This window comes from Lagenorhynchus albirostris, chromosome 1, assembly GCF_949774975.1.
Source record: "Lagenorhynchus albirostris chromosome 1, mLagAlb1.1, whole genome shotgun sequence".
In the NCBI taxonomy this organism is placed as follows: domain Eukaryota; kingdom Metazoa; phylum Chordata; class Mammalia; order Artiodactyla; family Delphinidae; genus Lagenorhynchus; species Lagenorhynchus albirostris.
Genome location: NC_083095.1, coordinates 93,797,576 through 93,941,754, shown reverse-complemented (window position 1 = coordinate 93,941,754; position 144,179 = coordinate 93,797,576). Strand labels below are relative to the sequence as shown.

Sequence of the window (144,179 nt, the reverse complement as noted above, 5' to 3'; positions counted from 1 at the left end):
CGCGCGCGCGCGCGAGAGAGAGAGAGAGAGAGAGAGAGAGAGACAGAGAGAGACAGAGAGAGAGACAGAGAGAGACAGAGAGAGAGACAGAGAGAGACAGAGAGAGACAGAGACAGAGAGAGAGATTGATTCCCTGGGCAAAGTGAGACAATCTCCTATTTGCTCTCCTTCCTCCCTCTGCCTCCTGGGGCTCTGCAGGAGACATTTATGTTCCCCAATGACCATTTTTCCCAACTAGAGGATATACCTTCCAGATTCCCATGAGGCTCTCCCAGTCTAATGACAGTAGCCACTCCATTTCCAAGGCTGCTCACCGGAGGGGCAGCATCAGCCACAAAGAAAGTGATGCCTGGTCTACGTACAGACTCCTCAGACAGAAGCCAGGGAGACTGACAGACCAACAGCTTGGAGACATCATTCTGCCCTGAACTCTCAGAGCTGGGCCACTTGTGGCCACCTTATTTGGGCTCCTGAAGGTGGCTGAAAGCAAGTCAGATAAACCTAGCATCCCTTGATTGGAGGAGTAAGTAAGGCCTGGTGTAGACCAATACCCAAACGGCCAAGAGCTCTCTTCAGTTATCCTGTCCAGACTTGCCATGTGCTTATTTGTTGGGAAAGATTGAATACTCCTTTACACTAGGGTAAACATGATTGATAACCTTTAACAGGCATCCAAACCTCATTCGCTCAACATACTTTTATTGAGCTCCTACAACATGACAGGTACTCTGCTAGACACTAGTGTTACAAAGAGGAATCAAATGGATTCGTAAGTAAGAGAATTAAGCTCTAAAGTGTTGGGGAGAGTGTTTTCAGGAATATCCATGGGGACTATCCCATGGATGAGTCTAAAGTCCAGCATCTTCCTGAAATCAGAACCTGAGCCATAGCCAATCCTGGAGCCTAGAATGGTACAGGTCTTATTGCTCCACAGTAAAAGCCAAGAGTGGCCTTCCCCCAACACCAATCTCAGCACCAGTGCTCCTGCATCATACATTACTAGATTCAGAAATTTTTGGAGATGGTGACAAAGTAAACATATGGATATGGGGCACATAAACTTGTTTACAGCAGACAAAGCCACTATTACCCACAACCTTGTATTATTGGTATTGTAGCAGAGCCTCCTGGTCCCAGGGGTTGTACTGAGGCACTGAGAGGACTCACATGTCATGCTCAGGCAGCACTGTACTTGTATTTTCACAAATGGACAAAAAGAGCAGAAGATATGTTCCTGTGGGAGAATGGGAAGGAGCGCTGGTGCTTTGAGTGATGGCTATACGGACCGGTGTAGGGAGAGGGTGTAGCTGAGCCCAGATGGCCTAGCTGAGATAGGCAGTGAGCGCCCATCAGCCCTCCCTGGAGGTCTGCTGGGCCAGCTCTGGGCTTCCCTGCCGGCAGCTGTGATGTCTGGTGCACCTCACTCAGCTACCCCTCAGTAGCTCTCTACCCTAACTCCTGCCTCCCAGTGCACCTGTGACTCTGTGTGAGACAGGGGCCTGCACAGATCACTGTCAGCTTACCTCCTGAGTTCTGGAGCCAGGCCACCCTCAAGGCCACAGAGCTGACCCACAGTCCCATGTCCAGGTAAAGTGACTGGCAGACAGCTGAGAGCAGGTCCCATGGGCATCACAGAATCAAAGTAGAAGAGGTCATTCAGCTAATCCCTCATGGCTGGGTGAGGAAGCAGGTACAGAGGTCTCCTGCCTCCCCAGACCTAGAATAAATCCTTCCTCCATTTCTTGCCTGTCCTCCACCTAGCAGGTTCCTGTGGAGCTGTGAGAAAACACACACACACACGCAGGTAGGCCCACACATGTGCGCGCACACACACACACACACACACATCAGGTGCAGAGCTGAGCCCTGACCCGTGGCTGGTGGTTCTGGGTGTCACCCATTTGACAGTACTCACTTCCTATTTGGCTTCCCTGAGGCTTGGAATGGACACAGAGGGGTCACAAACAACCTCTCCTGCAGGGTGGGGGCAGAGGCTCCCAGAGAGACCTGCAGCTAGTCCACACAGGCAGGGGGAGGTCACCAGGCTCCTTCCCAGTGCCCTCCAGTCCCTGTGGAGTCCCTCAACACTATTTCCCAATCTGACAAATGTGAACCAAACCTGGCTTCTCAGTGACAACACCCACTCCTAGCATAAAGGGTGAGTGACAACATTCTAAAACAGAAAAAAGAAGATGCATGCCTCCCTCTATGAGAAGAAATCCTTTGGGGCCAGCCAAAGGGGAAAGAAATGAACATTTACCATGCACTTGCCATGCATTTTCACATATGGTCTCAGCAACCATCGGAGGAGGATTATAGTTTCCAGTTTTACACAAAGGGAAACTGAGGCCCACAAATGCTAGTTATGCAATTTGCCCAAAGTCACAGCACTACTGAGTGGTGGGATAGCATTCAAACTCAGGTCTCCTTAATGGGCAAGGAAAAAAGCCTCGAAGGCCAAGGTGGTGATTTGAGAAAGAAACAGTATGCGGAAAGGGCAGAGCTGAGTATAAAAGCAAAACATGTGCATTTGAGTTTATTTTTAAAAGCCCAAATTTCTAAAAGAAAGGAATTTATATATGGGATATGTTACATTTCTGGTAGATTTTCAAAAAAGAATAGACCCTTCCCCCCTGAGCGAATTTATATCCAGTCTGAGTCCAAAGACTTGAGCCATGTAACCTTGGATGAGCCACTTAATCCTTTGGAGAGAGGCAGATTGGAGACAGCCCAGAAATGAGTTGGCAGAAGGAGGAAACTGAAGGCTGCTGATGTGAATGACAAATGCTAGAAATGTGGATGTGGAAGGGCAGAGAGAAACAGACATCTGGGAAGCGGGATGAGGGCTGATGGCAGTGGGCAAGCAGAGAGAGCATGTCTGAGGCCAACCATCTGAGGGCCTACAGACAGGGGAGGGCACTCAACTATAATCTCCATGTAGCTAAAAGCTCGTCTGATTCTGCCACTGCCCCAAAGCCTGAGGCCTAGGTGGTATTCAATGACAAGCTAAGAAAAGAGCAAAGAAGAAATTCAATCCTGTGCTCAAATGGAGAAGGTAGGATTCTAAGAGGTTCCTGAAAGGATAGTGTCCAGGGGCCCAGAACAGTGCTGGCACAAAGTAAAAGATCAATATCTGTTTATCAGATGAATTAATAAATCAGGATATCTAGTTTCTGACCCAACTCTGCTTCTCCATCAATCTAAAGAAATCAATTTAATCTCTCAGGATCTAATTTTCATCAAATGTAAATTGAAGAGCTTATACTGGACAACCTCCAGCTCAGGTGCTCTATGGCCCCAAGGCTGAGGACCCCCCTGGCCAAAGCACACCCTCTCACAGACGAGAGTGGGATGAATGCCAATAGACCATGGAGTCCATGGATGCCAGCCCAGGGTTCAAGAATCTTCTTTGAGGAAGAGGTAGTGAGTAACCTCTGGGCTGGAACACAGGAGATGGTACAGAAAATTTATCCAATCTCTCTCTCATGCTTTCTCTCTCTCCCTCTCTCTCTCTCTCTCTCTCTCTCTCTCTCTCTCTCTCTCTCTCTCTCTCACACACACACACACACACACACACACACACAGAGTCCCTCTTACCTCCCAGATCACACTTAACCAGACTAGCAAAGGTGTGAGCCACGTGTGTCAGCTCAGGAAGGTCTAATCCTCGGCCCCCAACAACTCCTCAGACTCCAATGCGTGTGGCCCTGTGTTATTTCAAATGTGAGATCCATTCCCCATCTTTTCTCCTGCATCCCTATCCTTCATCCATGTCTGCCACTCATCAAGCCTCCCACAGTGCCAGGGGGCATGGGCACAGGCTCCAGCCTCAAAGCACCTCTCCAGCACTGACTCCCCAGCTGACTTCGGGTAGTCATTTAACCACTCTGACTCCAGTTCCTCATCTGTGAAATTAGGAAATAATGCCTACCTGCAGGTTTTTTGCAAAAGTTAAATAAGAGAGTGAACATAAAGAACCCTGCACACTGTAATAGGGGTATTGCAGTAGGGGAGACAGGTGAACTTCAACTCCAAATTCAACAAGGACAAGAGGGGATTCACAACCAACAAACAGAGTGAGGGGTCAGTGGATGGAAAATTACTAAGAGGAGACATAAATGGTAGGGGGATTCTTGCTAAACTGACTTAACAGGATTCATGCTGAAGGCAGGCCAGGATAGTCAAATACCAAAGGTGGGAGATGAGGAATTTGATCATAGACGGTGATTAGATATCAAGGGTGGGGGATTCTGTCTAAACTGACTTAGGATTCTTACTAAAACTAGGCTTAGCAAAAACAGACATGGAAGCCCAAGGTCAAAGCCTAATCAAAAAGAGGGTTCAAAGGAGCCTAACAAATGTTTGGTAGGATTGGTCAAGGAGAGAGTCTTGATAACATGCCACAACTGTCCAACTAACAATTATCAAGCCAAACACAGGGCCTTAGTGTTCTGAGTCCTCAAAATAACCCTGGAAGGAGGATCAAGAATCATCATCCCAGTTTCATCAATAAGAAAATAAGGGCACCAACAGCCCAAAGTCACACTGCTGGTGAATGACAGAGCTGGAATTTGAACCCAGAAAGTCTGGCTCCTAAGCCCATAGCCTTAATCACCAGATGACACAGCTTCCTATCTAGTTCATTTTTGATGGATTTCATGCTTAATTACTCTCTCCACAAATTTGGGGCACAGAGACCCAAAGAGATAGGGCTCTCATGCCATCCTGCTTTACAATGGGCCATCCCTTCACATCCTAATCATTACTTTGGGGCCTAGAAAGATAAGCCACTGTAATGGACGCTCCATAATGTGATTTGACCAACAAAAACATTGGTACACAAAAGAAGAAACCAGAGCAGATTTCTGCATTAGTTTCTATTTTTGTTGTGTTCTGCTTTTGTTTGATAATAAGGGGGAGGAGACTGAGCTTGAACACTCATCTGCAGCAAAAATTTTTTTATCACCAGGGCCTGGAAAACAAAATGAGTTTTAATTTCTTCCAATTTTATTTCAACTTTGCCAGTGAACATCTGTTCTCATGGGCTTGGAAGCCATAATACACGGCTAACACTTTCCAATAATTTTCTTTTAATAATTCCTCTGACAGTGTGAATAAAAGGGCCTGAATATGGATTAAACATCACATGACAGTACTTTCCCGATTCTGTGTGACAAACTGATACTTTTCTTTTTCTACCAAGATAATAAGAGGGAAAAAAATGACTTATTAGAAGGGAAAAGCATTGGACTAGGCATCAGGAAAGTCAGGCTCTCATTCAGGCTCTGCTACCTACTCTTTAGCTGTGTGACCTGGGGTGGGCAACTTCACATCTCTGGGTGTCTTTTTCAACAATGGGAGGTGACAATCTTATTCTACCTTATCCCCAAGTCCCTCCCAGCTCTGAAATTTCCTGCATCAATAATACAATATAGTGCCAGGAGACCCTCACAGCATCAGTATTTTGGCTTTGGACCTAGTTTGAGTTAACCTGGCTTGCTGGCTAACATAGGGGAAAATCCACAATTAATTGTATACATTTATGAGCATAAAAAGGACAATGTTTATGTCAGGGATCCCACATGACAGGCGACATAAGGGAGGGCATCAGAGTGAGCAAGTAAACAATAGGGAGAAGTAGGAACAGTGGTGAACAGTGTCTCTGAAGGTGGCAGCAGTGGAAATGCAGGCCCAGTGTGAATAAAAGGGCCTGAGTTTTCAAGAGAAGATAGAAGTCTAGATTTTTATGTGAGACTTCCCAATTTTTAAAATACTACTGGAGCCAAAGAAAACATACTCAGGGTCCCAGTTAGCAAATACTGGGTCACGTTTACTGGGTCTCCATACCCTTCTCTTTGCTCCCAGAGCTACAAGTATGAACAGCATTCGTTCTGTTTACTCATCTATCTCCTTGCTGGGCCTAGAACATCTTGAGGGTCCTAGATTCTATGTCAATCTTGAGTAGCACATTCTGAATAGTTAATGGAATAAAGGAATCATTATTTACAACTAAAACCTCACAAAAGACCACAGACTGGGTGGCTTAAACAAGAGAAATGTATTTTCTAACAGTTCTGGTGGCTGTAAACTCCAAGATCAAGGTTCCTGCAGGATTCAGTTTCTAGTGAGGCCTCTCTTCCTGGCTTACAGGCAGCGACCTTCTTGCTGTGTCTTCATGTGGCCCTTCCATGGTGTGTGAGCACAGAGAGACAGAGAGCTCTCTGGGGTCTCTTTTTATAAGGCAATAAACCTATCAGGTCAAGCTCCACCGCCCTATGACCTCTTTTAAACTTAATTACTCCCTTGGAGGCCCCATCTCCAAATATAGTCATACTGGGGGTTGGAGCTTCAACATATTAATTTGGTGGGCACACAAAAATTCAGTCAAGGGGGGAAACTCTCTGGCGGTCCAGTGGTTAGGACTCCATGCTTTCACTGCCAAGGGCCCGCATTCAATCTCTGGTCAGGGAACTAAGATCCTGCAAGCTGCTTAGTCTGGCCAAAACAATTTTTTTTTTTAATTTAAAAATTGAAACAAAAATTCAGTCCATCACAGTCACCTAATTCCAATCCACAAGAATTGACTAAAGGGATGGAGGAGGGAAAGGATAAGAAATTGAGTCTGGAGGGCAAGTCAAGAGGGGCAGGAGATGCAGAGGCCCTCAGCCAGGTTTGCCTGAGCCTCTTTCCTTTTCCAGTGGCCTGCATTTTCTCAAGCTTTACTGATGCTCCTCCCCCCTCCATTACCCACTGAGCTAAGCAATGGGCTCTCTCAGGACCATGGCCTTGAGCTTTCCTACAAGCTGATACACATACAGTATTGGCTGGGCCACCTCCAGCACCCACATAGTCTCCCTTCCTCACAGCAGACCTGCCACGGAGGCATCATTATCCTCACTTTCCTAACGAGAAAACTCAGGCCCAGGCAGGTGGAGTAACAGGTCCAAGTTCATATGTCTAGTGAGTGGCAGGGCCCAGATTCAAACCCCAGTCTGCTTGGCAATAAGGCCTTTGCCCCACCCCCTGAGCATCACAGCTTTCCTGCCATCCACCTCTTCACTAGCTGCCCTGTCCCCAACCTAGAACCTTCAGATATCAGAAGCCAGCACCTGAACCACAAACTGATGTTTACCAGGAGTCAATCCTCATATTCCCCAGATACCTCATGCCTCATCTGATCATCATTTTCCCTCAGAGGCAGTCTTAGCATGTTACAAGTAAGAAATGATCCATGGTGAGTGGCTTCTGGGGTCCCAACAAGGCCCCCCTCACTTCTTATGCAAGTTAAGAAGTGCTTTCTTAACACTCTGCTTTCTGGTACCTGAAATTCCATTTTTTGAGCTTCCTAAATCAAACCCTGATGATGAAGCCTGGTTAATCATCAGATCATTCAGGAAGCTTTTTATTTTTTACATAATGAAAAAGCTCACTGGTTCCATCCCCCATTTATATAAGTAATAAATGTTTATTGTAAAATGTTAAACAATACCTAAAGATATAAGAAAATAAAACTCACCTGAAATTCTACCCTGAGATAACCATCACTAACACATCAATTACCTTATTTATATATATATAGGTTTTATGAGGTCTTATCACACATGCCACTTTTATTGCTAACTCTTTAAATGTGGTTTGGGGAGGGGAGGTTACTTTCTTACTCCACCTCTGTCCCCTATCACCCACAGTCTTTGGCCCAGGTCACCAATGTTAACAACCTTTCTCTATGCTCATCAATCATATGTACATACACAGACAGGCACAGACTGATAACGATGATGATAATGATAGGTTTAAAAGGGAGATCTGGATTATTCTTTGATTTATCCTTTAAAAAAAAAAAAAGAAATCGGGACTTCCCTGGTGGCACAGTGGTTAAGATCTGCCTGCCAATGCAAGGGACACGGGTTCGATCCCTGGTCTGGGACGATCCCACATGCCGCGGAGCAACTAAGCCCATGTGCCACAACTACTGAGCCTGAACTCTAGAGCCCGCGGGCCACAACTACTGAAGCCCGCCTGCCTAGAGCCCGTGCTCCACAACAAGAGAAGCTACTGCAATGAGAAGCCCACTCGCGGCAGCTAGAGAAAGCCCACGTGCAGCAACAAAGACCCAATGCAGCCAAAAACAAATTAAATAAATAAATAAAATAAAATTTTTTAAAAAGAAATCATATACATTTCTCTGACTTGATTTTCTCGGTTAATAATAGCTCATGGGAACACCTTAGTCATCTTTTTTAAAACTTCGAAGTATTCCATGATATTGATAATCACAATGCATTGAACTACTCCCCTACTGATGGAAACTTTATGTCCTATTTTTGTCACTATGCAACAAATATTCTAGGACATATCTATCCATACACACTGCCTCTATTCTATGAAAGAGATTCTCTGGAATGGAACTGCTAGGTTGAAATGACGTGTGTTTTTAATTTTAACTGCTAATGCCAGATTTCTTTCCAAAATGTTGTAGCAATCTACCTCTCTACCAACACTCTCCTGCTTCCCACCAGTAGTAGGTGTTATCATTCTCTAATTCTGTCAATCTGATGGGTGGAGAGTGATAGCGCATTGTTACTTTTTATTTTTTTCATTTCCCTGTCTACCAGAGAGCTTGAGCATCTTTTTAATGTTCATTAGTCATTTGGGTTTGTGTTTCTGTGAATAGTCTGTCCTTATTCTTTGCCCATTTTTAACTGGATTGGTTGCCTTTTTTAAATTTTTATTTTATATTGGAGTATAGTTGATTAACAATGTTGTTTTAGTTTCAGGTGTACAGCAAAGTGATTAAGTTATACATACACATGTATCTATTCTTTTTCAAGTTCTTTTCCCATTTAGGTTATTTCAGAATATTGAGCAGAGTTCCCTGTGCTATACAGTAGTTCCTTGTTGGTTACTGGTTGCCTTTTTACTATCAATTTGTAAGATATTAATCCTTTGGAATAGAGACAGGCTAACAGTTCACCTAAGCTTTTTCTTCATCCTCCTAAGAACAGCCAGACTACATGCCCCAGCCTCCCTAGTGCTTAGACATATCCAAAGACTTAGTTTCAGCTGCTAAATCATGGTGGAAGTGTGTGTTCCACTCCCAGACCCAGCCCATAAAATTGCCCACTTGTGAGTGTCCCTCCTAATTGTCCTTCCCCAACAACCTCGGAAGCCACATATTAACGATGGAGCTGCAACAAAATGGAAAGACCCTGGGTTCCTGAAGCCCTCCCTGGAAGAGAGCTGCATCCAAACAGGTCACCTACTGTGGACTTCATATGAGTGAGAAACTCATTTCTATTGTGTTAAACCATAGGGAGTAATGGGTTGATATGTATAGCAGTTAGTCATGTCCTAACTAATACACCTACCACGTGCCATATGTTTTACAACTCTGTTCCCCAAACTATCACTGTGTATCAACTTTGCTTGTAGTAAAATTTAAATTTTAAAATGCCTATATTTTCTTGTACTCCTTCATTTTATTGTTTCTATATTCTCTATCTAAAATGATCTCTTGGAAGATTTTCAGGAATACAGATTCTAAAATCCATCCTAAAAAATTCTGCTATAAGAGACTGTAGTGGAGCCAGGAAATCTAGATATTTTTAAAGCTCCCTGGGTGATTCTGTTACTTTCCCAGGATTGAGGGTATTGCTTAGGCCATTAAAGTGGCAGCCCCTACCACAACAGAAGTAACTTGGGGTAATGACCCCCTTATTATTCATTGATGCCACTGAGAATAATTTACCTGTCTTCTAAAAGTAGACTCCTGGAGGCATCTGGAGAGATCCTAACCTGAAGCTATGTGTTAGCCCATCATTGTAGGAGGCTACAATGGGTTCATATCCTGACTCCTCTACTTGTGTGTCCTTGGGCAAGTGACTTACCTTCTCTGGGCCTCCTTTTTCCTCCTCTACAAAGTGGAGGGTGATTATAATTTCTACTTTGTGATATGAATACTGACTTAATTTTCAGGGTCAAGCCAAAGATAAAGATACACATAAATATATTTAATTCAAAACCTAGCACATGAGAGCAGCCCAAGAAATTATTATTATTAATTCTAACTTAGAGAGACACTAAATACAACCTTGTGTAATCTATAATTTTCCCTGTGGACAGTTCCACTGGACATCTTCAGGCACTAAGCCCTTTCAGTTAAAGAAATGCAAATTAGAAACATCAGATATAGATAAATATTTAAAGAGCAATTAGCTTTACAAGCATAAAAATATCCCAGAAATTCTCTGAATCTCTCAAAACTTGCTCAGTTTGGTCTGTATTGTATTAGTGTATTTCTGTATTTGTGTGTGTGTGTGGTTTCGTGTGTTGCGGAGCAGGGGATCTTTAAAACGTTAGGTTAAGTATAAGGACTGCAAGCTCTTAAGAAAAATAATTGCTATCAGAATGACTATCATCAAACAGTCTAAAAGTAACAAATCCTGGAGAGAGTGTGGAGAAAAGGAAACCATGATACACTGCTGGTGGGAATGTAAATTGGTACAGCCACTACAGAAAACAGTATGGAGGTTCCTTAAAAAACAAAAATAGGACTACCACATGATCCAGCAATTCTACTCCTGGGTATATATATGGAAAAAATAATTTGAAAAGACACATGCATCCCAGTGTTCATAGCATTATTTATAATAATAGCCAAGACATGGAAACAACCCAAGTGCTCAGAAAACTGGATTAAGAAGATGTGGTGTAGTAAAACTCCTAGAAGAGAACACAGACAAAACATTCTCTGACATAAATCATACCAATATTTTCTCAGGTCAGTCTTCCAAGGCAATAGAAATAAAAATAAATAAATAAACAAATGGGACCTAATCAAACTTACAAGCTTTTGCACAGCAAAGGAAACCATAAAAAAAAAAAAAAAAAAAACCTATGGAACGTGGGAAAATATTTGCAAATGATGCAACCTACAAGGGCTTAATCTCTAAAATATACAACAGCTCATATAGCTCATAGACATAAAAACAACCCAACTGAAAAATGGGCAGAAGACTTTAATAGACATTTCTCCAAAGAAGACATTACAAATGAACAGTAAGCAGATGAAAAGATGCTCAACATCATTAATCATTAGAGAAATGCAAATCAAAACTACAGTGAGGTACCACCTCACACCAGTCAGAATGGCCATCATTAAAAAGTCTACAAATGGGGCTTCCCTGGTGGTGCAGTGGTTAAGAATCCGCCTGCCAGTGCAGGGGACACGGGTTCGAGCCCTGGTCCAGGAAGATCCCACATGCCGTGGAGCAACTAAGCCCATGTGCCACAACTACTGAGCCTGTGCTCTAGAGCCTGCAAGCCACAACTACTGAGCCCACCTGCCACAACTACTGAAGCCTGCACACCTAGAGCCCATGCTCTGCAACAAGAGAAGCCACCTCAATGAGAAGTCTGCGCACCACAATGAAGAGTAGCCCCTGCTCGCGGCAACTAGAGAAAGCCCACGTACAGCAACGAAGACCCAGGGCTTCCCTGGTGGCGCAGTGGTTGAGGGTTCGCCTGCCGATGCAGGGGACACAGGTTCGTGCCCCGGTCCGGGAGGATCCCACATGCCACAGAGCGGCTGGGCCCGTGAGCCATGGCCGCTGGGCCTGCGCGTCCAGAGCCTGTGCTCCGCAACGGGAGAACGGGAGAGGCTGCGACAGTGAGAGGCCCGCGTACCTCAAAAAAAAAAAAAAAAAGAAGATGTGGTACATATATACAATGGAATACTACTCAGCCATAAAAAAGAACAAAATAATGCCATTTGCAGCAACATGGATGCAACTAGAGATTATCATACTAAGTGAAGAAAGTCAGAAAGAGAAAGACACAATACCATATGATATCACTTATATGTGGAACCTAAGATATGGCACAAAAGAACCTGTCTACAAAACAGAAACAGACTCAGACACAGAGATCAGACTTGTGGTTGCCAAGGGGGTGTGGAGGAGGGAGAGGGATGGACTGGGAGTATGGGGTTAGTAGATGCAAACTATTATATTTAGAATGGATAAACAACAAGGTCCTACTGTATAGCACAGGGAACTATATCCAATCTCCTGGGATAAACCATAATGGAAAAGAATATAAAAAAAGAATGTATGTATGTGTATAATGAGTCACTTTGCTCTACAACAGAAATTAGCACAACATTGCAAATCAACTATACTTCAATTTAAAAAAAAACGATGTGGTATATATACATACACACACACACACACACACACACACGTACACAATAGAATATTACTAAGCCATAAAAAAGGAATGAAATATTGCCATTTCAACGTGGATGGACCTACAGAATATTATGCTTAGTAAACATAAGTCAGAGAAAGACAAATACTATGATATCACTCATATTTGGAATCTAAAAATAATGCAAGTAAATGTATATACAAAACAGAAACAGATTCACAGACATAGAAAACAAATTTATGGTTACCAAAGGGGAGAGAGAGGGTGGGAGGGACAAATTAGGGGTATGGGTTAATAGATACAAACTACTATACATAAAATAGATAAGCAACAACAATTTACTGTATACCGCAGGGAATTATACCCAACAATCTTATAATAACTGATAATGGAATATAAACTGAAAGAAAGAAAACTGAATCACTATGCTGTACACCTAAAACTAACACAATATTGTAAATCAACTATACTTCAGTCTTTTAAAAATGGATGCTGGGACAATGATTCATGAATAACTGCTCAGGGTAAGTCCAGTTAAATCCCAGAAAAACAACTGCCAACATTAATTAAGGGAACCCGAATTTATTGAGGGCCTACCCTGTGCCAGGCTGTGTGCTAAGGATGTTATTTGCCATCTCCTTCATCCCTTGAATAGGCCCATGAAATTGCATGTTACTATTCCCACCTAGAAACAGGGGCTCAGAGAGGTTAAATAAGTTGTCCACAGCTACACAGCTATTAAAGAGTGGAGTCAGGATGTCCACTCAGGTACAAGGTTGCTTTTGGGGATGGTGAAAATGTTCTAAAATTAGATCATGATAATGCTTGCACAACTCTGTGAGTATACAAAAAAAATCACTGAACTATACACTTCAAACCAGTGAACTTTATGGTATATAAAGTATATCCCAATAGAGCTGTTTAAAAAAAAAAAAGTGCACCAGGTCTGTCTGACTCCCACACCAGGCTCGTGTAAAATGCTTTCTGGCTTAAAAAGTGCTTTCACATGCATCACCTTGTTAACGTCCAAACCGCCCTCCTTCCCCCTCCCAACACCACACTGTAGCTGTGGAAATCCCACAGGCCTACAGAGACACGAGGGATGGATAAACAAAGCCAAAACTTTTACATGGCCTCTCAGACCAGATGGTCGGCAAAATCACAGGGGTCAGAGTGGGTATGGAAGTCAGGTATCAGAGTCTGAATGTGTGGGAGAGCAGGGCAGCCAGTGCAGCTGGTGCCTTCCCATGCTCACCAAAACCGTCACAAAAACCTCTTCAGTCCACTTACAATGCTGGCTTGCTAACCTTTATTTAAAAATCAAATCTGATCTCATGGATCCCACTAGAAGCCCTTAGTAGCTCGCCTTTGCATTAGGGTTACAGGCACAGATTTTAATGCAAAATCCAAATCCCTCAAGACCTAAGGCCTCATGACACCCTCCACTCTAGCCACACCAGGCATGGCCAGTCCCTGGCTGCCAGAGAGTGCTCAAGTCTTCATACTTCTGCCATCATTGCTCCTTATCTGCCTGAAGGATCCCAAGCAGCATCGGAGTCAATTTTAACTCTGCTCTGTGGGCCCTGCTGCCCTCCCTCACCCACAGCCTGCACCTTCTAGTTCTCCACTTACATTTTCTTCGTATCTTTTTTTTAGCATTTTCACACTTCATTGGCACTATTTGTTCCTTGCCATCTTCCCCTCTCTCCACAGCCTTATCACTACAAATCCACACAGCCAACTGCCCACTTGCCCACTTACCCTCTCCACGGGGAAGGAGCACAGGCACTGTTCTGGACTGAATTGTGTTCCCCCAAAAGGGAGAAGTCCTAACCCCAGGTTCCTGTGAGTATGATGTTATTTAGAAATAAGGTCTTTGTAGATGTAATTAGTTAAGATGAGGTTGTACTGATTAGAGTGGGCCAACTTCAGTATGACTGATGTCCTTATAAAAAGAGAAGACAGAGATACACAGACATTCAGGAATAATGCTGTGTAATGATGGAGGCAGAGATTGAAGTGATGAAGCTACAAGCCAAGGAATGCCAAGCGTTACCAGCAACCACCAGAAGCTAGGAAGAGGCAAAGAAGGACCCTCCCCTAGAGATTTCAGAGGGAGCATGGCCGTGCCAACACCTTGATTTCAAACTTCTAGCCTCCAGAACTGTGAGAGAATACATTTCTGTTGTTTTAAGCCACCCATTTCTGTGGTTTTAAGTGAATCACCCAGGTTCTTTATTACCACAGCCCTAGCAAACTCATACAAAAACTTTATACCCATTAAGGTGAAGGGTAGCAGAATATGTCATCCTAAATATGTCACTTGAACATAAGGATTTATGACTGAAGGCAACTGAGAAGGAGCAAGTAAAAGAAAAGCTTTCTGTCTTCCCTCTATTTGCCTAAAAGCGGGATATAAATTTGTAAAGGTGTCCCTCCCTCCCCTCTCTAACAGGAAGGATAGAAGCTAATCATCATAGACAACCCTAGACCCTTATTGGTCCAGAGAACCACCAAAGGAGTCTACAAAACAAAGTTTACGAACTAGCCCTTATCTTCCGTAAGTCCCCCATATATCTGCCTTTCTCGGAAGGAAGATAACCCAAAACAATGTCCTCCTCTCTCTTTAAAAAGACTTTCTAAACATTCTTTAACACCATACACAAAAATAAACTCAAAATGGATCAAAGACCTAAATGTAAAGCGGGACACTATAAAACTCTTAGAGAAAAACATAGGCAGAACACTCTTTGACATAAATTGCAGCAATATCTTTTTTGATCCACCTCTTAGAGTAATGAAAATAAAAACAAAAATAAACAAATGGGATCTAATTAAACTTAAAAGCTTTTGCACAGCAAAGGAAACCATCAACAAAACAAAAAGACAACCCTCAGAATGGGAGAAAATATTTGCAAATGATGCAACGGACAGGGGATTAATTTCCAAAATATACAAACAGCTCATGCAGCTCTATGTCAAAAAAAACAAACCCAATCAAAAAATGGGCAGAGCTTCCCTGGTGGTGCAGGGGTTGAGAGTCTGCCTGCCTATGCAGGGGACGTGGGTTTGTGCCCCGGTCCGGGAAGATCCCACATGCCACGGAGCAGCTGGGCCCGTGCACCATGGCCGCTGAGCCTGCGCATCCAGAGCCTGTGCTCCGCAACGGGAGAGGCCACAACAGTCAGAGGCCCGCGTACCACAAAAATAAATAAATAAATAAACAAATAAATATTTTGGGGCTTCCCTGGTGGCGCAGTGGTTGAGAGTCCACCTGCTGATGCAGGGGACATGGGTTCATGCCCCGGTCCAGGAAGATCCCACATGCCGTGGAGTGGCTAGGCCTGTGAGCCATGGCCACTGAGCCTGTGCGTCCGGAGACTATGCTCCGTAACGGGAGAGGCCACAACAGTGAGAGGGCATACCACAAAAAAAAAAAAAAAAAAAAAAAAAAGGGCAGAAGATCTAAATAGACATTTCTCCAAAGAAGACATACAGATGGCAAAAAAAACACATGAAAAGATGCTCAACATCGCTAATTATCAGAGAAATGCAAATAAAAACTACAATGAGATATCACCTCACAAGAGTCAGAATGGCCATCATCAAAAGGTCTACAAACAATAAATGCTAGAGAGGGTGTGGAGAAAAGGGAACCCTTCTACACTGTTGGTTGAAATGTAAATTGGTACAACCACTGTGGAAAACAGTATGGGGGTTCCTTAAAAAACTAAAAACAGAACTACCATATGTTCCAGCAATCCCACTCCTGGGCATATATCTGGAAAAAACCCATAATTCAAAAAGATACATGCACCCCATAGTTCATTGCAGCACTATTTACAATAGCCAAGACATGGAAGCAACCTAAGTGTCCACTGACAGAGGGACGGATAAAGAAGATGTGGTACATATATACAATGGAATATTACTCAGCCATAAAAAAGAACGAGAGGTCTAGCGCAAACAAGCAAGAGGGAGGAACCCCCACAGTGGCGCCCGCTGGCACTGGCTTGTCGCGATAGAACGAGCGCCTAAATATTTCTGCCCCAGCATGAGCTGAAGCTGCCCTCTGCCTCTTTAGGAGACTCTCCAAGACCAGCAGGTTTCCTGAATGAAGAGTTAGTGGGTGAGCTGTGTGACATCTACGGGGGAAGTGGAAAGACTGAAGGGCTTCCCTGTATTGCTCTCTTTCCTGAATTACTATCTACGTAGAGTCCCTCTCAAAGCCAGAGTCCAAGGGAAAGATATCCAAGAATGACAATTAGAACCTGGATTTTGGTGAATTTAACAAGTGCAGAGAGAAGGAAGTTGATGCTCTTATCTGCAACTTTTGGAGAATTCTGACTAGGAATCAGAAAAACTGATTTTAAATATTTCTTATTTTTCTATCAACCAACTGGATGACCTGAGATCTGCCACGTATACACTGAATCATTGAACAAGCCATAAGATCTTACTTGAATAGCTTCTCATGTGGTCACTGTAGCCATCAGACAAGAAAATATGTACAAATTACTTGTAATAACTCAAAATTCACTATATGCTACTTGCTATATTTTCATGACACATGGTAGAATTATAAGTGTTACAAGAGATACTGAGAAGGTGTTCTGAAAATTCAGTTGAATCACAAGATTTGATATCATTCAAATCTTATTTAATTGGGTATAATGGGGGATAAACGTTAGTCAAACTTCTACTGTTACCATATACTCCTTTATCTTTCAGTCTTCCATGTGCTTGCGTAGATTTCTACTGATTATAAACAAATAAAAAAAGGAAAGAGAAAGTGAAAGTCTGGAAAGAGGGAAAAAAAAGAAGGAAAGTAGGCAAAATTGAAAAATGACAAATAAAAGACCAAAAAAATTTGGAAAGGAGACTAAAATAAAAGTATTAGAAGGATGCAGAATACTAGGGAGAGAAGGATAATGTTAAAAAAATTCAAGTGAGCATATTTTAAAGATCTTAATAGCTTTATTCAATGATTCATGAATCGAACAGCATCCAATCTAGCAGACAGAGAGCTCTGAGGAGCTGTACAAAATGCAAAAGACTTAATATGCAGAAGGGAATGGGAACAAGGGAGTTACACTAGGCAAAAAGCAGAATGGTTATGGCAAGGTCACTTTCCTTTAGGGGACGGCAGATTACCTAACCTGCTGATTAGGTGATTCCTGACGGACTGGTTTAAGATTCCATTTTTGGGAGAGCAGAAACTGTAATTAAGTCTCCTCTCAGTTTCGTGACATGAGGCTTAGCATAAGTGACTCCATTTGAGGCCTATTGTCTTGTTTTTAACAATAGAAAGAGGACAAGAGTGTTACAGATGAAAACAGATTAGAGAAGTTATTATTAATTCAACCCTAATAAACTTGCCTAAAATTAAGAAAGGAGTCTGCATTATTCGGCAAAAAGTTTAGATAATAATCAGCATTTTCAGATTTTTTGTAGTGACAAAATAGCTTCAATATCTCTTATTCATAAAACCACATCTTTACATATTCATATATCATTTACTTTTAAGGACAGAATCATCAATGGCAGGAGGGAGAAGCATATTAAAAATAAAAGATTATAATGAATATAAGTGACAATCACTTCTGGTTACCTACAATTTTTTTTTTTTCAAAACCCAATTTTTTGGGATATGAGTGGCACTATTTTCAGGGTATGTCAGCCCTTAGACAATCCATTTCTCCCCTGGTTTCTAAAGGTGGGCAAATAACCTGTTAGGACTAATGAGACCTGAGGGGAATTTTCTGAGAAAGATTTTCCTCCTTAATAAAAACAAAGAGATGGGCATAAAGAATTTCAGACTTGCACCTTTCCCCTTGTTCCTGCTTTGGATTGCAATTGTTAGAGGAATTACTATAGTTATCCATGTGATCGTAAAACTCAAAAGAATCACTGAGAAGGTAACTCAGGGTTTTCAAATCATTGCACCACTGAACCAATTTTGTAAAAACTACTTACCTTTGAAATTAATACTACCCAAGACAATAAACTTTCATTTTAGGCTAAAAAAAAAGAACAAAACAATGCCATTTGTAGCAACATGGATGAAGCTAGAGATTATCACACTAAGTGAAGTAAGTCAGAGAAAGCCAAATAGCATAGAATATCACTCATATTTGGAATCTAATTTTAAAAAATGATACAAATGAACTTGTATACAAAACAGAAACATACTCACAGACTTCAAAAACAAACTTATGGTTACCAAAGGAGAAATGTTGCGGGGAGGGATAAATTAGGAGCCTGGGATTAATATACACACACTACTATATATTAGATAGGTAACCAACAAGGTCCTACTGTATAGCACAGGGAACTCTACTCAATTTTCTGTAATAACCTATATGGGAAAAGAATCTGAAAAAGAATGAATATATGTATAACTGAATCACTTTGCTGTACACCTGAAACTAACACAACATTGTAAATCAACTAAACTCCAATAAAATTTTAAAAATAAAAAAAAAGACTTTCTAAACACAGGACATTTCCATTTATAGCTCATTGGCCAGAACATAGTCATATGGTCATACCTAGCTACAAGGAACGCAGGGAAATGTATCTTTCAGCCAGGTGAAAATGTGGCCAACTGAAGAGTAGTAGATGAGGAATGGCCTCTTATAATATTATTCCAATAAATAAATGAAAATGAAATTATAGAATATCACCATCTTGCATCCTCCAACAAATTAATGGATAAAAGCATTGAGCATCAACGACTGCTAATATAAGAGAAAAAGACTGAAAAGCAGACATTACATGCCTCCTGATGAAAGAACACGTAACACTAACAATCCAGTTAAAACGATCAGTTATGAGTTTGATCAAACCTCTGGTAATCAGCAAAACTAAAACTGTGAGAAACTCTATAGGTCAAATAGATCAGGTTCTTCAAAAGATAAACTGTAAGAAGAAGAAAGGGATGGACAGGAACGTGCAGTTTAAGAGATTTAAGAGACAGATCAGTGTTGTTAAAGAGCAAAGTAAACTCTGTTGTCTAGAGATGCATGATGGGGGTAATCAAACTGTGAAGATATGCAAGGAAGTGATTATCATAAAAGTTATGATCAGGGCTTCCCTGGTGGCGCAGTGGTTGAGAGTCCACCTGCCCATGCAGGGGACGCGGGTTCGTGCCCCGGTCCAGGAGGATCCCACATGCCGCGGAGCGGCTGGGCCCAGAAGCCATGGCCGCTGGGCCTGCGCAACGGAGCCTGTGCTCCACAATGGGAGAGGCCACAACAGTGAGAGGCCCGCGTACCAAAAAAAAAAAACAAAAAAAAGAAGGATGCCAGGAGCTTCCCTGGTGGCACAGTGGTTAAGAATCTGCCTGCCAATGCAGGGGACACGGGTTCAAGCCCTGATCCGAGAAGATCCCACATGCCGCGAAGCAACTAAGCCCGTGCGCTACAACTACTGAGCCTGCACTCTAGAGCCTGCGAGCCACAACTACTGAAGCCTGCACACCTAGAGCCCGTGCTCCGCAACAAGAGAAGCCACGACAATGAGAAGCTCACGCACCACAACGAAGAGTAGCCCCCACTCACTATAACTAGAGAAAGCCCGTGCACAGCAGCAAAGACCCAACACAGCCAAAAAATTTTAAATAATTAATTTTTTAAAAAAAGGATGCCACAACAAAATTTAAAAGGGCAGCAAGATACCCACTATAATCAAAGAAATAACTGAATAAATTTTTCCTAAGCTGAAGATGCTCTCAACAAGGCAATGGAAAGGATGTACAAGCTGCTATACAAGAGTATTCCTTACAGAGAACAATTTCTATAAGACCTTTTGACTAAGAAGTCTGAGCCCTTAATTCATTGCCAAGGAGTTGCTCAGGGCAACCTCAACTCGAGCCAGGAAAGGCTCTGTTTCCTAATAAAGAGGAGGTGGCCGCCTGGCATAGCCACTCACACTGTGAGTCTGGGAACGTAAGTTCCCGCTTTAGCTCAGCCACTGCCTCCCTACATGACCTTGGGTGAGTCACCTAAACTCAGTGTCTCTATCACCCAAATGGGGAGTGAGTGTTGAATGAGGTAATCAAGAGGCCCTTCCAGCTCTACCTTCATATAATCTTATGATTCTAAAGCAGGATCTCTCAGAAGGTAGTCTGTCAACCACCTATGTTAGAATCACTGGTTGTTGAAAAGGCAGATTCCTTGGCCCCATCCAGACCTAATGAGTCACACACTCTGGGGATGGGGCACTGGAATCTGGGTTTTTTCCCAAGGACCCCAGGTGTTTCTTATATGAATTAGTTTGAGGGCCCCTGTTCTAAGGTACTGTTTAGGTAAAAAGAGGGTGGAAAGGACTTCACATCTCAAACTCCTCCTATATGCCAAAATGCTAGGGCAGTTTGATTACATATATATAAGTAAGGTGGTACTCCCCCATCCTACAGATGAAGAAAAGGAGACTCAGAGACTTTCAGTCACAGAGCAGTAAGTAAGGGATCTGTCTGAATTGGAGGGCTTCTTCACAAAAAGTTAGGAAGGGAGGGAGAGAGGGATAAATTCAAACTGAGAAAGTGTCCCAGGATTGGAAAGATCCTAGTTGAGAGGCCCTGTTATGCATTTGTCACTGGCAAAGCCCATTAACAATTCCCAGGAAAGAAAAATAGAATAAAGTCTAACCTTTTTTCGTCCTTTGTGCTTAGTTTCACTCGCTCGTAAGGTATCACACGTGGAGGTTCTGCACCGGGCACTTCAGACGAGAGTTCTAGTGCGAAACGACTGCGCCGGCACCTCAGCTTAAACGCTGCAGATGACTCTGTGATTCAAGATGGCGGCAGCAGTGTGCCGTGTGTAGAGATGCTGCACCTGGCACCTCAGCTCGGCGGGCCGTGTGCAGAAGCTCTGCACATGACACTTCAATTCAAGATGGCGGCGGCAGCGTGCTGTGTGCAGAGACGCTGAGCCTGGCAGTTCAAGCTGGAGCACCTTTGAGCTGCACAGCTGTGAGCAACCGGGAAGAACTCCGCCCCCTCCCCACTGACAAGAAACCTACAAAGCAGCGCTGCTGTTGGCCGTTGCCGAGGGCTTTTTGGGAGAGCGTTTGCTCTAGGGCGAGAGTTCCATTATTTGATGAAAGAATAAAGCTTTCCCTTGCTTCTGAGTCGACAGCGGTCTCGTTAGGTTGGCACGAGTGACACAGGGGGCAGGGGGACCCTTGTTGGGGACTGACTCGAGGGGGTCAGTAACGCTTTCAGCACAGGCACACACCATACAAAACTATCTTTAGATTAATATTGTAAAGAGGAAGTGGGTGGGGAGTAAAGGGAGGGATGACGTGGGAAGACAGAGTAAGGTCTCTCCTTTGACCAACATGGAAGCCAGAGGAAGATACGTAAACACTTGAAGTTTCTGGTGTAGAAAAATAAGTAGCCAGAAAGATCTTAAAGTTAAGTGGCCTAGAGAACAAAACAGCCAGGAATAGCTTTTGACTCCTGCATGTTAAGGAAGAATTTATAATAAAACAATATTCTGGCATATTGATTTCTTTAAAAGTTGCTATAAAATATGATCTTTAAGTATACGGATTATTTAATATATCTTAAATGTCTTAATAAAGAAAAATAGTTATAAAAAAAGGACTGAAGATGCCATGACTGGAGGTAGATCTCAAGCAGACTTTGCCTTGTAGGACAGATCATGTGTTTGAGTTCCCATTGCCAGGGGTCAGCACACGCAATATTTGGGGAGAGAAGATGATAACCTTCTTAAAGGTGAAATCTGCAAATATAAAATGATCAAAGTCCTAGCCAGAGGCATAGCCATGTGGGAGAGGGGGTAGAAAGTGCTTTCAAATATCTGTTAAACATTTTTTAAGTAAATCAAAGGATGGAAGGGGCTGCAGTAAGTAACATCCAGCTCTCTGGACAGGGAGAAAGAGAGCTCAGAGAGCCTCTGGCTGCAAAAGTCAGGCTGCGGAGTAGTTGAGTCGAATGGGGCAGCCACTAAGATCATGGAAAGGTTTGTAACCTACTAGTGTCAGCCACTGAGGTAGACACTGTGGGGGAGACACTTCTGCCATAGGAGGCCAGTCACGCACAGGAAAAGGTAACTAACAAGAAGAGATGGTAGAATGAGAACTACAGAGCAAGATGAGCCAGAAAGTGCTGTGGGGATACAGAGGTGTGAGATACCCTCTCAGCCTAGGGCTTCCAGCGGAGCCAGTTTTCAAAATGAGAGACTTGTAAGTCAGACTCCAAATGGGGAATGGTGAGAAAAGGCACAGAGTGTGCACACCACACGGCATAGTTGGGGATCAGTGAGTCAGTCAGTTTAGTTGGAGAGGAGGGTTCCTACAAGGGATGTAAGATTGCAAAGGGCCAGACCAGGGATGGAGTAGGGGGCTCGAATGACAAGATTAAAGAGTTTAGAAGTTATCTTATAGGCAATAGGGAGCTAATGAAAGGTTAGGAATAGCATAACCCTTATAAATCCCAGATCCATATGTCCAATCTCTATATGGAGTTACAATAAAAAAGCACAGTCCCGGGCTTCCCTGGTGGCCCAGTGGTTGAGAGTCCGCCTGCCGATGCAGGGGACAGGGGTTCATGCCCCGGTCCAGGAAGATCCCACATGCCGCAGAGTGGCTGGGCCCATGAGCCATGGCCGCTGAGCCTGCGTGTCCAGAGCCTGTGCTCCGCAACGGGAGAGGCCACAACAGTGAGAGGCCTGTGTACCGCCAAAAAAAAAAAAAAAAAAGGAACAGTCCCATCAGTTAACAACAAAAAGAATTCCAGTCTTTTACTTCCATCTCTCCCATTCATAACTCCCAGCAACGTCTCTTGAATACTTTTTTTGTTCCCTCTCTTCCTCCATACATACTACTCCAGAGTTCAACTTTCTAGCTAAGTTCTTCCCCTTTCCCTCCAACCTCTCTGCTCCAATCTTTCTATATTGCAAAAGTCTTGGAGCACTTCTGACAAATGGAAACACTCTTAAGCATGGGAGTGGGGAGGGAAAGAGTGAGGATGTAATACAAGGAACAAAGTTGAGGCGTAAAGGCAGCATTCTCCAAATCAAGAGGAGAGAAGGGAATATTCAAGTCTACATATATTTTATACCATCACTGTAGTGATGATGAAATATGGAGTTTTAGAAAAATGTCTATAATTATTGATCTGACCCTGAAATGTTACAGATAGATTGGATACACACAGCTTTTTTATGTTTGGGAAGTCAGTGGATGGATGGACATATTCAAAGAGAGGAGAGTAAGCATGGGAGAGTGGTGAGCTGATTGATTGTGTGTCACCGGAACTGGGCACAAAAGATAGTAAGTGATCAGCAACACTGACAAAGAAAGCTAAATTTTTGTGATTTTTCTGAAGGTTAATGAGTCATGAGTCAACCACTTGCAAGTAAACATTTCAAGCTGCATATCTAGGTCTTTTGGCAGTAATAAAAATGAGAGAGTTACATTTATAATTTCATTCAAATTTATTTTGTTTTATTTTTTATAGACATCATTTCAGACTCACAGAAAAGTTGCAAGAGTAGCTAGTTATTTTGTAGAATGTCCTCAGTTGGGTTTGTCTGATGTTTTGTCATCATTAAATTCAGATTATGCCCTTTTGGTAGGAATGCCACATAAGTAATACTGAGTTCTACTAAATGTCTCGTATGAGGAGGCAGTATGTTTTCATTTAAAAATAAAATATAACATATTATAAGGAGTGATGTTTCTGAGAATGATTATGGCAAAACTATGTTTAGCTATAAAAATGAGAACAAACAGCTCCTAAAGGAACCATAGTAGGAACAACTGTAGACAACGGAGTTGTTTTCCAAGATGACACCAGAGCCTGTGGTTGTTTTCTTTCTGTTTTCAGAAATTTTTCTGGGTGTCTCATCCTGAGTCCATGTAACCCCAGGTGGCCTTTAAAACTTTTTAAATCATGTAATTTAAGGAACAGAAGTCTTTATGATATATCCACAAAATGGAATGCTATGCAGCCATTAAGATGATGAAAAGGTAGGAATCACATGAATAGACATGAAAAGATGCCCAGAATTGGCTTTTTAAAGCAGGATACAAAGCAGTAGGCATAATCCCATTTTTGTAACAAAACCGGAAGAGAGAGAAATGGAGATGGAGAGAAAGAGAGAGAAACAGAGTTAGAGAGAGAGGAATGTGGAAAGATCCATACCTGGTTATTTCTGGGATGTGAGATCATAGGCAAATTTTGATTTCCACTGTCATCTGTCTATATTTTTGAATAATTAGAATTTTATAAATATTATTACTCATGATCAATACATGCAATAAAGATGCTTCCATTTTGGAAAAAAAATCTGATGTAAAACAAGTCCTGGGAGCTTGGTGACGTCTCCTCAGAAGCACCACTCTTACACATCCCTTCTTCCTTTTCTGTCTCCTAACAGAAGCCCTCACAGTCTACAGCCCTAAAAAGAAAGGGAACCCCCTCCATTTTCCTGCCTTGCACCTAGCAGTTTCTCTGCATTACTCCCCATATTGCCTGCTGCCCTCCTCTCAGAGGAAGCCCCTTCCTCTCCCCTCTCCCAGGCCCCTTTTCTCTGGTGTCTTGTCTCCCCCTTATTCCTGGCTTCCTTCCCAACACAGAGATTCAGAAATCTCCCCTAAAACCCTTCCCCCATTCCCTCCCATCCAGCCAAACTCCCCAGAGAGGTGTCTACGCTTGCTAGCTATATTGCCTCTTTAAGTCTTGAAGTCAGCTTCCACCTCCCCCCTCTAAAACGTTGTGCTCTTAAATGCAGATCAAATCCAATGGTGGCTTTTCTTTTCCTTTCCTAGAAGACTCCTCTGCAGCTTTTAATACCTGCATTGGCCTTCTTGAAACACCCTTTTCCATGGCTTCTAGGACAAGCTGCAGCCCCAGCCCTTCTCCCTCCTCTTTTTTTTTTTTTTTTTTTTAATGCGGTACGTGGGCCTCTCACTGTCGCGGCCTCTCCCATTGCGGGGCACAGGCTCCGGACGCGCAGGCTCAGCAGCCATGGCTCACGGGCCCAGCCGCTCCGCAGCACGTGGGATCCTCCCAGACCGGGGCACAAACCCGTGTCCCCTGCATCGGCAGGCGGACTCTCAACCACTGCGCCACCAGGGAAGCCCCTCCCTCCTCTTTGACTGCTCATTTCCAAACCCTCCTAGATGGGTATTTCCCCAAGACTCTGCCCTGAACCTTCTGCTCTGCTTTTTGACACTCTTCTCCTGGGTAATCTTACCTACAACAGAGACTCATCATCTTTCCTCCAAACCTCCGAGTTCTCTGTTTCAGCTCTTAGCATCTAGTCTTTTCTGTCACGTGGGATAGATAGTGCTGATATTTTCATATCCACCGTCAATTACCTGCTAAGTCCAAGTAATTCTACTGCTGAAATGTCTTGTTATGAACTGAATGTTTGTTCCCCCCCAAATTCATACACTGAAGCCCTAACCCCCACTGTGATGGTAGTAGAAGGTGGACCTTCGGGAGGTGATTAGGTTTAGATAAGGTCATGAGGATGGGGTCCCTCTGATGGGATTAGTGTCCTTATATGAAGAGGAAGAGACACTAGAGCTCTCTTTCCACCATGTAAGGACACACCCAGAAGGCAGCCATCTGCAAGCCCGAAAGAGAGTCCCCCAGAACCAAACCTGCCAGAATATTGATCTTGGACTTCCCAGCCTCCCAAATTGTGAAAAATAAATGTCTGTTGTTTAAGCCACCCAGTCTGTGTTATTTTGTTATGGCAGCTCCATCAGACTAAGACACATGTTAAATCTCTAGTCCCTCTTCTCCCACCCCACTGCCACTGCCCTGGTTTAGGTCCCTGTCATTGCCTGGATTGTGACAAAACCCTCTTCCCTGAGTCACTCACCTTTACACACCATCCCTCAAGCTCAGACCAGTATTCCCTTCCTGAAACACAGCCTGACGATGTCATTTCTCTGCTCAAAACCAAAATTCAGATTTCCCACAGGCCATTCCACAGAACACTTGTTCCATGGGTTGTTAATAGCTGATAGAGCAAAATAAAAAAGGGGGAGGGCAATGACCAAATAAGTTTGACTTAATGAGAAGCATTGGGTTAAACAAAGTTCAACAGGTTTCTTCACTGTGGAACTCATCACAGTTCTTCATATGCTAATGAAAACTTTGAATCTCTAAGAAAGAAGTTATAAGTGCATTATTTCTCAAATTTATTTGACCCCAGAAGTCTTTTGGTTTTGTTTTTTTTTTCACAGAATATTCACGCTCAGGAAGGATCCTTGTAAGAGGGGCCACAAGATAGAAGGAACCTACGTCCCAGAGTCTGCTTGCAGCTGCCCAGGAGAGCAGCCCTACGAGAGAAACGTCAGTGATGGACTATTGGGTGGGTGAGAAATACGTTTTTATTGTGTTTAGCCACTTAAACTTCAGGGTTATTTGTTATTGCACTTAGCCTTTGCTGCCTAATGCAGAATGCATACAGGTTTTTAAGATATCTGCCAAAGAATAGATAATCTTTTTCAGCCTGGGGAGTTTTGTCACAATAATAGGCTACAGGGATTGCAGCCTTATTAAGTGTCAGATAAGGTGATAAGCACTTTGCAAACATTACCTCATTCAATCCTCTTGACCACCCAGCAGTAAATATTTTACTATCATTGCCTCATTTCACAGATGAAGAAACTAAAGCTTAAAGAGGTTTATAACTTGGAGGTAAGAGGGTCAGGATTTGAATCCAGGTCTTTTGTCTAATGGATCCTGGATCTTAATCACACTGAGGTCCTGCCTCCTAAGCCCAGGTTTTGAGGTCAGAAAAACTAGATTTCAGGTTCAGTGTGTTACCTAGATCAACAAAACATCTAGATGACTGACTTACTTCCAGTCTTTATTAAGACCAGTGGTTCTCAACCACTGGAGATTTTGCTCCCCCAGGGGACATTTGACAATATCTGGAGAAATTTGGGGCTGTCACAGCTAGGGAGGTACTACTGGAATCTAGTTGGTAGAAAACAAGGATGTTGCTAAAACATTGTATAATGCACAGGGTAGTCCCCCGCAACAAAGAACTATCTGGCCTAAAATATCATAGTGCCAAGGTTGAGAAACCCTGACCTAGACATCTTGTATCTTTTATTAACAGAGCCCAAAATGTCCAGAATAAATCCACATTCATGCTTGGCACAAGAAGTATGCTTGAAAACTCTGCTTTCTGCCTTAATACGTAAAAGCAGGAAAGGCAGTAGCCAACGAGTGGCTTTTGGTGCTCAGTGGCCAAGACTCATTGTGGGAGAGAGTCCAGCTCAAAGAAGACTAGCCACAGAGAAAGAATTTGGCTTGGCAAGACCTCAGGAACAATATATGGTGGCAGAATAGAAATTCTCTTGAAAGAATGCCAAACCTTTTTGGTTTCCTAGTAACATAATTTTCCTGAGATTTCTCTTATATTTGAATTTGCAGCATCTCCATACCTATTTTAAATCAAGGCAACAAAAGAATTTTTGTAATGACATAATAGAATCAGAGCTTCTTGGGGAGGGAGGGAAACCTAAAAGACATCTGGCCCACCCCCTACCCACATATCTGGTGTATGATGCCTCTGTTTCAATATTATATGGTTACGAGGAGGGGATGTCACCAGGATCCCATTCCATTTCCAGAATTCTCTGTTAGAAAGTTCTCCTTCCCAGGCACAGAAACCTGCTTCTCTGAACTCTGCTTGTTGCCTCTAATTCAATCTGTTGTTGGAGGTTGGGTTTGCAGGAATGGATACAAGGGGACAAAAGGGGATGGAAATTGTCCTTCAGTGAAAGTTTACTGAGTCCCAGGTGCTGTGCTCTGTGCTTTACACACATTATTTCTAATCCTCCAACAATGTCTCACAGCAACCTCAGGTTAATGCCCATGCACAGCCTCCCACCCCTGCCTGTTGTCTCTGTTCCTGTAGAAACATCATGAGATCTATTTTCATATGGAAACATCCCTTTGGCACTCTGTTCATTCATTCATTCATTCAGCACATATTTACCAGGCACCTACTATGTGGCAAGTTTGTACCAGATACTGGGGGTACAACCTTGAGCAGGTTGGCTTTTTAGGACAGCAGGACTGCCACATTCTGTCAGCAAGGGAAGCCCTCAATCTAGGTGACTATATTATAATTATCTGCAGCCAAAAATAATCCCTAGGCTGGCACCCTATAAGGTAGCCTATGACTTGAGTGACTCATCCCAGATGTAGTGATGTCGAACTGGGAGGTTAAGCTGAGACAGAGAGGGCTTCACCAGGTGATGGGGATGGAGAGTGTTACAGGCAGATGGAGTAGCCTATGCGAATACCATGAGTGCACGCAGTGCACTGAAAACAGGTGTGTGAGGCTAGAATGAAGAGCAAGGACTTGGGAGAGTTGAGAGAAGAACCAGGGTGTGAGAGAAGACAGAGGACAAAGAGGTGAGCCTGACAGAAGACTGAACTCTCCTTTGATCTCAAAATCTTCAGGGACGTCTGCAAACCTCACAAAATGCTTGCCATGATAGACGTCCCACGGAAACTAGAGTGTGCCTGATTGCCACATCAGGGTAGATGCAAGAGAAAACAGGATGCAGGAGCCAGAAGCTGAGGGGACCACAAGACTGTCACACCCAGGGCTTCATCAAGCTGTGGAAATAGGTAGGATGATGGTGGGGGAGGATGCCTAGTGATGTCTAGAATGCAAAGAGAAGGAGCTCCCTAATTCACATCTGAGTTCTGTACATCCAAGCCCTTGGTACAAGGGTTCATTTGCAGAAAGAGCTCCAGTGTATTACCATCATCCCCTCAAAAAATGTTTGCAAATATCACCAGAGGGAATAAACCCTTATTAGTGGAATTTTGGGTACTGCGGCAGGTTATTGGGGCCACACTTGGTGGCAGGGAGGATTTTGGCACCTTCCAAATCACACTCCCTGCCAGCAGCTTACTCCTCCCTTGTGCCCCAAGGTGCCACCTGAAGAAATTATCTCCCCGAAGCACCCCTGGGGACGACCAGACCCTCTCCGGCTGGTCAGGAGCCTCACCAGCAATCCCTGTGGAAGTGGGGAGACCCTAATGAAACAGCAACAGAAAACAAATTATACTGAGATGTCTCTAAATGAACCAAGGGAAATTGTGTACAATTCTATGTTTTTGCCATTATTCCTAGAAATAGGGGGTCGACTTTCCCTATGATTTTTACATCTGGAGACTGAATGTAAACAGACTTAAACAATTGCACAGAAGCTTCAGAATCTCCTGAAAATCTCTCAAAAAACAGTGTGAGGTAAATGTGGAAGTTTTCAAAAAAAAAAAAACATTTTACTGAAAAATAACTTGCAGTTTGAATGTTCTATGAAAAAATTTTCATATCATGTACATTTTCATCTCAGGCTCATTTTTTTGAAATAACATTGTCTTTAATTTTTATTTTGTTTTGTTTTTAAGCATACAGCCAAGCAAGAAGAAGGCTCTGTTCTGCCTACTAGTAGAGTTTTTTGGGTAATTGTCTTCCATGTACCCTGCTTCTCCCCCCCACCCTCAATCTAGCTCATTGATTACTTAAGATTGAGAGGGTCTCATTTCTCACTAAGCAGGCACAAGACCAAACCTCACAGGTAATAGGTGCTCAATAAGAACATACAGATCTGAATGGAATTGTGGGGAAAGGCAGCAGCGTGGGCTTTTCCTCAGGAAAACAGGGACAGGAGGCAGCCATCTCAAAAGGTCCTCTCTTTGGGGTGCCCGTGACAGCAGGGACCGAGCCATAATTAGCTTTGTGTTCCCAATCCTTGGTACCCAGAAGGCTAATGTTTGATGTAAGAGGCCAGGCATTAGGGCCAGGAAAAAGAACATTTATGCATCAGGGGAAGTACTACAAATGCAGACATTTTTCTCTTTGCAATCAGGGAACTCCAGGCCAGAGGGGCAGCATCATTTTGGATACTGGCATAGCAGAGCCATCACTGGTGAGGAATGGCAGGAGAGTTTCCAAGATCTTCATTCTTGGTGGGCAAACAGTGCAGGCAAGATATATGGATCAGCTCCTCCATGCCTGGAGCTGCAGAGCTGTCCCTGCTACAATTCTCAATTCAAAAGCTCTTTCTGAATACATTCAACTCTTATTGTTTTTATGGTTGATTTGGGTTTCAACCAAAACTTCACCACTTACCAGCTGTGTGACCTTCAGCAAATGATTTAGCCTTTTTGAGCCTCCATTTTCTCATCTGTAAAATGGGGATAAAATTTAGTAATACCTATCTCACTGGGAAATCTTGACACATGTAAAGCACAGTGCCTAGCACACACCAAGCACTCAGTGAATTTCCCAACGGTAGGAGAGGCTTACCCAGGGTGAGCCTTGGACAAAATCACAATGTGGAAGGTGTTTGTCCGCAAGCCCCCTCGTAGCTCTTTTCCCCAGCAGTGATTCTGTGCAAACAGGCCAGCCTCAGAAATGGGGTGGGAGGACTGTCTAGGAACACAGTGGGTGGCACAGAAGCCTATACGAGGCAGGGCTGGGGTTAAGAAGAACCAACCTGCAAGGTGGCCTGCTCCCACCCTGGTTTCATGGGTGGGGGAATGGGGGGTGGCCAAGTGAAGGTTGTAGGGACCATGGTGGGGGTAGGGTACAGGAGCCTGCAGAGGGATGGTACTTGCCAATGCAGAGGGGAGGGGTGGGGTTACAGTTCCCCAATTCAACTGGGGAATTGAATTCCCCAATTCCCAGGGGAATTGGCAGGCAGTTTCTAAGCCCTCCTCCAGGTAAACTGGAGCTCTGGATGAAGCTCTCTGGCTCTCTCGGAGAGAGACTGCAGCTTGGCGAGTGCTGTCTACCAGGGTTTACCCCAAGCCTTCTAGGCACTCGGACAAGGAATGAGGAGTAAATGCTCCTGCCCACCTCCCTCTCTGTCCTCCTCACTGACCACCTCCCCATGCCTCCCCCAGCCCCCAGGCTCCTTGATGGTCCTCCAGCACACCCTGTGCCCCTCTGCCTGGGATGCCCTTCCCCATGTCGCTAGCTCACTAGCTGGTTCACTGTATACAGCTTCCGTCCAACTGTCACTTCATCCAAGAGAACTTTGCTGTCTGCCCATGTGAAATATCACACACATCTTTCCCCATTCCTATCACTCTCCGGCCCCTTATTTTCTTCACAGCGCTCATTGCCATCCGACCCATGACACATTTATTGGTGACCTTGTCTACTTCCTATACCATAATGAATGCCCCATGATGGCAGGGACCGGTGCTCATTCCAGTATCCCCAGAGTCCAGCCAAATGTCTAACACCTGAGCATGTAGCTGCTCAATAAAAACTGGATGAATGAATGAATGAGTGGGTGAACTGCCAAACCCCATCTGCTGGTAGGTAAAGGTCACTAACATACTGAATTGGCTCCAGAACTGACCAGAATTGAGTACATATGGCCTAATGAATGTCGTATGTACCAGTTACTGGTACCTTGGGAACAGGGAGGAGGGGCTGAGCATAACGAAGGCAGCAGCTCAGCTTGAGGCTTCCCTATACCTGCTTCAAGTAACCATCCAGGGACGTTTTTATTGGGAGGCTCTTGTACACTGAAAGCTTCCTCTTGATTCAGTGGCCTGAATCCCTGATGGTGGGACTTCAGGCACCATGGCCAGCAGGGGAGAAGGTGTCTAGCTACCCGGCTGCCCCAAATTGCATGTCACCTCATGCCTTAAAGGCTAACTCCAATAGCAACCAAAGGGTCATTTATGCAGACACGCCATTAAAGAGATGAGAGAATTTAAGTCATAGTTTCCATGGCATTACTCAGATAAATGACGGCATGTGGCTAGGGCTTGGATGAAGTTCTTGCCCACAGGTCGGGCTTTCTTTTCTCTGGTGGTTAAAATCACTGGCTGGCAAAGGACGCAGCAAGCAGGGTATCATTACTGAACAATTCTTGACGCAAAATGCAAGAAGGTCCAGGCCCCACCCAGAAGCCCATGGTCACGACGCTTGCCTGATCTCGTGGCTGAATCCATTGAGAGGAATTATTTTAGTACCAAGAACACATTTCTTCAGGGTCCATCCATATGTGAGGAGAAATGGCAAACGCCTCTCTATGTGATAGTGCCCAGAAACAAGCAGGCTCTCACACTGGTGCGTGTGACAGAAACCTCGCCCACAGGTGTGGCCAACATCCGAGAGGTTTTCCAGGGAGCCTCCTTGAAGAAGTAATGATATTCTCCTGTGGAGGGTGGGGTGTGGTGGTGATAACATGGAAGGGGAAAAAGAAAAGAAAACACCCATTCTGAAAGTGTGGGCTCAGAAAGTGGGGACTGTGTAAAAGTCTGTCCCTTGGGGGCATGTCACTGCTTCCTCTCCTGCAGCGGCTCAGCCTTCCCTGCCAGCTGCACCCCAGGGCCCTGGATCCCTCCTCCACCATGACAAGTTGCAACAAAGCCCCATCCCCACGAAACAGATTCATCTGCACTTGAACAGTGTTTGATTTATGCCCGGAGAAGTATTCTAACTTATGTGCACATCAAAGCTGTCATCAATCCCACCATAGCCGGAAAGGGCATGGAGTCTGAACCTTAGCTCTCTCACTTAGCTGTGTGACTGCGACAAGCTTATTAACCTCTCTGAGCCTCAGTTTTTTCATTTGCAACATAAGATAACCTTATGTCCATGGTGCTATCAGGATTAAACATGATTAAATGCACTTACGTAAATAAAGGATCTAGAAAATGCCTGAGAGCTAGTGGATGCCCAATAAATAGACTTTCCCTGTTGAAACACCTCATTGTTTAGCTTACTAAATGATGTTATATTACTCTGTAGTGGATTATTATTTCTTTTAACTTCTGGTCTAGATGGCCCCTTTTAGCTTCTTGTATTTTTGTTTTAGATATGTTTGATATGTAAGATATGTTTGGTTTTTAATAAAGCTATATGTTGGAACTAGCTCAATCTAATAACACTAGCTCAATCTAATAACACTCTCAAATACTAGAGTGATTTGAGGGACATTCATTCCCACGTTAATCCATTTATACCCCACCTTATTACAAAAGTATTTTGAGGGGCTAAAAAAAATAGATACAGCAGGATACAAAGAGATAAGATTAGTTGTTACAGGTTGGTCACAGAGTTAGTCCTGAGCTTCCTAGAAGCCAAAGCAAAGAGGGAAAGCTGAGCAATAATAAGATGCATAGTGTTTGCAAGATACCAATTGCTTCCAGGAAACACAATTTTTCCTGCACTAAGCTCTAAGTGAACTCTGTCCCATCCTCAACAGTATCTCTACAGAACAGCTGCCTCTGATCCTGCCTGATGGTACAAACCAGGGCACCACACCTGAGGGCTACTCAATGATCCAAACAAGGTAGGTTTCTGTTGGTCTGGCTTGATCCACAGATGGGATTTTACTCACAGGAATCAAATGAAATGCATATCTCTTTCAGTTACTGTAGATGCATAACAAAATTATGACTTAAATTTTTAAGATGACTTAAAAATATTTTATTTTGCTTACAATTTTGTGGGCCAGAAATTTGGGCAGGCTACAACACAGATAGCTTGTTTCTGCTCCACAATGTTGGGGACTCATCTAGTGGCAACTCAAAAGCTGGCAGATGGAGGCATCTTCACTTACATGTCTGGTGGTTGATTGGCTGTTGGCTGGAACAGGAGGGCTCACACATGGCCTCTTCACATGGCCAACGCTTCCTTGCATGGAGTCCTCAACGTAGTTGGAATTCTTACATGCCAGTTCAGGGCTCTGAAGGTGAGTGTCCCAGAGAGCCAGACAGAAGCTATATACTTTGCATACTTCTTGGCTACCTCAGAAGTATACAAAGTCCCTTTCACTGCATTCAGTTGGTTACAAACAAGTCACAAGCCCACCCAGATTGTGGGGAGAGGACAAAGACCCCACTTCTTGGTAGCAGACCTGTCAAGGTCACATTGCAGAAAAGTATGTGGAAGGGAGATATTGTTGCTGCCATCTTTAAAAAATACAATATGCTATAATATCCTTTATGCAATCACCCATAAATACTGTATCTGCAACCAAGCCTTTGATAAGAATTAAGTAGATCCAGGATTAAGGGCTTAGAGGTATCTTTCTGATGCCAAACACCAAGCAAGGAGGTCTCGGCTTGGTCTAAATTGTATAGAGCAGGTTTGAGAGGCACAGTGACCATACACTAAAGGGATCAACAGATCTGGGTCCCCATGTGTATTATTCTGCTCAGGCCCCATAACAAAACACCATAGACTGGGTGCTTAAACAACAGAAATTCTATTTACTCACAGGTCTGGAGGCCAGAAGTCTACGATCAAAGTGCCAGCATGGTCAGGTTCTGGTGAGAGTTCTCTTCTTGGGTTGCAGATGGCCACCTTCTCACTATGTGTTCACATGACCCCTTCTTTTTTTTTTTTTTTGCAGTACGCATGCCTCTCACTGTTGTGGCCTCTCCCGTTGCGGAGCACAGGCTCCAGACACGCAGGCTCGGCAGCCACGGCTCACGGGCCCAGCCGCTCCGCAGCATGTGGGATCTTCCCGGACCGCGGCACGAACACGTGTTCCCTGCATCGGCAGGCAGACTCTCAACCACTGTGCCACCAGGGAAGCCCACGTGACCCCTTCTTTATGTGAGCACAGGGAGAGAAAGAGGTGGTGGGGAGAGAGAAACAGAGAGAGAGGGAAAGGTCTCTGATATCTCTTCCTATAAGCCCTATAAGGGCTCTCATCCCATTATAAGGGCCCCACCTTTATGACCTCATCTAACCCTAATCACCTCGCAAAGAACTCATCTCCAAACACCATCACACTGGGGCTTAGGGCTTCAACATACGAATGGGGGCACAAACATTCAGTTCAGAACACCACGGCTACAGATATGCCAGAATTCAGTGTTAAATGATGTCAATTCCTGAATATTTCCAAATATCCGAAATCTTTAATCAAGTAGGCAAATCACCCACACATGTGAATTTTTCACTTTCTTTCCAATTTAGTCTTATAGCTAAAACTCAAGCCAGAGACTATGACACAGATATAAATAGAGCATCATTATATATAATTTGGAAAGGATTTCACTGGTGTACATCTGTAAGCAGTTCAGGAACACTTTCAAGCTGTGTTTACATGATATCAAACATCTGGATGAAAACTGCAAAAAAATAATCAATTTGGATTGGAAACAAAACAGAAGTACAAATCTCAGTACACTGGCCCTTGGAATACTGAACACAGAGACGATCCCCATACCCCAAGAATGAGATAATGGTACACAAGTAGGGCCGTTGGAATGACCAAGGAGGGAGAGGGGCTTCTGTGGGAAGGCAGACTTTAAAAAGAGAACTCCATTATGCAAACAGGAGATGAGAAGGGATAAAACCGAACAGTATGAAAAACATGAAGAATACAAATCTCAAAGAATCAAACTGTGGGAACCAGGAGCTTTGAAGCTTGAAAGCAGTAATTTTAGCTCAACTGAAAACCCAGTTAAATCCTAGCTATCAGGGAAAGGGGCATCCAAGAAACGCAAGCTTCTAGAGAGCCAATGAATTATTCCTTTCAGCATCCCAACCTATTTTTACTCCTTCAGGCAGAAACCTTTCTAAAATGTTGTACCTATTTCCCAGGCCTTCAGGAGAGAATACACTATCCACAGATCACCACTATAGCCCTCAGTGTGGCAATAATTATGTCACATACCCTCATCCCAATGGTCCCTGCTAGATGAGCCCAGGGCCCTGATACTTTAGTTCTTGTCTCTGCCTTTTCAACGTTCTTCTATTTTCTCTTTCCATCATGTCTCGGCCTTTTTGCTTAACATGTGATTTAGGATAGCTTCCTGTGACATGGACCCTGAGATAAGGATTTAAGGATTTAACAAGTTTTTTGTTAGGGTGGTAATTCCAGGAAGCTCCAGCAGGGGGCTGGGAGAGTGACAGGAAAGGGAAAGCAGTCCACACAGGTGCATAGATTACAGGTGGAACTTACCCTTGTGGGCAGCTGGGGCCTCTACAAGACTGTGTAGAGCTGTCCCACACAAGGGGTGGAAACCTAGATCTTATTCCCAAATTCTGTCCACCATTCTTTGAAGGCTGCTGCCATTAGCTCCCCAGCACTCCCAGAAGCCTGCAGGCGTTTGCAGTGGGAAGCCACCAGGACATAGGGGAAGGTGAGCACCCCGGGGATGTGGGCGAGGACAGAAGCTCCTCCACTCTGGCTCCAGTGCTGCCTGGAGTGGCTGCTCCACCCCTCCCTCTTGTCCTCACACCCGACAGAACTTGAAAAGCTAGACTATGAGTGAGAGTCTAAGGGACTCTCCTCTGACTAAAAGATAGCTTTTACTTTTCTGATAGCTCAAGGGTTTTTACTATCTGACTTCTCCTGGTTCTTGGTTATGTTCTTAAAAGGTGCTGTAAGACAACTGATAACCAAAAAAATTTTGGGCCATTCAAAAATATCCAATCAAATTAATTTTTGAAGCAAAGTAAGAGTCTACAAAGAGTAGCTTGTACTGGGCAAACTCTCTAGAGATGAAAACTGCCTTGCTCTTGCTACCTCAAGTAATAGGAAATGGCCAGACCTCAGAGTCGGTGTCGAAGGTGGGGCCACCACCCCAAGAAGAACACGTGAGCGCAAATGGGGAAACTGAGGCAAGACCAAAGCACATTGGTTTACACAGTCTGTGGGACAGATCCAAGGGAGAAACTGTGGGTCAGTGAATAAGCAGGGACCCAGGGTATGCTGAATGCCGGGTTACAAACAAGACTCATCCCCTCCTCATCTTGTGGGGGGAAAGGGAATTGGTCAGGACAGGCTCAGGCATTAGCAGGGAAGTGCGGGATATGTTCAAGGCATGCAAGATGGCAAGCTGAAGGTCCTCAGAACTGGCATCTGAAGAGGGCTGGGGCACGCAGCCCTGACATATTTAAACTCACACATTGAGTTCATGAACAGCCAGGACAAAAATCCAGGTGTCTTCACTCCAACATGCCAGAAATTACCCAACACTTAGTGGTCCAGAAGCAAAGCCAAGAAGAAGATGTGGGTTCCAGGAACACCAGGGCATGCTGGCCTAAAGTTCCCTAGAAGATAATTCTGGGGACAAGGGCCTGAGGCCAAGCCAGAGAGAGCCAAAACCTCCAACTATCACAGCACAGCATCCAGGCTGGCAGGAAGGAGACAGGCCTTGTGCTAGGGGAAGGCAGTGGGAGGAGCCCACACATCAGGGATGGAGCTGCAGCAAACAGAGAGCCAGAGAAATTAAGGCAGGAAGCAGGGAGAGACTGAAATGGGATGGACTGGGATAAACCCATCATTATTTTGGAACATAGTCAAGGCTCTCCTGTGCACAGGGAACAGAGAATGATGGTAAAGACACAAGCTCTCGAGTGAAAAATAGTGACGGTTGAGGGAGCCTGAGCTCTGGCTTGGGTGTAGGGAGATTTGGGCAACGCTGGGGAAGTGTTGCTGCAGCAATCAAGATACGGGTGAAGAGCTGGGAGGAGGGAGACTGTGGATTTGGAAAGGAAAGGGTAAAATCAAGAAACTTGTATAAGAAATAGCATTAGAATTTGATAGAACGGTGAACGCCAAAGTGGAAGTAAGACCCAAAAAAATCACAGAACTAATATGAAGATTACAAGTCTGGGGAACTGGGAGGCTATTGGCACCTTGGGTAACTATGGAGATTTTGGAAAGATGTGATTATTTGGAACTGAGAGTTAGCATTGCTATGACCCACCCTCCACTCTATCTAGGAGAGGACAACATGATGCAGTTCAGATCCTGGTGTCCAAGCCTGCCCTCTTTCCTCTGGGCCACTCCCCATTCCTGCTAGCTCTTGCAGCACTATCACCTGGACTAAGGAAGGAGGCAGGTGTCCCCCACACTTATTTTCTGGGACAGAAATCCAGTACTTGATCCTTGGACTTATCAACCTCATCAAGAGAAATGAAAGTGTGAGCTACAGGAATGTGAAGGGTGAACTGAGTTCTTGGATTCTTAAGTATGTGACTTGACAAAATCCACATTGGAAGAAAGTAACAAAAATTTGGAAGGATAAAGAATATAATTAAGCCAACTGGAAATATGGTGTCAATGTGTCTGTCTGGGGGTAGGATTAGTTCATTTGAACAAGGTCACTGTGACTCAAATATTATATTGTAATGATGTTATCCTGAAAGAACTTCAATAAATCTAACCACTCATGAATGTCTAGATAACACAAATTTGGAAAGATTTAAAAACCAGCTAAGACTGATACTGACAGCCAAAAGAGAAAGTTGTTGAAACACTGGAAATTCCCATGGGATGATACGTGTTAATGGTTTGACCTAAAATAAATGCTTTATTCTTGGCTATGGGAGGATTTCCCATCTATGCCATAGTGTTTGAGGTGTTAAGATGATCACATCCACAATCAAGAGGCCAGGGAAGTAATCTGGATAGTCCCAGGAGTCCTGCCAAAAGATGACATTAATTTATGGCTTTCCTCAGAGAATGATCAAAGGTTTATGGCAACCAGGAATCAGATCCAGTGTTTGAAAGATTCCTCCCTTAGAAGTGCTGATGGCTTCAATTGGGCAGATTGGCTTTGAACACAAAAGAGAGGGATCGATTAAAGGACAATGCCAAGAGAAGACTTGGTGGGAAGGAAAATGTTGGCTTGAGAAGAGAGAAGAATGGAAAGTCTGAAAATCCAGAAAAGAAGGGGAGGGGAGGAGAAAGGTAGGAAAGATAGGGAACTGAAGGAAGATGTTGATGAGATAAAGAAATTAAAAAGAGGGGTTGGTCAAGTCCTGCTTTTGAGAATTCCATTCCAAGTGGAGATGGGCTACTAAAACTCCTGGTAAGCAGGAGTTGAAAAGAGGGGAAAGATCAGCATTGGGGAAGAGATTTGGGAACCGAAGGCAGAAGCAGATGGAAAACTGGATGTAGTGAAGGAGAGTAAACAGTAAGCTCATACTGCCATGCTCCCATAAAGGATCACGGGAGCTCCCTTATGGGAGCATGGCAGTATGATGAGTATCCTGAACTCAGGCCTGAGACCTGGGTTCTAGCCCCACTTCTGCCCCTAATGTTGGGCAAGCCACTCCATCTTTCTGAACCTGTTTCTTTATATCTAAGGTGATGGGATTAGTGACCTTGAGCATTCCTTCCCTTTTCTACAGCCCTTGATTCAACACAGACATTATGAAATCAGAGACTTACATAAATGGAATATTCCAGATTGAAGCATGTATTTAGCTTTTCTAAGTAAAAAATGCTTTGAAGGGAGGAAAAAAAGGTTTCAGTAACACTTGGCGAGCAGTATTTGTTCTGTAAAATAACTAGTGAGTAAGCATTATTGAACTAGGTTGTCACATAATCATAAGAGGATTTTTTTTTAAAAAAGGATTTAGGAGACTCAGTTTTCCCTCCTATAGATCAAAAGAGTGATTAATATAATCCACAAGTGGATAGTTAATAAAGATATATGCAGAAGGAGAGCCAACATAAAAGGAAAAGAGCGCTGATCTTGGGTCAGGAGCCTTGAGTTCTAATCCCAACTCTGAAAATATATAACTTTCAAAAGAGTAACACAGGGAACCAACTACAGTGGTGACAGAAAAGCTGAGAACCCAGAGGACAGTAATGCAACCTAGATATTAGCAACAGCAGGAAGCCACTGCCACCCTGGGCTGGAGGGACACAAGGGAGGAGGTGCTGTTACTGGAACCCAGAAGCCGTGGTCACCTGATGGAAGCTGGAACTACAGTGGGTCCATCTGGAAGGAGTTGGAGCCACAGAGGAGATGCAGCCACTATCATAGAACTGAGGGATAGAGGGTTGAAGAGAATATCCTGGCTCTCCCTTGCCCTGCCCTCCAATCTTCTGCCAGTGCCTCACATTGGCTGGATCCAGCTGGCACCTAGTTTACAGGATGGCAAACGCAGCCTGCAAGGGTCAGCCCTTCCTCCATACAGAGCAGAGAAAGGACACAGATGGATCTGAGGGCCAGCAGGCCGAGACTGGCCCTATATCCAAATTCTGCTTTCTTATAACATCTATCTATCAGTTCTGCATCAGCCTTGAGTCTAGGTCTTCACACATTTGAGGACATCCATCTGGTCATGTCTTGTTTTCTTTCTTTCCCAAGCCTGACACTCAAACCTCCTCATACAGAATATTTTCCAAACCTCCTTCACTGCTCTGGTTCCCCTCCTCTGGGAGCTCCCTGGTATGTCTCCTTAAAATGTGGCACCAGATGTTCACAAGACCCCTGGTGTCCATAATACCAGATCAAATACAGAGGAGTATTCCTGCCCTTCTTGTAGCAATGCAGCTGTTATCCCACTGTGGACTCGTGGAATTCACGGACAGTCAAGACCCATATACCTTTTCCATGTGATTTCAAGTCTTCCCTGACCTGTCCTAGCAAGGCAGCTACACATTTGATAAGCACAACCAAATTCAACCTCTAAAGCACTGATTAAAAAGAGTTAAAAAAAAAAAACAGAATAGACCAGAGCCAAGACAGAGCTCTGTGTCACTCCATTGGAGAACTCCCTCCAAGTTAACTCAGAACCGTGAATCAAGGCTCACTGGGTAGGGCTGTTCAACCAGTTCTAGATCTACCTAACAGCAAGGGAATTATGTTAAGGCTTCATCAAATTCTTTTTTTAACATCTTTATTGGAGTATAACTGCTTTACAGTGGTGTGTTAGTTTCTGCTGTATAACAAAGTGAATCAGCTATACATATACATATGTTCCCACATCTCTTCCCTCTTGCGTCTCCCTCCCTCCCACCCTCCCTATCTCAGCACTGAGCTGATCTCCCTGTGCTATGCAGCTGCTTCCCTCTAGCTATCCATTTTACATTTGGTAGTGTATATATGTCAATGCTACTCTCTCACTTCGTCCCAGCTTACCCTTCCCCCTCCCCGTGTCCTCAAGTCCATTCTCTACATAAGACTTCATCAAATTCTTTACTTAAATCACAACATGTAATATCTGTGGCAGTCAGTTCTGTTCACTTTGCACCTGAAGCACAGAGGGTGCTTAACTAATACTTGCTGCCTCGAAGTTGAATAAAATTATCTTGATTTATACACCTAATGACCCTGTTTAAAGAAAGTTAACATGGTCATTTTAATGGGACATGATAATGAACCCATGTTGGCTGCTAGTGATCACCGCTTTCTTCTTTAAACGTCTATAAACGTGTTTGTTCCAGACTTTTGATAGAGAGTGGCAAAAAGGCCATCAATCTGTTATTCCTGAAATCCCCTCCTTTCTTACTTTTGAAAACTGGAACAATAATTGCCCCTATCCAGCCTTTGAGTACGCTCTCATCTTCCTAAACTGTCAGGACTCTAGTTGCTGCTTGAGCCTCATGGGTCTTGAGTCCCTCTTCTCCCCAGTAGGAATAAATAGACGGTTTCCACACCACAGAGCTGTGTAAGGATCCAGGAAGATGGGAAGACATAGAGCACAGCTAAAACAGTCACTTAGGGTGCCCATGTACGAGCCCAGTGGATGGTTGTAAGAACAGCTCCAATACAGCACAGTCACGTCCTGCAGCCCCCAGAGTGAATGCCACCGGGGGCCCAAGACACCATATGTAGCAATCGGGGAGACTCCCAGCGGTGCTGAACCTATGATCCTCATCCTGTTTGTAAGACAATTTGAAAGGCTTACAAACAACCCCATAGGAATCTGAGCCAAAGCACAACAGAGATTGGGCCCATAGAGTTTTCCTCTTTCTCCCTCTTTCTCTTCCTCTTCCTTCTTTCTCAATTTCCCTCTCCCTCTGAATCAGTGCTTTACAGTCACTATCACTGCATTCACTGCTCAGGAAGCTGTCCTGTAGGCAGCCCATGAGGGCTGAAGCTAAAAGCTTGGGAGAACAGCCTGATGCCCAAATTGCCAGCCTCTCCCACCCCTACCTCCCACAGGTGTCTAGATATGGATGGGCCTCTGTAGAGGACATACTGCCCACAAAGAAATGCAGAAGGATGTTTTCCATTTCTCTCCTCAACCTATAGGAACGCCCCCTGGGCTCAAGCAATGCTTGATAAATTCAAGCATGAATTCAACTAACCCACCCTCTGCCGAGAGGGATCATGCTCATTAAAATTCTTGATAACCTTAATGTCTCAGCATAGATATAGCAATTATTTTGTTAGTTATAATCTTCTGTCTTGTTTCTTTCTCCCAAGAATGAAGGAGACTGCTGAAGGTTCCCAGACATTGATTAAAGATGTGTGCAGGGCTTCCCTGGTGGCACAGTGGTTAAGAATCTGCCTGCCAATGCAAGGGACACAGGTTCAAGCCCTGGTCCGGGAAGATCCTACATGCCACGGAGCAACTAAGCCCATGCGCCACAACTACTGAGCCTGCGCCCTAGAGCCTGCGAGCCACAACTACTGAGCCTGTGCATCACAACTACTGAGCCCACATGCCACAACTACTGAGCCTGTGCTCTAGAGCCTGTGCTCCAGAACAAGAGAAGCCACTGCAATTAGAAGCCCGTGCACCACAATGAAGAGTAGCCCCCCCAATCACCACAATTAGAGAGAGCCCACAGCAATGAAGACCCAACGCAGCCAAACATAAATAAATAAAGTAAATAAATTTTTAAAACGTGTGCAAAGATTTGGACATGAGGATGTTCACTGATGCTATCTATTTTAGCAGAAAATTGGAAACAGCCGGTATGCCCAACAATAGAGGATTGCTGAAATACCTTATAGTAACCCACCCATACAATAGAATACTGTGCACCTATTAAAAATCCTATTGTCAGAGAGTAGATGGAATGATGTTCACCATCGTTAAAAGGAAAAACAATTTACAAAAGCAGAATACTGTACACACAAACAAGGACATTTTTCAAAAGATGTTAATAGCTATTGCAACTGGTAGAATTATGAATGGATTTTTCAATTTTCTTCTTTCTTTGCTTATAAGTTTTTTCCATTTTTTTCTACAGTGATGTGCATTGCTTTTGAAATAAGGTGGGGGGGCAATAAAACTTATTTTTGCTAGTCAGGAGAAAAAAAATAGGAAAATCCCCCTCTTTCAAGGCTGTCTCCCAGCATCTTGTTCTGCCAGATGGATACGAAGCCAGCTCAGACCCCGCTGTCCAGCTTGCCTAGAGCCCCATGGAGGTCACCTTGGCTCTGGGCAGAAGCTTCCTTGGTGCCAATATCCACCTTGAGACAAGTTATTAAAAATGGGGCTATCCTGGCCAAGATCTCATTCCAAAGTACCAAGGGCCACTTCAGCCCAGAAAAACAGCAGTTCCAGGACCCTGTGGTTTTCGAAGTAGAACCACAGCCCTGGTTTGTGAGAGGAACCTCCCTCCCTCCCTTCTCCCGGCTGTCTGCCGAAGGTTGCAGACAGCTCCCTTTCCATCCCACAAGAGAAGACAGGCAGATGAGTCATAGCACTGGCTTGGATCAAAGGAGTATTATTGTGTTAGCAGAAATGGATCTATTTTATGATCTGTTTCTTGACGCCTTACAAATAAACATGCTTTTCCCACCAGACAGACAAGTTCCTTAAAAAGCTACTGATTTCATTAGCTGAAGCTAAGAAATGACCAATAAGAGTTAGAAATTTTTGTGTCTGAAGAGTAGCCAAGCTGAAAAGACGTAGTGGAAACACTGAGGAAAGCAGTTTATAACCCTCAGACCCTACATTCAAGTCTGCAAAGCAATGCCGTTCTTCTAAAAATACACAGAGGAACTACAGAAGTCCTTTCCTCTTTTCTAAGAGCTTTCTCTTTCTTTCTTTCTTTTAGAGAAATATACTAGGATTGGTTTGTAAAGGAGATTCACCACCTCAGATTTCACTGTTTTCATGGGGGTGACGGCCGTGGGATACTATTTGAAGGACTTCCTTCTCTTATACAGATTTTTCCACACTGGGAGGACAGATAAGGTATGTTCCACTAATGTTCTTCATTAAACACACATGCGTGCCAGCAGTCATTTCCCTTTGTCTTGCTATCCCATGACAACAGATTGAATATCATAGGAAATTGGAATGGAGATCTTATTTAGTTTGGATGTCTCTTCTCCATTGTTTAATTCCACATTCAATTTTTCATTCTACGTCTGCCTCCTTTTGCAGAAATATTCTATGACTGAACACAGGGACAGATAAATGAATAGGTGTTGTTTATTAAAGACTCACCTCATAGACTTTTCAGGAGCACTGTGACTAGCCCTCCCCCTCCCTCTGCCCACAGAATTTTATCTCTGGTCTAAAGTGTACTTCGTACTCAGTAAAGATCTGATGACTGATGGACATATCTGTATTGTGAACTGCACTCCCAGTACTTTGTTTACTGTTGATCAAGTTCCAGTAGTGAGCTTCCCTGTTTTCTCTGGGATACACAGATGTCTCAGTGGTATTTCTGTCTTCAACCCAGACCACTTGTCCATTAAAACAAACACACAAACAAACAGAAACAAAAACGCTCCCATCAAGTGCCAGGAAAGGAGGTCTAAGCGAACAGAGAAAGTTTCACATTTCCTGTTGTTGAACCTAGGCAACAACTTCTTAGAGGAAGCTGGATGACTTTTCAATCCAATACGCTCTGTTCTCTGACGCTATCATCGTTGTTTTTCCTCAAGACTACAAAGCTATGATGCCAAACTTTTAAAATGATCCCAGCTATTTGTTTTTTGAGTGTCAACTTTTATCCAAATGTTGCTGCTACTTTTTTCTTTTCACTTAAATATGTGCTTTTAAAATATTTTGTTCTTCTAAATGGGACCCATTAGATCTAAGAACATTCTTTCCATTTATCAAACATCAACTGTGTGCCAGGCATTGGGTACTAAATTCCACACTCATTATTTCATTCACTTCCTTACAACCACCCTATGAAGGAGATGCCATCACCTGAGGAAACTGAGGGAGGTCAAGCCATTTGCCCAAGATCACACTTCTAGCGTGGGGTTCTTCTGACCCTTCCAATCCATCCAACTTTTACCAGCTAAAGTCCATGAGTTTGGCCATCCAAAAAACGTTTTCTGAGAACACAAAGGAGAGCTGTATGTGCACTCTGAGAAACCCATACCTTCACCAAAGGAGGTAGACTTCAGGGAGCCAAGAGGCCAAACACACTTGTGACACTATACCGTAGCGGTCAGTAGCAGGTCCGCACATCAGACCAGATTTCAAGGCCCAACTCACCCACATACTGGACCTGAGACCACAGGAAAGTTATCTACCCTGAGACTCAGCTTCCACATCTCAAAATGGAGATAACAATATAGGTTAAATTCTACGAAACTGCCAACTTTCAACCATTTTTGACCTCCAAAAAAGCATTTTCAAATCATTCGACGTAAATTCCTCACTAGGTCGTTGTAGAGATTAAATGGGTGCACACAGGAAACAATAAACGGCGCTTTTTGGTAGACTTTTCTCTTCCCAATTTCATTTTGCGCAGGTCAATAAAGTGTGTTTGTATTCTCTGCCCACAATTTGTATGTTGAGAAGCCAGGCTAAGGTTATGTAAGTGTTGCAGCTGATAATTCAGGGAGAAAATAAGACTGCGTGGATGATCACGAATTAACAACAAAGGATCCCCTCAGGCCTTACTGCTCCGTGCATTTCCCCCCTAGTTTAGTCTCTTAATTACTAAATACATATACAGCCGCTTCTCTCTCTCTCTCTCTCTCTCTTTTTAGAAAGTGGAAGGAGGGGATATTGAGAAAGATTAGCACTCTGTGTTAAAGACAAACTAAAGGTTTTAAATCCGTTCTTGCCCCTGAGTCGGGGCCGGGAAGTGGCCTGGCTCCTTGACTGGCAGCAGGGCGGTCCTGCCTGGGACGCCCGCGAGGGCTCCCCGTCCTGGAACCCGCCCCACAGCGGCTTGCCCAACCTGCCCGCCCCCGCCCGCGCCGGGAGAAGAACCACCAGCGTCAGCGTTGCCTCCGCGCGTCGTTTACTTCCTCGCTAAGTGCCAGGCCCTGCTCTCGGCCCCTCACACGCATAATTTATATACTCCCCTCACAACCTCCCGGACAAAAGGGAACTCTGATTGTCTCCATTTTCCAGGTGAGGAAACGGGCACAGAGAAGTTAAGTCACTCGGCCAAGGTCTCCGAACTGTGGAGTTAGCCTCGAACCCGGGCAGCGCCAGCACGCCCACTCTGAACCTCCCCTTTTCCTACTTGGGTAGAGGCGCTTTTTCACCTAAAACTTCTCCAAACTTGGCCACTTCCAAGGGAAGGGGTTTCAGCCTCGCCGGCTCGCACGACCTCGCCCGGCTCCACAAGTTCAGGACTCCGGGCGCCCGATGGGGTCGCGGGTGGAGGAGCGGCACCGCCCCCCGGGTATTTAACCCCAGGCTGGAGCGCGAGGGGCGCCGGACGCTCCTGCTCCTCCCCACTAGCGCCTCCCCGCCCTCCTCCCCGCGCTCTCCCGGCGCACCCCACCCTCCGCCCCGCGCTCGCCTGGCAAGCAGGCACCGGCCGGCGGGCTCGGGGAGCGGGGAACGGGGCGCGGGCGGCGCTAGCCTCTGCCGAGCGGCCCCCCGGCCGCGGCCGCAGCGCACTGCCCGGCCGGAGTGCGACGCGGCAGCCCGAGTCCGGACGCCGGCCGGTCCCGTGTGCTCCGCGGACGGGCGGGGGTCTGTGGACTCCCGGCCGGCAGCATGGATTCGGATTCCGGCGAGCAGAGCGAGGGCGAGCCCGGGACCGCCGCAGGTACGAGGGGTCGCAGCAGCCCAGCCGGGAAGGCTGGGGCAGACAGGAGGGGAGGCCGGGGCGGGAAATCGCGAGTATTTCTCGGAGCGGCCAGGCGGGAGGCCGATCCCCAGCAGCCCGATCCCTTCCGGGCCGGGACTGGGATGGCTCTGCGCTGTGAGTTTGCTTTGGGGCTTTCTCCCCATTGCACTCGGGCGCTGGAGGGAGAGTAGGTGCATTTGCGGGTGGCTCTCGGCGCTGCGGGACTCCGGCAGCGGGCTCCGGTCGCCGGGCTGCTGGCGGTGGGGCAGGGTTCAGGTATTCCGCGTCCTGTAGTTTGCTGCAGCGAGGGTTGCTGCATATCTACTTTTGGAAATAACTTTCCGAGCGCCGGCCGGCTCCTCGAACCCCGAGCGCCAGGGACGCTGCGGAACAGGTGACCCGCTCCGAGGGCGTGACACGACGCTCTGGGAAGGAAAGGCCCCCGCGGGTGGGTGGGCAGGAGTCAAACCACAGCTCGTGGTTGCAGTTTCCGAAGCTGCTAGATGAGCCGATGCAGAAGCGTTGGCCCATCGCTGCCCTGCATGCGCGGAGGAGGTCCCCACGAAGGGTCCGGGCAGACAGACGCGGCGGCGGCGCGCGGGGTCCCGGCATCGCCTTTAAGGGGCGCCGCCAGCTTTTCACAATCGATAGTTATCGAAGCGACGGGTGGACGCTTACTTAGGAAATAATGAATGTCCTCCCCCTCCTCTCCCTGATACTGAGCAACAGGAGGAAGCCACCCACAGCCTTGGGTCGACTTAATCGCGGGCTCTGCCCCCCTCCACCAGCCCGCTCTGCCCGCCTCCTGCAGGTCCACGGGCGGGAGACCTATGGCCCTCCCACGTGACCGTGGCTCCCCACGCCCTCGTGGCCCTGCAGGCTAGCCCTGGCCAGCAGACCTGTGACCTGAGAGCTGGAACCCTCCTGGTACAGGCCTGAGGGCCCGAACTAGTCCCCAGTCTTCCCAGTGTCAGGCCAGTGTCCTGAGGGTGGGGACCGGGTGACCGGAGGCACCATCAGCCCAGGTGTGGGTGTAGGAAGGCAGGCTCAGGAATCAGGTGGGACAGCGCCAGGAGCTGTACCAAGGGCCCTACGTATACTATTCTCCTTTATCTTCACAGCACCCAGCCAGGTGGTTGTTATCTCCGTTTTACAAAGGTTCAGAAAGGCTAAGTGGCTTACCCACGAATCAGAGCCAGGGAGTAGCCAAGGGCGGAGTGACTCCCTTTATACTGCATCATACCCCTCAGCCTCTCACAGGGTGGCTGTGGTCAACACTTACAACTGGGTGGGAAGAGATGAGGATGGAGGAAAAGAAAGATGGCATCGTCAAGATGCCCGTGTGTGAGGATGCCTGTGTGTGTGCAAGGGCCACCTACTTTGTGTAGGTATGTGTGGACATAAGTAATAAACATGAGCCCTTCTCGAACCTGTATGTTCCTGTGACTGTGAAGCACAAAGATCTTGTTTCACAGGTGGCTTGTGGATCTCTTCACATCATTTAAAAGTTCCAGTGGGTGTTTTGTGTCTATCTAAGTATATCTCTAGAGCTCAAAAGGAGGGGGAGTGAGTACATTGACACTGACACTTTACTCTCTCAAAATCGGAGGAACTAACATGCTCTCCCTACTCTCACCCTCAGATCTTTCATGCCAGTTGATGGAGAAGGGGAGGAGGATAAGGAGGCTTTGAGAAAGAGGAGGGGAGGGGAAGGGGGGGCAGGAGACACTCAGAAGAGTTGGTACTTGGATGAAAGGGGAGGGAAGGAGTTCTTAAGAGTCCAGTTGCTTCTCCCCACAGCCTGCCCAGCAAGGACTATCCCAGGGTGTTCATGTGTGTTTGTGTCAGAAGACCTCTGCACAACTAACAGCAGTTGTGACTACTGAGGTCAGATGGGTCTGATGAAGAATAGGGCAGCCAGCTCTCTGAGCTGTCACCATTTGTTTGTGCCTTACTGTTTTCTACAGTCATTTCTTCTTCCTCTCTGTGCTTGAATCTCAAGTTGAACATTTATTTGAATGTCACAAGCCATTCTGCTAAATGGCATTCAGTCTCCCTCATTATTTTCAGTCTTAAAGTATTCTTCGTGACAAAGCTTCAAAACTAGTTGCTAATTCATTGCCTTGCTATGGCTGCATCCTATCAAATGGAAACTCCTATTGCAGCTTCAGATACTAGTTAAATTATCCATAGGAGTTGACCATTGTCCCTGTAAGTAACATGACATTCATCTGTGGACCTGTATCTGTGCAAGCTGGATGGGTTTATAACTGAGAAGCACAGCAGAGGAAGTGGGATCTCTCGGAGTATTAATGTGTGTGTCTGTGTGTACCTACCTCACAGGGAGAGAAGATGAAGGGCTGCTTCCTCCTCAGTGCCCTCCCCTTCCTGAACTTATGAAAAAGCCCTGCCATAAGACAGACCTTATTAAGGTCCTGAGCCTGGACTCTGGAATCAGAAAGACTCAGGTCTCAATCTCTACCTGACGGGCAAGTTACTTAACATCTCTAAACCTCAGTTTCCCACTCTGTAAAATGGGGAAACAATAGTACAAGCGGGGGGGGGGTGTGTGTGAGGATTAAATAACACATGAAAAGTGTTCCTCCTGGTAATCATTCAGTAAATGGCAGCTGCTATTTTTATCACCTGATTGGATTATGTTGCAAGAATACTGCTAAATAATGTACCCCAGAGCTTTGTAAAATGTAAATCACTAGGCATGTGTGAAAAAATTAGTATTATTGTCGTTATTATCACATTAATGTAACTGCCTAAGGAGATTTGTTTTGAATTTTATCCTTTTCACTCTCTCATTCCCCACCCGCCCCCCCCTTTGTTTGGGGGAAGTTATTTTTAAGGTACGTCTTCTCATGCACATCATCTTCCAGCTGAAGTCATAAAGATGGGAACATTCAAAACTACTGCTTTCACCATCCTTTTCTTTCAGTTCTAGAGAAACTTGCACAAAGTAGAGAAGGTGGCCTTACCCAGTCCACCTGATAACCTGGAGATTAGCCACTTTCATGCCACTTCCAATAGAAGAAGAGGCGTTAATTGCCCCCCACACACTGGTGCACCTTTTCCCTTCAAGGTAACAGGAGAAACAGGAGGTACTCACCATTCTCCTCTCCATTTTTGCCCATGTCGTAGCCTTCCCAGTCAAAAATTGGCAGAGTGAGGAAATCTCTGAGCACCACCTACTCTTTACTGTACCCCTTTCAAGAGACTTTTCCAAAGAGCTCCCCAGTATCTGCTGTGCAGCTGTCTCATCAAGCAATACCCTGCATAGGAAGTAAAGGGGGTGTATATGGATGAGATTTGTCTTAATCTGCATTTTCTGTTTTTCAGGAAGCACAGGATGGTGCTTCTAAGTCATTCTGCTGCCTGCAGCTCTCCTCTGCCTTTCTGTCATTTTATGGTTCTTTCTATGATAAGGAAAGAGACAGGGTTTATGGAACACTGGATTCTTTCCAGAGACCCAACTTGGCAGTCTCTCCTTTGACAAACCCACCATCCATCTCTCAGAAATCCTAGAGCTTGGTGTATTAACTCGGCAATGATTTGAGTCCTTCCTAGGAAATAACAAGCGAGTAAACATTAGCAGTGTCAGCTTTTTCCCTTTCTGACTTGTAAGACAGAGATAGTCTACCCAGCTCAAGACGACAAGCTCCTTCCACCCAGAGCTAGGTGGTCTGGGGCAGTCAAGCTGATGGAGCATCCCTGTGGCTGGGTAGGTGCTACAGAAAAGCATTTCTGTGTGATGGAATCAGGATGTGGTAGGGAAACTTCAAAATAATAAAAGAAGTAGGAAAACAGCAGGCCGCTGACTTTGTCCTTCCTGTCTTTCCCATCGCCTTGGTCCTAAGCTTGGTTCTTGTGAACAAAGTGGCAAGGAGTGGGTAGGATTCAATAGTTGGCCAAGAGGAGACAAGGCGTTTCAGAAGTCAGACACCATTGAGCAAAGGCACAGATAAACAGGGAGGTGACTGGAGTGGAGGACATATACTAAGGAGTACTGGGAAGTAAAGTTAGGTGAGTGTAGGGAGAGCCACTGACAACAGGGGGTCTTAATAACTAGTACCTGATGGTGCCGAAGGAGCCCCCGTTGAGCTGATAGTAGAGCAGAGACATGACCGACTGAGATCTGGGTTTTCAGAAGCCACATCGGACAGACATGAAGTGCAGGGATGGCCTAGGCTTGGAGCCTCGTGGCCACACAATCGGAGGGGATGGTAGCACTAAGCGAGGCAGAAGAGGAAGGATGCAAATGCCATTTCAGAGAAACAAACAACAGAAGTTGGTGACAGATTGTACAAAAGCAGTAAAAGGAGAGGGAGAGTGGAAGGGGACTGACATGTTGAGTTGGGCTGAAGCAGGGAAATGCAGGAGACTGGCTTCCCCACCCTGCCAGTGCTTCTTTTCTTTCCATCAGACACTTAATAGTGGTTACTTAAATTTTCTTAAAGGTGCTTTTCCCCTGTAGACAGTAAATTATGCTGGGGCATTGGTTTTGGAGGATCATGAGGTTCTGGAGTTTGTTGATTCTCATTGTTGGGTTATTCATGGAGGTTATTCAGGAACCTTTGTCAACTGACAGAGTAACCTTTGACGATTGATGGACTGGCCAACCAAGGGCAGGGACCACCTGGGGATGATGTACTACTTGGCTATTAGTCATAGTCCCAGGTCTTGTTCTTATCTGTGGACATTTTCAGGGGCCTCTGCCTCATCCACATAGTGGGCTGCTTTGAGGGTCAGGGCCTTGTCTTGTGCTTTCATGTTCCCAAGGTTTTATGGACATAATAAATGAATGAGCATCTTGAGGAGCCTCCTGAGAACTCTGCACTAAAAGGCCAGACAGGCAGCCAGAAACCTGTCCTATAAAGTAGAACTGCCAACGCTGTCCTTCAGTGTTTTGCTTCAGTGTTTTAAGATTTCTTGCACTGTCTGGGACTCTGTGTTGGGAAGTATGGGAAGTGCAAAGAGAGATAAGGACGTAGTCCATCCTGTCTCCAGGGCTTGGGATCAGATAGGGAGATAGGAAGCATATACCGATGGCCACATCTTAAGCCAGTGCCAGAAGACTCTCACCCCCTTGCCCTGGGATTATACCCTGGCTGTCTCTGTTTATATGTTCTCTCTTGACACCATCCACTTTCCACTGTGTGCTTCACAGTTATTCCTGTACATGTCTCATCTCTTGTACTGGCCTTCGCTCCCTAAGGAGGTAAAGACTGGGTAAAGACTGGGTCTTTTTCACCTGTATCAGCACCCACAAACACCACCTGCGTGCCCTAAACACAGCGGTAGGTTGCTGGCTGGCTGGCTGGCTAGATAGATGGACGGATGTATAGATGATGTTGTAGGTTGGTTCCTCAGGAAGCAGACTCTGAGATGGAGGTTAGCATGCAGTGTGTTTATTTGGGGATGCTCTTGGGATCAATACCTGGGAAAGAGAAAGGGAGGGGAGGGATGCCAGACTGGGCAGAGTGAGAAGCTGAGCTGCAATGCAGATCCAACAATAGCCTCGAGCTCTGGAGCTGGAAAACCCTTCAGAACTGAGTTGGGGGACTTCCCTGGTGGTACAGTGGTTAACACTCCACACTCCCAATGCAGGCGGCCCAGGTTTGATCCCTGGTCAGGGAACTAGAGCCCACATGCTGCAACTAAAGATCCCATGTGCCGAAACTAAGACCCAGTGCAGCCAAATAAATAAATGTTAAAACAAAAAAGAAAAAAGAACTGAATTGGGGTGAGGGGCCAGGCCTTTATATCCCCTGACATAATGATTAGTCATTAGATTCATGCCATCCCTGCATCTTGGGCGAAGCTGTTCCCTTCAGCTGAGGGCTGTCTGCAGACATCACTACCAGCAGCTTGTGAAGTGCTTAGTCCTTCATTCCGGAAGGGAACCTGGGCCGTACGTACATCGTACATCGTGCATTCACCACAGATGGCCTCCAAAGTTCCTCAGGGATGTTTCATGATGGATGGCAGCCCTGCATACGGGCAGAGTTCAGGGGATAGTTGTTGAGCTATAAACGTTATCTAGACCTCATTAGGGCAATTTAGATAGCCAGATGGAATTAGCCATTTTAGACCTCACAGATCCAATAGATATTGGCTGATCCTCTGTTTTGTGTTCAGTGTGTGGAGGTGCTATGGTAGTACACCGAAATGGAATTAGATGTGGCCCCGCCCTCAAGAGGCTTGCAGCCAAAGGGAGAGAAAACACCCACCCAAAAGGAATCTGCAAGACTGGGCGGCATCAGCAATAAACAGTGTCGGTTTTGGAGCACGGGGCATCGTGGCTTGGGGTTCTGGTGGGGAGGCTTCATGGAGGAGATGGGCCTTGAGGACAGCCTGGAAGGAGTGAAGGATTTAGATGGGGGAGAAGAGCAAGTCAGGGGAAACAGAGGAGGTGGCAAGGACAGGAGCCTGTGAGAAGCATGGCCTGGAGCAGTGGGGGCCCCTTAGAGGGCTAAAAGGGAGGAGAGGGCGGACCTGCTCAAAACATAACTCTGGATGTTGCAGTGATTGTGGCCAGCATGTAAGTTTCTGGGAGCTGGAGACAGAATGTGTGTGTAAATGTAAAGCTCTATTTCCTACTTTATTTTTCTCTAAAAACACGGCGCCTGCTGTTTTATTTCTCATCAAAACCAAATCATAGTCACACTTCCCATTAGCACTTTTCTCTAACTGGTTCATTGTCCTACAGAGTTACCATTGGCTCCCATTTGAATTCACATGTAAATCTCTTTAAAGACACTATATACATAATTTTGTTTTGTTTTTCAGTCACTTGGCTTCCAACTCTTTCTGTAAAATGCCTGTGTAGGTGGGTGTTTGGGCTGTATTCTGTACAAGTATAGAAATAAAGGATAGAGAAGAAGAATATAAAAAATAAGTTTCCTGTGATACCTCAATCCAAGAAAACATATGAGAGTGAGTACCTTTTCCCCAACATATATTAAGACATGCCCCCAAAATATATTATTTTTTTATACATCAGACATGCTCTTTTTAGGCAACTGCATAACACAAATTCTGAAACTGCTTTAGAACAATCTTCACGTTCATATTGGGTTTCCTAAACATCATTGCCTGGGAATAAATTTGAGCCTGTTCATGGAAAATCTAGTGTGCAGACTATAAACATGGAAGGCTTGGCAGCACAGAAAGTGCTAGACACACCCTAATAGAAACCAGTATTTTGTAATTCAGTTCTCCAGAAAAAAAAGGAGACACTTTGGTGGTATCCAAATACTGGTTTAAACAGTTGAAAAACCACAGCAGCAGCCACTAGCTTCTAGGTTGTCTTCTGGAAAGTAAAATATGCTTTCCGGGAAACTATTCTAGCCCCGAAAGGAAGCATTTTGGTGATGCGTAGCTTCATGGAGACTCCCAGTTGATATCTGTATGGTAGAGGCATCCAGTTTCATGTGCAGGAGGAAATTCTGTAAAAGTTTGTTCTGGTGAGCACACATGTCCTGCATCCCTGATTTGGGGCCTGGGAGTTATGCTGGGAAGGTAAACAGATTTTCAGTGAATAATATGGGAGGGAAGTGATGGGGGCTGTCTGCTGGCCTCTGCAGCAGCTTTCCTACCACGTTTGAGTCTGGTTCCTTGGAGTAACGTTAAGAAAGTCAGGGAGAGAAGGCTGGGGTTCAGGTTACAGGGTAGAGAAACTAGGTTTAAGAAGTTGTGCATATATCAAACAAGATGAGAAATTGTGAGGATAGTCTTTACCAGCCAGAGTCCAGCCCCAGAGGGCTAGTACTGAATGTAAAATAATAATGATGTTTTGAATTTTTATTTAATTTTCTATTAATTAAGCACATACAATGTATTTCAGACTGGGTTAACTGTTTATATGGTATTTAAGCCTTCTATAGGCCTTCTGGGCTAGGTACTATAAATAACCCCATTTTATAGACCAGGAAACTGAGGCACAGAGAGATTAAGTAATTTGCTCAGGGATGTGCAGCTTCTCAGTGGATATGAAGCCAGTCTAACTAACTCCAAAAACAGTGCTCTTTACCAGGTAGACTATGTAGTTAGATCGATGGATGCCACCAGGTTCCTTTACATCCCCCACCAGCTCCCACAGGGCCCTCAGACCATTAAGTTCCTTCATTAGCCTCCTTCTGGTAGGTTAGGACATTATATCTCCAGAAAGCCCTGCTTTAAGCTGCAGACATTACCTGCAGTGGCCCAATAACACATGGGCAAGGATGGGCTGTCACAGGCTCCAGAACAGGGGCTGGTGAGGGTTGGTTTGGGAGGGAAGATGAGGGGAGCAGCACAAAGCAGCTGTCAGAGAGAGAAGGTCCTGGGAGGACCCTGCAGCCACGTTCATGTCTAGTGTCCTGGGAACCTGGTGGGTGGTGAATGTGGCAAACCCCAAGAGGAGAGAAGGGTTGAGAAGCAGAGTCAAGAGAGGTGCAAAGACAAACAAATGTTCCCTCTATCAGAGTGTACTTGGGTTGGGTCCTAAAGTACTTTTTCTACTCCAGCATTTAGAATCATTCCAGATACAGAATCCCTAGGACAGGGTGACCAGTTGGATTCAAGGGCAAGAGAAAACTCGAAGATGAGACTGTAGTGCAATGAAGAGAACTTGAGATTCTGAGCTGGACAACTGGGGTTTGAGTTTTTAGTGGTGTCTCTTACGTATTGTTTTTTAGTAACATTTATTTTCCACCAAAGGAATGCAAGCTCATGGTAGAATATGTGAAAATAGTACAAAGAGGAAAATCAGATTGAGCCCTAAGAATAGATGTGCTTTTCCAGAAGAATGTCGTCCAAAAGCAATCCTGAAAAGATGCAAGAGACCTTTATTTGGGGAAGAAGGGGTTTTGTAAGAAAACAAGAGTCCCCCTTCTGAAATATTTACTTGGGGACACTAAGAACATTGGCTACACTGCCAGGCAGCATCAGAACCAGAATTGGAGCCCACCACGCTCTGGCTCCTCTATCGTTCCCCCAAAACATATATAATTTTTTAAAAGGATCAGAGTTATTCTGGGTGTTGGGATATCTAAGGGACCCCTGCTGTGTTTCCTTCTGACACCTTCCACTGTGTTCTTGACACCCCTCCCCCCTTTTCCTCTCCTGAGCTTTCTCCCTCCCAGCACAGCTGCCCAGAGGTCAGACACTACAGGCCCACACCAGGCCCTTCCCGTGTACCCAGCCCACTTTCCAGGTCAGGGGAGCCCTACACGGAGCCCTCAGAAGATTCTTACATTTTTTTAATACCCGAGAGGAATTTGGTAGGTTTTACAGATGCACAGTGACAATTGCAAAGGTTAGTTTACTTTAATAGCTTCCAGCTTCAGAAATAGATTTATTGGCCTCTAGTTCTCCAATTATGTTTTTAATCTTTGTTTAAATTGATTTTTCATTTTGTAAGGAAAGAGGGAAATTTGTTCATCTGTGTTAGCCTCTCTCACCCTTAATGTTTAATTCAGTGATTCAATCTCAGTCACATGAAGCAGGCAGAGCTAAGTTAATACAGAGTCAACTTTTAGCGAGCCCAGAGCAGTATCTGATGGGAATTAAACCTGAATTTTCTTGACTTTTTTTTCCTTTTGATTTCTCTGACTTTGTATAATCCTGGTTTCCCTGCACGCCTCCTCAATTGCTCCTTCTGCATCCCTCATTAATATCTTTTTCCTACCTGTGTCTCCTAAGGCTGAGCTCTCGGCCTTGTTCTTTTCTAACAATACACTTTCATTTGGAAAAGACCACCCGTTTTTCCAGCGTGAAGGTAAAGATTCCCAAAGCTGTGGTCTAATCCGTTCCTCTCTCCAGAGCAAGAATCCTGCCTTTCAAAGTCGTCTGGACCTCATCTTCTCACTGTCCAAGAGACACGTCAACTCAGCACAGCTACACCCGGACTGTTAACTTTCCATCACTTTCTCTCAACAACTCTGGTGGCCTCACCAGCTGCCAAGTCATTCAGAGTTAAATTGTGAAGTCATAAGAACAATGAAATATCCTACACACATGATTTCATAGCAAAACCAGGACATGGAGAAAGTAGGTATTATTTACAGTTTACAGATAAAGAGACAGATTCACAGAGATTACCCCAAATCACAAAGTAAGTGGTAGATTTTCATTATTTAAAGCTGCTCCCCCCAAAGGGGGAGCAGAAACAAATCTAAATATCCAACCTAAACATATAGGTAAATATTCAATTAAATAGTTATTGAATTACTAAATACATAATGACATTTCCACACAGAGGAATATTACTCAGCTGCTAAGAAAACTTAATTTGAAAAACATGTTATAGGTGTTTGCATTATAATGTATGAAGAAAGCTTGATAAAATATATATACATGTATATTTATTTATTCATGCATATATACCCACATAGCTATATATACATACACCCCTTTTTTAAAGATTTTATTGAAGTATAATTGATTTACAGTGTTGTGTTTAATTTCTGCTGTACAGCTAAGTGACTCAGTTAAACATATATATAATTCTTTTTCATCCTTTTCCATTATGGTTTATCACAGGATATTGAACATAGTTCCGTGTGCTATACAGTAGGACCTTGTTGTTTATCCATCCTATATATAATAGTTTACATCTGCTAATCCCAAACTCCCAATCCATCCCTCTCCCCACTCCCCCAGCAACCACACGTCTGTTCTCTATGTCTGTGAGTCTGTTTTTGTTTCGTAGATCAGACACCCCTTTTTTATAGAGAGAAGGGGAGGAAAATCTCTCCCTCACATTCACATACATGCTTTTTTTTTTTAATGCTGGAACAGAATTAACCATTCTATATGATGTGTTTATAGGCAATTTTAATTTCCTTCTTTGTGCTTTCCTTCCAGATTTTTTCTCAATGAGTATGTATAACTTTCAGCAGGTTATTATTTTAAAAACAACCACCGAATGAGATTCAGTGGACTTATCCACTGGCTGTCCTTCTGACTTTCTTGCAGTTTTGTCCCAAGTCCCTCTATTTTCTTTCTTGAAACTCTTTCTTCCCTCCGTCCTCTGTGATCCACTTTCCCATCAGGCCAGGCGTCAGTGGGTCCTTCCTGCCCGCCCACTGGTGGGGGTGTGATTCCAGGCTTCTCTCTTCAGCCTTCTTCCTACCCACCCATTGCCCTGGCTTCGGCTCTGCAGCCTCTCTCCCCCTCATCACACCCTCCCCTCTGAGCCCACCTGGCCTGGGCCCTCACACCAGGTAGAGGAAGTATAAATAGTCAAGGTAGATGATGAACTCATAGGTTTGAGGCCAAGGGCACCAGAGCCTCACCGGCCAAACAGACCTGCTGGGTGAGCTTGCTGACTCCACCATTTTGGCTCTAGACTGTGGCCTTACTGTTGCTCACTGACCAGCAGTGTGTGTAGCTGGCATCCCTGACGCTCACTCCCTCCCTGACCCCCATCCCAAACATGAATGACTTTCACTTTCCACTTGTTCATCTACACATTGATTTTGTGTCTTTATTACTTTTACAATTTAAAAAAAAGAGGGGGGCATTTAAAATTCTGTTATAACAGGATTATTTGCTTTTAGTAGGTATTGGTCTGCCACCCCCAAGTTTGGTCTTTCCCAAAAAACTCATTATTGAAAAGTTATATGAGGGACTTCCCTGGTGGTCCAGTGGTAAAGAATTGCCTTCCAATGCAGGGGATGGGGTTTCAATCCCTGGTCAGGGAACTAAGATCCCACATGCCGCGGGGCACCTAAGCCCACATGCCACAACTACTGAGCTCACACCCCTCAACTAGAGAGCCCACATGCTGCAAACTACAGAGCCCATGCGCCACAACTACAGAGCCCATGTGCTACAACTAGAGAAAAGAAAAAACCCACACGCCACAACCAGAGAGGAGCCCGTGCACCTTAACGAAGAACCCGCACACCGTAACAAAGAGCCCGCACATCGCAACGAAAGATCCCGCGGGCCTCAGTGAAGATCCTGCATGCCACAACTAAGACCTGATGCAGCCATAAATAAATAAATAAAATTCCTTTAAAAAAAGAAAAACTATATGATAATATTATGTGTATCTATTTCTGAAGGAATTAGACAGAAATGTATTGAGGTCTTGTAATAACCTATAATGGAAAAGAATCTGAAAAAGAATATCTGTAACTGAATCACTTTGCTGTACACCTGAAACTAACACAACATGGTAAATTAACTATACTTCAATTTTAAAAAAAGAAAATCTATTGAGGATTTCTTGTGCATCTTGGAGCTGAAGATAAGAGATATCATGGTCCCGGTATTCTTCACTGCCTCCCTGTCTCTACCTTATTTTACTCTAGTCCATCAAATAGGGGTAGCCCAGTCAGGAAGCTTGTAGAAAACAGAAGTGCTCACCCTTTAGACTCACATTTATCAGAGTTTCTAACCTAGTTTTAAATTAGCCCCAAGCACCCTTAATGATTGATATTCCCCATCAGCCAGGATTTTGTCTATCTTTACTTTTTTTTTTTTTTTGCGGTACGTGGGCCTCTCACTGCTGTGGCCTCTCCCGTTGCGGAGCACAGGCTCCGGACACGCAGGCTCAGCGGCCATGGCTCACGGGCCCAGCCAATCCAAGGCATGTGGGATCTTCCCGGACTGGGGCACGAACTCGTGTCCCCTGCATCGGCAGGCGGACTCTCAACCACTGCGCCACCAGGGAAGCCCTATCTTTACTTTCTTGATTTATATTATAAAATATAATTATTTTACCCCTTTTCAGATTTAAAAACATAATATATATTAACTATGCATTTTTAACCCTTCCAGAAAAGTTCTTCCTTCCATTAAAAAAACAAAATCACTTTCTTAATCTTCAAGATTAATCTTCAAGATTCAAGAGGAAAGCAGTATGAGTTTCCTTATTAAGCAGCCATATTGTCTTATTAATGGCAAGTGGGTGAATATGACCACTGTGATTTTTAAGGGAGAGATAAGAGGATATGAGAGGCAGAATAATTGAGATAGGAGTAAATTCTTACAGAAAGCAGGTGTTTATGTCGAGAATGATGGATGGTACATCCTAAGACCAGCAGGTGTAGTAAGCACCCAGGCATTATCTCTAGAGAGTTGTCACCCAGCTTTCCCTTCACCCCAGGAGGCAAGTCAGTGATGGGCTGATGCTGATGCATGAAGAAGTCTAGTTCCAACCATCCTTGGTTTTCTTTGTTTCATTTTTGTTATTAAAAAAAAAAAAACCTCTCCACATAAATATAGCTCTGCCATATTGTTATAACCCAAGAGAGTGGCTGAGGTCCGAGCCAAGTCTGAAGAGGGGTGAAGGATGGTGATCATTAGGGGCTGAGACTGTCATACAGGCAGGATGCAGGCCGGGCAAGGACTAAATGCAGCTGGTCAGGGGGTTGGGTCATGTGGCAGGGAAGCCAGAGGGGCAAGGGGCTGTAGGCCAGGCCCATGCTCTTGAGGGTCACTTGGCCTGCAGCAGGTCTGCCAGTCACAGCTGCCCCGGCCTTCTTGGGCCTCTCCACCCGGATAGTAGCCCCTTTTAATATTAAAGAGTACAAAACTTTGAGAAAAGCTGGCTTCCAGCAGGGGCCCTCTGACCTCTGACCTCCACCCCAGGAGCAAGCCCTTCTCCTGACTTCCCTTCCAGCCCGTCTCCCTGGCCCCAGATCTCCCTGCCTCATCCTTGGTGCCTCCCTTCCCTGCAGCCCCTCGCACCCAGGTGCTCCTCTCCATTTCCTCTGCCTTGGTCCCCCCACCCATCGCACGAGCCCTCCTGGGTGCTAGAGGGACTAAGGCAGTGGAAACTTGGAGATGGAGAAGTATGGCTTGTGAGTGGAGACTTGTCATGAAGTGAGGATCTTTAAGCTTCCAGAGAGAAAAACCAGGCCCTTAACACACTAGTTTTCCAAATAGCAACACCGAGGGCTAAACAACAATGGTGCAGTGTCTTTGAATTCTCAAGGTGAATGACTGGTGATGTAGAGTTCTGAACCCAGTCAAACCATCAGTCAAGTGTGCGGCTAGACTACAGCAGCAGTCCCCAACATTTTGGCATCAGGGACCGGTTTTGTGGAAGACAATTTTTCCACGGACCTGGTGGGGGTCAGGGGGAGGATGGTTTCGGGATGATTCAAGCGCATTACATTTATTGTGCACTTTATTTCTATTATTATTACCTTGTAATATATAATGAAATAATTATACAACTCACCATAATGCAGAATCAGTGGGAGCCCTGAGCTTGTTTTCACTTGCCACTCACTGATAGGGTTTTGGGGTTTTTTTTAAACATCTTTATTGGAGTATAATTGCTTTACAATGTTGTGTTAGTTTCTGCTGTATAACAAAATGAATCAGCTATATGCATACGTACATCCCCATATCGCCTCCCCCTTGCATCTCCCTCCCACCCTCCTTATCCCACCCCTCTAGGTGGTCTCAGAGCACTGAGCTGATGTCCCTGTGCCATGCAGCTACTTCCCACTAGCTCACTGATAGGGTTTTGCTGTGAGCCTGCAAGCAATTGATTTATTATGGTCTCTGTGCAGTCAGACCTCTCTGCTAATGATAATCTGTATTTGCAGCTGCTTCCCAGCCCTAGCATCACTGCCTCAGCTCCACCTCAGATCATCAGGCATTAGATTCTCCTAAGGAGCACACAACCTAGATCCTTCACACCCATAGTTCACAGTAGGGTTCGCGGTCCTATGAGAATCTAATGCCACCGCTGATCTGACAGAAGGCGGAGCTCAGGCGATAATGCGAGCGATGGGGAGCGGCTGTAAATACAGATGAAGCTTCGCTCACTCGCCTGCCGCTCACCTCCTGGTGTGCGGCCTGGTTCCTAACAGACCATGGACTGGTACCAGGGGATTAGGGACCCCTGGACTAAAGTCATTGTATGATAAGTTAGATCTCAAAAAAATTACCTTACCGTGTTCCCTTCCTCAGGGAGCTGCCAGGTCAGGAGTCAGCCAACTGAGGCTCCCAGGCCCAGTCAAGCCTGTTCCCTGCTTTTGTATGTCCAACAAGCTAAAAGCATTTTTACTTTTTTTAATGGTTACATTATAAATGGTTTTATAGGTACCTTTTGATACTTTGGGCCCTTTATTCTCTAGCCCTTTAAGGTAGTTTGCTGATGCCTGTGCTGGACAAAGTGTTCCACTGAAATGGAGAGCAAGTTAAGAAAGAGGAAGCCGTAAGACCCAAGAAGCAGGAGATGGACACAGGAGAGAAGGGATGAAGGAGGAAGGGAGAACCGGGCTGAGAGCCTGGAGCAGGCTTAGAGGGAAATGCACCCAGATTTGCACCAGAGCACAGAGCGCTCCCAGAAGAGTCTCCAAAAAAGAAAACTGAAGTGGTAGATTAGTTGATGTGTTTGAACCTTTTAAGAAGAACCTTATATTCTGCTAAGAATTTTGAGAGTGAATTAGATAGAAAACTAATCAAAAGAAAAACAAGGCAGTGTTTAACGCCTGGGAGAACAAGATGAATAAGAAAGGAAATGCAGTCATGGAAGTTATAGAACATACACGACTCAGCTATGAATGGCATCTCAATCCCAGTAATGTAATCACTGAAGTTTGATTTAACCAAATATTGAAATAGAATCAAATCGGAAGGTGGAAGGAGAAATGAATGGAGAAGAGAGCTAAATTCTCACCTTCCTTAATAGGAAGTTAAAAGCAAATAAAATCAAGAACTAACAGTATAAGCATGTAATTTAAATATGTAGAGGTAATTATTAGTTGCAACAGCTAAAATAATTTAAAGTGTTTTGCCTCCAAAGAGCCAGCATCAGAAGTGGGCCAGAGGATGCTGCATTTTGTTATAAGCCTTATAGAATGGTTTGACTTTTTAAATAATGTACCTTTTTAAATAATGTAATATTACTTTGAAAATAAGTTTTTAAAAATAAAATGAAAAAGAAAAGTGACTGGTCAGCCCAGGGCGACCATGCCCAGGTGGGGAAGGGGCACAGTGGGGCAACCTCAGGCCCCTGAGTGGAGGAAGTAGGCGTCAGTGTCCCGAGGCCCTGCCAGCTCCAGTTATCATTATTTTTCCTGACATGAGTGTGAGTGCATTTCAATAAAATGTCAAGACTGTTAGCCATTCGTTCATGCAACAAACAGTCTCTATGTTTCAATCGCTGGCTAAAGTTGCAGCAACGAATAAATCATGATTCCTGCCCTCAAGGAGTTCACAGACTGGTGAGATATAAAGTCACTCATCCAGCCAATGGATGATTGCTCTCCATGGTGATAAGAATATACCAGAGGGAAAGGTGGTTGCAGAGAAAAGTCCCTCAGAGGTCAGAAGTCCTTCAAGGGAGCCCTAGAGGGTGAGGGGGGAGCCAATGTCCAAGCACAGGGGAACAGAATATGCACAGGTGCAGAGGGGACCCAGGCATAACAGAGCAGGACAGGTGACACCTGTGTGTGGCCTGAAGTCAGAAGCTCAGAGTTTGTAGAGGATGAAGCTGGAGAGATGAACAGAAGATAGGTTATCAGCTCAGCAACCAGCATGCCATGCTCAAGAGTCTGGACTTTGTCTTCAAGGTCATGGGAAGCCAGTCAGTGTTCTCTCTGGTGGAGTAGCATCATCAAAGCCAGTTCTCATCCCAGTGTGGAAATTAGAATGGAAGCTGCGGTAGAGAGGTAAGTGAGGAGATGGACAATCATTCAGGTGAGAAATGATGAGGGTCAGTACTAAGGTGGTATCAGTGAGACAGAGAAAGGCGGATACAATTGAAGATGTGAAGGAGGCTGAATTGACAGTCTGATGCCCCATTAGATGTGGGAAAGAGAGAAAGAAGGCAAAGATGGCCCCCAGGTTCTTGTCCAGACACTGGGCAGGTGGCAGGGCCACATATAATACAAGGAGGAGGGTGCAGGGGGAGTGGGAGAAAGGGGATGAGGGAAGTTTTGAGCATGTGGAGGGTGAGAGGTCTGTGGGAATCTAGGTGGAGAGGTCTGGCAAGCAGTAACCTGTGGGGGTGGGCAAGCGGTGACATCTCACACTCAGGGACAGTGCGTGGCAAGAGAGAAGAGGGCCTTGAGTAAACTCAGAACACCTAGACTTCAGGCATGGACAGAGGAAAAGGAGTCCTGGCAAAGGCTGAGAAGGACCAAGAGGGGAGATCAGGAAAGCAGAGAACGAGGGAGGTTCGAGTGCCACTAGAGGTCAGGTGAGCCAAGGACCCAGGTGTGTGTCTCGGGGTGCTGCTCGCATTCCCTGTCCCAGAAATTACAGGATAGTTAGCATATCTGGCCCCGCCCACTAATGCCTGGAGAACCCTCCACTCACGTGCTGTGACAACAAAAATGTCTTCCCATGTTTCCAAACACTCCTCATGGACAATTAGAAGGCACTCGCTGACCTTGTGAGAGCCATTGCCATTGAGTTTGGGGTGAAAGCCAGGGAAGGACAAGACCACAGTTCCTCTGTCCTACTGTGGCTGTCCCTCCTCAGGCCTCTTCCTGGGCCCTCAGGCTCTCCTCTCCTCAATCCCCATTCTTTTCCCCATGACATCACTTCCTGGGCTGACCAGTCAGTGTTGGGTTTTGAGGTTTAAATCTAAATAGTATTGAGCTCCTTCTATGTGCCAGGGACACCATGGTGGACACAGCAGTCCAGGTTCCCCTCTCCTGGAACTTGCAGTGAACAAACAGGTGACACCAGGTGGGAGGTCCTTGAACAGGCCCCAAGTAGAGAATTTGTTCTGGATAGAGGGAGGGCTCAGGGGAGGGGTGGGAAAGAGGACAGCAAGGGGTGCTTGGATCTGGAGAGAACATGCACCAAGCAATGGGTGAGACCAGGAAAAGGATGAGCTACTTTCTCTTGGGGGCAGAGAAGTGGGATAACAGGGATATGAGTCCTGATGAGAAGAACTGGTCCTAGGGTTTTGGATACAACTCCTGTATGCAGCTGCGTCAGCACAGGGCAGCCTGCTGGGGCTGGCCATCTGCAGCTTGGTCTTTGGGTGCTGAGGTCAGCACAGGGAGAAGCCTTGGGGAGAGCCTGCTGACCGCTGCTCTGTGGCAAGCACAGGCTGACGTCTGACAGAGGAGTCAAGGGCCCCAGGAAGCCAGGGGGTGGGGGGAATGCATTTTGGAGGAAAGCCAAAGAAAAGGAAAGATGGAGGCTCCAAGGTCAATGCCCCAGGCTTTCAGAAGGAGGGAAAAGCAGGAGGCATTCCATTGCTGAAGCACTGGCATTTGCAGAGCTGGGAGAGAGTTTGGTGGCTGGAGGGAAATCACTGTGAGAGAAGGAAAGCTGAGAATCCCTCCCACTGACATGGGCTCTCATCTCATGAATACCCAGTGTGGGTTTTTTTTGTTTTGTTTTTTTTAATGGACTTAAAAACTCAGTTTCTGATTCAGAAGAGGTTATTATTAAATTGAGAATATAAAACAAATTAGCAGAATCATCTAGTCCAACTCCCTAATAGACGAAGATACCAGGAAGGTGAAGACTTGGGCCCAGCACACACCGTGAGCGCCCTGGGGGGCAGCAGGGGCGGGCCTGGGTGCTGGGCTCCTTCACCCCCTGCTGTGGGCTCAGTGGTGAGAGTCAGGACCAGGGGTTGGCTCTCCAGTTTTCCCTGTATTGGGGTTTTTCCCCATACTTGGGGATCGACTCCATGGCCACAGCCCTGGCATCCTGACTCCCCAGGACAGCCATTATTAGCATCTTAGAGTGACTGCACCCAGTGACTTGATTTGAAACGGTTAAAGTTTTTGGTGGTATTGTCTTATATTACCATGAAGTATAAAGAATTTTATTTGGAAGCTTTTACTGCCTGTGAGACAAGTATGAGGAAAGTTTAATTTAGAAAGGAAGCCTCAGAGAAAGACACATTTATGGGCAACTTCCAGAGAGGCAAGTTTCCACAGCTACTCCCCTATTCAGAGTAGTTCCATCAGAGGAAGGCTTCCAGCAGAACTAAGGAGCCCAACCTCAGGGTACCTTGCAGGAGAGCAAGCTATCCGCCACCCCACCTCCCATTTGCAAACTGGGCCAGATACGACCGTGGCACCAGTGGATATCCAAACTGTGTCTTACTCACGTCTCAGATCTCAGATGCATGAACAACAAGAACAACAAAAAACAGTTACTACAGAATACAGGTAAGGGGTGTTATAAGTGATATATTACATATGCCCCTTTCCTGTTGTTTCACTCTCATACTGACTGAAATCCAAAAATGTCATTGTACAAAATTCTTACTTCACTAAAAAGAAATTAAGTAGAACATTGAGCAAGGCATACTGCTGGCTGCCAAATCATCTCCCATCCAGAAGTACCTTCTGGTTTCCTCTCCCTCATGTGTTTCAACCTCCCTAGTACAGCTAACTGTTTATCTTTTTTTTAAGCTAAACTGAGGGTTAACATATTACTGTATTAATCTAATTACAGTACCTTCCAAGAGCCTCAGTTCTTTAGGCTTAAATACCCACTGTCTCAGGCTATATTTTCTGCAAATATAGATTAGAGTTTGTTCCATTTTATTGCCTGCTATTTTTTAAAAAACTTTTTAGGCTTTATATCTATCCCCAAATTGGAGAATTCCAAAGACTGACATTTTTATTGCATCAGTCTATTTACTAATTTCACGTATTACCAAGTTGGCATCCTCCCACGGCTCTGAATGCAGCATCCTGCTGGCATCCTTGTTAGCAGTCTGGTGGCCTGAGCCTGAGTTTTTGAGCACCTGCCATAGTGAACAGTTTGAGATCTGCCAACAGAGAGAGAGGATCACCCAGAGAGACAGACATGGCCTGTGCTATTCTGATCCCCAACAGCCCCTGAGTTTTAAAATAGCTTGTAAGCATGAAGGGACGTGAATGGGGAGGCTCCGGGGGTGGCAGGAGGGATGGATGCTGCTGCCATGGAGAGAGCGTTCCTGATGGAATTGAGCACTGAGGGTGAGGTGGGGTGATGCATCTCGGCCCCCAGGTGATGCTGCTGCTTGTGGGGCACAGACAGTCAGCTCTGTGTGAAAGGCAAGGGACGGACCTCATGCTGAGTTCAGTACATTTTTTTTTTTTAGTGTGTTCGGTTCAGTCTACATTTTGTGAATACACACCTCATTCCAGTATGTATCCTGAACAGACAGACTGGGCCTCAAAGCCTGAGAAAATCATTCATTCAGTCATTCATTTAACAGACATTTATTGGACTACTTCTACTGGGTGGACACGGCCGTAGTTGTGAGGGTTCACAAGTCCCCCGAGCATTGGTCCTGTGAGAACTCAGCACCAGTCACAGTGCAGCAGCATGGGGAAAGGACTGTGCTGGAGTCGGGTGCGAGGGCCACTGTCCCCGGGAAGAAGGATGTGAGGGATGGCCATGGGCTCACAGTGGGAGGAGGCCTTCAGCTGGAACAGACAAGCTGTGGCTATGCCCCTTCTACCTAGGCAAGGGTCCATTGGATTCACCTGTGGGCATGAGAGGCCCTGCTGGTACTATTTGGCTCTCATCTGTCTGACTATCTTTAGCGAGTTGGGCTAGGGCACAGCCATCCTTGTGAAGGGGTGAGCCGCCCTTTGGCTTCTGATTTCAATATGACTTCTGACTGACATGGACAAGCAGGCCTCTGGTGAGAGGGCTGGGATGGGGGTAGGTGGAACCAAGGGGTCTGTCTGTGGGGCTACCTCTCAGCATCACCTGCCACCTCCTGGCTCAGGAAGGAGCATTAGGAGGGAATACTGCCATATGCCAAGAGAAACCTTTGGACACCCTTTCCCCCTACATGCAGACTGGTGCTGGGTTATTCGTTACTGTCCCCAGACCCTTTATAGCAAAACCTGGGAACAAATTAAAGTCTATCAGGAGAGGATTGGGAGAGGAAATGGGAGAACTGGGAGAGGAAATTATACCATCAAGATGATGATATAATCCATTTATTGACAAAGAAAGATATCCACAGAGTGTTGACTGAAAATGCAGATTAGAAAATAGTGTTCATTGATCCCATGTTTGTGAATATTAAAGTGCATATGCCTGGGAGAGTATTTGGAAGAATATATACATGCTAACCATGGTGCATGGTGGGATCATGGCATATTCATTTTTTTCCTTTAGCTTATCTGTGTTTTCTGACTGTTCTCAGTGCTCATGTATCAGTTTTTATAATAAACTTATTAAAGAAAGAAAATTCTTTGAGAAATAGCTCCTCAGTTTCCCCTCTTAAAATAAAACAAGGAGAATGGTATTTAAAATTATGCCAGTAGGGCTTCCCTGGTGGCACAGTGGTTAAGAATCTGCCTGCCAGTGCAGGGGACACGGGTTTGAGCCCTGGTCTGGGAAGATCCCACATGCTGCGGAGCAACTAAGCCTGTGCACCACAACTACTGAGCCTGCGCTCTAGAGCCTGCAAGCCACAACTGCTGAGCCCACGTTCCACAACTACTGAAGCCCGTGCGCCTAGAGCCTGTGCTCCACAACAAGAGAAGCAACCACAATGAGAAGCCCACGCACCGCAATGAAGAGTAGCCCCTGCTTGCCAACTAGAGAAAGGCCACGCACAGCAATGAAGACCCAACGCAGCCAAAAATAATTTTTTTAAAAATTATGCCAGTAGATGCATATCTACTAGATATGCATCTACTGGCATAGATTCTCAGAATTATCTCAATTCCTGAGACAATTCTCAGGAATTATCTATTCCTGAGAGTGATATACCATTCAGAGTGACTACCTACTTTGTAGATGCTCTAGGGAAAGAAATAAAAATCTAAAGATTTTAGATTAAGATTTTAGATTTTAAGCTCTAAAGAGTGGCTACTTGGTGTCACAAGTGGCTTTGTGGACGCATTTTACTAAACTTTCATAAAGCCGTTAATCCTTGTCTAACACATACAGTCTCAGAAAATAGAAAAAGAAAAAGCAACCCAATCCATTTTATGAAGCTAGTTTACTCTGACATCAAAATCAGACAAGGACTATACTAGGAGAAACTTATAGACCAATCTCACCTTTGAGCATAGTTGCAAAATGCTGAATATGATATTTACGAATATAGAATTCTTCAGTATATTAAATACATGATCAAGTAGGGCTTATCCTTGGAATGCAATGATGATTTAAATGAAAAGTCTCTTAATAACTGGTTAAATTCACATATTAAGAGAGATAAACCATATAATCATCTCAGTAGGTACAAAGAAAGTATTTGATAAAATTAGATACACATTTTTACCTTAAAACAAACAAAAGCCTTAGCAAACTAGGAATATAAGGAAGATTTCTTAACTTAATAAGTAGTATCCATCAAAAATCTATAGCAGACATTATACATGGTGGGGAAATTTTAGAAGCAACCCTGTTTAAGTCAAGAACAAGACAGGGATCCCAAATAGCACCCTTACTATTCAGCATTGTACTAGAGTTTCCCACCAGTGCAATAAGGGAAGAAAAAGAAATGGGAGGTAGAAGGAAACAATCATTTTGTGCAGGCAGTGTAGTTGTCCACATTAAAAAACCCAAGCAAGTTAGGACTAATAACAGAACTTAGCAAAATTTTTCAATTGGAGATAAATATACAGGAATCAGTTGGGTTCCTATACATCATTAATAACCATTTAGAAACTATAAGAGAAAAAAATTACACTTAGAGTAGCAACCAAAACTATTCGGTACCTAGAAGTAACAATAATGAAAGGTATGCAAGAGCTTTATGGGGATGACTATAAAACATTATTGAAGAACAGAGAAGATGTTCTGACTAAATGGAAAGATATATCATGTTAATGGATGGGAAGCTTACTATCATAAAGATACCAGCTTACCTCAGATTAATACAAGGTGTTCATGGTATTTGGTCAAATGACCCAAAAATTCAGTTGAAGGAGTAAAGGCAAGAATAATCAAAACAGGGCTTCCCTGGTGGCGCAGTGGTTGAGAGTCCGCCTGCCGATGCAGGGGACACGGGTTCGTGCCCCGGTCCGGGAAGATCCCACATGCCGCAGAGCGGCTGGGCCCGTGAGCCATGGCCGCTGAGCCTGCGCGTCCGGAGCCTGTGCTCCGCAACGGGAGAGGCCACAACAGTGAGAGGCCCGGGTACTGCAAAAAAAAAAAAAAGAATAATCAAAATAATTTCTAAGAAGAATAAAATGGGGGGAACTTCCCTATGGCCAATCAAGACTTATTATGAGTTACAGTAATTAGGAGAGTGTGGTGTTGGTACTGAAATAGACAAATTGATCAATAGAATAAAGTAAAAAACTCAGACCCATGCAATAAGGGAACTTGTTAAGAAAAAGGTGGCCTAACAGATCAGTAGCAGAAGGATGAACTATTCAATACATTGAATAAATTATGAGGAGAAAAATGTACCTCCTACAACATCCCCAAATAATTTCCAGATAGATTAAAGACCTAAATGTGCAAAGCAAAACCTTAAAACTTTTGGAAAATATATAAGACTCATTTATCAACTCATGGCAGGAAAGGATTCTTTTAACACAAAATATAAAAACCACTAACCATAAAGGGAAAGACTGATAAATTAGTTAAATTTAACTAGAGTAAAAATTTTAATTTCTATACAGTTAAAGACATGATAAATAAAGTTAAAAGGTAATGCTACAGACTGGGAGGAGATTTTTGCAAGTCATGTGATCAGCAAAGAATTAGAATCCATAATACATAAAACCTCCTACAAATTAACAAGAAAAAGACATTCAATCCAATTAGGGGGGAAATGACTACATGAATAAGCAATTCACAGATGAGAAAGACCTGACTGCTCAATATATACAAAAATATATTGAATCTCAGTAACAATCAGGAAAAGGCATATTGAAACAAGATACCATTTTGTACTTAGCAAATTGGCAAAAATTTTAAAGGTGGACTATCTGAAGTGTTGATGAGGAAGTAGATCCACAGGAACTCACACACTGCTGCTGGGAGTGAAAATTAGTGCAATCTCGCTGGAAGCAATTGGCAGCTGTGCTACAGGACTCGGAAGTTGTGTTCTAGGTATAGAACCTGGGAGGCTATTGTGTGTATGCACAAGGAGACACGACTGTGGACTTATTTGCTTGCAAAAGTGGAAATAATGTAAATGTCCATCAATAGGAAACATGGATAAAGAATATATTCATATAAGCAATGAAATGACTAATTAGATAAATCTTGCAAGAAAGATGTTGAATGAAGAGATGCAGAAGGATCTGTGCAATGTGACACCTTTAACTGAAGTTTACAAACATTCTGAACAATATAATGCTGATGCATGCATAGTCATGAGGCAAACGTAGAAAAACATGGATGAGACAAAAAGACACCTCGACTTCTGAAGTGCAATTAGATCTGAGGAGATAGAAGGGAAAGAAAGGGAGTTGAAAACAAAAGAAAGGGAGTTGAAAACAAAGAGGGCTTCACCCCCGCCTCTGTCTTTGAGGGCAGAATATTAAGATTTGTTCCCTCTGGGTGGTGGCCATACAAGTAGAGTTTGTTATATTATCTTCTGTTTTGTCTGTATATTTGAAATACTTCATGGCTTTTTATTTTATTTATTTATTTTTTATTTATTTTTATTTATTTATTTTTTTGCGGTACGCGGGCCTCTCACTCTTGTGGCCTCTCCCATTGCGGAGCACAGGCTCCGGACGCGCAGGCTCAGCAGCCATGGCTCACGGGCCCAGCCGCTCTGCGGCATGTGGGATCTTCCCGGACCGGGGCACGAACCCGCGTCCCCTGCATGGGCAGGTGGACTCCCAACCACTGTGCCACCAGGGAAGCCCCATGGTTTTTTAAAACAATTCTTCGGAGGAAAAAAACAGCTCAATCTCCATCTTAAAATGGGCAATAATTCAAAAACACATTTAAACTAATTGATGTTTATTACCTCAGGAATGGCAGTTTAGTGTGGCGGCTTGAAGCACGGGACTCTGGGGCAGTCTGCCTGGGTCTGAATCGAGCTCTGCCACTTCCTAAATGGTAGTTTTAAACAAGCTGCTTAATCTCCCTTTGCGTGGTTTCCTTGGATGTAAATTGATGATGATGATGATGAGATGGTGGTGGTGGTAGTGATATTAGTACATGCATGTTAAGTTGTTGCAAGGATACAATGAGTTACTGTGCATAATGCACTATATACATAGACTCTATTTTTATTTTATTATGCCTGAGTATGACCTACTATTCAGAGAGACACTAGTTTTTTTTAGATGCAAAAGAGAGTGGGGGAGGGGATGAATAAGCTTTGTTTAAAGAAATCATGTAAGTAGATGTTGTTTTTAGTGATGATTGCTCTTCTACTGCAGTGAGACAAAAATATCTCTCAGATCTCCAAAATTAACCTGTTGAGTTGGAGATGATTCACCCTGCCCCCCCCGCCCCCCCAGTGACTTCTCAAGTATCTGCTTCAGTTAGCTCTGGTAAGTAAAATTATCACTCATTCACTTTTCAGAGCTAGCTGTAAAATCAATATGAAAAACAAAACCACCACGCAACTCTGTTCAAATATATAGAATGCCCTCTAAAGATGAGAGCTACATCTACCTTCAAGTTTTGATGAATAGATAGTATTGTTCTATCACATCATAAGACTGGCTTTTTTTGTATTTAAGAAAAAAATTATGAAATGTAAATCTTGTTGCTAGATAGGAATTTTAATTGAGGCATAATTAATGTCTCAAATAAGTGAGAAATCACAGTCATTAGGGAGCCAGGGAAAATCTTCTAAAAGCAGATGCAGGAAGGCAAGGATTGCAGGCTTTGTCTAGATTTGATTTGACTCAACTGCAGCTCTCTTACTAGCCTCGTAGCTTTGAATGAATTACTTAAATCTGCTGTTCCTCAGTTTCCTTATCTATAAAATGGGACTTATTACAGTCTTTCTTTTGCAGACCTCTTGTGAGGATCAAATACATAGTATATACTACCTCAGGTACATAATCTGTGCTCAGTAGTTAACATTATCTCTGACATGATTATTAATTGAACTATGAATCCCTCAGTGCGAATGGATGGGTGGATTGGGGGCATCTACGACAAAATGAGATAATGAGCTGGAAGGTCTTACAGCTGACCCTGCCAACATTTCTTCACTTCACCTGAAACGATGTTATTTCAAGGCCCAGGAAATTTTTTTGAAATGAAAAAAAAAAGAGTCTTCATCTTGAATGTCATCAAATGCTGGTTTTAAAGTGTAATTACTCAGTGTAAGGTGTCACAATGATCTGAATCTGCTTTCCTATAAGAAACACCCTGTTTTGTCTACTATTGCATGTCCTTTCTCAGCACCCTAAAACATCCAGTATTAGGTAGGAAATTTCATCATATCTGGTCCCCCCAAAACACTCAAATCCTCTCTCCTGACTGCTGGATGAATGAATCTCTAGGACTGAGCAGCCACCCAGGGCAAAGCAAAACTCTGTGCCTGTTCCCAGGCCTGACCCAAAGGCAAGATTTCAGGGGCACCTAAGCCCGAGCTAGAGGCAGGACGACTGGCCACATGAAGGGGAATGCAAAGTGGTGAAGACTGGCTAATGCAACACCCCTCCCCTGCATTTGGCTGTCTCTAGCAATTCAGTCCTTCCTCCTTCCACTCTCCACCCCAATCCTACTGTACCCAAGCCTGCCTCTCACTTCCTATCCTCATTTTAAAAGAATCCATTTTCTTGGTGGGGAAGGAGGGGCGATTTGGTGGTGGGCCACGAAGGGGAGAGAGAAGCCCTAGGAGGGCTATCGTGTGATTCTGACTAACTTGATCCCCAGCAAGCTTTGAACAGAGAGTACATTTTAACCACTGAAGTAGGAATTTGCATTTTAAAGGAATAACCTGTTTATCCCTCGGGATCTTTTTATTTTTTAACATCTTTATTGGAGTATAATTGCTTTACAATGGTATGTTTGTTTCTACTGTATAACAAAGTGAATCAGCTATACATATACATATATCCCCATATCTCCTCCCTCTTGTGTCTCCCTCCCACCCTACCTATCCCATCCCTCTAGGTGGTCACAAATTACCAAGCTGATCTCCCTGTGCTATGCAGCTGCTTCCCTCTAGCTAGCTATTTTACATTTGGTAGTGTATATATGTCCATGCCACTCTCTCACTTCATCCCAGCTTACCCTTCCCCCTCCCCGTGTCCTCAAGTCCATCCTCTACATCTGCGTCTTTAATTGGCTAATTATTTAGGGAAACTAGGTCTTTTCACCATCAATTGCTTGATGGATAGGGACATGGTTTGAATGGGGAAATGGGGAGCTCAGGGTAGAACATGTTGAGTTGGAGGTGCCTACTGTACAGGCTCATGTGACCATCTCTACCTAGATGCCCCCCCGGAACCCCTCGAACTCAGCGTACTCAGGACTGAAGTCATCTTCCCCACACATGCTCCCAGATGCCTGTTTCAGTTGGTGCTGCCTAATGTTCCCCACCCCACATCTCCCAAGCTAGAAGAAGCACTCAGCATCACCCCTGACGCATCCCTCTCCCCCAAAGTCACACAGTCTGTTCCTTATTGCCTCTCCCCGTCACCCACAGGACAAGCTAAGATCAAAATCACAATATGTCTGTCTTGCTAATTGCTGCGGCTTCCTACTGCCTTGGGGAATATCTCGAAGCAAGTAAAAGTGTGTAAAATCCATATTTCAAATCGTCTTATTAGAATTTTTGAAATTTTTATAGCCCATTTCTTGTTTGATCTGACTAGATCAGTACTTTTACCTTATAATTTAGCTGCAGAAAAGCTCTTATGATGAGGAGGATAATCGTCAGCTCTGCCATGTTCTTGCCATTTACTTGTGCTGGCATGATTAGTGTATTGTCTTCAGGCCTCAGTTTTGTTTCTTGCAGGAATCTTTTGAAATCATTGGTCCATTTCATAAGGGTTAGTTTAGTTAGAACTAAATAATATAACCAGTGAGTCTGTTTAACCAAGCACACGCAAACAGATGCCAAAAAAAATCAAAACTGCTGAAAGGCAACAAACAAATGAGAGAGACACACTAAAATACTCCCCCACCCCCGGGAAACAGGGGGATCTTCCCCTCTTTCCTTAGAATGCCACACACCAGTGGGTCCCAAGGTTAGCCTGAATGTTAAATATTAGTAGAGCTTAACCCATCTCATTAGAAAACAAGGAAACAGAAATAAAGGTTCTAATGTTTTCATTTTGCACACGCCCTCAGAGTGCCTGGTGGAAGCTGCTGCCCTTCAAGTCACGGTGACCCACTCACAGGACCCACAAGCTGCTAGCTTCTTATTGCAGGCAGTGGAAATCTGGGGACCTCAGGTCTTCTCAGCATCAGGGGTGACCCAGGGGACATGTCCTCAAGGCTCTCTTGGAGGGTGGGGAAGAGACCAAACCTAAGAAAGCCTCAAGGGTGTGCTGGATTAACCCCCAGTCAGAAAAGTCTATTTCCTATCCCTCCTAGGTCATCTAAGTTTTACTGTGATGCCTTTTAAATTATCCCAAAGTACCTTTCTTAAGCCTAGAAAATGCCATCTCATTCAAGTATGACAGGGATTAGACCTAAAAGGCATTTTTCATGAGCTGCCAAGCATTGATCATTTTCTGTGGGGGGAGGGAAGGATCAAGATTTTGCTTGTCTCTAACTCAAAGATCCTACCGTCCCTTGACCATTTCACTTCATTGTACCTCCTGCAGTGCCGTCTTTTTTCTTTATTACTCCGGCAGTATACAAACCACAGTCTTACTATACAAGGGAAGGAAAATGTTCTCCAGTTTGACTCCATTGGAGATGCAACACCTCAGTTAGTCTTTCTGGAAACTGTAACAGTGTTAGGTTTGCATTTCAAAAAACGACTTAAGTAGTGCTTAATAGTTTTGTCCCCATAGCTACATAGGGACCTAGAACTTAAGCAGAGGCAATGTCTTCTCTAGAAGGTGTTGTATCCTTGTCATGGATATCCCATCCTGCAGACCACCTCACCCCCAGAGCCAACCCCTTCCTTATCATTCATCCAGAGAACCCACCATGAAGCAGGAAGGGAGGGGGGAGGGTATTACTCTCCCCCGGCTCCTGGCCCCTTATTGGCTGTGAAGGATGGAGCTTAAGGGACATGACTGGCCCAATCAGCTTTTCTGGGTGCCTGTGCAGGTGAGCAGAAGGATAGGTGCTCATTGTGAAAGTTCACATTCAAAGTAGTTTGTAAGGCTGCTCCGTCTCAAGGAAGCTTGCTTGAACTTTATTTCCAACAGTTAAATGTAAGTGATTGAGTGCCAGAAACTTGGACTACCACAAATCACCCTTTGCCCAGGCCTTCCCCTCCCCATGCCCCAGAGACTCCCCTCCCACCTTCCTTGTACTCTGGACCTTCGACTTTGACAGATGGTGCTTATTAAGCACCACAGATTGTTTTTCTCAGGGTACCATCTCCACCCCTAACTTCTACTTAACATTTTTAGCTAACTCTCTTCCTTGCCATTATCCTAAGCCGTTTACAGAAGTGAAGTGATAGTGCTATTACAGATAACTTTATAATTTTGAAACAGCTATCCATCCTCATATGCTAGTTTTCCACACACTCCTTAACCAGAGGTAGAGAAGTTACCAAGTCCTGAGAGTAAGGAGAGAAGAGCTGAGTCTGTCCCCTAGCCCCTCTCTGCCACAATCCATCCTGGCTTGATGCTCAAAGCTCCTCTCTGGGCTGTAACTGACAGCTGAGAGCCTGTCATCTTTCATAACTATCATTTATATTTCCCGGAATGTATTACTTTGCCCTTACCATGCTGAAGTTCATCTGCCTCTTTTCTGCCCACTCACCCTTGACTTGGTAAGATCTTCCTGCTGTTTATCACCACCAGCTTGGCATTTCACCATCCGGGAGAGCTTAGTGTTTTCTAGAAACGTGGAAACATCACCTGTGCTACAGCTGAACATCATTTATAGAAGCATCAGCTCAGACTAGCCCCAGCATTTTTCCATGCAGTGAAGGGCCCACTTAAATTATCTTTTGCTTTCTCTCTTCAAACTAGTTCACTCCCATTGTCACGCCATTTTCCCAACATAGTTCTGGTACTTTTTCTTTCCTTGTAATGTTCCAAGGGTGCTTATTCTCAGAGCACTGACTCCATAATCCTTTCATCTGAGCTCCTCCATCAGATTTGGTTTAAGGAAGCCCCTGTTTTTTCCTACAAGGATGAACTTTGCAGCTTCCTCAGTCTCCTCTCCTTGTGCTAGTTAGGTGAGCTGCATAATAATAGCTGCATAATCACATTTTTATTTCCATTCTCAGAGATTCTAAGCTACTGTAAACAATCCCTTACTTTTCATGGCTGGGAAATGGGAACTTTTGTTCAAAAATGGTTAAGAGAATCATTGCTGGCTAAAAGAGCCTTCTTAAGGCTTGTATGCAAGAAAAAAAGAATAGTTTTTGCCACGACCTATCCTAGATCTTCCCGGTGTTTCCCACAAACAAACATGTGCATGCCAGTTAGGCCTGTTTCCCCAGGTATCCCAACTGCACTCCTGACTTTGGCTTCCAAAGCTCACACTCTTTCTCTCAGCCCGTAGTGTTTCTCCCTGATGGGTCACCAACATGGTCCCTCTGCAAAAGGTGGAGACAGAAGGATGGATGGAAGGAAACAAGCCCAAGATTTCCATCTACAAAAAGTCTGCCCCACCCAGCTCTCCCTCAGCGCACACACTCTCCCTTAAATCATGTGTGCGTGTTGGAAACAGTACTGGCTCTCCAGCCCTCCCCCTGGGAGTTGTCAGAGTTGACCAGATTGGTGTCTTGATGTTATTTCATCAAATAAATAACAAAACTATACAGGTATCTTTACTACAGGACCTCTCAGAGCCTTTAATAAGCTACCTGGTATGGCGCACCATGAAAAGCAAGCCACAATGTGTAGTCATCTACAAACTCATTTAGCTCACCACAAAACTTTCTCCCCTGGAACATCTGATGGGACTAGTATTCTAGTAAGATACACATTGGGGCATGTCATGATCAGTGGGCCCTACCTTCAGCATGTCAGAATCATGCTGAATGTTAGAGAGCTTGTGATTACTGGCCTTACTCCTAAAGATTTTAATACTGACAGTCTGGAGTAAGTGTGGGAATCTACTTGCTTGTTGTTTTTTGTTAAAGCTTCCCTTATAATTTGATGATCTGTAATTCCTCTGCTCTAGCCTCTTGATTGTTGGGCTTCAGAGATTTGATACCTGTGACCCTCCTGAGCCCACACCATAGAAGCTTGTACCTCAAGTCCCTTTGTAGGTAAATAACATGTTCTTTTACAAGAGAAATAGCTGAGAACATATGAGGGAAACCACCCAAGACCTTTGTGATTGGGGGAAAATTGCTGGCCTGTTTGGATAACTTTAGAAACCACTTCCTGATATTGTAGCCATCCCCACCTATCCACATTGAAGTCTACCTTCAGAGCCCATAGAGCTTCCCCCAGCTGTTCTCACTCATGCCAATTTGGGCTGTTTCACATATTTAGGTATTTTGTTTCATTTGTCTATATCTCTCCTCCCTGCAGGACAATATTCAGAGTAGGACCCAATTAAATATGGGGGGGGGAGGATGTCCCCCATAGCACTTCTTACAGAGTTGAACAAATAGTAAATGCTCAATAATTGCAGAGCAACCAAGGGACAAAAGAAACCTTGGCCCAAAAGAGACCCCCCCCCAAAAAAAAGTTAAGATTGACTCTAGAATTTAAAAGTAGAGAAGGGGGCTTCCCTGGTGGCGCAGTGGTTGAGAGTCCGCCTGCCGATGCAGGGGATGCGGGTTCGTGCCCTGGTCTGGGAGGATCCCACATGCCACGGAGTGGCTATGCCCGTGAGCCATGGCCGCTGAGCCTGCGCGTCCAGAGCCTGTGCTCTGCAACAGGAGAGGCCACAACGGTGAGAGGCCCACGTACCGCAAAAAATAAGTGTGGCAACAAGAGTATACAGCTTACCCTGCTGAGATGATAGGATCTTCAATATTAGGTATGTATCATCTTCCTCCCTCTGGAATTTTTCCTTTGTTACTTCCCTGTTCTTCATTTTTTAGGTCAATGATAATATGTATCACTAGTGGCTCAGGAATAGGGTGACCAACTTGTCCCAAGTTGCCTGGACTTTTCCAATTTTAGCCCTGAAAGTCTACCATGCAGAAAACCCCTCAATCCTGGCAAATCAGGGCAGTTGGTAACTCTACTCAAAAAACACAGTTTTCTGGGACTTCCCTGACGGTCCAGTGCTCCCACTGCAGGGGGCACAGGTTCAATCCCTGGTCGGGGAACTAAGATCCCGCACGCCTTGCAGTGCGCCAAAAAACAAAAAAACAACAACGAATAAACCAGAGTTTCCTGACCAGATAAAACTGAGAAATGCTTTACCACACTCTACTCACCTGAAGTAGTTTCCTAGAGCTACTGTAACAAATTACCACAAACTCAGTGATTTAAAACAACATAAATTTATCGTCTCACAGCTTTGGAGGTCAGACATCCTAAATGAGTTATACAGGTCTGAAAATCATTGTGTCAGCAGGGCTGCATTTTTTCTGGAGGCTCTAGGGGTAATCTGTTCCCTTGCCTGTTTCATCTTCTAGAGGCTGCCTACGTTCCTTGGCTGGTGGTTCCCTCCTCCATCTTTGAAGCCAGCCATTTTACATCCCTTCGATCCTCTCCTCCCATCACCACATCTCCTTTTCTGACTCTCTCTCCCTCTTTCACTGATAAAGACCCCTGTGATTGCATCAGGCTCACTGGCTAATCCAGGGTGATTTCTCCATCCCCAAATCCTTAACTTTAGTCATGTCTGCAAAGTCTCTTTTACCAGATGAGGTAACACACGCACAGGTTCCAGGACTAGGATGTGGACATCTTTGGGGGCCATGATTCTGCCTACCATACCCACGCCTCTCTGACAGTTGATAAAACACCCTAATCAATTAAAGAAATATTTTTAAAGTCTTACAAGATTCTGTTTAATGTTGCTTAACCCAGTGTTTTCCAAACTTATTTGATCAAGAAACTTTATTCAGAGAGTACTATGAGAAGTGAAATGAGTCGGTCAGGGAAAGGCAAATACTGTATGATATCACTCATGTGGAATCTAAAACATACAGCAACAAACTAGTGAATATAACAAAAAAGAAGCAGACTCACAGATACAGAAAACAGACTAATGGTTACCAGTGGGGAGAGGGAAGAGGGGAGGGGCAAGATAGGGGTAGAGAATTCAGAGGTACAAACTATTATGCAAAGAATAAGCTACAAGGATATATTGTACAACATGGGGAATATAGCCAATATTTTATAATTATACATGGAGTATAACCTGTAAAAAAAAAAACCTCTTTACTCCCCTCCCCCACCCCCATCCCCCAAAGAACACCACTTAACATCTCATGGAATGCTGCTGCTCTTACAAAAGAGCAGGACTCAAACTGGTGTGCGCACCACGGAGAGACCAGAGACTTTCCATGCGATGAGCAGATGAGGAGAGTTTTGGGGGAACTGATTTATAAATCCAATTCCTCTTTCTCACTTCAATACTCTTTTCTTATATAAATGTATTTAATTTTTTTTTTTTTGGCTGCGTTGGGTCTTCGTTGCTGCGTGTGGGCTTTCTCTAGTTGCGGCGAGCAGGGGCTACTCTTCGTTGCAGTGCGAGGGCTTCTCATTGCGGTGGCTTCTCTTGTTGTGGGGCACACGCTCTAGGCGTGCAGGCTTCAGTAGTTGTGGCACACGGGCTTAGTTGCTCCGTGGCATGTGGGATCTTCCCAGACAAGGACTTGAAGCTGTGTCCCCTGTGTTGGCAGGCGGATTCTTAACCACTGCGCCACCAAGGAAGCCGCAATACTCTTCTAAATTCATCTGTCAGAGCAACAATCTGAGGTCACAGGGTGGTGAGCTTTCCTTCTTTCCACTGTTTCAGTCATGGGGTTCCCACCCATAAGGAATCTTATTGCAACAAATACATTTTCCTGGGTTGGAAAACCTGGTCAAACAAAGGGATGATGTGAAGCTTTGGTGTTGGTGATGCCTCTCTTAATCAAAGCACCATAACCCGCCCCTACCCATCTCATTTGGAGGTGCATTTCCATTAAAACTTTATTTTTTATGTTTAGTATTTATCAAAAGTTTAATACTTGTACCCAAAATAATTAGAATGATAACTCACTCCAGAAGGAATTTTTTTAAGGACTGGAGATTTTGATCACTGGAATTGTCTTTTAATTTAAATTTCAATATGTATGGATCCTTTGGTTATAGAGAATTATGACAGATTGATCAAATAAAACATTTTCAAGCATAAAAACAGATATCAAGTTAAAGTTTCTGAATGTCATAGAATAGAGATACAATTTCAAGGAGAAAAAAGAATAATGTAGCAACTCTAATTTTTTTTAACATCTTTATTGGAGTATAATTGCTTTACAATGGTGTGTTAGTTTCTGCTTTATAACAAAGTGAATCAGCTATACATATACATATATCCCCATATCCCCTCCCTCTTGCATCTCCCTCCCACCCTCCCTATCCCACCCCTCTAGATGGACACAAAGCGCCGAGCTGATCTCCCTGTGCTATGTGGCTGCTTCCCACTAGCTATCTATTTACATTTGGTAGTGTATATATGTCCATACCACTCTCTCACTTCGTCCCAGCTTACCGTTACCCGTTCCCATGTCCTCAAGTCCGTTCTCTACGTCTGCGTCTTTATTCCTGTCCTGCCCCTAGGTTCTTCAGAACCTTTTTTTTTAGATGACATATATATGTGTTAGCATACGGTATTTGTTTTTCTCTTTCTGACTTAATTTCACTCTGTATGAGTCTCTAGGTCCATCCACCTCACCACAAATAACTCAATTTTGTTTCCTTTTATGGCTGAGTAATATTCCATTGTATATATGTGCCACATCTTCTTTATCTATTCATCCGATGATGGACACTTAGGTTGCTTCCATGTCCTGGCTATTGTAAATAGAGCTGCAGTGAACCTTGTGGTACATGACTCTTCTTGAATTATGGTTTTCTCAGGGTGTATGCCCAATAGTGGGATTGCTGGGTCGTATGGTAGTTCTATTTTTAGTTTTTTAAGGAACCTCCATACTGTTCTCCATAGTGGCTGTATCAATTTACATTCCCACCAACAGTGCAAGAGGGTTCCTTTTCTCCACACCCTCTCCAGCATTTATTGTTTGTAGATTTTTTGATGATGGCCATTCTGACCGGTGTGAGGTGATACCTCATTGTAGTTTTGATTTGCATTTTTCTAATGATTAGTGATGTTGAGCATCCTTTCATGTGTTTGCTGGCAATCTGTATATCTTCTTTGGAGAAATGTCTATTTAGGTTTTCTGCCCATTATTGGATTGGGTTGTTTGTTTTTTTGACATTGAGCTCCATGAGCTGCTTGTAAATTTTGGAGATTAATCCTTTGTCAGTTGCTTCATTTGCAAATATTTTCTCCCATTCTGAGGGTTGTCTTTTTGTCTTGTTTATGGCAGCAGCTCTAATTTTTAAAGGAGAGCTTGCTCCTGTCATTTTAAAACGGACAATAATGGATGTTGTATCACTGTGGTATGTGGTATGTACATTGGACACTTTTAAAAGAATAATTTAACACATTGATTTTAAAGTATCAATATTTATAATATCTAGACATTTAATCTACTTAGAAATTCTAACTATTTAACCATAAGGTGAAAAATACTTGCTGTCAAGTTAAAAAATGTGCAAGGAGGTACTAGCTTTTCAAAATTCTTATGGGGCTGTAACAGCAAAAGGTGTGATGACCACTGCTCTGAAGAAAACTTCTGGGAATGCTGGTGGTGAAAAGAGCAGGGTTTGGAATCCGGCTAGCAGTGAAGCCTTGGTTAAAAACACCAGCTTCACCCAGCTCTTAGGGTTAAAGCCATGAAGTGCCTGACACAGAGCCAGTGCTTCCTCATTCAACAACAGCTGCCGTGGGCCACCAATGCCCTGGGCTTGGGATGTCCAGTGGGGCTTGGACACAAATCCCTGCTCCCACAGAGCTTACATTCCAGTGGACACACAGTTGATCTGTTGCTTCTGTGTAAATGCGTGTGTGCTGCATTTCCAGAGAACCTTTTCAAATACGGTCTTCTCAAGCAGTTTTTAGGAGTTGTGTCTACAAAGAAATGACTCATTTTTTGATATTCCAGAACAGATCCATCTAGATTCCATTGTTCCCATCAAAATAATCACCTAAGGAGGCATATACTTATTTTGGTGACAGGGCCAAAGCTCAAAGTCTTTAAGTTTCTCCTGTGGAACTGATTTCAAAGCATACAGCACAATCTTTTAAACATCCTTAATGCTGGTAAATATTTGTTTGGGGAGTAGGAATTTGATGTTTTTGGAACAAAGGTTATTTACACAAAGGTCTGGGTGACCATGGTAGATGATCAGACCGGGCAGAAATATTATTTGTCTCAAACTCTGGAAGGGCATAAATCTCACCGTAAAGAGAAGTCAAGAATTACTGTTTATTCCCTTCACACTGAAGCTGAAGGGAAAATCCTGGCTGTATCAGGGTCACTTGCTCCAAAGTTGCTTAAAGAGTCTATGGTCTCAGACTTTTAGGAGAGAGCTTCCTGGGGCTGTGGGAGACCCGTGGTGCCTGCTGCTTTAGTTCTGCTGATCCCACTTTAGTGACCCCACTCAAGGCCATGACCCTGCAGCTTACATCTGGAAGAGGTCCGTTAGCAGAAGTAGCTGTCCTGGAAAGACCCAGGGCCGAGGGAGCAAGGCTGGGCTGGGAGGGAGAGAGTCAGTCCATGAGGGGATATGCGGCGTATGTCTGAATTGTGTTTAACTGTTAACTGAGTCCGTGTCTGCAAGACCTAAGCACCAGGGATTAATAGCATTCCATTGAGGGGATGGGTCTGAGGTGGGCAGAGGGGGTGGGATATGAGTTGGGGAGGGGCCAGACAGGATTGCAAAAGCTAGTATGTGTGGCCACCTGTCTGTCCATGCTGCCTGTCACTTCCATGTTGCCACAGAGCACTGGACAAAAACTCTAGAGATCCTAGAGCCATCAGTTCTCAAAGGAAAATTTATTCTTCTGCAGTATTATTCTGGCATTTAACTTAACAAACACCATTCCATCCCTGTGCCCAGAACTGAGCTAGGTGCTGTAGGAGATGTTGTCTCTGTCCTCCAGCAACTTGAATGTCCTTGGGAAAATAAGAACGATGCACACACGTACTGCCGACTGTCAAATATCAGTTCCAGCTAACTGGTGACTTCATGGAGTATTCGATCCAACCTAAGACACCATCGATTATAAGATGCCTTTTATGCTCTTAAGAAAGAAGAAAATGCTGCCAATTAAACTGCAAATGTTTGCTTTCTTATTGCTTAGAATTTTAATTTTATACTTATTGAAAGATCCCTTTTAGACTTACTTGTACATAGTGTTATTTCTTTTAACATATATTGTTCTCATTCGTTCATAAAGTGGAAAGTAACGGGGAAATAAAGTGGCTTTGGTTTTTCTAAGCTTCCTCACATTCAGGGTAGTTCTGTACTCAGCTGAAGCATCTTTGCTTGGAACTGTTGATGTCTGTGTTTCCCCCAAAATGTGGTTCTGTGTGCCATCGAGAACATTGGTGAGCAACATTTCTTACAAGAGTACTCATGACTTTTTCCAAATCTGTCTCCTATTGTGTAAACTGATGCACACACAGGTAATGCAACCACAGCACAACTACCACCTTGCAACAGTGACTATAAGACACATCCCAATTTCCAAGATATCAAACATGAAAAAAAATACATCTTAGACTCAATGAAATATGAGTTCTGAGACTCAGTCAAAAAACACTACCATGGGGCTTCCCTGGTGGCACAGTGGTTGAGAGTCCGCCTGCCGATGCAGGGGACACGGGTTCGTGCCCCGGTCCAGGAAGATCCCACATGCCGCAGAGCGGCTGGACCCATGAGCCATGGCCGCTGAGCCTGCGCGTCCAGAGCCTGTGCTCCACAACGGGAGAGGCCACAACAGTGAGAGGCCCGCGTACCGCAAAAAAAAAAAAAAAAAAGAAAAGAAAAAATACTACCATGATCAACCACCCAGGTCTGTCCTAAGAATGGGGTTGGCATTGGTGCTACGTTCTTATCATTAAGCAATAATTTCCTTCTGTAAATTTGCAAAACTGAATAGTTTCCTGGGCAGTAATCATTGTAGGGAGTTCTTCGTGAGCAAATAGAGTCAAGGAGGCTTTTTGCATGAAGTAAGTCAAAAGCATGAGATTTGGCCTGGACATGAGGAGACCACATCTAGAGAGGAAAGAGCACAATTTAAAAGGTTCAAGAGGGTAAACAAGCATGTCATGTGGCAAGCACAGTGGAGTAACCGGGCTGGGGGTGGGGTTCCATAAAAGAGTCGTGGGGTATGAAGGCATGAATTTTTGCTGTAAGAACGTAAGTTCAAGTTAGTATGTTTCACTTGTAGAAACATAATAAACAGTTCCAGTATTTCTGTAACTTTTATTTCTTTTCTTACCATAGGACCTGATGTTTTTAGTTCAAAGAACCTTGCCCTTCAAGCCCAGAAGAAGATTCTGAGCAAAATAGCCAGTAAAACTGTGGCCAACATGCTGATTGATGACACCAGCAGCGAGATCTTTGATGAGCTCTACAAAGTCACCAAAGAGCACACACACAACAAGAAGGAAGCCCACAAGATCATGAAAGACTTAATCAAGGTGGCAATCAAAATTGGGATCCTCTACCGGAACAACCAGTTCAGCCAGGAGGAGGTTGTTATCGTGGAGAAGCTCAGGAAGAAACTGAACCAGACGGCCATGACAATCGTCAGCTTCTATGAGGTAGAATACACCTTCGATAGAAATGTGCTCTCCAAGCTCCTACATGAGTGCCAGGACCTGGTGCATGAACTGGTACAGAGACACCTGACACCCAGGAGCCATGGGCGCATCAACCATGTCTTCAACCACTTTGCTGATATGGAGTTCCTCTCCACCCTTTATAGCCTGGATGGAGACTGTAGGCCCAACCTCAAGAGGATTTGTGAAGGAATCAATAAATTGCTAGATGAGAAAGTCCTCTGAATGCCTTCCCTCCTCCTGGACTTGGCTGCATTCATGTTACAGCACCCAGCGTGTTCCAGGTGAGAATCAGGAAAACAAGAAGAAACCCTTGTCAAAGATGCCCATGTTCTGTCCTGTCCATCCCTCTGATGTTGATGCTAGATTGAGCTCAGATGTGTTTATCACCTAAGCTCTCTGCTAAGGTCTGTACTTAAAATCTCCTTTGTTTGCAAGCCCAAAGGACATCTCATCTATTCTAAGCAGAAAAGCTGCCCTACTCATCTAGGTGGGCCCAGTTCATCTTGTGGAATGGAAGGAGCCCTGGACCAGGGGTCAGAGGACATGGGTTTGGTTCCCAGCTCCATCAGTTACAATTTTGTCCTCTGGATCCTGGAACCATCATGCCCACCTGCCTACCTCCCAGGGCTGCTGTGAGGATCAAATGAGATTATGTTCATGCTTTTAAAAACTAATAAAAGGTCTAACTAGTTTCTCTTTGGCATGTGGCAGGGATCAACCTGGATCTAGACTATTAAGCAGCAGAGAAAAGAACAATAGTTTCTGATGGGCTGGGTTTGCAATTTGTCTCTAGATGTGCTGTTTCAAACAAAATAAAAATGAATCCAAAGGTGGGAAAAAGTATAGCTGCAAATTGGAAAAGTATTTTTCAAGAGCTATGTTTTTTAGGTCTTAGATGTGCAGGTTTATGGTCCTGCAGAGGGAAACTTTCTGGGGTGGGGAGGGGGAGAGTGGAGAGAGAGTTTCCCACCCATCATGCAGAAGCAGAGAAGAACTGTGCTCCCCCTGCCCCTGCAGGACTGGCCTCTCCCCATCTGAGGGGCACCATCCGGGAGGCACAGGGAAGGTTTATGCTGGCACGCACAGGAGAGTTGGGCAGAATGAAGCCCTATCCATCTTTCTTGGTCTTTCACAGTCATTCTGTGCTGTTTTCTCTGGTTTGTTAATAAATTGAAATTACCCTTCAAATAAGAGGTTTTGGAGTTGTGATTCAAAAATCAAATTCCTTGGAGTTAGATACAGTGTTAGGAATAATGGGATTGAAAGGAAGAAGACAATGAAGAGTAAGAGCTTTGCACTCAGACCCTAAGGGAAAGTAGCCCCTGGGGTAGCACGTATAGGGTGGAGCCTGTCCCCCTGGTTAGTGGGGAGCTAGTTCATAGACACGGTGACTGCCTTCTCTGAATGTCTCAAATCCTTGCTTTCACACAAAATATTTAATGCCTTATAACGTTGTCTGGAGGACACCACCTTAAGAGATTTGCCCTTCCATCATCACCTCCTGTCCTGTTATGCTTCTCTTGTATCTGATGATAATGCAAAAATACTATATTAGCTCAGCCCCATGGTTCATCCCACCCCATGGCCTCTCTCTAGCAGAGATGGTTGGTGCGAGGGTGTGAAAAGATGGTCCCTGAACCTGCTGTGGCCATTCAGCCCCAACTGGCTCCCATGTCAACATCAGTATAAAGTATCCTGTTAAGTTCTTCAGCTACCAGTATTCAAAATTACTTCACAGGAAGGATGTCCAGTGGGGAATAGGGAATAGTTAAGTCAGCCCCTGTCTCCATGTTTGACAAACATGGCCCAGCCCCTTCTCACAGTCCCGAGGACAGAACAGTGATGCCCTGTGCACATCTGGGCTGGGGAGGTCACTGGTCATTTAGGCAGTGCCCGTGGAAGGTACAGGCGACAGGCTCCTCCCTGCCCACCTGCCACCAGGCAGCAAGCAGCCCAGCCGTAGCCGAATTTTCACATACAGAGTCCTCCTCGATGCCTGCGTTGGTGTACTTGTCTGATGAAGGACCGCTTTCTAGTATGATGGATGGTTCTAGAAGCAGGTTCTTTTTTCACTAAGTAGGTGGACCTACCCAGAGAACTCAGCCCTGCCAAAGGAATGGGTGGAACTGTCTCCTGTCCATCTGAGACACAGCAGGGAAGAAGGCAGGATCCCCAGCCAAAGAGGACTGCGGGTTCTCCTCTCTCCACAGGTCACAGCACAGTGGGAGGTTCTGAGCCTCAAGCCACTGAAGGAATGGGGTGCAATGACGGTGTGGACCAAAACGTTCTACCACCTTAGGCTTCTCCACTGAGGCAGCCAAAGGGCGCTCTACCATGAGGCCAGCCAGGTGTGTCTCCATCTTATCAATAGTAGCCAAGGGAACCTGGGTTACCCAGGCACAAGTAACCCACCACGCCTCTAAAAAGTCAACACCTATCCCGTGTATGCCTTTCAAATATACCGCTGGCATGTAAATTCATGTGATGATTGAGTTTCATGGGCCAACAGAAAAGCTTACAAATTTCAAATATTTTACATAACAATCTAGTGGCCAAGGAATCTCATTATTGGTTTATCCTGAAGACTCTAACCACGTCACTTAGTGCCCCTAAAAAGCTGTTTTGGTTGAAAACGATGTGACAGAGGCCAGCAGATGCTTATAAAAATAAGACTCTGTAGACATACATTTGTGCTTAGAACTCTGTACTAAATTTTTGATAGTGAAAACCCACAAAAGGAAAGTTACAATATCTACATGTAGGTGGCACCTTAAAGAAAACCGATTTCAAAAGAAGCAACAGTACTGAAACACTCACTTGCTCAAGCCCCACGCAAACTTCAGAGAGCAATGCCTGGCTCAGCAACCCAAAGGCAGAGACAGGACCCATTCTTTAAGGGTTGTGGGGGTGGCAGGAGCAGTTTCATCTGGAAACATCACTGAGTCTTTCACCATCCCTGAGCACTCAGCTCTGTCCCCAGGGGAGGACACCACCCCTGGTTGTGTCCTTCTTTGTGTGTCTGAACCTACAGAAACACATTCCCTGCTGGCTGTGCCTGCCATGTGTCTGTTATCACTCTTCTTCCCTGTGTTTGCATTTGTGAGTCTTGACACCCTCAGCAACTCCAGGTCTCTGCTCAGTGACAAATCCAAATGAAAAGACTTCATCATCTGTACTTCTCCTCCAAACTCCCATCTCACCCATCTGTACATTTTTCAGCAGCAAATCAGTACATTCATTGGCTGCTCCAATGAACTTCTTGTATCCATTTATATAAAAAAAGAAAGGAGCTCAAATCAGGCCTATGCACCCTCTGCCCCAATATTTTGGGGGCTTTTAAAAAAAAATTCAACATGGTCCCAGATGTCAAGAGCAAAACCAATCAGTGAAAATTCTAGATCAGCCAACTCTGGCTGCAAAGACATTGCATTAGCAGGAACTGTCCAGGAATGGAATGGGATATTGACAATAGAGTCATGAATCAGATGGCCTTTGAAGAAAGGGTTTCCAGGGCCCTCCCAACTCAGAACTGTGTGGTCAGTGGGTTTCCTTTGTTTAGTGTGATCCTGCTATTGGGCCACAGCTCAAACCAGGCCACCTCTTGCTCTTTCCTTAGAGGGAGGCCTTGCTTGATAGGGGAAAGACTCTTCTACAATCCTGTTCCTCAAAATGGCATCTGGAAATCCCTGAAAGTTCTGGGGGAGCTGGGGTGAGTGGGTTAAAGTCCATGAGTTCTAAATGGAGTTTTTAAATTTTTGTTTCATTCTGACAACTTAAAAAAAAAAAATCAAAATCAGGGACTTCCCTGGTAGTCCAGCAGTTAAGACTCTGCGCTCCCAATGCAGGGGGCCCGGGTTTGACCCCTGGTCAGGGAACTAGACCCCGCATGCCGCTACTAAAGATCCCACACACTGCAACAAAGATTCTGCATGCAGCAAAGAGGATCCCACGTGCCGCAACTAAGACCCGGTGCAACCAAATAAATAAATAAATATTTTTTTAAAAAAATCAAAATCAGCCTCAGTACTTTCTGAGTCACATAGGGATGACTACCTTATAGCCACGTGGTGCCATCCGTCTTCAGGGTCCGAGTTTCTCTTTGTGTTTACAGTGTTGTTCATGCTGATTGATCAAGTGAAAGAAGAGAACTTAACTTAATGCATTTCTCTAACTACCTGGGCATCCCCTAGGGGTCTGCAGGCATAGCTTGGGCATCCATGAGTTCTTCATTTTGAGAAATGTTGCTACAACATATGAAAGTATAGGCTTGCAGAGAATGAATGAGTGTTACCCTGCCCCTGACGGTGACTCATTTTTGGGGGCTCAAAGGTTGAGGGGTGAACCTGTGTCTGGGGGACACATAGGCCTTCTACGGAAAGAGGTGGGATCCCACATGTCCCGCCTTCCCTTTGAAAACTGGCCAGAAAAAGCTACCATAAGTAATCAAAGAATTGACCAACCCATCCTGGCAATTCTGATAATAAATCTCAAAGCACAAGAGAGGCCATCGCTGGACACACCAGACACTGCTCCTCCCAAGGAAGGGAAGAGTGGAGAAACCTTGCAAAACCTCCTTGTGAAGAAAAGTCACCTGCACCTGCTCATACTCTCCCAATCCAGCAGCACCTGTTGGAGTGCAGAGGCCCAGGTATCAGCTGTGTGGTCCCAGGATCCTAGGAGCTTATTTCTTATCTGAACTTAAGGCATGTGACACTCAGAATTCCTCCCAGTGTCAGAAGAAGGAGTGGTCAGCCAGAGCAAGCTCTCTTTCACACCTTACCTCCAGCACTGGTATATTCTCATTATAGTGGTATAGTGGTATATTTATATATTCCTCAGTGACACTACTAACCTGTCCTTTCCCTACCTTGTCATTTCTATGCTGAGCTGGGGCAGGTCTCTACAGAGGAGAGGTCTGGCCACTCACCCAGGAAGCTGGAGCTTGGGCAGCCAGTGTCCCCCAGGCTGTGGTATAGAGCTCCTCTTGCTGACTCTAAGGCCTTTCTGGACCAGCTCCTGGGACAAGGGAGTCTGGGGTTTGGCTCCGCCTTAAGGAGGAGCTGGGTGGGAGCCAGAGCTTGGCACAGAGCAAGTGCGGGGGCTAGCAAGGAAGCCGCAATTAGCCTACTTTATGGAGGGAGAGAGCACTCTTCCAGCCTCTCTCACTTGTGAAAGAAGAGCTTGTGGGCTGGTCCCTGGTGGGTAATTGGGGTCCTTCCACCTATCAGAGCAGCAGCTTCCCTGCTGAGAGGGTCATACTTCCTCAGTGATAGGATGGGGCTACCCCTGCTCTGTGATTCAGAAACAGTTACAACTTGATTTTAGAAACAGGTTGTTGAGTTTGGGTTTGGGGAGACCAGGGAGATGAGTATTTTGGGTTTTATTTTCTTTTCAGCTTTCATAAGCAGCAGAAGGTATAGAATATGAAACAAGCCATGAGTCAGGAGGTTTAGTCTCAGCTTGCCCAATACCTGGTGATTTCCTTATATCAATACTTCACTTCTCTGGGCCTCAGTTTCCTCAACCGTAAAAACAGAGAGTTGCACAAGGTCTCTAAGAATCCCTCCAGTCCCAAAATTTCACATTCCGAGTATCGTAAGAGGGAAGAAGCTCTGCGCATTTCTATATTGTATGTTTCTTAGAAGTGAAGCTGTTCATTATTTAAACGAAGCAATACTTCCAAATGGACTGAGAAATGACACCTCAATGATTCCCTTCTTCCAAATGGACTGAGAAATGACACCTCAATGATTCCCTTCAAGATCTTTGAGCATAGAAAGTAAAAACAAAAATGAAAACAGACAAACAAAAAACTTAGGAATAAACCTAACCAAGGAGGCAAAAGACCTATATGCTGAAAACTATAAAACACTGATAAAGAAAATTCAAGACAACTAACACAATATTGTAAATCAATTATACTCCAATAAAAATTTGAAAAAGAAAGGGGGTCTTCCCTGGTGCCGCGGTGGATGAGAATCCGCCTGCCAATTCAGCGGACATGGGTTCCATCCCTGGTCCGGGAAGATCCCACATGCCACGGAGCAACTAAGCCCATGAGCCACAACTACTGAGCCTGTGCTCTAGAGCCCGTGAGCCACAACTACCGACCCCGTGTGCTGCAACTACTGAAGGCCACGTGCCTAGAGTCCATGCTCCACAACAAGAGAAGCCACTGCAATGAGAAGCCCACGCACCGCAATGAAGAGTAGTCCCCACTCACCACAACTAGAGAAAGCCCGTGCGCAGCAATGAAGACCCAACACAGCCAAAAATAAATAAATAAATAAAATAAATTTATTAAAAAAAAGAAAACCAAGAAATAAAAAAATTAATTTAAAAAAAGAAAGAAAATTGAAGACACTTCAAAGAAATGGAAAGATATTCCATGCTCTTGGATTGGAAGAATTAATATTGTTTAAAAGGCCATACTACCAAAAGCAATCTACAGAGTTAATGCAATTCCTATCAAAATACCCATAACATTTTTCACAGAACTAGAATAAATAATCCTGAAATTTATATAGAACCACAAAGGCCCAGAATTGCCAAAGCAATCCTGAGGAAAAAGAACAAAGCTGGAGGCCTACCCCTTCCAGACATCAGACTATACTACAAAGCTATAGTAATCAAAACAGTGTGGTACTGGCATAAAAACAGACATATAGTTCAATGGAATAAAATAGAGAACCCAGAAATAAACCCACATACCTACGGTCAATTAATCTATGACAAAGGAGAGAAGAATATACAATGGAGAAAAGACAGTCTCTTCAACAAGTGGTGTTGGGAAAACTGGACAGCTACGTGTAAATCAATGAAATTAGAACACTCCCTCAAGCTATATACAAAAATAAACTCAAAATGGTCAACTATAAGACATGACACTATAAAACTCCTAGAAGAGAACATAAGCAAAACATTCTCTGACATAAATTGTAGCAATATTTTCTTAGATCAGTCTCCCAAGGCAAAAGAAATAAAAGCAAAAATAAACAAGTGGGACATAATTAAACTTACAAGCTTTTGCACAGCAAAGGAAACCTTCAACAAAATGAAAACACGACCTACAGAATAGGAGAAAATATCTGCAAATGATGAGGCCAACTAGGGGTTAATGGACCTAGAGAATATTATGCTTAGTGAAATAAGTCAGACAGAGAAAGACAAATACTATATGATACCACTCAAATGTGGAATCTAAAAAATAATACAGGGCTTCCCTGGTGGCACAGTGGTTAAGGATCCACCTGCCAATGCAGGGGACATGGGTTCAAGCCCTGGTCCGGGAAGATCCCATATGCCACGGAGCAACTAAGCCCATGCGCCACAACTACTGAGCCAGCGCTCTAGAGTCTGCAAGCTACAACTACTGAAGCCTGCACACCTAGAGCCCATGATCCGCAACAAGAGAAGCCACCACAATGAGAAGCCCGCGCAACACCACAAGGAAGAGTAGCCCCCACTCTCTGCAACTAAAGAAAGCCCACACGCAGCAACAAAGACCCAATGCAGCCAAAAATAAATATAATTTTTAAAAATTAAAAATAATACAAATGAATGTATATACAAAACAGAAACAGACTCACAGACATAGAAAACAAATTTATGGTTACCAAAGGGGAGAGGGAGGGCAGGAGGGACAAATTAGGGGTATGGGTTTAACAGATACAAACTACTATACATAAAATAGATAAGCAACAAGGACTTACTGTATACCACAGGTAATTATATTCAATATCTTGTAATAACCTATAATGGAATATAACCTGGAAAACAAACAAAACTGAATCACTATGCTGTACACCTGAAACTAACACAATACTGTAAATCAACTATATTTCAATTTTTAAAAAAGATTTTTGACTGTAGATCTAAATTCGTGATTTCAGAAGGGAAAAGCTTTAAGCCAGAAAATGCAAGGTAAAAACCACAAAGACCAGTGAACTGCACAATGTGGGCCCAGGTAGTCAGCCAGTCACCAGCTTAGTAGGGGCTCACTGCTATTCAATGTTAGGACTGATCTTTTACTGAGACATACATTTTAAGCTGAAACGTGTCCAACTCCAGTAATGTATCTCTGTAGAGATAACAGGGTAATATGCAAAGTCATGAATAAGTCACTACCGATTTGAGTCAAATATCATGGGAAACTATCAGAATTACTTTAAAATATATTAATAAAGCCATTCCCCCAAAAAATGGGACATTTTATGGAATTCTCAAAACTTTCCCCTGCATTGTTTGAATCATCTTTAATACATATCTTTACACAGTATATTCCATGCACCTTGGTGTTGTGAACTCACCTTTTTATTTTTTTATTTTTAGGCATTTTATTTTAAATATAGCAGTGTGTAAATGTCAATCCCAAATTCCCAGTCTATCCCTCCCTCCCACCCTTCCCCACTGGTAACCATAAGTTTGTTCTCTAAGTCTGTGAGCTCACCTTTTTAAAAATAGCTTTATTGAAATATAATTCACGTAACATACAATTCGCCTATTTAAAGTGTAGAATTCAGTGGCTTTGGGTATATTCAGAGTTTTGTGCAACCACAACCACAGTCAATTTTACAACATTTTCATGACCTCAAAAAGGAACCTGGTACCCTTTAGCTATCACCTCCCAACCCCACCTCACCTTACTAGCAATATAAAAGTGGCTCGCCCCTCCCCCAAAAAATATCATAAACAATAATTTATCAATATTGGAATTGCCCTATGATTGTAGATTCAGAGCAAACAAATCCTGATGACACCCATGACTAAGACTCATTATGCTGAACCAGGTTGAGCCTCAAGCATCCTCTGTTGAAGACAAGCCTCATCAGCCTCTGCATGGGGGGAAGGGGGGCGGATTCAGCTAAGTGTAAGGAAGAGTGGGTACTGAAGTCTCGAACTAGTATTGTAGAATATCTGTTTCTCTCTTTGATTCTATCAGGTTTTGCTTCATGGCTTTTGATGGTCTGCTATTAAGTGCATAAACGTTTATAATTGTCATATCTTCTTGCTGTATTGAAGCTTTTATCAATATACAATGTACTTCTTTGTCTCTTGTAACATTTTTGGATTTAAAATCTATTTTGTCTGATATTAGTATAGCCACTCCTGCTATGTTTTGGTTTCTATTTGCATGAAGTATCTTTTTCCATCCTTTCACTTTCAACGTATTTGTGTCTTTGGATCTGAAGTGAGTCTTTTGTAAACAGCATATAGTTGGATCATGTGTTTTTATCCATTCTGCCAATCTCTGTCTTTTGATTGGAGAGTTTAATCTATTTACATTTAAAGTAGTTACTGATAAGGAGGGACTTACTTCTGTCCTTTTGCTATTTGTTTTCTATATGCCTTATAGCTTTTTGTCCCTCATTTCCTGCATTTCTTTCTTCGTTTGTGTTTAGTTGATATTTTGTAGAGAAATGTTAAAATTCTTTCTCATTTACTTTTGTGTATAACTATTTTCTTTGTGGTTACCCTGGGGATTACATTTGACATCCTAAAGTTATAATACTCTAATTTGAATTTATACCAGTTTAACTTCAATAACATACAAAAACTCTGCTCCTTTATAGCTCTGACCCCACCCCTTTCAGTTGTTGATATCACAAAATGACATCTTTATGTATTGTGTCCCTCAAAACATAAACAAATAATTCTTTTAAATGTACTAGTCCTTAAATCATGTAGAAAACAAAAAGCGGAGTTACAAATTATTGTTACATTAATATTAGCTTTTATAATTGCCCATGTATTTACTGCTATTGAGATCTTTACTTCATAAGCTTCAAGTTACTGCCTAGTGTATTTTTTTTTTTTTTTTTTTTGGCTGCCTTGGGTCTTCGTTGCTGTGTGTAGGCTTTCTTTAGTTGCAGTGAGCGGGAGCTACTCTTCATTGCGGTGCGCGGGCTTCTCATTGCGGTGGCTTCTCTTGTTGCGGAGCACGGGCTCTAGGCACATGGGCTTCAGTAGTTGTGGCTCGTGGGCTCTAGAGCGCAGGCTCAGTGGTTACGGAGCACGGGCTTAGTTGCTCTGAGGCATGTGGGATCTTCCCAGTCCAGGGCTCGAACCCGTGTCCCCTGTATTGGCAGGCATATTCTTAACCACTGTGCCACCAGGGAAGCCCTGCCTAGTGTCTTTTAATTTCACCCTGCAGGACTCCCTTGAGCATTTCTTCCAGGGTGGGGCTAGTGGTAACAAACTCCCTTAGCTTTTGTTTTTCTGGGAACATCTTAATTTCTCCCTCACTTCTGAAGGACAGTTTAGCCAGATATAGGATTCTTGGATAATGATTTTTTGTTGAAAACTGGACATTTGAATCTAATAATATGTTAACTTTGGAAATCAGGTTCTCCCCTTTCCCAGAGCTTGCTAGATTTTGTTGTTTCTGTTGTTTTATTGTCATAGGCTGTCTCTGTGCCAAGCCTGAGGTATAAACCTAAGGTCTTCTCAGCTCCTTTCTGAGCTTGCACTTTTCCCTGGGCATGCATAGTCACTTTCTAATTTTCCCCATATATGAAGGTGATTTTGAATGTCCTCGTCTTTGATACCTGGCTCCCAAAAAGGAAAAAAGAGAAATATGACGAGGGGAAGGTGCCAGTTCTCTAAATCCCCTAGAAGTCACATCAGCTGGAAGATGAGGGACTTACAGCAATGGTGGGAGGTACGACAATGATCACCTGCACCTCTGTGATCAGAAGGAGCAATCAGTGATCAGAGCACAGATCCCCGATATTTGGAAGACAGGGTCCTTTTTGCCCACCTTGGTTCCTGCAAGCTGTGCGTAAGATGCTACAGGGACATGCGCACAGCTGCCTGCCACGTGGCTGGGGATAGGGAATGGGTAGCTACTACTGTGCTAATAGCTGAAATTGACCAAAATTAACCTTCCAGGTCTTCCTCTGCAAGTGACAAGCCTTATTCAATAAACTCCGGAGTTCCAAAATAGTTATGTAAGACAAATTCTGCCAGTGCAATTGTTATTCTAGGTGGGGAAACACATTTCCTGTTGCTTCTTACTCCACCACCTTCCCAGAATCCTCCTTGGCACATTCACCCTTGGGTCCCCTGTCTGTTCACCCCATGCCCTAGCACATCTATATATGCAGGACCTCCAGTTTTCCTGTTCCACCTCCTACCTGGGTGTTCAGACTATTGAAGAGGTCATGAATTCCTCAGCAAGGGGCATCACAGCCACATGTCAGGATTTATTGGTCCCAGAGAACCAAGGACCCACCTCTTTAAATCTCTCAACTCCTCCTCATTTTCTTGCAGTCATATATCCTGTTACATTTTTGCCTAATTTTCTGCCAATGTGATCAAATTCCTGAGAAAAAGAGAGGGATCTTCATGCTCTGTGTGTGTGTGTGTGTGTGTGTGTGTGTGTACACACGTGTGGATATACCAGCACCTTCTTCTAAATCACAAAACCATACCAAGTTTTGGGTTTGGTTTTCTTTTTTGTGTGTGTGTGGTACGCAGGCCTCTCACTGTTGTGGCCTCTCACTGTTGTGGCCTCTCCTGTTGCGGAGCACAGGCTCTGGACGCACAGGCTCAGCGGCCATGGCTCACGGGCCTAGCCGCTCCGCGGCATGTGGGATCTTCCCGGACCGGGGCACGAACCCGTGTCCCCTGCATCGGCAGGCGGACTCTCAACCAGTGCGCCACCGGGGAAGCCCTTTTTTCAGTTTTTTAAAGTTAAATTCTGTCAACAAATTTCCCCCAAGCTCTCTAACTACGGACAGTAGGGTTGTTTGAAGGATTCTTGGCAAAACGTAACATCTGCAAGAACTTGAACAAGGAAAACCAGCCCATGAGCATGCATGCTTGATGCCTCTGAGACTGGAGCAGGTCCTCCGACCATGACTGGTAGAGAGAAGTGGTGACATATCGCCTCTCATCTCTCCCCTCACTGCCTCTCACCCTCTGAGTGATGTTGGTCTCACTTGTGGACTAATAAACACTGGGTTGATGGGAGGGGAGACTGCAGGCTTCTTTACCCTGAAGAGAACTGCAGCTTGACTGGGCTGCTGAACTGGGCCTTTGTGAGGAAAGAGTTCCCCCGGCTCTCCTCCCCCACCTTGTAAATGCCCAGGGAGAAAAGGCCCACAGGGGAGTGAGTAACCCTCACAGTCGTGGCTGGCCAATTCCTTGCTTGCCTGTGAGTTCCCAGAGGAAATGCAAACAAATCAGACTACGCTTGGCTGCTGGCCAATGAATCTTTTAACTTCTTCAATAAAAAGTCTTTAAAACTTTGATTCTGACCCAAATCTGCTCTAGCATAAAAACTGCTGGGCCTCAAGTCTCTCTGTTGAGGGAAACAGTGTGTCTGTGGCATTTGAATAAGGATGTTTATCTCAGAAATGGTTCCTTGAGCTCTACCAGGTTCTAAAATAAGCTCACTGCATCTCACTTCAGCCTTCAAACCTTCCTGAATATCAGGTGTGTGCTTACCTACACCCCTTATAGCAGTTGTTGGGTGAATTTACTTGTGAGTGCTCTTAACTCCATCTTCTTTCTTTGTAAGCCCCCAATTTTGCTTTGTAAAAGGGCCCAGAGGTTGCTGAGTTTCCACTGAAACCAGGACAAGAGAGAACAAACACTCAAGCAGGAGGCACTTAAAAGGTGTTGGTCACTGGTATTCACTATCCAAAGTGGTCCTGGAGCTACCACATTACAAAAAATAAAAAATAAACTTAAAGAATTGGTGAGATATAAGGTATAGTTTTGTTTTCTTTTAGACTAAATGGTAAATTAGATTTTTTTTCATTCCCCCTTTGTTGCCGCTTACTTCCAAAGCAGATTATATGGCAGATACCTGCTCTCTAAAGCCACATCTCCTGCCCTTATAAACAGAAGTCTCAGGAGGAGGAAGAACCAAGTTTTCCAGACCTAGGCATCTCTCCTAGTCTCAAATCAATACTCTTACCACCTTTACTTCCACTTCTTCCTAGAAATAATATTATTGAGTTCACTTTGAGCCTTTGAGAGGAAGTCTGGAGGAAATCAGTTGCCAGCAAACCACTAAGCAGTGGTTTTTTAATCTACCCTGTCACCAATTTACCTATACAACATGGACAGCTGAACCCTCGATGTGTCTCCTGGGTATTGAACTTGAACCTCCTCAACCTGAAATCTGCCAGCTCCAAACCTGTAGCATACCTGGGAACCCAAAGCCATCAATAAGGTTCCCCAGAAAATCTCAAATAGCTGGAAAAGTAACTGGGAGGAGAGGATTCCAAACTCAAAGAGAGAAGAGAGAATCACAGATCAGACCCCAGGCATATTTTTTCAGAAAACTGGCATGAGCAATAATTGTTAACCCATTTCTTTATTTGCTCCCTTAATTAACACCTTCACAGAGTCAACCCCAAACTGTTCATTTCCACCTAAATGACTTTTAGTGACAATAGATGGGAACCAACTCCATTTCAGAATTAATTTCCTTTAATGGCACACTTCCCGACGTGTCACAGGGCACTGAGTATTATAAAGTAATATTTTTTGTTACTGTTAAAGTGCCAGTTTAAATTTATATATGTACATAAATGTGCTGAGTCTAGTCTGTTAGGTCACCACCAAATCATTTCTAAAGATGAACACCATTAACCAGAGCGGGGGAAAAAGAGGTTCTAAAGATGTCTGCTCCTCGCATTCCCAATTTAGGCATCCTTTCTCTCTTTTAGCCTGGTGGCTATACACAACACACATCATTTCCCCCCACCCCACTTCCACCACACACACACACACACACACACACACACAGACACACACACACACACACACACACAATTTACTTTAGTCACCCATTAAACAATTTCATTCTATCATAATGTTTGTGGATGAAATGTGATACTTGACCTCATTTTGTTCTGTTTTCATTATCTTGTTACCACTATATTGAAATATTTACATGGAAACTTCTAAAATTGGTCAGAACTTTGTTGGAGCAGACAAATTATGAAGCAGATGAAATAACATATTCGTAGATATTTATAATGTTGTAACTTTCTAAAGCACTATGAGGTCAACTCCTCATATGAAAACAATATTGCAAGTGTTGGTATTTATGGCAAGTCATAAATGACTATGTTGGATGCCTATTTTGGGTAATGGCTTTTCGGGTTTTGGAAGAATCCCTCACTGTAGGTCATTTTATTTGACATTACTCCTTTCCCTGGGGAATTTCTGGATGACTGTTTAAGGGCAGGCTGATCCTGGAGGGAGGCAGCCAAGGCTTCATATAAAGGGGTGTGGTCATTGTCACCTGCCCAGGTAAACAGTGGTTTCTGTTGTTCTCAGGTTGTAGCAAGTCCTATCTCAGGCTGTCTTGAGGCAGTTGAGGATTCGCAAAGCTGCGCATTTGCCTCTGCTTCCCCTCTGCTTCCTCTGTTTCTATCCTTGTTGCCTACAAGAACTAGAACCTGATTGCTTTGGAGCTCAAACACAATTGCCTGCCCTGTCACTTCTCCATCTCACCATCCCTGCCCTCTCCTGAGCCATTAACCCAAATTCCTCCTCTATGCTACAATTTTACCCCTAGAGAACAGGACTTAGCTATTCCGTTGATCAGCAGACCTTGCTTGGAAGCCCACTTCAGAAAAACAAATAACAGAAAATTTCCTGCTGTTTTCAATCTATGGTCTCTCTGAGCCCATTTTGTTTCACTTCTGGCTTCCCAAATTCTGGTCCGTTTGAGAAAACGATAGTCTCTCAGCAGAAAGGACTGACTTAATGTAAGCACCACACACTTGGAGAAATTTTAGGAGTTCCTAGGGAAAAGCCTAAAATTCTAACACTGGGACTCTTTCTTTTGAGTAAAGCATCATATTGCCATACATTTCTGTGCAAAGTTTAAATATTCCTGAGAAGGATACACAGTAATCCATTATCATGTCTAACACCTTGGCACAGCTGTAGGTCAAATAGCTAGCTGTTTTCTTGGAAACTATGTAATGGAATATTGATGTGGCAAGTTTTGATAGAAGATAGAGGACAGGGTATATAAAATACAGAAAACCCAGGAAGGCATAGCGCAGTAACCTTAAGTAGATTCCCATAATGGAATAATGTGGGCAACATTAAGCACCTCAAGATTATGACAAAAAGAAAATAGAGAAGAGCTCTGAATCAATCAAGGTTCAGTCAAGAAAACAGAAAGCACTCCAGACATTTCAAATGAGAGAATTTGGTATAGGGAATTGATTATCAAGTTGATGAAGGCTGAGAAGCCTAACAGGGTATATTAATGCACCCCATAGATTGGCAATGACATGAACCCAAGCTGCCACCAATCCCTAGGGCTGAAGGGACCATAAAAAGAGGGAATGTTACTCTCAAAAGCTAGGGTATCTTTTTTTTTTTTTTGTGGTACGCGGGCCTCTCACTGTTGTGGCCTCTCCTGTGGCGGAGCACAGGCTCCAGACACGCAGGCCCAGCGGCCATGGCTCATGGGCCCAGCCGCTCTGCGGCATGTGGGATCTTCCCGGACCAGGGGCGCAAACCCGTGTCCCCTGCATCGGCAGGCGGACTCTCAACCACTGCGCCACCAGGGAAGCCCAAGGGTATCCATTTTTGAATAAAAATTTGAAGTAGATTTTAGGCATGTTCTTGCTTCCATTTCCATGTAACCCCTTTTTTCAGGATTCCCAGCCTGGGGGTGAAGATCTCTTTGTAGATTACATAAAAGATTAAAGAAAGCCACTGTACCCCCATGGAACTCAGTCTAGATCCCATTTGGCATCAAAGAAATGTTGAGTCCTTTCAGGTCTTTGAATAAACGTAAAGGAGAGAAATGAATTTGATCAACCCTTGCCCCAGCTGCCTCTCTCCCCCAGTCCATCAGAGGTAGGGCGACCATATATCCTTGGTTTGCCAAGGACAACCTCAATATATGCTTGTCATGGTATCACATCTTTTTAGCATATGTCCTGGAATTTTCACCTTTTAATAAAGTATTATTAAGAGGTAAAACTATAAAACTCTTAGAAGGAAATATAGGTGAAAAATCTGCATGACCTTAGATTAGGCAATGATTTCTTAGATATGACACCAAATGCACAAGCAATCAAACAAAAAAATAGATAAACTGGATTCATCAAAATTAAAAACCTTTGTGCTTTCAAAAGACACTATTAAGAAAGTGAAAAGACAACCCACAGAATGTAGATAGTATTTGCAAATCATCTGATAAGGGTCTTGCATCCATAATATATAAAGGACTCATGACTAAACAATAAAACAACAAATAACCCAGTTTCAAAATTGGCAAAAGGTTAACAGACATTCCTCCAGAAAAGACGTGATGTTGAGCACATGAAAAGATGCTCAACATCATTAGAATTAGAGAAATGCACATCAAAATCACAATGATATATCACTTTACCCACTTCACACTCTAGATATAACAAAAATAACAGACAATAACAAGTGCTGATGAGGATGTGGAGAAATCTGAAGCCTCATGCATTGTTGGTGGGAATGTAAAGTGGTGCAGCCACTGTGGGAAACCATGTGGCAGTTCCTCAAAAAGTTCAATATAGAGTTACCATATGACCCAGCAATTATACTCCTAGGTGTATACCTAGGAGAACTGCAAACATATATTCATGTAAAAATTTATACACAAATGTTCACAGTAGCATTACTCATAATAGCCAAAATGCAGAAACAATCCAAATGCCCATCAACTGGAGTGGATAAACTAAATGTGGTATATCCATACAACGGAATATTAACAATAAGTATTGTTAAATGCTACAACATGGATGAACCTTATGCTAAGTGAAAGTGGACAGACACAAAAGACCACATATGGTATGATTCCATTTTTATAAAATGTCCAGGATAGGCAAATCCATAAGTATGAAATAACATTAGTGGTTGTCAAAGGCTGAGGAGACGGCAAAATTGGTACTAACTGCTAATTGGCACGGGGTTTCTTTTGGGGTTGATGCAAATCAGATAGTGGGGATGATTGTTCAACATAGTTAATATACTAAAAAACACTGAACTGTACACTTTAAAATGATGGATATTATGTTATATGAATTACATCTCAACAAAAAATGCTAAAATTTAACAAACATAGTCTTCAGAGAATATTATCAACAATTTCAAACTTATTAACTATAAAATACAACTTTGAAGAAGATTACAGGCAACTTTGAGGAAAAAGTTAATAACATATCTGTCAATGCATTCTTCAGAAAAACACCAGTGACGTATCTTGGGACAGAAATGGCTAGGAAATGTGAATATGTTCCAAGAAAAATAATTCTACTTATGTTATTTTTTTTAATGATCAGATAATCAGTGTAAAGATATAAACTTTTGCTTTGATATACATAGATTTGTGTTGTTTTTTTCCCCCAAATTTGTTGAAAAGTTTTTTATTTTATTAATCCACCAATATAACAAAAGCAATTTGTTCATCAATGAATATTTCAAAAATTATATAATTCAAATTATATTTAAGCCATCATTCACTTTTAAGTGTCTTAGTTTCCACCACAGATTATATGATCACCCTACTTAGAAAGAAATAATCCAGAGTAACAGGTAATAGCTCCTCTGTACCCTGAGGAACCAGGACACTGCACACCCTTACAGAGGAGAAGGTCCCCTCTGAACACACTGTGGGGCTCCTGCAGTTACCTGTGTCCCTACCATCACTGCTCTCTGCCATTGGATAGTTCCCCCAAACCGAGAACTCCCTAAGGGCAAGGACCCGGTCTCATTCTCCAGGAACTAGCACGTAACTGACCTATAAAAGGTGCTCGAATGATGAAAGGGAAGAAATAAGGGGAGGAGGAAGAGAAGGAGGGAGGATTACCCCCACTTGCTCTATTCCTGCAGCCCCAATCCTCCAGAGGTCGTGCCCCCCTCTGTTCTCTAGTATGAGGTCTGGGAAGAAGCATGAGAAGCCTGGTGTGAGAACTGGCACTTGCTCCCTCTCCTCTCTGGGCTTCTGGACTGGCAACAGCACCTCCCCGGACCCACAGTAAAGCCTCACATCCAGCCTCAGACAGACTGCCCTGCCCCAGAGAGAGATACGCATCCCCTGACCTCTGGTCCTGAGGCCCTGGGTGGTCTGATAATTCTATACTATGCCCTGTTGAGAGCAGTCAGGGCACAATGGCCAAGAAACTTAATATTAAGAGGATCTCAAGTTGATGTGCCTGAAATAATTCTTTATTTCATTGAATAATTATATATGTACCTGTGTGTGTATCTGTATGCTGGATTAACCTGCTTATCGCTCATTTTTGGTGGTGATTATTCTTCTAATAAAAAACAAAACCAGGCCTTCCCTGGTGGCGCAGTGGTTGAGAGTCCGCCTGCCGATGCGGGGGACGTGGGTTCGTGCCCCGGTCTGGGAGGATCCCACATGCCGCGGAGCGGCTGGGCCCGTGAGCCATGGCCGCTGAGCCTGTGCGTCCGGAGCCTGTGCTCCGCAACGGGAGAGGCCACAACAGTGAGAGGCACGCGTACCGCAAAAAAAAAAAAAAAAAAAAAAAAAAAAACCAAAAAAAAAATACCAGTGAATAATCAATTACCAATGATTAATTTGTTAAACATAGTTTTCCTCTGGCTTCACAATTACCTGTTTCAATTAAATAAAATAATCACAGCATTATATAATTTCCTGCCAAATTAATCTAAAGTAAAAGAAATTACTGTAATTTCTCAATTTTCTTTAGACTAGCTGGACTTTTATCATTCCGAATGGCTCCAAATCTGGAAGTAACCAAGAAAAGAAAAAGCAAAATGTGTCTCTCTCCAGTAGAAAAAGAAAAACCCTCCCAGTGACAGGCTTGTCAATCTGCTCACGGAAGTTATGGCACCTTCTTATTGGCAGAACACCTAAAGGGCCAGCTGCTCCTCACCAAAGCCAAGAGGTGTGAAAGAAAAAAAGGAAATAAGAAAATAGGCAGATGGAATTCAAGGACGATCATAAAATCCCAATATAAGTCCTAACTCTACTGCTAGATATCTGTGTGACCTTAGGCAAGTCACTTAAACTCTCTGAGCCTCAGTTTCCTCATCAATAAAATAGGAAAATAATATCTGTCTTCAGGGCTTTAGGGAGATTAAGCCCATGATAGTGTTTGGAACAAACCTCTGACCCAGTGGCACTCAATAAATGTTTTCTGGTTGTTTTGATGACAAATTACTTTTCGTTGGAATCCTTTTGGATTTAATTAGGGGTAGAAAGTCATTATAGATAGTAGATAAATTATATAGGGAAGCTTGCAGAATACAAGTTGGGAACCCCCTAATGTAAGGGAAGTTGACATTTTTATTTTATTTTATTTTAGCTGTGCCACGCAGCATGCAGGATCTTAGTTCCCTGACCAGGGACTGAACCCATGCCCCCTGCAGTGGAAGCGTGGAGTCTTAGGCACTGGACCACCAGGGAAGTCCCGGAGGCTGATATTTTAAACCAGCTTTGTACTCTAAAACAGAGAGGACAAATAAGTTTCATTCTGCGTGGCAACTCAGACTAACTAGTAGTGGATGCCCGAAGTGCTATGGCAGAAAGGATTCTGAAGCTGAGTCCTGAATCCAGGGGCAGGAGGGATGTGATAGATTGCGATGTCCACCCGACCTCAGAAGAGGAAGTGATGGCACATGCCATTCCTTATCTTCTATGCACAAAGGACAAACCTGCAATGACTGTGGTAGCCAACTTGACAAGAGAAACTCAGACAAGTAATAATACTTCTTAAACCAAGATTTTAGTTGAGAAACAATTTACTTAAAAAAAACTAACAGAAGTGCCAATACTGGTAAGATCTATGACACTACAGGGACAACTCCTCATGAATATCCTACTTTTCTGACTTCTGCCCTTGAAACTTGAGGGAGAGGTCAGGAATGTATACTCTTTTGGACAGCCCAGGAGCTGACAACACTTTCAACATTTATAAGTTTCATGTCCTTGGAAGGAAACTTTGAGAAACAACAACCCTCTCCCCCGCTCCCTCACTCCCCAAAATACCTACTATTCACAGACAAATCAGTAGTTCAAAGTCCACGGTATTCTCCCACAAAGAACATTCCCAAATACCACTGCCAATACTGGAGTTTTTAGCCTGCAGTTGTTCCAGCAAAGGCCTCTGCTTGTGCCTTTCTGGCCTGCCTGGCAATGTCTGTTGATGCAAGTCTTCAGAGGCTTCACTCTGATGGGAAGATTTAAGAAGTCCTCTTCTACTCCACTGTTTTCTTAATCAACACTTAGCTGCCACAATAAGGGGCTCTCCCTTTTGATGCTAACTGCACTCCCTAATTATAGGTTCATTATCTTTAATAACCTGGCCCAACCTAAAACATACAGAGGAGGGTTCTGTGTCTACAAAGAGTGACACATGCCTCTCCTTTCCAAATTTTATACAGAATTTGATCAAGTGCCTCAGGAATCCCTAGAACAGGGTAGGAATGTGTCCTTCATGAACTCAAAACCTGGTTAGGGCACTACCTCCTTCGGCCAAGAGTAACAAGAACTGAATTTACCCTCTTGCTTTAAATAACTAGGAAGCTGGAGAAATTATATGAAATCGTGATTTGTTTAGACTTTGAGAAACAACCAGCAAAAGATTCTAATTTCCCTGAAAGAAGGGGAACAAAAGCAAGGCAAGCCCTGTGATTGTCCCACCTTACTACCTGGAAGCAGTTTCCAGGGTACAGGATAGGGAGGAAAGTTCTAAGAGTTCAGGGAGGCCAGGATGGTTATATTTGGGGATAGAAATAGTTGATGTTTCACCAGCCAAAGTGCCCTCGTGACACAGAGCAAGAATCCTCAGAAAGGTGTTGCCTTAGGGGGGATAAACTAACCCTAGACTAAAGATTGTTCTGGACCAAGCCTAATAAACCTTAAAGGCAGGTCTTGAAAAGATCAATCCGATTCCAAGTACCTTAATCAAGCACCAGAACAAACCCAAACACCATGTAAAAGAATATAGTAAAATCTAGCACCCAACAAGCTAAAATTCACAATGTCTGGCATGTAAAAAAAAAAATACCAGGCATGCAAAAAGGCAGAAAAATATGACCAATAACAGGAGAAAATACAATCAATAGAAACAGACACAGTCCCCATGTATAATGGTTAGCACTCTGGACCCTGAAACAGACACAGAAATGCCAAGAGATGCTGGAATTGTTCAAAAAAGACATTACAACAGCTATCAAAAATACACTCCAGGGACTTCCCTGGTGGTCCAGTGGTAAAGAATCCACCTTCCAATGCAGGGGATGCAGGTTCGATCCCTGGTCAGGGAACTAAGATCCCACATGCCGCGGGGCAACTAAGCCCGTGCACCACAACTACTGAGCTCATGTGCCTCAACTACAGAGCCCACGTGCTCTGGAACCCACGCGCCACAACTACAGAGCCCACGCATCCTGGAGCCTGCATGCCACAACTACAGAAGAGAAAACCCACATGCCACAACTAGAGAGAAGCCCGCATGCCACTACAAAAGATTCCACATGCCTCAGCTGTGTGCTGCAACTAAGACCCAACGCAGCCAAAAATAAAATAAAAATCTTTAAAAAAGTAAAAAATAAATAAAATTACACTCCATATGTTTAAGAAACTAGGAGAAAACCTGAGCATGATCAAGAGAGAACATGAAGTATAAAAAGGACCCAAATGGAACCTCTAGAGATGAAAAATATTATGTCTGAATTGAAAAACACATTAATAGCAGTTTAGACAAAGGTAAATTAGACATAGGAAGGAGACAAAGACAAGAACAAATAGATATCAAATTCTTCCAGAAGCTGAGGGAAATTCTTCCTTTTATTATTATTATTATTATTACTACTACTACTTATGTTTTGGCCATACCACTCAGCATGTGGACCTTAGTTCCCTGACCAGGGATCGATCCCACGCCCCCTGCATTGGAACCATGGAGTCTTAACCACTGGACTGCCAGGCAAGTCCCTGAAATTCTTCCTTTTAAGAAGACATAATTCTCTTGGAATTGCCATTAAAGTTTAAGGAGAATGGATTTAATGTTAGGATTAGCAGCAAGGAAGGAATAATCACTGATTGTTTTTTCTAGATTTGATCTTTTTAGGTCTATAAATTGAGATCTTGGTTGAATGTTAGTTCCAAGATAACACTCTTCCATAGAAATATAATGTAGTCACATATTTAAATTTAAATTTTCTAGTAGCCACATTAAAAATAAAAATAGGTAAAATTTTAGTAATATATTTTATTCAGTCTAATATATTTGAATATTATAATTTCAATATTGTTAATATAAAATTTTAATATTTTACATTTTTGTACTAAGTCTTTAAAATCCAATGCTTATTTTATACTGAAAATACATCTCAGTCCTGACTAGTCACATTTCAAGGGCACAGTTACCACATGTGGCTAGTGGCTAACATATTGGACAGCATAAGTCTATGCAGTTGCATTAGTCAGGGTAATACTAGGTGTTGCAACAAACCCAAAAGTCACAGTGGCTTAACACAACCCAAGACTTATTGTAAATTCGGGTTACAGTCCAAGGAGGTTGATTGGGAAAAGAACTCTGCCTCATTCAGGGACTCAAGCTTCTTTTAGCCAGTGGCTCCGTTGTCTCCTTTCTGGAGACTTTCACCAGATTCTCTTTATCCAGCCACCTAATGAGCAAAGAGTAGGGCATGCCACTGAAGGAGCATCAGCTACGGGCACAAACTCTCTTCATAGCAAATCACCATCATACAAGAGCCCAGCCAAACCACATACGCACTTAAGACCTCTGCTTGTATTACATTCACTAACATTCCATTGGCCATACCAACAAGAATGGAAGGAGAAAGGAGAAGGGGAATGAAATATGCTGAACAAAGAACCGTCACATCATGGACGGTTCAATTTGAAAAGTCTCTGGAAAAGGAGAAATTAAAGCTGAGCAACTGGTGTGTTTCCTTCTCCACTGGTAGTGGTAGCCTTGCTGCTCCCATATTCTCCAAGAAAGACAGAGCATAGATTAATAATAAGCAAAAATATGATATGAAAAAACTGATCATTATAGAAAGTGGCTCAAACTTCATTACTAGGGGCATCTTAATGACCTACAATCTTTTTTTGGAAACCCCTTTTTAAACAGTAAAATAAAACATAGATACAGAAAACCACACTATACAAATGGATAACTTAATAAATTATTTTTTCAAATTTTATTGAAGTATAGTTGATTTACAATGTTGTGTTAATTTCTCCTGTACAGCAAACTGAATCAGTTTTATATATATATATATATATATATTTATCATATTCTTTTCCATTATGGTTTATCACAGGATATTGAATATAGTTCCCTGTGCTATACAATAGGACCTTGTTGTTTATCTATCCTACATGTAACAGTTTGCATCTGCTAATCCCAAACTGCCAATCCTTCCCTTCCCAAAGCCCCCTCCCCCTTGGCAACCACAAGTCTGTTCTCTGTGTCTGTTTCTGTTTCATAGATAAGTTCATTTGTGTCATAGTTTAGATTCCACATATAAGTGATATCATATGGTATTTGTCTTTCTCTTTCTGACTTACTTCATTTAGTATGATAATCTCTAGGTCTATCCATGTTGCTGCAAATGGCATTATTTCATTGTTTTTCATAGCTAAGTAGTATTCCATTGTACATATATACCACATCTTCTTTATCCATTCATCTGTAGGTGGACATTTAGGTTGCTTCCATGTCTTGACTATCGTGAACAGTGCTGCTATGAACACAGGGGTGCATGTATCTTTTCAAATTATAGTTTTGTCTGGGTATATGCCCAGGAGTGGGATTGCTAGATCATATGGCAACTCTATTTTTAGTTTTTTGAGGAACCTCCAGTACTGTTTTCCATAGTGGCTGCACCAATTTACATTCCCACCAACAGTGTAAGAGGGTTCCCTTTTCTCCACACCCGCTCCAGCATTTGTTATTAGTAGACTTTTGAATGACAGCCATTCTGACTGGTGTGAGGTGATACCTCATTGTAGTTTTGATTTGCATTTCTCTAATAATTAGTGATATGAACATCTTTTCATGTGTCTATTAGCCATTTGTATGTCTTCTTTGGAGAAATGCCTATTTAGATCTTCTGCCCATTTTTTCAATTGGGTTGTTTGTTTTTTTGTTGCTACTGAATTGTATGAGCTGGTCTTGTATCTTGGAAATTAAGCCCTTGTTGGTTGCATCATTTGAAAATATTTTCTCTCAGTTCGTAGGTTTTCATTTTTTTTTATGGTTTCCTTTGCTATGCAAAAGCTTGTAAGTCTGATTAGGTCCCATTTGTTTATTTTTGCTTTTAACTTAATAAATGATTAGTAAAGGGGAAACTGTTGTAATACCACCCAGGTCAAGAAATAATACTTTGCCAACCACCCAAAAAGCCACTCAGTGGGCCCAATTCCAACCACAATCTCCTCCCTGCCCCAAAGTAACATCACCCAACATTTATTACAATCACTTCCTTGCATTTCTTTTAGCTTTAATAACCAACTATGCATCCTTAGACACTATAGTTTAGTCTTGCCCATTTTTAAGAAACTTGGTATGTCTCTTTTAATCCAAAGATTCCATTCCATCTCTTTCTTTTCCTTATCTGTTGAAGGTCTCTAGGGTTTTCCACAGTCTGAATTTTGCTGACTGCAAACTTGTGACGCAGTTTAACTTATTCCTGTCTCCTCTGTATTGTGAGTTGCAAGCTGGCAACTTTATCCAGAGACTTAACAAACTCATATTATTCTACCACTTTGGTTAAGATTATAGGTGATTTGTATTCTTTCATTGGGAGACACAAAACATCTAGTTGCCTTTCTCTGTGGTATTAACAGTCTTTAGTGTTCAATACCTAGAACCATTAATTCACTGAAGATTACAAAGTATACATATTCTATCATTTGTTTTTCATTTATTAGCAGGAATAGTTTATTAAGAGATGCTTCTCTTTATCTACCATTTGGTTATCCAATGGTTTAATCTCTTCATTTGCTAGTTTTCAACACAATGAATTTATTCCCTACAATCCTCCAACAGTAAGCATTATGAACTCAAGGATTTAAGCATATTTGGATTTCAATGCATACCTACATTGAAGCTCAAATTATCTCATTTTTGGCCAGTGGAAGCCTCTCTTTGTTATGACTTTACTGGTCTTTGATAGATTCTTTGTTACCTGGTATAAAAGATATTTCAGGCTCATCTCACATACTTTCTGTCCCAGACCTGGAATCAATCATTTCTTTGGGAAGCCTTAGTTTCTTTTAGTGGGAAATAGTGTTATACTTCAGGACCATAATCTGGGCAGTAGGGGTGTGTGTGTGTGTGTCCTCAACACAAAACGAGAACTACAGAATTTATACACCATCTTCTACATTATATCTGTATTTACTTTCCTCCACTCTGAGAATACTAGTCTCAAGGATATAGACTATGATAAAATTGAAATACCCCATAATTACTCATTTGTTTTATCCCACATTACACAGAGTCTCATATAATACTACCACAACTGTTACAATTACAAAAAAAATTTTTTGATTTTGCATATGCTTTTTGTATTTCCCTCCTTTCTTTCAGTTGTACTGTATCTGTATTGTTAGTGCATATAGCCATTATATATTATACCTTCTCCCTTTTAATTCTCATTTATTGCTAGTTCTACAAATAACCATACATTCAATGCTCACAACCAGTCCTTATGAATCTCATCCTCCAGAAAGGTTCATAGGAACAATACTCCCTGACTACTTATATGTTGATAGCAGTTTGTTCTCTTTAAACTTGGAGATCAGTTTTACTGAGTATAAAATCGTTGGTTCACATCTTCCTTTGAGTATCTAAAATATATTATCCTATTTTCTTCTGGTATAAGCATGTGTCAGTCTGATAATAATCTGACTTCTTTATAAGTTTCTTGCTATTTTTTCTTAGATGACTATGGAATTTTTCTATTTTTAAAAGAGTTTAGTAATCTTACTAGAATGTCTTGTCTTGGTGTTTATCAGTTGATAGTCTCAGGTATACAGAGTACTCCCTCTAGCTACAAATTTTTTTTTTTTTTTTTGCACTACGCGGGCCTCTCACTGTTGTGGCCTTTCCCGTTGTGGAGCACAGGCTCTGGACGCGCAGGCTCAGTGGCCATGGCTCGTGGGCCCAGCCACTCCATGGCATGTGGGATCTTCCCGGACCGGGGCACAAACCCATGTCCCCTGCATCAGCAGGTGGACTCTCAACCACTGAGCCACCAGGGAAGCCCCAATTTTTTTTTTTTAAATTGTACTTTCAGGAATGTCCCCTTGAGTTACCCTGTTTAGGATTTGTTTTGGTCCTGTGCTTTGGATTTCTTCTTCAGGAGCTCCTATAATCCATATGTTGGACTTTCTTTGCCTATCTTCAATATTTGATACTTTCTCTTGAATATTTACCTCTATTTCATTTTGTTTAAAAATATCCTCAGGCTTCCCTGGTGGTGCAGTGGTTGAGAATCCACCTGCCAATGCAGGGGACACAGGTTCAAGCCCTGATCTGGGAAGATCTCACAAGATCTCACATGCTGCGGAGCAACTAAGCCCAGGCACCACAACTGCTGAGCCTGTGCTCTACAGCCTGTGAGCCACAACTACTGAGCCCACATGCCCACTGAAGCCTGCATACCTAGGGCCCGTGCTCTACAACAAGAGAGGCCACCACAATGAGAAGCCCATGCACCGCAAAGAAGAGTAGTAGCCCCTGCTCACTGCAACTAGAGAAAGCCCACGCACAGCAATGAAGACCCAATGCAGCCAAAAATAAATAAATAAAATAATTTTTTTTAAATCCTCACTTTCATCCTCTATTTCCTTTATGGCATTATTTTTTGTGTTTATTCACGTTTGTGTTTCTTCTAGTTTAGTTTACAGTTCTGAGATTTTTAATTTTTATTTCTTCCCTAATTTCTGTCACATTTCTGAGTTTATACAGTACTAATATATGCTGTCCTTTCACATCTTAAATCATTTTTAAAATTTCATCTAGCTTGTTCTGAAACAGTAGGTTAACAGTTTTGATCTATTTTGTGAGCATGTTATACTAGTGTGCTTTTATTTTCTGTAGAGATATTATCCCACGTCTTAATATCTCTCTCCCTCTCTCTCTCATAATAAATTTATATGGGAGTTGACCATAGTATTTTTCTGTTGCTTATATTTTTAAAAAATTATTTTCCTAAATATTTAGAGACATACTTGAAAATAGCTTTTCTAACTTCACAAAGCTTTCTCTTTTCTGTTTTTTCTATAATGTTAAAAAATACGGCAACTTGCTTTCTGATGTTTTCTGACTGCTAAATTTCCTCACTTTTATCTGGACCCTCTCTTTCCTTCATCTTTACTGTCCCCTCTTTTTTCTTTTTTTCCATAATGATGTTAATAAGCTGATATAAGAAACTGGTAAGATTATGATCACATGAACCACTATGTGCATTACCTCATTTCACAGTAACCCTATAAGGTAGGTATTATTATTATCCCCATTATACAGATGAGAACTGGGGCACAGAGTGTTTAAGTAATTTTCCCAAAGGCACAAATTAGTAATTAGTGAAGCCAAGAATTAAAATTTGACGATCCAACTTCAATTTGCAAGTTACCTAATGACTTCTACCGTACTTTCCCACTCGGACTCGAGAGACCCTCTTCTCTCAAATCCTACCACGCTATCATTTTAAGAGCAAACCTAAGCCTGCTAAATTCAAACACTAAGCTGATACTGCCATAGGACTTACAGCTTTTTATATATTCACACAAGATTCCTCCTCTGTACCTACCCAATCTTTCCAAATAATGCCATTACTTACCTCCCACTCAATAGCTAATTACTTTTAATCAATCCCCATTGCAGGAAGGAGTGTGGGGAAAACACAACCAAAATAAAAATCCCACTGAGGAAGCATGGGGTGAGATAGCATGTAAAACTGGGCTTCTCAAACTTCGCTGCATGTTATAATTACCTTTGGAGTTAAAAAATAACTGGAGCCTATGTCTGACCCCTCAGAGAATCCGATTATGGTCTAGGGTATGGGATTTTAAAAAGGTCCCCAGTCTAGTGGATAGCATGGTGATTATACTTAGTAGTATTCATGTTGTATATTTGAAATTTGCTAAGACCTTAAGCATTCTCACCACACACACACAAAAGTAACTATGTGAAGCGATGGATGTGTTAATTAACTTGATTGTGGTCATCATTTCACAATATATATTAAATCATCATGTTGGACAACTTGAAAAAAATCACACTGCACAACCTAAATATGTACTTTTTTTTTTTTTGGTCAATTGATGCATTTTTTTCCCCACACCACCAAGCAATTCCAATTCTAAGTGGACACACACTGGCTGTCCTACAAATTAACTCAATTCTGACACTATCTACCTGGAGATGGCACCAGATCTTAGAAATTAAAGGCTGTTTCACAGGACTGCCCCACTTCAGACACCAATCACAAGTCCAGGTTGTCACCTATGCTAATGAACCAATGACTATAAACTGAAAGGTCCCACAACCCACTTCTCTGGTTCAATTAATTTGCTAGAGTGGCTCAGAGAATTCAGAGAAACACTTACTTACGTTTATCAGTTTATTATAAAGGATATTAATATAAAGGATACAGATGAACAGCCAGATGAAGAGGTACATAGACTGAGAAACAGAAGCGTCCCAAGCACAGGAATTTCTGTCCTCATTAGAACTGGGGTGTGTCCCCTCCCAGGATGTGATGCATTCACCAACACAGAAGCTCATCAAATCCCTTTGTTCAATAGTTTTTTTAGAGCTTAATCTCCAGCCCCCAAACCTTCCCCTTCCTTGAGGTCAGTGGGTAGGGCTGAAAGTTTTAACTGTCTAATCACTTGGTCTCTCTGATGACCAGCCCCTTTCTGAGGCTGTGTGTGGGCTCCACTCCAAAGTCACCTCAATAGCATTAACTCAGGTGTGCTCAAAAAGGCTCCTTATGAGTAACAAAAGACACTCCTATCACTCCTGTAGGTGAAGACTCGTCCAATATTTGGGTTCAAATCATTTCACCTTTCCCATAGATCACAAAAAGTCTTCTATTTAACCCCATCAACCATCAACTAAGATGAAAAAACTAAATTCTTACATCTTGATATCCATCATCAATGAGGACCATTTTGTTCTAGTCACTGATATTGCCCTTACCTTTATTAAATTATGTGGTAGCAAGTCAGACCAAATGCCTCTCCCTAAGAATATATAAGCCTTGCCTCTGTTCCTATTTGTCACATAATATAAAGGGTGGAGAAGATGTGCAAACAAATTTCTAATTACTTTTCTCTCACTGAAGCACAAATAATCTCTAGACTCTAGTCTCTAACCATTTGGCATAAGTCCTGTCAGACCTCATCAGGGAAAAAACTTCCTGAAGTCAGACATTTAGTCACATTGGCAACTTAATGTTTTAAGAAAGGAAAAGTATGCATCCACTTAGGAAAACAGTTTAAAATAAGTAAAGGAAATTGATTCCCTCTCTTGGAAAAAAGCCCATAAACTAGCTGCAACCACTTACAAGGACCCATTATTTTTTCAGCATTATAGGTAAACATGTTTGACCCTTCCCACTCGTAGGCCCATCTGCTCTGCATCCAAGCCACAATCTTTAAGTTTTCACAGTTTTCTGGGACTCATTTTTGTGGGTATCCTCCTATCCTGGATCCATAAAGTTTCCCATGTGATGCAAATGAGACACATTTCCTTTTAAATAACTCCTTTTCCTGTGCTTCATCCCAGAGGGCCAGTTCTTTCCCAACTTTCCTGACACTATTGACATTATTAATGTCAATATAGTTGTCTCTCCCATTATCAGTTCTTACTTTGATAAAGAAATAAGTGATACTAATATAGCTGGTAAATCTGCCTTATCATATTCACTAGTTCCCTATCTTTAACTTCACTGACCAAATGTCTACTGCTTCCTGTCCTAGAACAAGTTCTTCTAGACCAGTAAAACTTCGTGGACATCAAAGTCCCCATTCTCCAAGTCATAACTTCTAGCTGTAATCACATTGCATTTGCAGAGATCTCTTAAATGACATGGCAAATTATCATGGGACTTAGCCTTAAGCTGGTAAGGTTCTCATCAAGTGGTCATATTTTCTCTCTCCTACCTGGTTCAAACTGGCACGAGCTATTTTCACTAGAACGCTTTTCTGCTGACATATCTTTAAACCAGATCAGATCACTTTTCTTTATTTCTGGGAGAGCCACAGGATCACTAAAATCAATCCCTGGATGTTACGTGGTCTCAGATTACTTATTTTGAGGGAACAGGTCTCTTTAGTCATTCATTCAATAAACTGAGTGACTGTCAGGTACCAGGCAAAAGGGACATAAAAATACACACCTGGTTCCTAACCATAAAAAGCTCATGTCTCTCATTATGCACACACATAACGAGTAACTTCCATATAATCATTAACTCCAGTCCATTTGGCTGCAGGCCACCCTTCTTTTTAGTTACTGCAGTGGGTGTGAGGCATTTAAACCTCCTTTACCTTCTGTGGCCCAAAGATGGGGTTTCAAGTCTCAGAACATTTTTTCTGCTACACAGTATAGCCAACAAGAGGCATCAGTGAGATTCAAATACCATTTCTGATCTAGCTTTGTGTTTTAGGATACACAATACAGAGATGGCCAGGAGACTCAGAGTCTTTGGACACTAAGTCACCACCTGACTTACCGTGTTTCTTGCATCTTGAGGAGAGGAATACAGAAACAAAGCACTCTGCTTTGAATGCTCTGGTCAGGCCAGGATGAAAGCAGGGGATAGGGACAGGCACCTGAGGATCGATCCATGCTCTAACCTGTCGGAAGCCCATAAAGTTTTCTCTGAACATCATATAGAAAGAGCAGTTATCTTTATTTTTAACCAATTAGATGACATTCTTTGGGGCTGTAATGAGTATATTACTCTTTTCATCCCATTCCAATTGCTTCTGCTCTTTTTAGCTAATGCCTATCTAATTACTGAATAGTATTACTTTTATTCAGCTATTTAGATGATAAAGGCATATATATAGACCAAAGAACAATATAGATCACTTAATATTTATTACGTTTAAATGATTTTTTTCATATTACAGAATTCAACTCCAAAATAAGGTAATTAATGCCTGGTAAGTTGTTATTCACTTGCATTTTTCCCTCCTAAATTTTGAAAACGAACACCTTAAAAGACATGTGAATCGGTTCAGTGCACTTTTAGTGACTCAAAATCATGAGACAAAGACCACATTTATCCATTAAAAAAAAAAAAACTCGATATTTTAAAATATTCATGACATGAACTAAAATAAAGGAACAAATAAAATACTGCATTTTCACCACAATTGTTTTGGTAGATGACAGAATATTGTCTTCAATAATGCTCCTCTGCAGAGCGTCTGTGGTGCTTGGCATGCTTGGCACATTAGCACTTGGTAACCGCTCAGCCTCCATCTGCAGTTTTTTCAGAAGGACCCTTACTCGGGGGCCCACATTCCCCTGAGACTAATCTGCCTGACTCCACAGGGACTATTCTGGTGGGAGCCTGATCCTTCTTGCTCCACCTGCTCTTAAGGTTTTCCTGTCTTCCCTTCATTCTCGCCAGATTCACACTTGTTGCCACCTGCATTCTCAGCAAAGATGCCCAGCACAGAACTCACACAGCTGAGTCTCCCCCACAATAGCTCTCACTCCAGATGTGGCCCCTTTACTTGACTAAATTATGACTAGAAGGTAAAGAGACGATCTGCCCACAAAAATTGTTCTTCCTACTTCATAATCACATCTCCTACAATGCAAAAAAGGTTGGTGATGCCTGATCTAGAACTTAAAACATTAATTAGTTTAGGTAGAATATATACTGCTCTAAAGTTCTTTAAAATCTACTCTTTCCTATTACTGTTTGTTTTTAAAAACCATAAAAATATAAAAATGTAAACATTCTACTAAACATTTCAGTAGAAACTGTTACCCTACTTTCTATGTAGTGGGTTTAGAAAGAACAAAAGTGATACCATGTTCCCCTTGGCAGACCCCAAATCATGCTCCCAGCCCTAACCTACCATTACACATTTCCCACCATTAGACAGAGCTGTAGGCCAAGCATGTCTCTCATGACAACTGCTACTGTCACCCATGAACACCCTGTAACAAAGCAGCAGAGCAGCTCACTGTAATCTCTCCCAGCTAGCTGTCCATCTGCTTGCTGGGCACCTTACATCCACTGCTCCACACCCAGCCTTGGTGACCATGCAAACACATGGAAGCAGGGACACAAAAACCAGAAGCACCTCTTTTGCCACACTCTACATTCCTTTGCAAAGTGAGAGGGCACTTCCTATCTCTTTGTCAGAGTATCAGCAGAACCAGGTAGGGTGGGAGGGTGCTTCTGACAGACGCAGGAATAAAGAGAAAGCTGATGAGTCTAGCCATCAGTGTCCACCACTCCCCCATCATTCACATTCCCTTCATCATGACACTGCTGGGAGCTTGAGGATGAATCTGATCTTCTATTCAAAAGAAGAAACCTACTCAGGAAATTTTAGCCACTTCTCATTGCTCTTGCAGCAAGGTTTCACTGTATGTTTTTCAAAAGCATCAAATTAACGTGTTATTTTTTTTTATGAGTAACTTATAAATTAATTTTTTTAATGCTGCTTTTGTTTTTAGGGAGAGATATGCTAAACACAAATGACTAATGAACTCTATCAGCTTTGGGGAATCTCCTCAGCGTCTTTATCAGCTATGATTAATAATGAGATAACCTAAAACCACAATTCCACACCCAGGTGATAAACAGTACCAATTAACCAGAGTATTAACTGCAATGCCTTAAAACTATATTACCTGAATAGTTTCCATGGTGAAGTATCAGAAAAAGTGAAATAATAAATATTTTCCACAGCACCATAAGGTTTTATAAAATACTATTTCAGTTTTTAACATTAATGTATAATCTCAAGATTCTGGTCTATCATTCATATTAGGCTTAACCTCTTTTCTGACAAAGGCCATATATATAGGCACAACTATAACATAAAAATCATATATTTTACTGAAGAACCTGTATGGTATACTTAGGCAGTCACTCTTCCGGTTGTATCCATTGAGTACTAGTGGATTCAAAGCCCAGGAAAGATGGTTTTGCCATTTATACTCTAATCACAAATTTTAATTTGCCAAAAAAAAAAAAAAAAACCAAGTGGAAACTAAGATATTTGCCATAACTGAAAAGTCCTTTTATACCTGTTTGCTTTAGTACTGTGTGCTCTTACAGGTTTTGTTTCTATACAATATTTTGTAAATGGCTCTGAGTTTGTAAAACAAGAATACAGTGATTCATTTTGAATTTTAAAAATAAACACAAGTGGAAAACAAATTTTATAGCCTAACTGTCTGCAATTATGTGTAACAAGTTACCTATAATAAAAACTGTACCGGGCTTCCCTGGTGGCGCAGTGGTTTAGAGTCCGCCTGCTGATGCAGGGGACACGGGTTCGTGCCCCGGTCTGAGAGGATCCCACATGCCGCGGAGCGGCTGGGCCCGTGAGCCATGGCCGCTGAGCCTGTGTGTCCGGAGCCTGTGCTCCGCAACGGGAGAGGCCACAACGGTAAGAGGCCCGCGTACCACAGATTGGATCCCCCCAATATCCAACATGCTCATGGACCTCCTGAACTATTAGTGTGTGCTGTGTCAACTTAGTTCAATACTGATCTAAGCAAAACATTATTGAAAATAATGACTTGCCTACCAAATAGCATACATTGCATTCCATTGAATTCGATTTGGGATTATTAAGTCCATGTCTCCCCTCCACTAATGCAGAGAACTGAGACTTGGATTTACTATACATCAGGCAGCACTAGAGTAAATCTGCTATAAAATTATTTATAACAAAATAAATATTTTCAGTCCCTCTACACTAAGTGATATATAAATCATTAGCAGTTTATAACATTAGCTTAGGTCACTGTTTTAGGACCCAAACATACTGTACAATCCTGAGTAAAAGATTAGGGGTACAGTTTCTTGGGGATCTTTCTTGATCAGGAATCATAAAGAAAACACATAAAACCACACTTATAATAATCCCCATTTTCATTAGAAGTACCATGAGTCCTTTTTACTTTGGTAAATAAGTTTATCTATGTAAACAATTTATTTTGAGGGAGTAAAATATAAGCAGAGCTTGTGCTAGGATCCTTCCATCACCTTTTGACACTGATATAGTAAATAATCAGGAAGAGTAGAGCAGGAGGATCTGAACCACAGGGCTAACATGTCACCATGAACTCGGAAATGCAGCAAGCAGGGGATGGATGGGAGCAGCTGACAGGCCAACAGCCCTTCATTGCCTACAGCAAAACAAAGTGAGAAATTCTTTAATACAAAAAGACTTCAACAGACATTTCTACAAAGAAGATATACAAATGGCCAATAAGCACATGAAAAGATATTCAACATCACTGATCATTAAGGAAATGCAAATCAAAACTAAAGTGAGATACTAGTTCATACCCATTAAGATGGTGATTATCAAAATAAATAAATAAATAAATAAATAAGTGTTGGTGAGGATGTGAAGTAACTGCAACCCCTGTGCATTGCTGAATGTAAATGGTGCAGTTGCTGTGGAAAACAACACAACAGTTTCTCCAAAAATTAAATACAGAATTACCATATGACTCAGCAATTCTACTTCTGGGTATCTAACCAAAAGAACTGAAAGCAGGGACTCAAACACAGATTTATTTGTACACCCATGTTCAAAGCAGCGTTATGCACAATAGCCAAAAGGTGGAAGCAACCCCAGTGTCCGTCAAAAGATTAATGGATAAACAAATGTGGTATATTCGTAAAATGGAACAATATTCAGGCTTAAAAAGGAAGGAAATTTTGACACATAATATAGATGAACCTTGAAGACATTATAAGTGAAATAAGCCAGTCACAAAAGGACAAATATTGTATGATTCTACTTAGATGAGGTAACTAGAGTAGTCAAATTCATAGAGACAGAAAATAGAATGGTGGCTGCGAAGGGCTGGAGAGGGAGGGGCAATGGGGAGTTAGTGTTTAATGGGTACAGTTTTAGTTAGGAAAGAGGAAAATGTTCTGGAGATGATGGTGGCAATGGCTGCACAACATGAATGTATTTAATGCCACTAATCTGTACATTTAAAAATGGTTAAAATGGTAAATTTCATTATGTATATTTTACCACACAAAAAAATTCTTTAATGAAGTCTGAACAACACACTTATCTGAAAGATACTCATAACATGAAATACAGCTCTAAGAAATCTGACACTTCTAAGAGCTGATTTGCTATCTGATTGTAAGAAAGCCCCTATAAACACAAGATTGCCTTTTTAGAACACTACAAACCTATAATGTCAACAACATGAAGTCTTAGTTCCTGTTGCAGGGCCTTTAAGGTAGAAGGCAGAGCAGCTTGTGATTCTGACATCTTCACATTTTGTTTCACATCATTTGCGAAGGATAACCAGAGTTTACCAAAGTCTTCAGTCGAGATTTTTAATGGCCTGAAAATAATTTTTAAAATTAGATTTATGTCCATTAAGAATGAAACGATTCTAAACAGACAAATACATTTCAAATGACTCATGGGAATAAAAAAAATCACTGTAAATCTAAATCCCACAAAATCTATGTTTTTTAAACCAAATATGATTAGAATACTTACCATTATCCTCCAACCTGAAGAAAATGCTGAAAGCAAATGTTATTAAAGAACAAATGTCTTTTCAATAAATCACCCAGTTCTCTCTATTTCTGAGTATTAGTCATTACAGTAAAATTTCACCAAGTAATTTCATGAATCATTCAAATATAAAACTTTTCTTTCATGCATACTTTAGATTTGGGGATGAGATACTCTATCAAAGTCAGGTACAAGAGTAAGAATACAAAGAGTTAGCACCTTAAGCAAACTGGACCAAGAGAAAGGATTTTAATAAATGTATTTTTTAAATGGTTCAGGTGATTGAAGATCAAATAGTTAACAATGGGGTATCTCTGAGAGGAATTACAGGAAATTTTTATATTCTACTTATATTTTTCTATAGCATTTAAATCTTTATAACTATGTATTAAATTTATAATTAGGAAAAATATTTTTTTAAGATACAGAGGATTTTATTAATAAGCACAGAAGAACCGTCTGTGTCATATATGTTGTGCTTCTTCAGGTTACTAATGCTCACCATGGGACATACCTTCATAGTCACAGAATATAAGTTTTTTGAAGGCTAGATTCTATCTTTTCAGCACCACAGGTATAAATAAATACTCTGACAGATTTATAAACATGTTCTTACTAAAAGACTTTAAAGAATGGGCAAAAATTATAGTAGTCTAACACAGGTAGATGTGTAAAGGTTAAAAAAATTTTTTACAGATATTCATTGGTATTCTGCATTCTTGGTTCAGGCAGGCTTCATTTTTAAAAATGTTTGAATACAGTATAATATATTCATAATACTAAATAAGAGCAGAAGGGTTAAAAGGTTGTTTTCAATTATTTGGGTAACTGCACAATGCTAGTAAAATACTAAATACTGTATGTCTAATAAAAGTTTAGTAACTTTGTTGAAGCATTTTCTTGCAGATCTCTAAAACTTTAATGAACAGACTTTACGAAAGAATTAATCAAATAAATGAAACACAAATGAAAAAAACTTTAAAAGCTTTTTAAAAAGTCAGGCAGAATCTTTGAAATTATTTCAGTTTAAACATTACTTTAATATTACTTTCTCTCGGAAGTTCTCCAAGATCACCAGCCAACTCGAACCTATATCAGGTCCCACACTATAATGGCCCATCATATCATTTACTTCCTGTTCATAGCACAATTCACAATTATACATGCATTTATGTGATTGTTCGATGTCTCCTCCCTAGACTGAACACTCCCTAAACGCAGGGGTATGTGTAGTTTTGAGTTGTTACACTCCCTAGCACCTAGTACAGTGCTCTGTCCAGAGAAGAGGCCTAATAAATATTTGCTGAAGGAATAACTTGAATTAATATTCTAAAAAATATTTACCTAATGAAATCTAATAGTGATAAGTTTACTGAAAATTCGAGCTGAACAGAATGAGTATCCATCACTTGATAATTTATAAAACCAGAAAGATTCCCTTCTGTAAAAGGTTTTTCCATCTGCACACTGTATTGAAAGTTTCTGGTGCTTTCTGCTTCTATTACAGGCAAGCAGCATCCAGGTTGCTCAGTGATCTGTAAATAAAAGTAATGTAAGTATTGAAGAAGGGATCAATACAGGCTATCATATGAATAACTATTTTCTATTTAATTGAAGTGGTACAAAAGCATACAATTGTGAGATGTTAATAACAAGCCACACCATGAAGATAACTGACAACTTCACTTGAGAAAAATTCACTAGCACAGACAATTAAGAAATAATAATACATAGGTCAGAATTATGTAACAAATGGTATTACAATGAAAATGTCTGTATGGTTTAACAACAACAAAAAACAGATTAAACTCTAGTCATGTGTCTCTCAATACTAGCTAGTACCAGTTTTTTTCTTTTAATTAATTTATTTTTTTTGGCCGCATCAGGTCTTAGCTGTGGCATGCAGGATCTTCATTGAGGTATGTGGGATCGTTAAGGCATGCGGGATCTTTCACTGCGGCACGCAGGCTCTTCGCTGTGGTGCGTGGGCTTCTCTCTAGCTGTGGTGCACAGGCTCCAGGGCGTGCGGACTCTATAGTTCGCTGCATGCGGGCTCTTGTTGAGGCACATGAGCTCAGTAGTTGTGGTGCGCAGGTTTAGTTGCCCTGGGGCATGTGGGATCTTAGTTCCCTGACCAGGGATCGAACCTGTGTCCCTACATTGGAAGGTGGATTCTTTACCACTTGACCACCAGGGAAGTCCCTAGCACCAAATTTTTAAAGCTAGAAGAGTGCAAAAAAAAAAAATCTTTCCCTCTCATTCTCCACCCTTACTCAAGCTCTGGTGGTAAAGCTCAGACAACTGAATTGGGTTTTGTTTTGTGTTTTTAAGTTCCACAGGTGATTCTAATGCACATCTACAGTCAGGAACTTCTGCCCAGGTCAGGCCCAGGTAGTATCCCATTCAATATATTCTAGCTCATAGAATAAATTGGGTCAGTTTTCTCAGTCTTCCCCAATACATCTTTATTATGTTTCCTTGTCTCTTTTGAATAAATTTTTCCTACTTAAAATAATAAAACAATCTGTCACACCTTTAACTGTTTTTGCTAAAGAGGAAAGAAGGATGTGGGAGAAATTTACAAGCCATCAGATGAGTCAACAGCAGAAACACTAATGTTTCTTACACTAAGAAACATTAAGTAATTCATTGTCTTACCTTGAAATTTTCTGCAGGAGCAATTTCTAAGTTAGCACTTTTCAGTTCTGAAGCACTCTTATTAAAAACTGACCAGACCATCAACAAACACTCATCTTTCCAAATTTTGTAAGAAGACACTGATATGGTTTCATTATTACAGACCTCCATAAGATCTGAATGCATGTGTTCAGTAGTTTCTTCCAACAAAGAAACAGCTAAAGAGATTTCATTGGCAACTGAGGCTGCAGTGGACTGAGGAGGGTGAAAAACTTCCATGTTGTTATCAGCAAACAAAGAGGGTGTAGACAGCCTGCAATTTGAGATTTTCTCAACCAAGGGCAGTTCTGTGAGTGACTCAGAATCTAAAAGTTCTGAATTAAGAGAAAATTTCTTTACTTCTTTGTCTCCTCTATCCTGCAAATGATCCAAATAATAGTCTTCTTCATAAGTCACATTTGATGAAGAACTAAAGGAAGAACAGGTCATATTTTGAGCAGTGGTTGTTTGCCCGCTTTTGGTTTCCTTGACTTTTGATTTCCTTCTGAACTTGTGAGAAAGGGTATCTGCTTTTCCTAGCTGCAAAGATAAAACATAATAGAAAAAGAAACCATTCTACTAAGTCATGAGTTTTAAACTATTTTTTTATAATTTCAAATGAGCAATGTACTAACTTGCTAAGGTTCTACCTATAAAGCATAGATTAACAAAAATTCAGGGATGAATAAAATGTTAAGCCCTAAAATTCTGACAGCTACATAACTTTGAACTAGTAAGCTAAATCTATTTCTCACTAGAAACACATAAAATCAGAAAAAGAAATAACGTCAAAAAGTCAATCATGAACAATTCTAAAAACTTGTTAGACTTAAGAAAACTAGAGTACAGAACTGCACAAATTAAAAACAGTGAGAAAGCTAGCCATTTTTTGAGTTTCCAGAGTTGTCCTGTAGAAGCTAAGATACCCTCAAATACAGGGATGGGTCAAACTTTGGTTCAGTAATCTATAATAATCCTGTTTTCATGACCTGTGAGTCGATAAACAGGGAAGAAAAACTGACTTCACCTCAAGAATCAGCTAGTGTGGCTTACTGGAACACACGGCAGGAAAGAATTCTAAAAGTAACTAGGGATGTTTGGTACAGACTCAGGAGATGGGAACAGCAAACTTGTGATTCTTGCGCTAAGCCTCCCAAGGAAATGTCTGTGAATCCATCTAAGAAGAGTGATGGCTCAAGTGCCCCCTTGCCTCACAAAGTTCTATGTAGAATCAGTGCAGCAGACTGGGTCTACTTTAAGTTCATCCTCCTGGAGGCTTTAACACTGAGTGGCCATCTTTCACACGATTCTAGTTAACCAGAATTCTAGCTCTCTTCCAAGTCTCAGCAGCTAAGTTTGTCTCTTACCTTTCAATTCAGAAGCCAAAAAACAAGAACTAACATTATATTAACACAAAAATGAAAACAAGTTGGGGGACTTCCCTGGAGGTCCAGTGGTTAAGACTCCGCACTCCAGGTTTGATCCCTGGTTGGGGAACTAAGATCCCACATACCGCAACTAAGCCCATGTGCCACAACTACTGAGCCCATGTGCTCTAGAGCCTGTATAATGCAACTAGAGAGCCCGCACGCCACAACTAGAGAAGACCCATTGCAGCCATAATTAATTAATTAATTAATTTTAAAAGTTGGGCGTTTCGGGGGGAGGAGGACTTCCATTTCCAGTAGCCATGGGACTCGAATTAGATGTACATTAGACTGCTCAATATTGTTCCTCAGGTCACTGATGCTCTGGGTTGTTTTTTGTTTTGTCTTTTCTTTCTCTCTGTATTTTATTTTGGATAGTTTCTATTACTTTGTCTTCAAGTGTATTATCTTTACTTTTTAAAATATTTATTTATTTATTTATTTATTTGGATGTGCTGCATCTTAGCTGTGGCACACGGGATCTTCGTGGCAGCATGTGGGATCTTTTAGTTGCAGCATGCAGGATCCTTAGTTGCGGCACACGGGATCTTTAGTTGTAGGATGTAGGACCTAGTTCCCTGACCAGGGATCAAACCCGGACCCCCTGCATTGAGAGTGTGGAGTCTTAACCACTGGACCACCAGGGAAGTCCCCGATCTTTTCTTCTGCACTGTCTAATCTGCTGTTAGTTAGAATTAACACAAGCCAGAAGACACCAGACAGACATCTTTGTTAAATTACTTAAAGAAAAGAAACAGTCGGTTTCCGCAGAGCTGGAACTCCCAGCTCGGGGTCTCTTCCCTCTGCCGTCACGGAACTGCCCCGAGCGCGAGGGGAGGGCGGCCTCACTGAGGCTACCGGCTCTGGAGGGGCCCCAGTGGCCAAAGCCGCAACAGTCGTGGGGACAGCGGGCCGGCCATGTGGATGAAACGCTCTTGGTGCTGCAGCCAGGAGTCAGTGCTGTGCCTCTGAGGTGCAAGAGCCAACTTCAGGACACTGATCCACAAGAGACCTCCCAGCTCCACGTAATAACAAATGGCAAAATCTCCCAGAGATCTCCATCTCAACACCAACACCCAGCTTCACTCATCGACCAGCAAGCTACAGTGCTGGACACCCTATGACAAACATCTAGCAAGGAAGGAACACAACCCCACCTATTAGCAGAGAGGCTGCCTAAAATCATAATAAGGCCACAGACTCCCCAAAACACACCACCAGACATGGACCTGCCCACCAGAAGACAATATCCAGCCTCATCCACCAGAACACAGGCACTAGTCCCCTCCACCAGGAAGCCTACACAACCCACTGAACCAACTTTAGCCACTGGGGACAGACACCAAAAACAGGAACTACGAACCTGCAGCCTGAAAAAAGGAGACCCCAAACACAGTAAGATAAGCAAAAGGAAAAGACAGAAAAACACACAGCAGATGAAGGAACAAGGTAAAAACCCACCAGACCTAACAAATGAAGAGGAAATAGGCAGTCTACCTGAAAAAGAATTCAGAATAATGATAGTAAAGATGATCCAAAATCTTGTAAATAGAAGAGAGAAAATGCAAGAAACATTTAACAAGGACCTAGAAGAACTAAAGAGGAAACAAGCAACAATGAACAACACAATAAATGAAATTAAAAATACTCTAGAAGGGATCAATAGCAGAATAACTAAGGCAGAAGAACGGATAAGTGACCTGGAAGATAAAATAGTGGAAATAACTACTGCAGAGCAGAATAAAGAAAAAAGAATGCAAAGAACTGAGGACAGTCTCAGAACCTCTGGGACAACATTAAACGCACCAACATTCAAATTATAGGGGTCCCAGAAGAAGAAGAGAAAAAGAAAGGGACTGAGAAAATACTTGAAGAGATTATAGCTGAAAACTTCCCTAATATGGGAAAGGAAATAGTTAATCAAGTCCAGGAAGCACAGAGAGTCCCATACAGGATAAATCCAAAGAGAAACACGCCAAGACACATATTAATCAAACTGTCAAAAATTAAATACAAAGAAAACATATTAAAAGCAGCAAGGGAAAAACAAAAAATAACACACAAGGGAATCCCCATAAGGTTAACAGCTGATATTTCAGCAGAAACTCTGCAAGCCAGAAGGGACTGGCAGGACATATTTAAAGTGATGAAGGAGAAAAACCTACAACCAAGATTACTCTACCCAGCAAGGATCTCATTCAGATTTGATGGAGAAATTAAAACCTTTACAGACAAGCAAAAGCTGAGAGAGTTCAGCACACCAAACCAGCTTTACGACAAATGCTAAAGGAACTTCTCTAGGCAAGAAACACAAGAAAAAGAAAAGACCTACAATAACAAACCCAAAACAATTAAGAAAATGGGAATAGGAACATACATATTGATAATTACCTTAAATGTAAATGGACTAAATGCTCCCACCAAAAGACGCAGACTGGCTGAATGGATACAAAACCAAGACCCATATATATGCTGTCTACCAGAGACCCACTTCAGACCTAGGGACACATACAGACTGAAAGTGAGGGGATGGAAAAAGATATTCCATGCAAAGGGAAATCAAAAGAAAGCTGGAGCAGCAACTCTCATATCAGACAAAATAGACTTTAAAGCAAAGACTATTACCAGAGAAAAAGAAGGACACTACATAATGATCAAGGGATCAATCCAAGAAGAAATAACAATTGTAAATATTTATGCACCCAACATAGGAGCACCTTAATACATAAGGCAAATACTAACAGCCATTAAAGGGGAAATTGACAGTAACACATTCATAGTAGGGGACTTCAACACCCCACTTTCACCAATGGACATATCATCCAAAATGAAAATAAATAAGGAAACACAAGCTTTAAATGATACATTAAACAAGATGGACTTAATTGATATTTATAGGACATTCCATCCAAAATCAACAGAATACACATTTTTCTCAAGTGCTCATGGAACATTCTCCAGGATAGATCATATCCTGGATCACAAATCAAGCCTTGGTAAATTTAAGAAAATTGAAATTGTATCAGGTATCTTTTCTGACCACAATGCTATGAGACTAGATATCAATTACAGGAAAAGATCTGTAAAAATTACAAACACATGGAGGCTAAACAATACACTACTTAATAACGAAGTGATCACTGAAGAAATCAAGGAAGAAATTAAAAAATACCTAGAAACAAATGACAATAGAGACACGACGACCCAAAACCTATGGGATGCAGCAAAAGCAGTTCTAAGAGGGAAGTTTATAGCAATAAAATCCTACCTTAAGAAACAGGAAACATCTCGAATAAACAACCTAACCTTGCACCTAAAGCAATCAGAGAAAGAAGAACAAAAAAAACCCAAAGTTAGCAGAAGGAAGGAAATCATAATGAGCAGATCAAAAATAAATGAAACAGAAATGAAGGAAACAATAGCAAAGATCAATAAAACTAAAAGCTGTGTTCTTTGAGAAGATAAACAAAATTGATAAACCATTAGCCAGACTCATCAAGAAAAAAAGGGAGAAGACTCAAATCAATAGAATTAGAAATGAAAAAGGAGAAGTAACAACTGACACTGCAGATCATGAGAGATTACTACAAGCAACTCTATGCCAATAAAATGGACAACCTGAAAGAAATGGACAAATTCTTACAAAAGCACAACCTGCCAAGACTGAATCACAAAGAAATAGAAAATATGAACAGACCAATCACAAGTAATGAAATTGAAACTGAGAGTAAAAATCTTCCAAGAAACAAAAGCCCAGGACCAGATGGCTTCACAGGCGAATTCTATCAAATATTTAGAGAAGAGCTAACACCTATCCTTCTAAAACTCTTCCAAAATATAGCAGAGGGAGGAACACTCCCAAACTCATTCTACAAGGTCACCATCACCCTGATTCCAAACCAGACAAAGATGTCACAAAGAAAGAAAACTACAGGCCAATATCACTGATGAACATAGATGCAAAAATGCTCAACAAAATAATAGCAAACAGAATCCAACAGCACATTAAAAGGATCATACACCATGATCAAGTGGGGTTTATTTCAGGAAAGCAAGGATTCTTCAATATACACAAATCAATCAATGTGATACACCATATTAACAAATTGAAGGAGAAAAACCATATGATCATCTCAATAGATGCAGAGAAAGCTTTCAACAAAATTCAACACCCATTTATGATAAAAACCCTGCAGAAAGTAGGCATAGAGGGAACTTTCCTCCACATAGTAAAGGCCATATATGACAAACCCACAGCCAACATCATCCTCAATGGTGAAAAACTGAAAAAATTCCCACTAAGATCAGGAACAAGACAAGGTTGCCCACTCTCACCACTCTTATTCAACATAGTTTTGGAAGTTTTAGCCACAGCAATCAGAGAAGAAAAGGAAATAAAAGGAATCCAAATCAGAGAAGAAGAAATAAAGCTGTCACTGTATGCAGATGACATGACACTATAATAGAGAATCCTGAAGATGCTACCAGAAAACTACTAGAAATAATCAATGAATTTGTAGCAGTAAAGTAGCAGAATATAAAATTAATGCACAGAAATCTCTTGCATTCCTATACACTAATGATGAAAAATTTGAAAGTGAAATTAAGAAAACACTCCCATTTACCACTGCAACAAAAAGAATAAAATATCTAGGAATAAACCTACCTAAGGAGACAAAGGACCTGTATGCAGAAAATTATAAGACACTGATGAAAGAAATTAAAGATGATACAAATAGATGGAGAGATATATCATGTTCTTGGATTAGAAGAATCAACATTGTGAAAATGACTCTACTATCCAAAGCAATCTACAGATTCAATGCAATCCCTATCAAACTACCACTGGCATTTTTCACAGAACTAGAACAAAAATTTTCACAATTTGTATGGAAACACAAAAGACCCTGAATAGCCAAAGCAATCTTGAGAATGAAAAACGGAGCTGGAGGAATCAGGCTCCCTGACTTCAGACTATACTACAAAGCTACAGTAATCAAGACAGTATGGGACTGGCACAAAAACAGAAATACAGATCATGGAACAGGATAGAAAACCCAGAGATAAACCCACACGCATATTGTCACCTTATCTTTGATAAAGGAGGCAGGAATGTACAGTGGAGAAAGACAGCCTCTTCAAGTGGTGCTGGGAAAACTGGACAGGTACATGTAATAGTATGAGATTAGAACACTCCCTAACACCATACACAAAATAAGCTCAAAATGGATTAAAGACCTAAATGTAAGGCCAGAAACTATCAAACTCTTAGAGGAAAACATAGGCAGAACACTCTATGACATAAATCACAGCAAGATCATTTTTGACCTACCTCCTAGAGAAATGGAAATAAAAACAAAAATAAACGAATGGGACCTAATGAAACTTCAAAGCTTTTGCACAGCAAAGGAAACCATAAACAAGACCAAAAGACAACCCTCAGAATGGGAGAAAATATTTGCAAACGAAGCAACTGACAAAGGATTAATCTCCAAAATTTACAAGCAGCTCATGCAGCTCAATAACAAAAAAACAAACAACCCAATCCAAAAATGGGCAAAGACCTAAATAGACATTTCTCCAAAGAAGATATACAGATTGCCAACAAACACATGAAAGAATGCTCAACATCATTAATCATTAGAGAAATGCAAATCAAAACTACAATGAGATATCATCTCACACCGGTCAAAATGGCCATCATCAAAAAATTTAGAAACAATAAATGCTGGAGAGGGTGTGGAGAAAAGGGAACACTCTTGCATTGCTGGTGGGAATGTGAATTGGTACAGCCACTATGGAGAACAGTTTGGAGGTTCCTTAAAAAACTACAAATAGAACTGCCATATGACCGAGCAATCCCACTACTGGGCATATACCCTGAGAAAACCATCATTCAAAAAGAGTCATGTACCAAAATGTTCACTGCAGCTCTATTTACAATAGCCAGGAGATGGAAGCAACCTAAGTGTCCATCATCGGACAAATGGATAAAGAAGATGTGGCACATATATACAATGGAATATTACTTAGCCATAAAAAGAAATGAAATTTGAGTTATCTGTAGTGAGGTGGATGGACCTAGAGTCTGTTATACAGAGTGAGGTAAGTCAGAAAGAGAAAGACAAATACCATATGCTAACACATATATATGGAATCTAAGAAAAAAAATGTCATGAAGAACCTAAGGGTAAGATGGGAATACAGACACAGACCTACTAGAGGATGGACTTGAGGATATGGGGAGGGGGAAGGGTAAGCTGTGACAAAGTGAGAGAGTGGCATGGTCATATATACAGTACCAAACGTAAAACAGACAGCTAGTGGAAAGCAGCCGCATAGCACAGGGAGATCAGCTCGGTGCTTTGTGACCACCTAGAGGGGTGGGATAGGGAGGGTGGGAGACGCAAGAGGGAAGAGATATGGGAACATATATATATGTATAACTGATTCACTTTGTTATAAAGCAGAAACTAACACACCATTGTAAAGCAATTATACTCCAATAAAGATGTAAAAAAAAAAAAAAAAAAGAAACAGTCAACCTCAGGTTCACAGCCCAGAGAAAATACTTTTTTAAATGACGGTGAAATAAAACGCAAAGATGGGAAGAGAAAAAAAAAAACCTTAACCCCTACAGTGAACTATGTAAAAAAATTAACTGAAAATGGACCACAGACCTAAAAGCTAGTTAAAATGAAATACTCAGTACAGCCTAGATCTATGTAACTGAGAACTTTAAACACTAGGAAAGTCAGAAGAGAATAGGATTGCTAGAGAAAAGCAGCCATGCAGAAGGACTTATGGTACAGATGAAGCATATCCAGTGCCAATGCTGTCTGCTTTGCCCGAGTGAGAGAGGAAAAGTTGGGGATGAGGGGTAAGAGAATACATGCTAATTTTATGTAATTATTTGCTTCCCCTCCTTTCTGCAAGGTGCCATCTGAGTTATAGCTCCTCACAGAATTCATGGCCCCATAAAACAGGGAAATAACCTCTTTTTTTTTTTTTCAACTATTCTAGTGATAGCTGAGGAGACAAGAAAAATGTAAAGGGGTAACCCAAAAAGGATTTAACCTAACTTAAATAGAAAAACATCCTAATTACATTTCTGATTTCAAGCCCACTACAAAAAAGTCTGGTAATTAATTTATCACCCTGAATGTTGTCCAGGGAAATACTCTAAGTGAAAGCTATGCACTTCGTTGAGAAGGCAGGAATCCTTCAACACCAGCAATGAGGTTCACAAATCAGGGCTCCATAAGCCTGGATGCACTCTGAACTTGATGCACTCTGACCACTGAGAACTTGCCCTATCAGTGCCAGATCACTCTCTGGTACCCTCAGCACCGCCTGCTGGAACAGCTCAAAGACCCAAAATCAGTCACTCTGCTGCTGAACTACAAATGCTGACTGAAACAGTATTAAGATACTTAGTAATACTTTTAGGCTGAATTTGCTTTTTCTCAGAAATGAATATCAAGTGAAAAAAGTGGGGTCTGGAAAAGAAAGAGATACAGGCAAAGAGTGTAGCCTAGAGACTGGCCTAGTGTTGACAGAGATGAAGGGAAATTCCACCAAGGGAAATGGAGGATGAAAGAATTATGATGATGTAAAACTGAAGAAAATATAGCTCTAATCACAGTTTTGCACTAGGTGGGATCATCTGCCCACCAAACAGGAAATTACATGTGGAATTCTCAGATACTCAAAAATAGCACTTGTCCTTCACTCCAGTTTTTTATTTTTTTACTAAGAGAATAATATATCAGCATAAAAAGTTTTGAAAATAATAATCATAATGTCTGAATATAATTTTCATTTTTGTATAATTCCTTTCAACCTCAATATACTTTTACTTAACAGTTTTAAGCAAGGTATAAGTAAAACTTCATATTCTTCTTTTTTTGCTTAATAAGTATTAATTTTACAATGCAATATTTATCATTTTTAATGACGAAGTAATAATCAGAGCTAATATAATTTATGTACCAATTCTCCTGTTAGGATATCAAAATTGATTCCTCTTTTTCACTATTAAAAATACCATTTTAAGAAGTACTTTTTCCATAGACATATCAATATTGTTGAACTATTACTATTGGTAATATTTCCATCAAGTCCCCTTTCCACTGAGACCTGTCCTCTCCACCAATGGGGGTGAGAATACACATGGTCATATTTTTAACTTAATTTGGACCCGGACTCTTGCCCCAGCTGACTGGACTAAAGAGAATACCTGACTGAAGCTGAGCCAATTAGATTTTCTCTTTCAGGAATATAAAAGGTATGTCACTGGTGGCTCTGGAGCTGGGGAAGCCATTCCTACCATGTGTATAGATAACAGTCACGAGCTTTTGTAGGGCCAGTTTTTTTGTTCAAAACAGGGAACACAGATTCTCAAAGGAATATAACTGACTACTCACCAAATTGATTGTACTTTCTGATCCTAGCCCAACAAATAATGATGATGCCAGCAGCTGCTTTTCTTTCTCTTCTTTAGATTGGGTAAGGGCTTGAGATTGATCGTTTTTTGTTATAATTTGATCTACATTCTCCATTATTATATTCTCTTGAGGGACTGGCAGAGCTTCTGTTTCATCACCAGTTTTGCTTTCCTTCTTGGGAAGATAGCCCTCTTTCCCCCACAATTTCTTTATACCTTCCAGCTTCAAGCTATTTGTCCTAAGGAGATTGATAATGAAATCAAGTCAATTTAAATAATTGCTAAATACTTACCTTCTTGAGGCGTTTTTAAAAACACATCATTGTCATGACCTTTTAGAAATAGCTTTCATATTATATTCTACGTGCCAGAAATAAAACCTAGATCTTTAGATTTTATTTTAGTTATAGCCAACCTCCCCTAACTCTCCAGCCAAAAGATTTAAGGCAACAGAACTCTAGACTTAGTTAAAAATTTCAGATTATTTAATTTTCATTTAATTCCTTGAATAAGATGTCCAAAAATAGAACTACTGTAAATCAGTTCCTTTCACCTATTGACTTTTCAAAACTACCTTTAATTCTGATGGGTTAAAGATCAGAAATGATATAAGTTTCATACCTATAATCACTCAGTGAAGGAATTAACACTACATAAATTCACTACATAAAATCCTGTTGAGAGCAAAAAAAAAAAAAAAATCATTCAAATCTACTCCTATGTGTAAATTTACCTTTAATCCACAAGGTTTTCTTAATATGGGCACAAGCTACACTTTCAACTATTATAAATGTACATTTATAAAAATGAATGAAGAAAATGTAGATGAAAATGTAGAAGAAAACAGTAGTATTTTTGGAAAAAGCATGAAGGTTAGGAGTTTTTTTTATACCTGAGATGAAAAAGAATAAAGTTGTGATTAGAATTAGGTCTCACCTACTCTTGTCCCAAAAGCTACAGCTGTGAATCATAAGTGCAGGCTGAAACAACCAAAGACTGCCTCTATTGTTTTCATATAAGAACCATGTGTCCTTGGCACTGGCTCATTTAAGCATCCCTCTCATGATCCAAAACTGAATTTTTAAAATTTGTACTACAAAATAGGCAGATCGTGAAATGAATCTAAAAGAAGGATTCAGAAATGTCTGTACTAACTATTATTCCATTTTAATTTGTTGGAATCATGGTCAGTTTGATTTTCTGTAGTATGCCAGAAACAAAAACAGATCATTATACTTCATACTGAGTGAAGAACTAATGCTATTAAGTACCAACTGGCTAAAAGAAAGTCTAATGTTAATAAAGAACGCCCTATAGGGAATTAGTCCATGCCTACTCAATGAATTTTACTGTTGAATGTTCCTTTACAAATATCTTCATTCATCCCTTTCTTTCAGGTACCAAAAGAGTTTTCTAAAAAGTTAAAAAAAAAACTGTTAGTTATCTATCAAACCTCTTAGAAGAAAACAGGTTGATCTTGTGTGAGCAGACAAAAAAGTCATCAGGGGAACCCCTAAAATGACCCCAGCACTTCTAGGATGCTCAACAGCAACAACTCAAAAGGATTCATGAATGCCCACAGCAGGATTACAGTGTTTTTTGTAACCCTGCTTACCAAAACATATCCTTTAATTATTGGGGGTGGGGGGGATAAAAAAGAGCAACTCCCCAAATGATTCAAATATTAAACTAAAAAAAGGCAGGTGTGGTAGACCCTGGGATGTTCCATCCAGATCCCCCTTCAATGAAGGACTTTGTTGGCGCAGCTGTTAGGAGCATAGCACCCTTAGGGATTTGCCTCAGTTGCAGAGAGTCACCTCAGTTGCAGATCATGCCCTTTTCCAGGGCAGCCCATATCCAATAATTGATGAACGGAAGTATAGAGTCCTGGCCACCCATTTTAGCCTAACTTAGGACAGCTCAGATGGGCCATTCTAGTTTCAGAGCTTCCTATGGGGTCAGCAGACACTGTTGTTGGCACTGCGTTGCTTAACTTCTTCCTCTGCCCAAACCCTCTTCTTTTCCTTTCCTTCCACAGTTGTTGATGCCAAGGGCACTCCTTAATATTCTGCATGCTAAATTCCATCTTGGAATGCACTCCCCAGGGAATTCAACCCACAATAACAGGCAAAAATGAGAAGGGGAAGAAAAAGGAGCCTGAATACATGCCTATTATCAACATAAATTTTCACTGTCATGCATTACATACAGAAAGTCTAAAAAGGAGGTAGATAAATAAGAGAGCAGCATAAAACCATTTCATACACAAAATATGCCTCTTTATGATATGAAACATAAAAAATTTTTAAACATAAGTCATCTTTGCCTGGATTTTGACAACAATAATATTATAATTCATGGTTTTATACAGTATACCTTTGTGTTGTTTTTAATCAGACCATTCAAACACAGATGTAGATTACGGCCAAGCAATCTTCAAAAGATTAGGAATGTACTTTGAGCTCTAGAAATTCCCATTTGTGGTAGGGTGCTGCTCTGTAATAGGGCTTAAGGTAAGAAATGCTAAATTGGGCTTGCCCCACTTTATTCTCAGCTTGCCAGAGACTGCAGAAGAACGATCACCTTCTCTCTAAAGCTGATACACCTCACCAATTACCACTTAGGTTCCTAATCTGAAATAATGTGTGAGCTGTGGTCCTCTTTGGAAAGAAATTTTAAATTCATCCCTCATGTTGCACTTCATGGTAATCCAGCATATGTATAATTCCTGAGCAGCTTTGCCAAATGTCATTTCTCTGAGGGTAGTACATGTACACATACAGGATTTACAAGGCCCTGTCAAGTCCCCCAGATCCTAGTTCAATACTAAAAAAGCAGATGCCATCATCTGTTGTGCAGGCAAAAGGGACTACGTTTCCTCCCTGGGTTTGGAGGGTTTCTGTCTCTCCTTCCCTTGCCCCTCTATTCCCTGTTTGAGGCACTTAATTGCTATCACCACCACCATCACATGCTCACAAACCGTATCTGCTCCCCATGCTTATAATACTGAAATTAAATGTCTGGGAAAGAAAAGGGTGTCAACAGAGCAGGAAAAAAACGCTAAGAAAGAGATTTTGAACTTATGCCATTTCAATCAGCATATCATTCTACATTCCTCATAATCTATGTGTCATTTTTCTGATAAATACTTCTTATAACCATATCACTGGAAGACTGACAAATGCAAAGACTAACATAAAATAACGTTACTGAGTCTGTTCAAATGTCATCTTTCAAAGTTGTCACCTTTGAGATTTTATCATTTATTCTAACAATGTTGCCATTTCTCAAAACATTTTTGAACTCTTAGAAGAAGCTCCTTCACAAACAAGAAAGCCATTTTCATTACTTTATGTCACATTGGTATACTGACCAAAGTTATCCAGCTTGACTACTAATTTTATGTAGTAAATTCAGCTTTTGGATAATAACAATAATGATAGCAATGACAATTATTAATTTTAGTAGCTACCATTTATCAATCATTTATTACGTACTGGGTTGTATGAGGCACTTTACATACATTATCTCATTTTATTAACTTAATCATATTTCTAGTAATTTATTCATATTTCCAAAATCAAAATTTACCTAAAAAGGATGAAGATTTGACTCCATGTTAAGACATTTAGAAAAATGTATCACCAATTTTCAAGGTGGCTGGAAAGAAGCTCTGAAAGTATTCTGAACAAAGTACACAGCTTTCTCAAGTGAAGTCCATCATCTTTATGTTCATCTATATATTCGTCAATCTTCCAATGAGATGGTTATAAGAAGTATATTGAGGAATGCAGAATGATATGAACAGTCACCTCACTGGGTATATGAGTTCTGATACATTTCTTTAAAATGTGTGTGTGTGTGTATGCATGATGTGTAGTAATAACACACACATCATTACTATGTGTAAAGCTTGTATACATTCTATACTGTCTTGGAAGTAAGCAAGCTCTCTTAAAGTACAAGGACAGGCTATACACTATCAATACCTTGAGAGCAATAAATAGAAACAGCTGAAACAACAACCCATGCAGAATTTAGCTTTCAGGAATCCTTCAACATGTAAAGACATTTAAACACTCCCATGTTCTCAATTTTAAGAAAGGAACTTACTCTTTTAGCCCGGTCTCTGTACTATTCCCAGATGTATCTGAACCAAGAGAAATGCCAGCAGGAGACTGTCGTCCAGAGAAGCCAGATGAAGAAAAGGAGAGTCCATATGGTTCAAAACTGAGAACTAGAATTTTAAAACAACAACAGAGGTTCATATTTAAAACAAAGCAAAAATTATGAAAAAAAAGCAAAATATAAAATAATAGAAAACTAGAATCCAGTGATAATTTTTAAACTGGAAGGGACTTTGGAAATGATCTAATCAAATATTTATAGCAATAATAATAAAGCAGCTATGATTTATTAAATCTCTACTACAGTCTTCATACAATTAGTTAATCAAAGACAGTCTTTCATTTTTCTTTTTACCACCCTTAAAAGCTAAAAAAGAATTCAATTAGGAAAGACAACTGATAAATGAGGTCTACTGAAAAGTTGCTGCTCTCATGCAAAAATGTTTAATGAACTATGAATGAAGACCTGACCATGTTTCTGTTTAACAAAATACTCTTAGGCACATTCCTGTACCAACTGGACTGATGGAGCCCTCAATGTGAAATCCCCCTTACTGACAAAGAACAAGGTTTACCCAGGTTCAGATTCCTTTGCGTCTGTATACCCAAATGAATTCAATCAGAGCCATAAAATTCATATTGTTATTGTGGTAGAGTAGATACCGATATCCGCTTTCCTCTTCTTTCTAAGCTACAGAACCTTCAATTCTTAGCTAGGTACATGGCCACCCAGAAAAGAGATGACATTTCCAGACTCCTGTGCCATGTGACTGAATTCTGACCAATGAAATTATATACACATTTTGTGTACAACTTCTGGGAGGAATCCTCCTGGAAGAAAAAACTTCCTCTCTCCCTTCCTCTTTTATGTTCATAAAAAACCATCATCAATACTAGGCTGCCTACTTCTGGATTTCATTAATGGAAAAGAGCAATAACCCTCCGCCTTGTATAAAGCCCTGCTTTCTGTTTTCTAATATGCTATTTAGCTAAACTTAATCCTAACTGGCACATTATCTCTTTGGACTGTCTGGATTATAATACAAAGGACCTTCTTAAATCATAAAAAGTATCTTAGAAAATAAAATGTGAACTTCTGTAATTATTATCCTCATCTTACAAATGAGAAATCTGTGGCAAAGAGCTTGCCAAAAAGTCACCGAAGAGTACAAAGACAAGAAATGAAAGAGGCAAATGAGAAATCAGATACTCTGGTTCCAGAACTGCACTCTCAACCATTATATTACACTGTCTCCTTCAAAGGCAACAGCACCTAATCCAAAGAGTACTAAATAAATTAGCTTGTGTGTTAGCTAAATGAATGATATGACTGTTCACTATAAAAAAATAATGGGCTAATTAATAAACAGGTAAAGGGTTCAGACTAGGTCAGCAGTTTCCAAGTGCTGATTTGATAACCAGCAACAAGCTGACTTCACAGAATCTCTCACGTATCTTTTTATACATACAACCAGGCTTTCAGAGATATACTTACAGAAGGTATAGGAGTAGGTCTCAAAAATCTGTATCATTTTTTTAAAACTCTCTATGTGATTCTGATTCTGAATCATGTTTGGAAACCAACTGTCTAAATCTAAGGTCCTTTTCAGATAGAATATCCTCTCATTTTAAGCTTTCCAATCATCTGGTTTAACCTTCTATCCCAAGGTTAGAAGGCCTCTTTTAAATAGTATCTGTGACAGTCAGTCACCCAGCCTCTGCACTGAATGTTGAGAATTCTTTCATGTGTTTGTTGGCAATCTGTATATCTTCTTTGGAGAAATGTCTGTTTAGGTCTTCTGTCCATTTTTGGATTGGGTTGTTTGTTCTTTTGATATTGAGCTGCTTGTATCTTTTTGAGGTTAATCCTTTGTCAGTTGCTTCATTTCCAAATATTTTCTCCCATTCTGAGTGTTGTCTTTTCGTCTTGTTTATGGTTTCCTTTGCTGTGCAAAAGCTTTTAAGTTTCATTAGGTCCCATTTGTTTATTTTTGTTTTTATTTCCATTTCTCTAGGAGGTGGGTCAAAAAGGATCTTGCCTGTGATTTATGTCATAGTGTTCTGCCTATGTTTTCCTCTAAGAGTTTGATAGTGTCTGGCCTTACATTTAGGTCTTTAATCCACTTTGAGTTTATTTCTGTGTACGGTGTTAGGCAATGTTCTAAGTTCATTCTTGTACATGTAGCTGTCCGGTTTTCCCAGCACCACTTATTGAAGAGGCTGTCTTTTCTCCACTGTATATTCTTGCCTCCTTTGTCAAAAATAAGGTGACCATATGTATGTGGGTTTATCTCTGGGCTTTCTCTCCTGTTCCACTGATCTATATTTCTGTTTTTCTGCCAGTACCATACTGTCTTGATTACCATAGCTCTGTAGTATAGTCTGAAGTCCAGGAACCTAACTCCTCCAGCTCCGTTTTTCTTTCTAAGGATTGCTTTGGCTATTTGTGGTCTTTTGTGTTTCCATACAAATTGTGAAATCTTTTGTTCTAGTTCTGTGAAAAATGCCAGTGGTAGTTTGATAGAGATTGCACTGAATCTGTAGATTGCTTTGGGTAGTATAGTCATTTTCACAATGTTGATTCTTCCAATCCAAGAATCATGGTATATCTCTCCATCTATTTGTAACATCTTTAATTTCTTTCATCAGTGTCTTATAGTTTTCTGAACACAGGTCTTTTGTCTCCTTAGGTAGGTTTATTCCTAGATATTTTATTCTTTTTGTTGCAATGGTAAATGGGAGTGTTTTCTTGATTTGACTTTCAGATTTTTCATCATTAGTGTATAGGAATGCAAGAGATTTCTGTGCATTAATTTTGTATCCTGCTACTTTACCAAATTCATTGATTAGCTCTAGTAGTTTTCTGGTAGCGTTTTTAGGATCCTCTATGTATAGGAGCATTTCACCTGCCAACAGTGACAGCTTTACGTCTTCTTTTCCGATTTGGGTTCCTTTTATTTCTTTTTCTTCTCTGATTGCTGTGGCTAAAACTTCCAAAACTACATTGAATAAGAGTGGTGAGAGTGGGCAACCTTATCTTGCTCCTGACCTTAGTGGAAATGGTTTCAGTTTTTCACCACTGAGGACGATGTTGGCTGTGGGTTTGTCATATATGGCCTTTATTATGTGGAGGTAAGTTCCCTCTATGCCTACTTTCTGGAGGATTTCTATCATAAATTGGTGTTGAATTTTGTCGAAACCTTTTTCTGCATCTATTGCGATGATCATATGGTTTTTATTCTTCAGTTTGTTAATATGTTTTATCACATTGATTGATTTGCATATATTGAAGAATCCTTGCATTCCTGGGATATACCCCTCTTGACCATGGTGTATGATCCTTTTAATGTGCTGTTGGATTCTGTTTTCCAGTATTTTGTTGAGGATTTTGCATCTATGTTCATCAGTGATATTGGCCTGTAGTTTTCTTTCTTTGTGACATCTTTGTCTGGTTTTGGAATCAGGGTGATGGTGACCTTGTAGAATGAGTTTGGGAGTGTTCCTTCCTCTGCTATATTTTGTCAGAGTCTGAGAAGGACAGGTGTTAGCTCTTCTCTAAACGTTTTGATAGATTTCGCCTGTGAAGCCATCTGGTCTTGGGCTTCTGTTTGTTGGAAGATTTTTAATCACAGTCTCAATTTCAGTGCTTGTGATTAGTCTGTTTATATTTTCTATTTCTTCCTGGTTCAGTCTCAGAAGGTTGTGCTTTTCTAAGAATTTGTCCATTTCTTCCAGGTTGTCCATTTTATTGGCATAGAGTTGCTTGTAGTAATCTCTCATGATCCTTTGTATTTCTGCAGTGTCAGTTGTTACCTCTTTTTCATTTCTAATTCTATTGATTTGAGTCTTCTCCCTTTTTTTCTTGATGAGTCTGGCTAATGCTTTATCAATTTTGTTTATCTTCTCAAAAAACTAGCTTTTAGTTTTATTGATCTTTGCTATTGTTTCCTTCATTTCTTTTTCATTTATTTCTGATCTATCTTTATGATTTCTTCCCTTCTGCTCATTTTGGGGTTTGTTTGTTCTTCTTTCTCTAATTGCTTTAGGTGTAAGGTTAGATTGTTTATTTGAGATGTTTCTTGTTTCTTGAGGTAAGATTGCATTTCTATAAACTTCCCTCTTAAAACTGTTTTGCTGCATCCCATAGGTTTTGGGTGTTCGTGTTTTTATTGTCATTTGTTTCTAGGTATTTTGTGATTTCCTCTTTGATTTCTTCAGTGATCTCTTGGTTATTTAGTAGTGTATAGTTTAGCCTTCACATATTTGTATTTTTTACAGATTTTTTTTCCTGTAATTGGTATCATCTCATAGCGTTGTGGTCAGAAAAGATACTTGATATGATTTCAATTTTCTTAAATTTACCAAGGCTTAAATTGTGACCCAAGATATGATCTATCCTGGAGAATGTTCCATGAGCACTTGAGAAGAAAGTATATTCTGTTGTTTTTGGATGGAATGTCTTATAAATATCATTAAGTCCATCTTGCTTAATGTATCATTTAAAGCTTGTGCTTCCTTATTTATTTTCATTTTGGATGATCTATCCATTGGTGAAAGTGGGGTGTTAAAGTTCCCTACTATGATTGTGTTACTGTCGATTTCCCCTTTTATGGCTCTTAGCATTTGCCTATGCATTGAGGTGCTCCTATGTTGGGTGCATAAATATTTACATTGTTATATCTTCTTCTTGGGTTGATCCCTGATCATTATGTAGTGTCCTTCTCTGTCTCTTGTAATAGTCTTTATTTTAGTGTCTATTTTGTCTGATATGAGAATTGCTACTCCAGCTTTCTTTTGATTTCCATTTGGATGAAATATCTTTTTCCATCCCCTCACTTTCAGTCTGTATGTGTCCCTAGGTCTGAAGTGGGTCTCTTGTAGACAGCATATATACGGGTCTTGTTTCTATATCCATTCAGCCAGTCTATGTCTTTTCGTGGGAGCATTTAATCCATTTACATTTAAGGCAGTTATCGATATGTATGTTCCTATTACCATTTTCTTAATTGTTTTGGGTTTGTTATTGTAGGTCTTTTCCTTCTCTTGTGTTTCCTGCCTACAGAAGTTCCTTTAGCATTTGTTGTAAAGCTGGTTTGGTGGTGCTGAATTCTCTTAGCTTCTGCTTGTCTATAAAGGTTTTAATTTCTCTGTCAAAACTGAATGAGATCCTTGCTAGGTAGAGTAATCTTGGTTGTAGGTTTTTCTCCTTCATCACTTTAAATATGTTCTGCCACTCCCTTCTGGCTTGCAGAGTTTCTGCTGAAAGACCAGCTGTCAACCTTATGGGGATTCCACTGTATGTTATTTGTTGTTTTTCCCTTGCTGCTTTTAATAGTTTTTCTTTGTATTTAATTTTTGATAGTTTGAATATGTGCCTTGGCATGTTTGTCCTTGGATTTATCCTGTATGGGACTCTCTGCGCTTCCTGGGCTTGACTATTTCCTTTCCCATATTAGGGAAGTTTTCAACTATAATCTCTTCAAATATTTTCTCAGTCCCTTTCTTTTTCTCTTCTTCTTCTGGGACCCCTGTAATTCAAATGTTGGTGTGTTTTACGTTGTCCCAGAGGTCTCTGAGACTGTCCTCATTTCTTTTCATTCTTTTTTCTTTATTCTGCTCTATTTTATCTTCCAGGTCACTTCTCCATTATTCTGCCTCAGTTATTCTGCTATTGATCCCTTCTAGGGTATTTTTAATTTCATTTATTGTGTTGTTCATCATTGCTTGTTTGCTCTTTAGTTCTTCTAGGTCCTTGTTAAATGTTTCTTGCATTTTCTCCATTCTATTTCCAAGATTTTGGATCATATTTACTATCATTATGTTGAATTCTTTTCAGGTAGACTGCCTATTTCCTCTTCATTTGTTTGGTCTGATGGGTTTTTACCTTGCTCCTTCATCTGCTATGTGTTTCTTTCTTCTCATTTTGCTTAACTTACTGTGTTTGGGGTCTCCTTTTCACAGGCTGCAGGTTCGTAGTTCCCGTTGTTATTGATGTCTGTCCCCAGTGGCTAAGGTTGAT

The 144,179-nt window shown here is 42.3% G+C and overlaps 2 protein-coding genes across 5 annotated transcripts in view; one reads left to right on the top strand and one right to left on the bottom strand.

Moving 5' to 3' along the window:
- Window positions 1-46,588: 46,588 nt before the first annotated feature.
- On the top strand, window positions 46,589-86,560 carry TNFAIP8L3 (TNF alpha induced protein 8 like 3). Its single transcript, XM_060169143.1, has 2 exons — window positions 46,589-46,899; window positions 85,377-86,560. Exons 1-2 carry the CDS (start codon window positions 46,848-46,850, stop codon window positions 85,937-85,939), a joined length of 615 nt encoding a protein of 204 aa, XP_060025126.1. The 5' UTR covers window positions 46,589-46,847; the 3' UTR covers window positions 85,940-86,560.
- A 6,742-nt stretch (window positions 86,561-93,302) lies between these two features.
- Window positions 93,303-144,179, bottom strand: part of AP4E1 (adaptor related protein complex 4 subunit epsilon 1) — a 94,338-nt gene continuing 43,461 nt past the window's right edge. Inside the window, exons 16-23 of one of the 4 annotated variants that reach the window (XM_060149827.1) lie at window positions 138,147-138,270; window positions 134,014-134,272; window positions 124,143-124,700; window positions 122,829-123,019; window positions 121,148-121,305; window positions 119,972-120,114; window positions 116,456-116,579; window positions 93,303-93,486 (exon numbers count right to left, since the gene is read on the bottom strand). In XM_060149827.1, coding sequence (XP_060005810.1) covers window positions 93,470-93,486; window positions 116,456-116,579; window positions 119,972-120,114; window positions 121,148-121,305; window positions 122,829-123,019; window positions 124,143-124,700; window positions 134,014-134,272; window positions 138,147-138,270 — 1,574 coding nt within the window. In that variant the 3' untranslated portion in view covers window positions 93,303-93,469. Of the gene's footprint in view, window positions 93,487-116,455; window positions 116,580-119,879; window positions 120,115-121,147; window positions 121,306-122,828; window positions 123,020-124,142; window positions 124,701-134,013; window positions 134,273-138,146; window positions 138,271-144,179 lie in introns of those variants that run through there. The other 3 variants (XM_060149836.1, XM_060149846.1, XM_060149857.1) reach the window with 3 other exon arrangements.

Excerpts from the sequence above, each read along its gene's own strand:
- TNFAIP8L3 (XM_060169143.1), top strand. The coding sequence starts at position 46,848 with ATGGATTCGGATTCCGGCGAGCAGAGCGAGGGCGAGCCCGGGACCGCC. Across the intron at positions 46,900-85,376 it reads CGAGCCCGGGACCGCCGCAG|GACCTGATGTTTTTAGTTCA; the intron begins GTACGAGGGGTC and ends TTCTTACCATAG.